Source organism: Fistularia commersonii, chromosome 24, assembly GCF_037954325.1.
Source record: "Fistularia commersonii isolate RoL2024-O1a breed Wild chromosome 24, RoL_Fcom_v1.0, whole genome shotgun sequence".
Classification (NCBI taxonomy): Eukaryota; Metazoa; Chordata; class Actinopteri; order Syngnathiformes; family Fistulariidae; genus Fistularia; species Fistularia commersonii.
The window spans coordinates 10,173,099-10,297,856 of NC_141307.1; the positions used below are offsets into that span (position 1 = coordinate 10,173,099).

The following is a 124,758-nucleotide window of genomic DNA, read 5'->3' on the forward strand; positions in this document are numbered from 1 at the left end:
CTAATATTATTAGATATCCTTCTATATTAGGGTGAACAAAAATCCTCAGTGGATTGCTTTGTTTTTCATAGAACCATTCAGTGTTGACTCAATTTTACTGCTGCTTTGTATACACTACCAGGGCACTTGCGTAGCAGTTCTGCTTGTGCATTTCAAACATGTCAGAGAAAAACACTTCCTACAAAGACTTCCTGCAAATGTAGTTGTTGAGCAGGCAATAACTGCCGCGTCTTATCCGCTCTACAGTGAAATGTGGATTGGCGGACAAAGAGAACGAAGAAAAAAACTGTATATAAAATTGTATATCAAGATAAGACTGTTAAAATATGGAACATGGATATTTTACTTAAAAAAGGATTTTGTAATACCAAGGAGGGGTTTTTTACAACATTATTTTTTTCCAGAAGATTTGCTACTCGCTATTATTTTTTCAAGAGGCCAGAAAATCATTATTTCATTCCAGATAATTTTGTTTTTGTTTATTATACTTTGAAACTTTGAATAACAATGCATATCAGAATCTTGCATTGTGTCTTTGGTTAGAATGACATAATTTTGTTCATAAGTCTCCATATAGATTCTTTATATGACTTCAGAGTTATAAGGCATCTTTGAGGAGACTTCTATCGAGGCGGAGCAGGGGGTTCTACTATTTGGAAATGATGATATGGTCCCCATATTCTATATTTTATGACCAACAAATTTTTGCAAAAAAACAGGAAGTCAATCATGAAGTCTGAGCACTTTGGCCTCATATTCTTAAAACTACATTTCCCATGATGCTTCGGACTCGTCCCTGCGTCAGCTGTAACGTCAGGTGACCACCAAAACATGGCTTCCTTTTTCTTAGTGAGAGAGGCACATCGCTGACTCTCCCCCCGAAAAGAAACAAAACAAACAAGCACACAAAAAATTCAATAACAGTGACAGCAAGAAAGAAGCTTTATTCTTTTAACTGGACAAAATTTGGGATTTCAATGCAGAAGATAAAATCCCTAATGGCCCGGCAGGTAAGAGAGGCGAATAAACAAGCTCGGAAACACCCGATGTTTGTCCCAGACGGCTCCATGACAGCTAGCTATAGCAAGGTGGCTAAGTTGACAGCTGATTTTGTGTTGGGGGTTTTCGGTAGATGTAATACCACATTTTCAACGAATGTATCGCAGTTAAAATCTTTTTATCCCGTCCATTGGAAACATATACGTGAGAGGAAAGGTTTTCTTCTTTTTCGGTATGTCGTTTGCATGACAACCAAAACACTGAAGCAAAGAGTAAACTGCTAATAAGTGGAACATTTTGCACAGCAGTGTTATAAAATACCACGAACGAAACAGAGATGTGCTGCAACACAAACCAACAAACAAATACCTGAGATGTTAAATGATCTTTCTGGTCTTTTGAATCTTTAATGTGACATGAGTTTCTTTTTGAAAGGGTTTGAAAACCCCCCAGGAGAACTTGGGAGATCTAGGACCTCTGGAAAACCTGAGGATTCCAAGCAAGGTAAACTTCAGACCTTGATATTTCACCTGTTTCTTTCTCTGTAATGATAAATGAAATTGGCGCCTTAGATATCTTCGTCCCGAGACGCTTTCTCACTTACAAGGAGGCCTGACAAGCTTCTTGTTGGGACTTTTCTTTTTCTTTTTCTGTATTTGCTCCTCTGGAGAACAAACTAATGTTAGACCAGCAGTGGTCGAGTGTAGGTTACGACACAGGGCTTTCATCAATTCCATTGTACTGCATACAAACACAACTTATAGACAAAATAAGATATTAACTCCATCACTTATGCAACATAAAATAAACTGCAGCCTTAATACTATCTCAAGACAATCATCAATTAATTTAGTATTAAAGTATGAGTGAGAGAAAGCATCCTCAGATATGATAGGTTACGTGGTAAACAAATGCAGTATAGAAATGTAGTACCAACAGAGAAATCAAATATCATCAAATACAAACATGCTAAACGAACCACAATTATTATAGGTTTTGTTGGTAGTAATACTGGAGAACCTCTGGGGCATCTCTTATTCTTCTTTTATTTTGGGTAGAGCAATCGTCCTTGGAACTGAAGAGTTCTGGTTTGATTCTTGGCTCCTCTTAGTTTGTTGAAGTGATGTTGAGAAAGACACTGAACCCCTAACTGCTCCCCTGGTGCTGCTAGATGGCTGACAACTGCTCATGTTCATCCATAATGGGTTAAATGCTGCAAGGGATCAATAATGTGTAATAAAAAAAAATAAAAAAAAAATCAGGGGTCGCCACTGCAAATCAACTTCCTGTGAATCAGCCTCCTCCACATTACCCTATTCTCTGTATCATCTTCTCTCACACAAACAAAATTCGTGTCCTCGTTCACTACATCCATAAATCTTCTCTTTGGTCTTCCACTTGGCCTCCTGCCCGGCAGTTCCTGTTAATATAATATAATATGTATATATATTTATATATATATATGTATATATAAACAGTTCCATCCTTCTACCAAATATATTCACCAAACCATCTCAGTCTGGCAGCTCTGACCTTTTCTCCAAAAGATCTAACATATGGTGTCCCTCTGATGGACTTATTCCTTATCCTCCCCATCCTCCTGATTCCCAAATACAACTTTCAATATCCTCACCTCTGCTAACTGCGGCTCTGTTTCCTGTCTTTTTCTCAGTGCTACTGTCTCTAAACCATACATCATCACTGATCTGTCACACAACTGTCTTGTACACCTTTCCTGGGGCTCTCTTATTTTGCATCAAAATGACTATTTGATGCTATATGGGCTATATGCAATATCTAAGCTGTTTACAAGATGTTATAACTGTAACCCCTTTATGGTCACAGCTCTCACTTTCCAATCACAGCAACAACAAACCTTCACATAATTATCCTTTTGAGCTTCTCATGTTCCTTCTTTTTGGTAGTGCTGTCCCTTGAGATTCTATTGTGTGTGGGTTGTGAATGAACACAGTGTCCAGTAGTTTGGCCATCAGCAATTTGCCATTATCAATTTTTGAAGGTTGCCAGTCATCCTGGTCTAATCTATGTCAAATGTTTTCACACCAACTGGATTTGGTTTCTTGTCATTGGTTTGAGGTCAAATGTCTCCAAGGAAAGATACAAAGTCCAGTTGCTGCTAGAAGATTTGACAACAGCGTCCCCTTTTTTGTGACCGTAAACTAAAATGGACATTTTCCATTTTTCCATGGTTATGCTCAGAAGCAGGTACTCTATAATTTGCCTGACTTTCTTTCTGACTTTCCATGTACACCTTGCTATGATGTGCTGAGCCGTCTCAGGGGCATCTGTGCAACTCAATTCCTGTCCCGTTTGGTATACCCCTGCTCTTACTTCATTCATTTGCAAAGTATTTGTTCTTGTGCTGCCTTGATCCGTGCTTCACTTAGAATTTCCCCTTATCAGCGATTTCTATCTGTCAAGGTTTTGTTCCTCTCCGGTGGCTCATAACCGCACTTCACTTACTTGGGTTTCTCCTGCACGGGATATTCACTTAGCCCTTCTTTGTAACTGACTGACTAGACTTCAGGTACTTCATTGGCTGACACCTTGCTTTCTCACTTCTCATTATGCTGTGCATCATGCACTGTATAACAAATGGGTATAGATGTCTCCAGGTTGAAGTAGCCTGTGCTGTCAGGAAATCTTGTTGAGGCTTGGAACAGATTGTTATGTTTGCTCTTATCTTGAGGTAGACAGGCAGCATTAAAGAGCCTGTGTAGGGGATCCACTCTGGATTAATATACAACAGGGTCATCATCATCATCATTGTTTTCCTAGCTCTTGTCCAGCGTGGCTGCAGGGTCTGCCCATATATACAATGGTACGCTTGTATGCTTGTATGTTTGTATGTATGTATATGTGTGTGTGTAAATATACAAAATAAATAGATATATATATACACCCATATATATATATACACACACACACATATATATAGTGTGCTTACCATATTAAGCATGAAGCAATGTTATCATATCTGAAGATGCTTTTTCTCACTCATTCTTTCATTCTCCTCATATATATGTATACAACCACACTTTACAAGAATACAGTGAGAGAAAGCACCTTCAGATATATATGGAGCATCTTAAAGCATCTTTATATATATATATATATATATGTATATATATGAAATGACATTTTAGAATGTTACATTTTATGCAGTAACAATAGGGAAATCAAATATCATCAAATGTACACAAACCACAATTATTATAGCTTTGGCTGATAGTAACACTGAAGTTCATATAATATACATAAACAGTATACATATATACTGTTAATATGGTAAAAAACAAACTTAAGGTTATAAAACTGAGAGTCCCTGAGAGAATGGTTGACATTAAGTTCACCCTTGTCTTGCAGTCTTTTTCTAATAATGCTGAGCTTAGGGTGAGAAATTGCTGGCACATTTAGAGACAATAGAAGAAAACGCCAAGTCAGGTTGGTTGCTAGGACATTTCTGAATCAGAAAGACTTTATTTGTTCGCAAGGGGCAATTGGGGGGCACATTGGGTAGCAGCATCAAAGTTGTAAACATGTGAACAAGAGTAAAATAAAAAAAAAAGAAAAAGAAAAAAAGGGGGAAAAAAAATTGTATGTGTGTGTGTATATATATATATACGCATATATATCTATAAAACTTTACAAAATTGTGCAAATTGTCGGTACAAAATCTCCATTGGCAATGAGGGGTTTGCAGGGTTGCTGGGAATTGAGAAGTTGGACAGCTCTGGGGACCAAGGTTGCCCTTCTCTGGGTTTTGCAGGCGGGGCAGTGGAGTGTGGGACCAGAGGGGAGCCACCCGAAAGCTGGGTGTAGGATGTGGGACTGATCTGCGAGGATCTTTTTGGCTGTTTTTAATAGAATTTAATATAATTTAGAAATCAGATTCTGGTGAGAGGATCATGATGGTTTGAATCTTAAAATAAAACTCAGGGCTCAAATTTCAAAAAATTTCCTGTATTCATGAGTTCACATTTAATTTTAAAGATTGTAATGATTGAGTTGTGTACTATTCACACATTGCAATTAAGATATATAGAGAACAATGTGTTTTTGGAACATTTGCAACATAATCTTTAAATAGATCAAAAGTTTGGGGATATTTCATTTGCCGTGTCTCGGAATGGCTTCATTCCTTTTTTCCTTGATGATTTTTTTATTGCTTCTTAGTGTCAAAGACGGAGAGGAGGAAGGTGTGATCGGAAGCAGAGAGAGAAGAGGAAAGGCAAGAGTCTGGGACTGAGAGTAGGGACTTTGACTATTGGGACTATGACAGAAAAAGGTAGAGAGTTCGTCGACATGATGCAGAGAAGGAAAGTGGATATACTGTGTGTCCAGGAGACCAGGTGGAAAGCTAGTAAGTCTAGAGGCTTAGGAGCAGGCTTTAAGTTGTACATCATGGTTCTGATAAGAAGAGAAATGGAGTAGGAGTTATCTTGAAGGAGGAGTTTGTTAGGAACGTCCTAGAGGTGAAAAGAATGTCAGATAGACTTATGAGTCTGAAACTGGAAATTGAAGGTGTGATACTCAGTGTGGTTAGTGGCTATGCTGCACAGGTGGGATGTGATTTTGAGGAGGAGGAGTTCTCGAATGAGCAAGATGAAGTGCTGCAGAATATTCCCAGAGATGAGAGAGTGGTAACTGGTGCAGACTTCAATGGGCATGTTGGTGAAGGCAAACGAGGGGACGAACAACTGACAGGCAGATTTGGTATCCAGGATAGGAATGCAGAAGGACTGATAGTGGTAGATCTTGCAAAAAGGATGGAAATGACTGTAGTGAACACTTTTTTCCAGAAAAGACAGGAACATAGGGTAACTTATAAGAGTGGAGGTAGGAGCACGCAGGTAGACTTCATCTTGTATAGATGAGGTAACCTGAAAGAGATCAGTGACTGAGATGAGAACAACTTTATTTATCCTGAAGGACATTGTTGTGCCAGAGTTTCAAGTAAAAAACATAACAGTAATAGATAATAGTAGAAAGGAGGAAGAATAAGAAATACAGTGAAATATGAATTGTCTTAACTGTTAACTGTAACTACAAATATTGAAGATTCCCTGCGGCTGAGGGAAGAAAGTAGTTGAAGTTGAGAGTGTAGCGACACAGCATAGGATGAGGGGTTTGTTGGATGACTGGTGACAAGGAAGATCAAGAGAGCAAAGGAAGAGAAGAGGACACAGTATTGGAAGCTGAAAAGGGAGGAGTGTTCTGTGGTTTTCAGGGAGGAGTTGAGAAAGGGACTGGGTGGTCTCTGGGGAAAGCTTCCAAATGATTGGACAACACAGCTAGTGCTATCAGGGAGACAGGTAGGAAAGTTCTTGGTGTGTCATCTGGAAGGAAAATAGATAAGGAGACAGAGAAAGCGGTTAGCAAAGAAGAAGTGGGATACTGAGAGGACTGAAGAGAACAGACAGGAGTACAGAGGAGGCATAGTGAATATATTGGTAGACAGATGCTGGAATTGGAGCTGCCAGGCAGGAGGTCTTGAGGAAGACCAAAGAGAAGATTTATAAACGTAGTGAGAGATGATATGAAGGTAGTTGGTGCGAGAGAGGAGGATACAGAGAATAGGGCTAGATGGAAAAGGTTAATTCGCTGTGGGAACTCCTGAAGGGAAAAGCTGTCAGGATGCTATGTGATGATCCTTCGTGTTTTTACAATTTAAAAACACAGCAAATAGACAGAAATTACTGATAGATTTCAAGTCTATCATAAATTCATAGTTTCCGAGTCAAAAGCTTATAAACTCATGACTCTGCCAAAATCTTAATGTGTCTAGTCTTATGACTAATTGTAATATAAAAGTGTTTTTACATCTAAAAATGTAACATGTTTTTTAATACACGAATATTGTGACTTACATTTGTATGTTTATTTTGTGCTTTATTCAATGAATGACCTGCTTTTCAAAAATTTTCATATGTAAGGCGCACCGCATTATAAGGTGCATATAATAGAAGCTACAGTTGTGGTTGGCGTTGCGTTATGCATCCACTAAATAGAGCTGCGCTAAAGGGAATGTCAACAAAAAAGTCAGATAAGTCAGTCAAATTTTACTAATAGAATACAAACCAACGTTCTAACAACTCCGTTCACTCCCAAAAAAAGTTAGTGCATTCACAATACGGTACCGTACGTACCGGTAGTTCTTACCCGTATTTGCGCCGCCTTCGTTGAAAACAAAGTATTTCCAACTCCGTTTGTCACAATTCAAAGCGCACACACACAAACACACAAATGGAAATAATAATGCACGCATCGCGCAGTCATATATCCCAACATGCACCGCGTGCTACTTCATCTACGGGAGAAAATGGAGTCGGCGGCTGCTTCTCGTAGTTGCGAGACCTCTTGTGGCTCAATATTGATCCATATATAAGGCGCACTGGGTTATAAGGCGCACTGTCACTGTCGGTTTCTAGGTGCGCCTTATAGTGCGGAAAATACGGTATACTGTTTATCCTGAACTCAGGATTGCGTTTGAAATTAAGCCAATCCTAGCTATCAATGGTGGACAGGCAGGGTACACTATTTGTCACATTTAGAGACATATAACTCTCTTATTTATACCCTCATATTAAAAATCAGCCTCAGAATAACACAAAATTAATTTTCATATTGCCCAGTTCTAAACAGCAGTTACAGCTGGTAACTTTTGGGATTAGTGGGAAAACAATGCCATTTAGCAAATCTTATTTAAAACTGGTGAAGTTAAATTTTAGTTTATCTGAGAAGAAAATAACTAAACAAGCAACAGTGATAAATCTGCAATGAAACCTTCGGATCACTGGAAAAAAACAAACAAAAAAAACTAAGTCTGTTCTGAGAAATCCTTGGAATTTGGACTACCAGTTTCCCCTTGTGTTGCTGTTAGCTTTTATTACCAGCAGAGTTCACCCAAGTTCCACACACCACTCTGGATTTTGCCAACCTTTTTCTAATCCTGAGTATATATGCCTCTTAACATATCACTATTCAAATTGGATTTTTAGTTAACTGTGGTCATTTATAGTTTAAGTTAAAACATAGACTCTTAGATAGGTTCCCATGTGCTGAGGTTTGTTTACTACCATGCATAAATTAAATTATAGGCAGTATCATCTCCACATGTGCCGGAAAAATCCCGTTTTAAACTTTTAGTCGAGCACAGGACGGCTTGCGTAATAATCCTACACTAATTACAGAGATCCGTTTTTCTAATGAATGATTCCAGAGTGGAAATAACTTGCTCCTACTGTCTCCCTGCGCAATCTCATTTCCCTCCCGCTGTCTCAACGGAATTTCCATGAACCATCGTATTGTTTATTCACTCTTCTGTTTTTATCTAAGCCCCATGTTGTTGTTGTTGCCGTGGAGGACCGTTTTGTCCCGTGCGTGATTTTCCACTCTACGTAAATATGCACTTTCACTCTTTGGCGTGGCTCTGTCAATGCTCTGCAGTTCGGATGGAAATACACCGCTTGTTTCCCCGCAGATATAAAAATTTAAGTAAGCACAGGACAAAGAGGGCAGTTTGTTCAATGCATTTCCACACCAATGCTTCAGTGCGTAATTGAAGCTTCTACAATTACAATTTGCAAATACAAATGATAATTACAACGATGTGATGTGATGCGGTCTGATACTGCATTACATCCTGAAGAGTGAAGGTGTTTTTTTTTTTTGTTTTGTGCAGCTGCACTGGCAGGATAGGAACAGAATGACCTAATTGAACATTAACCTTTCAATAAGTCATCACCTTAAAGATGTTTCATTGCAGCGAGGCCGTGATAAAAAAAAAAAAAAAAAACGTCTACACTCCAAGACACATTTTTTTTCGGTTTTGCTCAACCCCGTTTTCTCCCTGCTCTCACTTTCGCTGGCAATGAGTCATCCACCTCGCTCCCCTCCCCCAGTTGCACCTCCCCTCATGTTTGAGCCGATTTCCACCCTTTTGATGGCGGAGTGTGATCGCCTGCTTCTGCTCACCACGCTGATTCTCACGCACTTACCCGCATGCTTTCCCAGGGTCTCACTTGTTCCCTCTGACTCAAGCATGGCGTATTAGTTTAAAGGTCTGACTGTGCACTGCAGCCTCACAACACGTGCATTCCCCCCAAATTTAAATGTAGTCTGCCAGTGTAATTGCATATGATCGGGCCAGATTTCACTGCTATTAGCAGAAAGCAAATTCACTAACATGGTTGGGCAAATCTGGTTGCCGTTCTGCAGCCTGATGGTAATTTCTCGAACCGTCGGCTGTGAAGTATGACAGTTTTGATACTGAAATTATGATCCTGATGAATATTTTTCTGCCCTTCATATTAAATGTATCCACTCACATCTTTGCCGAGTCCATATTAGTACCTCAGTGCATTGATCCCCCGTGCAAGATAGAAGTTAGACTCAGTCTTAGAGTTAAGTTGTGATGGGATTTGAATATGGAATTTTGGCTGCTGACACAAATCTGTCAGTTTCTCCACTGAAGCAATTTCAGCAGCAACGGGGTAGATAGTCTTTCAATTGTGTATACGCTTTAATTGTGATAAGACAACTTTACCTTGAACAAAACCAGTCGGTCTATGTGAATGTTTATCGTTAAAAAAGTTAACTTCTTGACTCCTAAAAGCCTTTGACGGTTCGCGGAATGTATTAGGGTTCATTATTGTGTTTTTGTCGATTTCATGAGTCCTCAGGTGCCACAGTCAGGTTAAGACTACACTGCATATTCTTAATAGGTACTTTAAAAAGGACACACTAATATTATTGTTGTAAAAATTAAATACTGTAAATGTCACAAGAGGATCTCTCACAGTCTGGTAAATGTGCTTCCATTTTTTGGCAATATTGTACGAATATGCTGCTGCCAAATATTAATTTATTATCTTATTTGATGTGTTATTCATGTATCAAATGAATATGCCGAAGCATGAATTTATTTGCACTCTTGTACATCTATCTCTATACTGGCATCCAAGAGTTCCACTGGCACCAGGCCACTGACCCGCTGTTCTCTAAGGAGTTGCAGATTTTGAGGTAAAGCCAATGCTTTCTTGGATGGCTGAATTAGAAAGTTTTTTTTTTGCCTTGATTGATGAACAAAACTGACTTTGGACATCATTTTGTAGCAGAGTTCCATCTTTTATATGTCAGTAAAGTCTGGTAGCTCCACAACACTCTTTTTCATTGTGACTAAGTTTAGGTGTAATTATGTGTGTCCACTAGTTGGGCTCCTCCCTCTGTTAACACTCCCCGGAAGTCTGACATCAACCAAGGAAGTTCAGAGAGAATCAAAAATGGTCAGACTATCAATGTTTTGTTATTTTAGCCTAATTACGACATACTTGTATGATATTCTTGTATGAATGTAGACATTCTCCATTCCTGTCTATAAAAACAAACTTCATTGATTAGATGGCACGATTGTTTCCTTCAAGGACACAATTTTCACCTGCGAGGGTACTTCTCAATAAATTTATACCATGAATAAATTCCGCTTTGCAGAGTTGGTCAATGCTAACATAGACCTTTAATAGTTTGTAATTGTCTCGTGATTATTCTCATTGATACCACCAGAGAATGTAGGTTCCAACTCTTAAAAAAAACCCTCACAGCATTGAGCCTAGACATTTGCACAAGATAGAATTCAGTTTAACTCTGTTTCTCAGTTGATCTCACTCCTTCGCATGGGCTCTCTAGACTCATTTATGCTCGGTACGTCTGTTTAAAATACTGTTAAATGTTCCTGGACACATACTTTCCATGCTTTATGTTGACATGGTTGTAAAGCAACCAATCTACGAGAGGACAGAGTTCGAGTTCAGAGTTCCCTTCCAGGTTCTGAGTTCCGTGCTCCGTTTTAAACAATAACAAACTATAGGACCTCATGATAATGTACATTTTAAAGGGATCCCTAGTAACCAAGATGTCCTATTTGATCCATATTTGTAGCAGCTACATAAAAGACGACAATAAAATCTGTCATCATATCTTAGTTTGTGTGAGATTGGAACAAAAAACCCATTTGACTCCTAAGCTGTTGTTGTAACGTGGCAGTGCTGTCTGGGTAGTGACATGGTAGTGTCATGAGGTGGAACTGGGCTCAGTCTTGTTCATTTTCCCTACGGGTAAAATGAAAAGAGTATCTGCTGTAAGGAGCTCCACCCTTTGTTATCTGCTGTTCACCATAGCCTACGGATCACTGTGCTAACTGACCATTAGCTTCCTTTGTGATCGTGCTTGAAGTTGGTCCTTTGTCATCAGATGCTACTTCTACAGTTGCGGGTTGTTGACATCCTCGCAGGAAAACATCCAGCGTCTCCTGCCTGTGGTGTTTCTTCAAGTGTGTTTTAATGGTTTCTTGCGGACCCTTTGTATGCTTGTGAAAGAAAACTGTAGCCACTGCTATTGGCTCTTTTGTGCGTTTAAAACTAGCCGCACCTGTGAGCTCTTTCAGCAACCTAGCTTGGCTAAATGCAACCAGAGAGAACTGGTGATAACACGGCTATGGATCCTTTGGAAGTTGTGTACTTCCACAAGCAAGTTCCTTCTCATTTCTTCTCTTCTTGTGCCTTGCAATGCTGTGTAGCCTAGCGTCAGTCCCTTTGGTTCCCCTTGGACTGGAAGTTGCCCCTAAAACCAGCACAGTGTGGCGTTATTACTGTATATCAGTGGCGGGCCGTGCATTTTACACTTAGGCCTTCAGTAGTGCTCCGAATCAATCCACCCCCCAATAAATGACCAATAAAATGACCGCGCCTCTTCGGCACGGGGCCAGAACCTCCTCACCTGCACATCTGCTGGACGCGTCTCAGCGGGTGTCCAGAGAGGGTGAAAGATCCTCTCAGGGTGACATTCATTCTAGCCAGGGATATCTCTGAACTGGGATATCTCGTAAGTGCATTTCCTGACTTAGAATAAACTATTCTTGCTTGATCAGTTCCTGACCATTATGATGTTTTTGAACACGCCGGGTCAACAAAAGTTTGGTCCCGTGGCGGGAGCCACAAAAATGGACAGCAATAAATGCCTTTATAGCAAACAGCTACGACACATTAAAAAAAAAACAATAATGACCTTATAAACTTGCAGTATTATTTAGGAAAATGGCAGCATTTTACTAACCAAAATTCTGATCATTTGTAGACAAAATCCATCCTCCTTTCTTTCCTCAAATAGAGTTCAATTATTCTGTCCTGCAGATTATCCGTACGCTTCGGCTCCAAGCACTCCCAGCAATACAATTTGCAGTGTACCTCGGAGCCTGTGAGCCAGGGGTACCAGTCGTAGTAACTGGCTTGAAAATGTCGGACAAATCCTTTTCCTGGTTGAACTATGTACAGCTTTTCTTCAAAAAGAAACAATATATTAGTAACTAAATACGTTTCTTCTCCTACTGCAGCCATTGTGGGTTGAAAAAATCGATATTAAACAAACACAACTGTATTTCTGTTCGCAGCTCGCTAGTGAGCTTCTCCTCACTAATACACTTGTCCACTCTCTGACTATGCAATCAGAGGGTGTGAATATGCTGACGTTGCTGAAGCCTGCTAGAAGGCTTTGATGTCGGCAACTCAAAATCTGATTGGTTGAGGCAACAGCGTCATCAACACTTATTTTTTGCTTAAAGGGCTTGCAGAACCGATCATGCCCCCCCCCCCAGGCAGATTCCTTTGACTTTTACCCTGCCTGGAAACATTGGTTCAATGTTTTAATATAAAAATGCATGTCTCGAAGCGGCACAACCAGGAGAAAAGCTATGAAAGGAAGTGAACAGACCATTTGGAATTATTTAATAAGTATTCATGGACAAAATTTAATTAACGTTTGTGATTCAGATATTTTTTTAGGCCAGCAGAGAAGGCCTTGCAGGCCCTGACGGCCCACCACTCCTGTTAATATACTGAACCATACCGAGTGAAAGTTAACACTTGTGGAAGGCCAAAGTTAACATGAGCAACCTGTATACATCTTAAAGCCAGCATGCATTGCAGTAGTAAAGCAATGGCTGCTCCAGTAGGTTGAATATGTGTTATAAATTCGTTGTCCAAATCTTGTCGTAACAACTGGACTTGGATTTTATTCTTCTTTCATGACATAGACTTAACCATGACCTGTATGACTGCGAACCTACACAGATGTGTTATAAATTACATTTTTTAAAGAAATAACAATTCTTTGTGCTATTTAACAACACTTTCTGGTATGAGACAAACTTTAAAGAATATGTATGCCAATTAGTCCTCCCAGGAGGGGCTCCCTTTAAGAGAAAGAGACACAGAAAGAGGTAACGCAGTAGATGGTGGCGGTTTGTGCGTCCATTAAATACATTGCGGCACATGGATGGATATTCTTCTTGGTCATCTCCATATGATGTTGTCAAATTTCCTCTGTTCCTTTCACTGGTGGCACTTGACCATACAACACAACACAACACTACCCCTTCGACTTCTGGTAGTGCTGCTCCGTTTAATAGAGTTTTGAAATTCCGTTTGCCATGTCAGACTATAAATCCACAAGTTCCACAAAAACGTACAAAATTTTGGTATGCATGTATATTTAGTAATGAGCATAAATAAGCCCCCAGACCCTTTACACACACAATAACAAAAAACCCTGTTTCACCTTAAAACCAAGACAGCTTCGCCATATCAAGGAGAAGGCATATGGATATGGAGACAGAGTACTCTTCAGCCTGCCCAGAAACACGCTGACAAAAAAAAAAGTGACAAATAGGTGCTTCACAGAAAAGCTGAAAAAAAATTTCAGACAACAACTCTTTGTCTCTGGTGAGAGGCCTGCAAAACATCATCAGCTATAGGAAACCCCCTCCCCCCTGCAACTATCAAAAGTAATCAACGGCCGACAAGCTAAATGAGTTCTATCATAGATTTGAGAGCACGTTCACGTTCGTCAACCGCTTCAGCTTTGACGCCCCTTGCTCCTTCCCCATCCCTCCCCACTGACACCTCACCATTATTCAGCATCTGTTAGGGGACTGTGTGCCAGGTCAGGAAGGCTTCAGGCCCAGACAATGTGTCATCCTTCTGTCTGAATGTCTGCACTGATCGGCTGGCTCAGAATTTCACAGGAATTTCACAGATCACTGGAGCTGGGTGATGATGTCCCCTCCTGCTTTAAACCACCCACATCAATGATCCCGGTCCCCCCCCAAAAAATCCTCCAGTGCAGGACAACTGTCTGCCTGTTACCCTGACCTCTGTGATGGTAAAAACATTTGAGATGTTGGTGTTGTCCCGTCTGAAGGATGTTTTGAAGTTTGCCCATTGAGCAAACAAGTCAACATGGAACTGCACAATGTCCACAAACACCTTACGGAAGGGTCAGTGTTCACAACAGCATCATCCCAGAAGTTTTCTGCACCCAACTATCCCAGGTTGCATTCCTGGCCTATTCCTCACTGTCAGGAGACAACAAGTCACGCTGGGGACCCACACATCGAACATCCAGATAATAAACAACCCACCTCTCAAACTCTGAAAGTTCTTGTATGACACAACAACGTAGCCCTTATTTGATTCTGAGTATGCATATGAAGATGCGAACAGATGGTCCTTTGGTGTGGTTGGAACAGTCCGGAGCTTGACTACAGATGTGACTATATTTGCACTTTGTGCATTTAATGTTGCCAGCTGTTGCGGTCCTTCACATTTATACAAGGTACAACTGAAAACCTGAGCCAAATATTTTTATTGTACTTTATTAGTCTCTTGCGAGAAGTTCCTCTCTGCATTTAACCCATCATAGATGAACAATTAGTTGCCATCTAGCGGTGCCAGGGGAGCAGTTCGGGGTTTAGTGTCTTCAACAACTCTTCAACAGGCTAGGAGGAACCGAGAATCGAACCAGGAATGTTCTGTTCCATGTATTATTGCTCTATCCTCTGCTACCTTCATATTCCTTGTATTTGTGAACATACTTGACCAATAAAGCTGATTCTGTATCTAAAGATTCTTCTGTTTTTCCCCATTTGTGCTCCCCTCTGTCCATTGCTTCCCGAATTGAATTGTTTTTGCTACAATTTGTTTTCTTGACCTGCGCACTTGTGCTTAAACTCCCCCTTCTCTTGTTATTCTGATTTGGTCCCTTCTCCCAACTGAGAATCCTAACTCCTGACATCTTTGCTTCTTCTCTGCTTTGGTCCACTTGTGTGTTTCCAAATGCTTTGACTTCTTGTTTTTTTTGTTGCTTTATCTTTTTTATACTAAAATGATGCATTCTTAGAGACAATACCCCATGCTGGGAACTCTCCAAATTCCTTTTTTTTCCAAGCTCAAAAGTCACTCCTTGTCATTTCTTGTCCTTGGTTTGCTCTGTTTCAGGAGGATCTGCGGGAGCTAAGGGAGCAGCCCATAGACCCTCAGGCAGAGCAAGAGATCATTGACAGTATTGAAGAGATCTACTTCACAAACGACACATTTGACGTGGTGCAGCATGAACTGGAGGTCAAAACACTCACTGTTTGGAGAAGGAAGAGTTTGTCTTACTGAATGAATGAGCACCAGTCACCTGTTAAATTGATGACAAGACGCTAGCTAATAAGATCCTATATCCGTTTGATAATGGAATAATTCCATCCAACCCACTGCATTTGAGTTGTTCAGATAACAGCCATATTGCCATCCTTATTGGTATTATTGGTATACCTTCCTGTACTTTAAAACCCCCATCTGACTGATTTCTCACCTGAGCTACCTGAACTGCACTCCTGCTAAGCTGCATGGATATGAGATTGACGTCCTGATTGGCGGATTTTATCTGCTCAAATGAAGAAGGGTGTAAAATCTCATTAGGTTTATCATGGTATTACGACGCCATGTGAAATAAGACTCTCAGTCAAGGGGAAAGTAATTACCTATCATCCTTTAGGGGCACGGAAGAGTAATATTGTCTTTGTCTCGCAGTTTGTTTGCTGTTTACTGAGCAATGTTTGTTACCTTCTCTCCAAGTCTTACTAAGGATCTGGTAAATTACATAGATTAAGCATTCTGTTTTTTAGTTCTGAATGAATGAAGTCCCATTATTGAGATCAACTGTGGTACTTTCCTCAGCTCTAAAAATTTAGCCCTACATAAATTAAGTCTCCCTATAGCATAGAGTGCCTTCACTGGACAGTAGGGGATCTCAGGTATCACTCATTTAAATCCCAGAATTTTGACGCAATATGAATGTCTAGAGGCCTTAAAGACAGTATTTGTATATACATAGAGATGTATGAATGTTTAAAGGCCTTAAAGACAGTATTTGTACATGCATATAGATGTATGTTTCTATGAAATGTTAAGAATTCTTATTATTTGTGGCTATAGAAACTCCCTTCTGAGCTCAACCTGCTGGAGCTGGAGGAGTACAGAGACAAGCTGAAGAGACAACAGGGAGCTGTAAGTATGGGATTAGAGATGAAAACAATTTTGTTGATATTTCATATTTTAACTTCTGGCACATTTTTTTTTCAATTTGAATATGGATTCTTCAGGACTTTTTTTTCTCACTTAGTACCTGTCTTCTATCTAATATCTATATTAGAATATCTGATCCTCCATACACAATACAGTTTTAATTATATGATGTATGATAGCTATAAAGTGCTTTTGAAACCTTCATACAAACTGTGTTTCAAGAAGTGTTGGGACATTGAAAATAGGCATTACTGACATCAAAAACATTATATTTAAATTTTTTGATTGTGTTTTCAGTTGATTGTGTCGCAAATGAATAGATGGTAGAATGTGTTATAATTTCTTAACATTAAGGTAGAGGCAGTATCAATAAATGTATGAATGCATATTATCACTGAATTAAAAATGCCGAAATAGCCTTTTTCTGTCCACTACTCAGAGTACCATATTTTCTGCACTATAAGGCGCACCTTCAATGAAAGTCTTATTTAAAAAAAAAAGAATCTCATATAAGGCGCTCTGCATTATAAGGCGCATAGAATAAAAGCTACAGTAGTGGCTTGGGTTGTGTTATGCATCCACTAAATGGAGCTGCGCTAAAGGGAATGTCAACAAAACAGTCTGATAAGTCAGTTAAACTTTATTAATAGAATACAAACCAACGTTCTGACAACTCCATTCACAATGCACAACAAGTTAGTGCATTGACAATACGGTACCGTACGTACTGGTAGCTCTTACCGGTATTTGCGCCGCCTTCGTTGAAAACAATGTCTTTCCAACTCAGTTTGTCACAGTTCAAATCGTTTCATAAAACGAAAGCACCAAGAAGGACCGGCTCCAAATTCATTGATGTTAAGTTCACTTTCTAGCGCTGTTGCCTTCATTGGAATAGTGACTCTGGTGACACTTCTACTTGCTCTGTTCAACAACCCACTTTTGAAGTTTGTCCCCTTAACTGTAGCCATCTTACTTTGTTCCCTCTGACTTTAGTCTTCTTTACTTGGAGCAGGTCATCTTGTTGCTTCCTCCACTTACGCACCATTGATTTGTTAATGTTGAATTCTGTTGCCGCTGCTCGAGTCCCATGTTCTACTGCGTGACTGATAGCCTAGCTTTGAGTTTCAACTCTGCATAGTAGGCGTGTCTCTTGAAAGGAGCCATTTCGGGGTCTTCATGCACACACACACACACACTGTGTGCACCGGATTATAAGGCGCACTGTCGGTTTTTGAGAAACTTAAAGGCTTTTAGGTGCGCCCTATAGTGCGGAAAATACGGTATGTCTTTATTCATGTATTTTTTTTTTACCTTTCCACACATAAAATCCCATGTCATTTTTATATTGAGCAGGATTCTCTTCAAGACTTTTGCACAATGCCCATTAAGACCTTAGGCATATTATCAACAGACTTTTTTGTTTTGCGAGCTCTTTCGTATTTAATGACAAACATCTGTAAAAAAGATTGACCTAGTCATAGGGATCGTTTATCATTGAGAAACAAGATTGAGAAGAAGACAGTTTTTGAAGTAACAAGTGCATCTCTATCAATTGTTACTACTTTATGAATATTCCATTATGGGTTGAAAACAATCATAATATTAACTTTTCTGTTGAAATAAATGTTGTCTTTTCCTGGCCCAACCAAAGAGCTGATTATCCAGTCAGTCCAAGCAGTAGAGGCTCTTCCATTGAATCATCAGTGGCGTGATATTATCCTCGTTTATAAAAGGGATTATTAGATTTATTGAAGGAATTAACAAAATGAAAACTCACGAACCATTCCTATTTGAATTACAACAGGACTTATGACAATATTTTTATAGTCATATTGGTACATTTAAAAGAATGCGCTGACTTGGCCAGAATTGGTGATGTACACTTTCAAATTGGTCAAAAAAACCCTACTGTTAAGCACAGGAAAACAATCGCTCTAGCACTATCTACTTATTAATTTTGACATAAAGGCAATATTGAAATCTGTTATTATACACATAATACAAGTTATTTTTAGTGATTACCGTAATTTCAGGACTATTGAGCGCCCCTTAATATAAGCTGCACTGGCTGAAAAGTTATAAATAAATATATGTGTACATATATAGGATGCACTTTTTTTATAAGCTGCAGGTATCCACGTTGTAAATGAGACATTTACACAGAAAGATGTTACACAGAAACATTTTTTCTACTTTTAATTAAATTCATCCCGTTAACATCCACAACTATGTACTGAAAATGCTTTTTTTCTGAACGTGCCTGTAAAACGACTGATGAAAAAGATTGAACGAAAAGAATGATTAATAATAAATGGCACAAGGAAAAGTTCATCCATTTTCTATTCCTGCTTTGTCCTACTCTAGCTCATCGCTATCTTTGTCTTCCTCTTGTGCACTAAAATCATTAAAGCCGTCTTTCTCAGTGTCGCAAATGAAAAGAATTTCACAGTAATGTCATTGGTCCGATGTGGTGAGGCTAAAAGTTTTGATGGCATGAAGCTTGTTTGCCCCAAAAAATCCATAATTTAGCTGCATCATTGTTTAAGCCGCAGTAATCAAAGCGTATGAAAAAAGTAGCGGCTTGTAGTCCAGAAAATTATAGTAACTCGTTGAAGCCAAATATTCACCCTAAAAAAACAAGTTTGAGAACACAATTTTTCAAGTTATAAAAGCTCCAATTGGTGGCAGGTTTATTTTCCCTGCTGGGAAAAATTATCTTTCCCTTTTTCTTTTTTAATTCTTTTTTGGCTATAGAACTCCAACCATTATTGGTGTCCCTTACAGACTGGGCTTGTTCCCTGGCTAGTTGCCCTTGCGGCAATAAAAGAATAGTCTGGCTTCTCTGACCTTCTCTCCAAAGCATCTAACATGTGCTGTTCCTCTGATAGACTCATTCCTGATCCTATCCATCCTGGTCACTCCCAAAGAGAACCTCAACATCTTCATCTCTGCGACCTCTAGCTCTGCCTCCTGTCTTTTGGTCATTGTAACTGTTTCTAGTCCATACAGCATCGCTCATCTCACCACTGTCTTGTACACCTTACCTTTCATTCTTGCAGATAGTCTTCTATCCCATAGTACCGCTGACACTTTTCTCCAGCCATTCGAACCTGCTTGGACCCGTCTCTTCACCTCTTTTCCACACTCTCCGTTGCTCTGGACTTTTGACCCCAAGTACCTGAAATCCTTCAGCTTCTTGATCTCCACTCCCTGTAGCCTTACCGTTCCCTCCGAGTTCCTCTCATTCACACACATATATTCTGTCTTGCTGTGACTAACTTTCATTCCTCTCCTTTTCAGAGCATACCTTCACCTCTCTAGATTTTCCTCTACCTGTTTTCTGCTCTCACTACAGATTACAATGTTATCTGCAAACATCATGGTCCATGGAGATTCCTGTCTAACCTCATCTGTCAGCCTGTCGATCACCATGACGAGCTGATCAGATGGAGACCCACCTCCACCTTGAACTTCTCTGTTACCCCTACAGCACACCTCACCACTGTCTCACAGCTAGCATACATGTCCGGCAGCAGTCTAACATACTGTACTTCTGTGCCACTCCTGACTTCCTTATCTAGTAGCATATTTCATCTTATGGCACCCTTCTATATGCTTTTTCTATGTCTACAAAGGTGCAGTGCAGCTCCCTCTGACCTTCTCTGTCCTGCACCAGTTTAACATACTTCTCTGCCACTCCAGACTTCCACATACAATACCAGAGCTCCTCTCTTGGCACCCTGTCATATGCTTTTTCTAGGTCTACAAAAACACAATGCAGCTCCCTCTGGCCTTCTCCGTATTTCTCTATTAGCATTCTCAAAGCAAATACTGCATCTGTAGTACTCTTTCTAGGCATGAAGCCATACTGCTGTTCACAAATGCTGACTTCTGCTCTCAGTCTAGTTTCCACTACTCTTTCCCATAACTTCATTGTATGACTCATGAACGTTATCCCTCTATAGTTGCCGCGATTCTGCACATCCCCCTTATTCTTAAAAATGGGCACCATCACACTTCATCTCCATTCTTCAGGCATCTTCTCACTCTCTAAGATCCTGTTGAATAATCCAGTCAGAAAGTCTATCGCTGCCCCTCCTAGACACTTCAACATTTCCACAGGTATATCATCAGGACCAACTGCTTTTCCACTCTTCATCCGCTTCAATGCCTTCCTCTCTTCACTTTTACTAATTTGTGCTACTTTGTTGTCTACAAAAGTCCCCTCTTCTACCCTTGCCTCTCTTTCATTTTCTACATTCATCAGCTCTTCAAAGTACTCTTTCCATCTTCCCATCACTCTTTTAGCATCTGTCAATACATTTCTCTCTCTATCCTTAATCACCCGGACCTGTTGTACATCCTGTCCATCATTATCTCTCTGTTTCTCCAACCTTCACCTTGCGCTCTATCTCCCCGTACTCCTGTCTGTTCTCTTCAGTCCTGTCAGTGTCCCATTTTTCTTGACTAACTGCTTTCTCTGTATATACTCCTGCACTTCCTCAGTCAACCACAATAACATTAGCTGTGGTTGTCCAATCATTTGGAAGTTCTCCCTGACCACCTAGAGCCTTTCTCAACTCCTCCCTGAAAACCATGCAACACTCCTCCTCCCTTTTCAGCTTCCACTACTTCGTCCTCTGCTCTTCCTTTGTTCTATTGACCTTCCTTGTCACCAGAGTCATTCTACAAACCACCATCCTATGTTGTCTGGCCACACTTTCACCAACAACTACTTTGCAGTCACTGATATCTTTCAGGTTACCTTGTCTATAGAAGATGTAGTCTACCTGCGTGCCCCTACCTTGTCTCTTATAAGTTATCCTATGTTCTTGTCTTTTCTGGAAAAAAACGTGTTCACCACAGCCATTTCCATCCTTTTTGCAAAATGTACCACCATCTGTCCCTCTGCGTACACAAATCTGCCTGTTAGTTCTTCGTCCCCTCTATTGTCTCTACATGCCCATTGAAGTCGGCACCATTTTCCTCTATCTCATCTCTGGGGATATTCTGCATCACTTCATCTAGCTTATTCCAGAACTTCTCCTTCCCCTCAAACTCACCCCACCTGCGGGGCATAGCCACTGACAACACTGAGCATCACACCTTCAATTTCCAGTTTCAGACTCATAAGTCTATCTGACATTCTTTTCACCTCCAGAACATTCCTAACAAACTCCTTTTTCAAGATAACTCCTACTCCATTTCTCTTCTTATCAGTACTATGAAAGTACAACTTAAAGCGTGCTCCTAAGCTTCTAGCCTTCGACCTTTCCACTTGGTCTCCTGGACACACAGTATATACACTTTCCTTCTCTGCATCATGTCGACGAACTCTCTACCTTTTCCTGTCATAGTCCCGATATTCAAAGTCCCTACTCTCAGTCGTAGACTCTTGCATTTCCTCTTCTCTCTGCTACTGAGCAGGCCTTCCTCCTCGCCGTCTTTGACTTACAGTAGCCCAGTTTCCATAGGCTAGTATTAGTCTGTGATTACAGTCTAAATCAGGGGTCTGAAACTCACGGCCCGCGGGCCAACTGTGGCCCGTGGGACAGTAAGCTTGAGGCCCCTGCCTTTATATGAAAGTTTAATGTTAGTGCGGCCCGCACGAGTTTGATGCTATATGTGTTAGCACTACCTCCGTGCTAAATACTTAGGTCTGTCTCATTCTGGGGGCCGCATGCTTCGGAGCACCCGGACTCTACCGGGAACGTTACTGTGCCCACGGTGCTCAGCACCAGCCTGAATACACGTGTAATCCACGGACATAAACAACCCGCCGCTGTAGCAGCACCAGGGAGAGCAGCAGCGCTGAATACACGTGTAAACCACGGTTGTATTCGGTGCTGCCGGATACACATTTAAACAGATAAATAACACGCCGGTGCGGATGTCACCGGGGCCGGGTGCTCCGAAGCACCAGACCTGATGATACACACACACAAGAATGGGGAAAATTAGGGCTAGGACGCTAACACAGAGCTAACACTATTACATACGTACACACACGTGAGTTGTATGTGTGTGTGTGTGCGGGTTAGCGTTAGCTCCATGCTAGCCACGAGCCGAACTTTTCAAACTTTATTAAACTTTTTATTTATTTGATTTGAATGTTAAAGAGGTACCACAAACACTTCGGTTTCCATGGTTTCTGACCTTCAACCAATCACTAACTGTGCCGTGCTCGACGTCATATGGGGGCACAGCCGCAGAACCCTGAGCCGATCCGGTACCAGCGGAAATGACGTTCTCCGTGCGTCAGCTAAACACGGAAACGCCACCACGACAGTGAAAGCGGAATTATAAATATTACTCAGCCCCAAACATGTCTTTCTCAAATCCTGCAGTGAAGAGAAAGGTCGGTGATGAGCTCAGACAATTTCAGGAAAAGTGGGAAATTCAATATTTCTTTGTAGAGCACAGGGGCATCCCGACGTGTCTTATTTGCACCGAGAAAGTTGTGGTGCACAAGGAATACAATTTGAAACGTCATTGCACAACTAGACATGCTGAGGACTATGCAAAATGAGAGAGCCAACCGAATTGCCGATCTTAAAACACGTCTTCTGAAGCAACAGGATTTCTTTAAGAAAGCAACCAGAGAATAACGCAGCAGTCGAAGCTAGCTATGTGGTTAGTGAGACAAGTGCTTAATTCTCGATTGTTCATTTATTTTTTCATCTTATTTTGTGTAGAAAAATAAAAAATATGATATTTGAGAACAGTGGAATGTTTTATCAGAGCTTTTCTTGTGGAAAACCTGATGCGGCCCAGCCTCACCCAGACCCTAGCTCCATTGGCCCCCAGGTTAATTGAGTTTGAGACCCCTGGTCTAAATGTTTTAGCAATTAATTCAAGATATTTATTTGGTGTCTATTTACACTGAAAATATGCACAGTCTTTTGAATATGATTGATAGTCATCATGGAAGAAGTGGTGGATTTTCCAGTTTACATAACCAGCTACTAGACTATTGACCAATTATTTGCCGTTATCGTCATCTAAGTTGCATAGTGGACAATAGATATGATATAGATCATTTTTCTCATTATTTGTTATTTTTTGAAATTTCCCATTAGCATTTGTTTGGATGTAAATTACAATTTGACTTGAAACTCAAGAGAACCCAGTTACCAAAAGCTTTTCACATTAAAGGTTGTTCAGAATTCTTTTTCTCTTTGTATTTCTCCCTGTAGGTTTCTAAAAAGGTGGCGGATCTGATTCTTGAGAAGCAACCCGCTTATGTGAAGGTAGGCTACCGTTCTCAAGTAAACAAAAAACAAAAACCCCTAAGAATTTAGTTTGGTTCATAGAGACATTCAAATTCAAGATCACACAAATTAATTCTAATTCATATTTGTCATTTTTGTTATCAGAAACAAGAGCATATTTTCTTGAATGAAGTTGAAGTTTTATACAATGGCACACTATGTGTTGAAAACTGCGACCGTAGCAACTTCAATATTTCATATCCTATATATATTCCATCTTAAGTTTGTAAAGACGTATTTCTTTAAGTTTTTCCAGTCTGTAAACTGGATTCACTCTCCAGTCCTCTCTCCTCCTGATTGTTCAAGACATACGAGTGTAGGTCCGATGACATGACTATGAAGTTAATCACCCGATTGCCACTTAGGCTTCTCACATGGACCCCCAAATACCTGGTGCAAAGGCACAACAAGAGTCAGAACCTCTCCCCCCACCAAAGGGCAGAGGGTGACTACCTTCTCATCCACTGGGGGTGAACTCCAATATGTATGCCCAAAAAAGGCTTGCCTTCTCTTACCAGGGGCGACTGCGGAGTGGGAAAGAGTTGTACCTCCGTCAAGGAGACTGGTTCCAGAGCCCAAACTGCGCACTGTACAAAAAGCAATCATTTTCCCTTTTACCTTTCTCTGTGAGGTAATCTTAGAAAGGCCAGCATAATAACCTCCTGGGCTGCTTGCACAATTATGCCAGTGTGGATGCTTTTACTTTTACAATTTACATTTTCAAACCTATCACCTCTTTGTGTTGTTGTATCAAATATGTACACAGATACATACATTGTTGCAGCATTGACCAGCTCACAATGCTACCTGTCTTTGGTATTTGCTTGCACCATATAAGGCACCATTGTAAAGAATTTGTGTAGACATGCACAAATGCAAATGCATACAAAAGCATTCTAGTGCGGTCACTGGCCTTCCCTATTGAGTCCTTGTCTGGGTATTGCTGCTACTCCATAACTACACCAGCCCCCTGCAGCACTTACAGAAGGCCTGGTCATGGTCTAATGGAAGCTTGAATGGAAGTTAAGAGTATTTGCTCCAGATCTATCCAGCCATCACCTGTCAGTGAATAGTTTTCATTCCCATACCCAAGTTTGTGCTCTTAGCTATTTTAATGTTTTTAGATGTACAATTATTTTCCACAAGCCTTGCATCCGAAGAGAACTGGTGAAATGAATATACTCATAGATGTTTTGGGAGATAAAGTCTGAGAGGCCGGGCCGAGACTGTTCAAGTATCATTGGAGAAGGGATAGTGAAATAGAAATATACTGAAGCTGGGACTACCAGAAAGGAAGTCTAGAGGAAGACCAAAGAAGAGATTTATGGCTGTAGTGAAAAAGGACAAGTTATTTGTTACGGGAGAAGAGGATGCAAAGGATAAGGATAGATTCAGGCAGATGGTTCTGCGACGCCTGAGGGGGTATCAGTGGAGATTCCCTTTCCACATAATCCCTGTATTTCCCAAGAAAAGACAAATAAGCCCGTAGTTGCTCAAGGTTTAATGGATTTGCAACATACACCTTTGACAAGTTCGCAAAGCTCCTACAGAAAGGAAAGGACTTGGACCTGGGAGCATTGTTTAGTAGGTCCAAAGAGATATTTAATTAGAGGGCGCGACAAAAACAGCTCCACAAGGTTTCAGAATATAGTTGCAGCCAAAGAAATGTTAAGTCAAATTTTGTTAAAGTTGCCGAAATTAGACAATAGTAACTTTAATATTCATAAAAAAACATTGCAATGGTGGAGGCCTGAAGAGACTCCACAGTAGATCAAACCCCGTCCCATGGGAACCTGCGAAATGAGATAGCCCAAGGACTCGGGAGGAAATATAAGGCCACCATCGTGCACTGATGATGGGACCCAGGTGCAGATAGGAAGTGTTGGAGGAATCAGAGGGAAGCACCATGTGATAAACCTTGATGTTCAAGGTGTGTCGGATTAACACAATGGAATAACACCACCGGTGTGAAAACATGTTTAAAATGCATAAAAAAAAACCAACCCCAAATTATTAATATTAATTTTTTTTATTTTATTTGTGACTGAGAAAAAGCACCCAGACACGTGTTAAGAAGATCAGACGAACGTAATTGCGAAAAAGTAGAAAAAAAACAATAAAAATCCCATACATACTATTTCTTCTTTCTGTGCGGCCTGGTACTACCTCCTTCGATATTTAATATCTATTATCTGATGATTCTTATTAACAGGAGCTGGAGAGAGTGACCGCATTACAGGCCAACTTGCAGCTGGCAGCCGTCATTTGCACTAACGCAAGAAGGTATTGCTCTTTTGTACACTGTGGGATACGAAGTCTTTCAAAATTAACAACTAACTCAGTTGTTGTGTAAAAAATTTGGGGATATCTTGACTTACTATATTTACCTTGTCTGCCAATTGCCTGTGTGTGGATATATTTGTCTGGGTATTTCCGAGATGTTGCATCACATTTTGTTTCCTGAAAGTAAAAAAATCTGGCTGTTTGATAGTGCTTAGGTTATCCAGCTAATTTGTAGCTAATACACATATTTTACAAAATTACGTTGACAAATAGGTAATTACCTGTTTTTAAAATTGACACAGCATTGCAAATCATGACCTAAAGTATCCATGATAAATTAGTTTAAAAATCCAGGAGTTTACCTGACAGCTACGAAGACCTTTTATAAAAAAATCAGAAGGAAATAACCCAAAAATAGAATAAAGACTTTTCAGGAACACATCCGAAACCCCTCCCAACCCATAGCTATGAAGAGCTTGTGATATCTATTGATGGTGAATAAAGATCTTTAATCTTGTGCTTATTTTTTTTCCTCCCATATCACCTCGTCCACTATTTCTATTAAATTTTTAGATAAACTTAAATACATCACCAATTGTGATTGTAAATTATACTCAAGACTCAAGAGTTTTATTGTTATTTTAAGAGAAAAAAACAAATTTTTTAGAGACTCACCCGAGGGTCTGCATGAAAAGAGAACATTTTAAATCAATGTATCATAAGCGTCTTTGAGTACCATGAAAAACGCCATACAAATCTTATGTATTATTATTATTATTGTATACACAGTGGAATAAAAAATAGTTAAAAAGGATGATGATACAAAAAAAAGTACTTTGAATGCATTTAGTGTGTGTGTCGTTTACATGACCCTGAAAGGTTGGGCTTCTTCCTACTTTAATGCACTGCAAGTAATAAGTTGTGTTTTTACTTCTTCACTTTTTAATGTCAGAACTCCTTAAAAAGATTAATCTGCCTAAAGTCTAACTTGTTGACGTACCAAACCCATGACTTATTGGTTACAGAATGTAAGCCTCTTTTGACACATATGGTTTTCTTTTAAAGTGAATTTAGTTGTGTTGTCTCACCCAATATTTACTATAATGTATTTTTTTAACAGGATCCTCAAGATGTTATTGTCCTATTCAATCAATATTTCTAGTAGCTACATAAAAGTGATAATAAAATCTCTCAATATACCTCAGTTAGTATAAACTTGTAAATAAAACTTTTCACTCATAGGCCGCCATTATTGTTTACATTGCAGCTATTGACATAACAAAGTTGGCCTTTGGCTCGATCCAGCTCATTTTTACCGTACAGTGCAAAAACATCTGTGCAACCCTTCCTATTTGAACCCGAGATGTGAGCGAGGATAACGCTGAAGACAGGAATCCAAATGAGGTCTTCAAAATGAACACGAACAAAGACACGAAGAGGCGAGAGTCGCTGGTGTGCGTGCGGCAACTGCGTTGCTATGCTAACAAAGAGAGAGCGTCTGTTGTAAGGAGCTCTACTTTTTTGTCATCGGCTGTTCACTGCAGACTTACAGCTGTGCTGACTGACCGTCACCTTCCCCCGTGATCATGCTTGTATTTAGTCTTTTGTTATCAGATGTCATCAGAACATCCAGCGTCCCCTGGCTGTGGCATTTCTTCCAGTGGGCTTCACTCTTTATTTGAGGACCAATTGTATGCTAGTGAAAGAAAACTATATGCCGTATGGCTTTAGTTTCTTTAAAACTAGCAGCGCCGGTGAGCTCTTAGAGAGCTTACTGAAAGATGTTACTTTTTTTTTTTTTTCACTTTCAATTAGATGCATTACGGCTGATGAAAATTATTAATAATAAATAACACAAAGAAAAGTCCATCCATCCACCCATTTTCTATCCTCACTTTGTCCTTCTCTAGCTAATTGCTATCTTCGTCTTCCTCTTGCACACTAAAATCATGAAGGAAATCTTCTTCAGTGTTGGAATTGAACAGCCTCAGTATTTGTTTTTACAAAATGATGCTCGTTAGCCCCCCAAAAATCCCTAAATTAGCTGCATCATTGTTTGAGCCGCCGTATTCAAAGCTTGTGAAAAAAGTTGTGGCTTATAATCCAGAAATAACAGTGATATTAACAGCAATATTATTGATATGGAGTTACCACTATGTCCACTCTCTTTTGAATTTTTCGTAAAAGGCAACTGAGCGTTGCGAAGGAAGGATTCACAGAGGCCAGTTTGGGCCTGTTGGCAAACCAGAGACGACGGCAGCTGCTGACAGGCCTTCTAAAGTCTTTGAGGACTATCAAGACACTGGTAAGGTTTTCAGTAAAAGATATCTGACCTCCAACGCCAATGCCATTGATGAATATTCGAAAATGAGACGAAATTTTAAAACCCTGATTTATGAAAAAACAAATTTGTGTGCTATTTGCTTTTTTGTAGTACCACCTCCATGCTACTCGTGGATAGCTAAGAATATCAGACAGGAAATTCGAAAAGTAATGAAAGACAGAGCCCTTATAAGACCCATATGCCGATCCAATTGCAAGATACATCTGTACTGTACTTTTGAGATCAATTTTTAATATTTGATCTTTTTTTGATGAAAAAAAAAGCCAAGTTCAAATCGCAAAATTATATTTTCATATGATTTCATTGTTTTTATCGAGGTAAGAAGGAAAAATCCAATTTAAAAGTTTGCATGCAAAAAAGTTATCTTGGAAAATTTGTACAGCCATAAAATCAAAAAACCTGTAAAATTATTATTGTTTTTATTGTCATTGCCATTTATAATTCATCCATGTCTCATTCTTGTCATTCCTCCCCTTGCAGCAAAGAACGGATGTAAGACTCAGTGAGATGCTCGAGGTATTTACTCCTGCAAAACACACATTTTACACATCATTGGAGATCGCAAAATTACAGATATATATAATCTATTTTAGGAGGAAGATTATCCAGGTGCAATCCAGCTGTGTTTGGAATGTCAGAAGGCTGCCAGCACCTTCAAGCACTATAGTTGCATAAGGTATGGTATCATTTTATTTTTTTATCTTTTTGCTCTATTTACTTGTACTTCCGCTTTAAAAAAAAAAAGAAAAGAAAAAAAATCTCATTGTGTCCTGCAATGGCAATGAAGGGTATAGAAAAATAAACATTTTTGGTGATTAGTATAGACCAGGGATGTCAAAGTCAATTACACAGAGGGCCAAAAAAAAATATTTGTTACAAGCCGAGTCGGACCAATTCAGTGTTTACTAAAACATATTGAACTGACTGAACATAGACGATTGAACCAAGACCTAAATGCATACATGAAATTGCATGCATTACAAACTGAAAATGCAATATTGTGCCGCTCTGTGATCCTATCAATTACTGCTTTCATATAGTAAAATGAGAAAATATAAATAAATAAATCAAATCAGTTGTATTCTTTCTGATTGTTCCTATCTGCAATTAGTCCATTAACTGAAAAATAAATCTATATAGATAAAATACAATAAATTAAAATACAAAAATCTATGGCACACAGACAAAACCATACTTTTTTTCAAAGAAAAATCACATGTCTTGTAGAAACAAATGAAAAAATGTAACTGAAGTAAAAACTAAAAATACATTCATGCTCTGTGATGATCACTTGTCTGAGGCTGAGCCTGATACTTGGTGGCGTCTCATCTTTTGTACAAGTTCATCAATGTTCGGGGTCAGGCTCTGAGATGAGGAAATCCTCAGGATTGAGTGAAGGTGTTTATCACTAAGACGGCTCCTGTGTGATGTTTTGTTTAGCTTCATCAAAGAGACCAGTTGTTCACACAGGTACTGTATGTGCTGCCAAACAGAGAGTGTGTGAGCAGCTTGGATGTGCAGCCTGGCATTGTGTCGGGGATGAAATGTGCAAACTTAGCAGCACCCGATCTCTTACATTATTCCTTCAGTGTGTCATTGCACTGGAGCTCAATCAACTCCATTTGTAGGTTTGATGGTGCGCTTGCCACATCAACTGCAAAAGGATCGCCGAGCAGTGCAAACCTGCTTTTTTGGGCTTCATAGTCAGCAAATCGGCGTCGGAAGTCGGCAGCAAGTATGTTGAGTTTATCGGCAAACTGTGCACTCGGGAACACAGTTGTAAAGAGCTTCTCTTTCATGGTCTGGCAGCTGGGAAAGTGGCTCAAGTTTTCTATCCGCATCTGCAGCCAAACTTTCTCCACAGGTTTGCCTTTTACCTCCGTGAACATGTACTCTGCCTCCCACCTGCTTTGAAATCCGCTGTTCCCAGCGTCCACCTTTCGTTTAGCCATTTTTGGGGAGGAGGTAGCTGAAATTTGACCTCTGCTTTGACTGCTGATGTAGAATGAAACCAAACCCCGCTAGCTGCGCTGCAGTGAGTTGGCGGGGTACCGTTGCATTCTTGGGAATGTAGTATTGGTGCGTTCAAAACACAGGCAGGCGGCTGCGGCCTGCGGGTCGGTTTTAATAATAATAATCAATTTCATCCAGGGGCCAGAGATAATTTGCTCACGGGCCTGATCCGGCTTGTGGGCCGTGACTTTGACATATGTGGTATTGACAGTCCATTTCTTTATTTATCGTTTTGATCTGATTTGTCTCAATTTGATTTTCCTTTCGAATAAAAAAATGCAGAAACAAAATCTGATACAACGAAAACTATGAATCAAAACAAAGGCATTGGTTGGAAGATGTTTAACTGCACCTGCATCATTTGGCATCCATCTATCTACCATGCATATTAAAAAAAAAAAATCAAGTACAAAAAGTAACAGGTCTATGATTATGAACCATTCCCTTTGTTCCTTTAAAAGTTTAATTTGATTTTTTAATTTTTTTTCATTGCTTTGTGAAGCTCATCAAGAACTCTAACATAGACAATTGATTTGTGTTAAATCGGGAGAAAGAAATGATTAGCCGGTTCCAAAATTTAGTTTCAAAGTTGGTTTTATTTGAAAGTTGGTTTGCGATGTGATTGATTGGTTTTTATATTGAATATTGATATGGTGGGGAGATATGATTCGTGCCTTTTTTTTTAACAGATTTACTCATCTGTTTGCATATAAAGTGTTTGTTTGCTCTGTTTACCTCTTGTTCAGTCATGAAAATACTCTAAGGGTTGTAACAGGTGATATTTCTTCACATCCCCTCTGGAAATAGTTACCTTTCTAATGCATGGAGGCGGTTTGTTTTAGAATAACAACAGATTCTGGGGCCAAGGGCAGTTTACCCGTGTTTTACAAGACAACGCAAGCATAGCATAAAGGCCACCGGACCGATATATTGAGTTTTCGCATCACAGATGTTGACAGTTTAAGTCACAAACATTTTATTGCATGCCGGCCCACATGACTTCAGTCCTGCTAGTTTTTTATGGGGTTTTGTTTGGGGTTGTTGTTGTCAAGACACGTCTATGGTTGTTTTGGGGGGATTTTTTTTTCGTTTTGGTCATTCACATGCATGCGCACATTTGTTACGGCATTAAAAGCTTGCTTGTCGCACAGTGACACATTCCTGGTACAGAAAATGAACTGATCAAATTTGTTTTTTGTTGACTTTCTAACAAACAGCAGTTCTTACGGAACCATCTTTTGAAAATTCAATTATTTTACATTATTTTTTTAAATATGTTTTTATCTTTCCATTTGCGCATGTACAACCCTCAGTGTAGCTGTACATAGTACTAAATACTAAATGTAAACCAGCATCGTCATTCAGACGAAGTCAAGTTAAGGCAGATTTTTGGAGGGACAAGGATTAATACTGTTACTATTAATAGTAACAGCAACATAGTAATTGCTGAAATGATACAATAATGGCTTTTAATAGTCATAATGATACAACATAATAGTAAAGCTCTTTTTCTGCTTTATGCAAACTGTTGTCTGTGTATTTTGCTTCTTTACTTTCACCTCATTATTGTAAAAAATCAGGGGCAGAAAGATACTTTCTGAAAATTCTACATTGTTGCTGAATTTGTATCCCTATTTTGGTAGTTTCATATACATTTTTAGGTAATTAGCAGAACTGAAAAAAAGTAAAAAAAAAAATAAAAATCCCATTGTGTCCCCTACAGGGAAAGCATCATTAATATTTTTTCCCCTAAATCTGATATTTTCATCTATGGCTGGGGTGCCCAATATGTAGAGGGTAATGTAATTACATGCCAATCAAACTCTGTCATCCACCCTCCCTTATGGCACTTGCCACTTGATTGAAATATAGAAGTCCCTCAGTATATCGCAGATTTTTTTAGCTATACTATGGGTTTTTGTGGTAAAAATGTATCGTAATGGGTGACCAGACCTGTTTAGAACAGTTACGCCAAAAAACCCACAACAACAGCAGCTCAAACCTCCGTCCCTCTGGCACTCGCACTCATTTGGCCCGTAGCTCTCATCCAAATGCTTTCACAGACCGGAGGACATCACATAACTCTAAACATTACTCACAACATTACTGCAGGGTCGTTGAGGTATTTTTATGTATTTATCATTTCAATTATTTACTGTACAACAAGCATTTTCTAGGGTGGCGGACGACCAGAGCACGGTGTTCTTTACCCTGAGCTCTGATTGGCTTATTGACCATAGCATCATTCTCTGGATATCCTGTGCACAGCATGGGTTTAGCATCTCTCAAGCATCTCGTCACATTGTTCAAAAACATGCTATCGCTACTTGTTTAAGAGTAAAGGAAGCATTTATAACTAATTTGAAAGGTTGATAAAGTGTTGGAACGCTTGATAAGAGTGTGTGGTGGGTCTTAAGGCTTTAGAATATTTATGAATCATAAAATGGTCCCTACTCCAGAGATTTTGGTTCTGGAACATAACCCTTCCCCCGCAAGTCACCATGTAGGCGCAGTCAACCATGCGGTAGCAACTGCTAATCCCAGTGAACTAGCTAGAAAGTTAGCCATTCAAATCATTTCTTCTAAAGAAAGGTTAAAACACGAGTGCGGGAGCCGAATCAAGTCAGAAACTGAAACTACGATACGACTTTCCCTCTGAAAAGCAGGATGAGCTGGAAAAAGGCAAAGAACTAAATTCACAGTTGTCTGGACGACAGCTATTTTTCTCAGGGATGATTTCAAAAGCGCAAGACTGGCTACCAGCAGCTACTGTCCCTACTGTCTGGACTGTGCTGCTGCCTGCATGCAGTCTGGCTACAGACATTTTCGCTAAATATAAAGGCAGTTGTAAAGAAAACAATTGAACGTTGTCATGATCTAGCTTTTGGCCCTCAGTTCATTTATTAGTCTGGATGTCAGAAATGAAAACATTAGCTTAGCACTATTCTGGGTCTTTCACTTTGCTATTCACAAGTATTTCCAAAGCTGTCACAACATGATCAGCGATTGCCTGAGATTGATTTCTCTCTGATTCCCAATTTAGCTTCTATCTCTGATACCTAACATGCCTTGGGGTGGATTTCTTTTTTTTTATTATTTTTTGCCAAATGCAGACTCAAATTAGATATTTCTGGTGGTGTTTTAATATTTCTAAACTTTTTCATTCAATTCATGTTAGACGGTCATTGGTATTTAAGTTTAACTTACAGATTTCCAAGTTAGAGTATTGTAAGTTTATATCGTCAGGACATTTTCTCACAAAGCATTCGTTTTTTTTTTTTTTTGACTGGTGGTATATTGTTATGCTTGTATTTAATCAATTTCAGACATCTTGATATATAAGTCTTAGATGACCAAGGTTCGCAGAAATGCCATCCTCATTTGCGTATCTTCATCGCAAGCAACCTGTGGGACACCGTTTTGATTCTCCTCTCGATTCTCCTGCCCAGCCCTCGTCTTTCATACCCCCCAACTGCGGCAAAACCGCTTAATTAGCAGTTTGTTAAGAACACTCTCTCCCTCGGGCTACCTCCACCACGAGGCACGATGTGAAAATAGGATGACCTGGTGAAGACCCCCTGTGAAGCAGAAACACAGGCACGGAGATGGTTTAATAGCGGATGATTGCAAGAGGATGTGGTGCAAGAGGGAGTTGCATGGGAATCCAATTGGTTTCCATTGGTTGGCAAAATAATCATGAAGGAACTGCTGTAGACCATAATTTAAATTGTTCCAATGAAGTGTAGCCATTTTGATGTGACATATATATGTCACATACAAACACTCAAAAATATTCATTTAGATTTTTTCCACATGCAAAATTTGACCCTTTTCCCCTTTTTGGGAGAAAATGCCTGAACTGTAACTTACCAAAATAAACATCCTGATCGGTTTTTCAAATTGTGCCTTCTCAGGAAAAGGTTTCTGTATTGTTTATGGTACAGTAGGTAGGCTGGTGCTTCAATGACCGGCTCATCTTGTCCGCAGCGTCCTCGGTGTCAAATCTTACCATGACAACTTGACTTAGGTGGCTCTCCTTGAGGAGGTTTCACCCTTCATCCGAGACGTTTCTCAAGTTCAAACAGACTGCGGGGGTTTTCCAGTGTATTTCTGTTGGTCTTAGTTGCCACAACAACAATCGATTGCGACCTGGATGATTGAATTCCTTCACGGAAACCCACGTCCACCTTGAACTTCTCTACAGCACACCTTGCCGCTGTCTCACACCCTGCATACATGTCCGGCACCAGTCTAACATACTGTACTTCTGTGCCACTCCTGACTTCCTCATACAATACCAGAGCTCCTCTCTTGGCACCCTGTCATATGCTTTTTCTAGGTCTACAAAGGTGGAGTGCAGCTCCCTCTGACCTTCTCTGTACTCTACCAGCATTTTTGAAGCAAATATTGCATCTGTAGTGCTCTTTCTTGGCATGAAACCATACTGCTGCTTACAAATGCTGGCATCTGCTCTCCGTATATTTTCTCAGTACACAACATGTACTGAAACCAATGAGAGGAATATTTCAAGTTCACACATACACACAATATGCACAAATTATTATTCATGGTGGGCGGCATGGCAGTGCAGTGTTTCCAGCTTCGGCCTGGCAGCACGAAGGACCCAGGTTGGATTCTGACAAGGGGACCTTTCTGTGTGGAGGTTGCATGGTCTCCCCGTGTCTGCATGGGTTTCCTCCGGGCTCGCTAGTTTCTTCCCACAGACCAAAAACATGCAGCAGGTTAATTGGAAAAAAATTGGGAAAAATTGCCCCATGAGTGAATGGTTGTCTGTCTACTTATATGTAGGCCTTGAGATTGACCGGCGACCAGTCCAGGGTTTACCTTGCCTCTCATCCTATGACAGCCGGGATAGGCTTCAGAATCCCCTGAGTACAGGATAAGCGGCAGGTGACGGCTGGATGGATATTATTCATGGTCAGAAATATAGCTCCGAAACGTCCACATAGACAAACTTTTATATTGATATTTGTTATTTTTGCATGAGGGGCACTGACAAATTTCCTGTCTTTTGACAAGGTCTAAAAAGTGATTCAAAAAGTGGCTTGCCCACTCTGCTTCATGATCCTCCAGATCACGTATTTAGACTACAGAGAAAATGTTTTTAATACACAGTATATATCTCAAATAATACATCAAGATATATAATAAAATTGTCAACACTACAGGCAATAAATCACACACTCGTCTGTCTCACCATGTAAATAAGGAGAAGATGTGAATCATAGTTTGATTAGATGGGATTTTAACTCCGGCTGTTCCCCAACTGTGCTCTCTTACTGCTCTCACACAAAGCAGTCTGAGAACATGATGGCACCTTTTAACTTCTAGTATTTCTGTTTTGTGCAAAAACCAGAGGTCCATGTGTTTGTGAAAGCTCTCCAGCCAGCCTGTGTTCTAACTACACCCACTGCTCAAAAGAAAAAAACAACATTTTAATATGGGCTCTCTCTACAGTGTGTCTCTATCCAGGGGACGACCTTGTGTTTTATATCTTCTTGCATCAGAATGGACGGCGATAGATTTAAAAAAAAAAACGCTCTTTTTTGGAAAGTGGACAGTTTAATATTCAGAACCCTCGTTTGTAGTGAGAATGTGCTCGTCCGGGTGGAATTGGCGAGATCAAGATTCAAAATTGCAGTTCTGAGCAATTAAATTTGTATCTTCACATGCACCTGCAGTGACCACTTGTGATTAGATCTTTTATATGCAAATCAAAAGCTAGGCCTCCATTTCAAAGAACATTCACTTTTCCATTGATTCTATGTAACATTTCATTCTCAGATTTCCACTTGAGTTCCACAATCTTTCAAGCTATTTTGTCTTTATACATTTTTAGATGATAACATTTGAATGAAATCTGATTCTTTTTTTTTTATTTTCTTGGCTACCATATTTTGGTTCAGCATTCAATATCTTACAATCAATCTGCCTCTTTTTTACTCAGTGAACTGAATTCAAAACTGCAGGACACCCTGGAGCAAATAGAGGTAAGTGCCTTTCTGCTATTTTTCTAAATTGATTATGTAATTGTTTTCCAATCTGCAAAGACAGCTTTAGCGTTGCAAAAAATGTTCTCTTGCACACTGTAGGAGCCCCCCTTCACTTTGACATTTTCATTTTACTTCGGTTATTCCAGGCCTGCAAAATATTGAAACGTTCTGAATGTCACTGTTATGAATTTTCCTGCACCAAATCCATATCTACTTCATCTCCAAACTCCGTTTTGATACTTGTGCTTGATAAATGGCGACGCAAAGTCATTTTCTCTGCACCGATGCCGCTCAGCTTTATCAGATTAATTACTTACACTTTTGTCTGTAAACAACAGCCTTCGACACATAGGCGTACATTGGCATTCACCGTGGCGCTCGTTTGTTTGCCTGTCATATTTGAGTTTGTGAATAAACAAAGGTAAATCAGTCATTTAGATAAATGCTTGCAAAAAGGACAGTCCAAATTGAGGATATTTTTACTTTGTGTGTTTATGAGCTGTATGTGTTACAATAGTAAATCTATAATTTTAACCGTTGTAAGCTGCAGCTACAGCTACACGGTATATCTGCTCATCTGCAGTGTAAATAAATTATTTGTCTTTGACGCCCCCAACCATCTAATTCTGACCTCAGGAGCAGCTGGACGTTGCCCTGTCAAAGACATGTAAACACTTCGACGATGTGCACTACACCAAGGTCCAGATGGCCTACACACTCCTCGGCAAGACGCAGGTCAGTCATGTGACCTTTAAGCCGAATAACGGATCTTGGAGCTTCGGCGATATGTTTTCCAAATCTCATTGGATGTGTAAACAAATGTTCCACGCAGATATCGAACATTTGTTGGCAATTCGTGGCAATTTGTACTGCTACCTAACAGGAAGTGGATTCTGTATTTTTGCTTCAATAGGATTCCTACCAGGGGCTCTGCAATGTTCTTCCATAGAAATCATAGTTAAAAAAAAAATGGTCAAACTATTCCTTTTTTAACTGCAGCTCTCTTTAATTAATTCGATTTTTTTTTTTTTTTTTTGTCCTGTAAATTGATACTTTGATATAAATGATTCGAAGCCTCTCAATTTCCTCCCAAGCTGCTACTCTACTTATAGAGAATGAGGATATGGATGAATTCCTATCAAAAAAACATTTGTTTCTGAGCAGAATTCAGTTGCCGTTCCGTCCAAAAGCAATTAAGTTGCTGCAAAACGTAAATTTCTTGATTATGCTTAAGTAAAGTTCAGGGGAGTCACAACAAAAAGGGGATATTCGGGAACAAATACTTAACTAAGTCACATATGGCTGGATGTGCTTGTGCGTTTCCACTCACGGTCTGCACAATAACTCAACAGCCACCAACCAAATTATGCCAAATAATGCCAACTTTTACTCATTTACTCGTTATTTATCGCAGTTGCTTCACTGTCACAATCTTGATCTGGCAGCCACATTGGACCAAATACCTTGGATGCGAACAGGGTTTGACAGTGGCAGATGTTCACCTCTGAAATTTAAACATAACCTTGTGGTTACTTCCTGTTTTTTATATCAATACCAATTTTTTCATCCCAGTGGTACGATCTTTTTTTTTTTAATCCAAAATTACAGCAGATTGTAAATGAGGTAAATGAGTTGATACTCCCAAGTACTTGGAGTAATTACCATCACAATATGGATACATAGGTGATATACCCTTTATGTCATTGTAAACACTTGTCTTTTTGGTGTTGTTTTTCTCATTAAGGTCTGCTGGATTTCAGTTCCCAATGCAAAATTAAAATGTCTTGGATATGTGATACTGTTGAAGCAAAGTTAAATTTTCACTTTGATGAAAATGTTTGACTTGTCTGGATCGACCGCTTTAAGAATTCAATATAGAACTTTAATCGTTGCATTACGTATCAAGTGCAATTCAAAACTTGATATTTTTGACAAACTTCTTTTTGGCTTTGTCCCCGCTAGACTGCCATGGACCAGTTGCACATGCACTTCACCCAGGCTATTCATAACACGGTGTTCCAAGTGGTGCTGGGATATGTGGAGTTATGTGCCGGCAATGCAGATACGAAGTTCCAAAAAATGCAGTACAAAGACCTATGCACGGTAAGGACACGTTTGCGTGCACACTCTTTTTTCAAAAAGAAAAGCATTTCACCGTTAAAATAGTGAAACATTTATCGTCAATGGTTGTAGATTACCAGTGATTTAAAAATACCCTTTTGTTCCACATCAGTCCCCCATTACTTCATATATTATACACTCAAGAATATAATACACTCAAAAGTAAACAATCTGGGGAATTTTAACAGATGTACCCATTTTGCATTGTGTGATATATTGTGACTATACTGATGTGATTTTACAAATTGAATATTACTTTTCTGAATCTCTATGTTATTTAAGGTCACTTTGTTGAACCTAATTGGTTATAAAAAATGGCGACAAGGGCACATGGCCTATGTGAACACATTTTGTTCACCGTGTACCTATTCATTGTATGGGCTTATAGTTTTCTATTTTATCACTCTATTCCAGCTCAGAATAAATCACATTTGCATGGCCAGCAAGCCATACCATAGTCCATTCATCATGGTTTAATGGAGTCAGTTTGCTTTTGAGGGGTAATGTAACAATTTGACTGCAAGCCCTTTAGAAGGGCATGGTGAGGTTTGATAAATATTTGCCAAAGGCTTGTTTCCCTGTAGTCTGATCCTGAAATTCGGACATTGTTTTTATTTTCCAGCATATGTGAAAAAGTTCCAAGAGATCATAGATATTAGCTTGAGGGGTATGCATCAGTTGCTATTTCTAAGCGAGCAAGTGCAACTTGGGCACAGTGGACTAATGTTGCTGAATTTAACACAGGTTCTCAGCAGGGATGAAGCATACTGCATCTCGCAGGTACCCATAAGTGGTGGGGGTGACTTTTTGTCGACGTAGTCGTGTACATTTCCTGTCTATAAAATCCCTTGGCAGAACCAAAATAAATGCACTTTTGTTCCCTCCAGTTAATCATATGATAATAATAACAACAATAACAGTAATAATAATGGACTATGAGGATTTTGTGATGGGGGAGTTGGGAGCTTTTGTCGTCTCCTTTGGGTAGATGAAACAACATCTCCACAAACAAATGGCTCAACACAGGAGAGCCACCTCTTCAGGACAGGACTCCGTAGGCCATCTATTCCTGAAGAACAAGGGCCTCTCCTTTCAAGACACCAATGTCTGCATTTTGATGTTTAATACTTGTCAAAATATTCTCGTCATGGCAACTGGACTTGAATTTCTTCACTCGAAAATGTTTCACCCCTCACCCAAGATGCTTCTGCAGTTCTAATGACCTGTGGGGAGTTCCCGAATTATCTGCCAGGATGTGGGTGGGTCTAGGTTATGGTGGCTTGTTATGTAAATGTAAAGAGTTGATCGTCAGAAACTAAGTCTAAGGTGGTTGTTATGCTAGTGGGCATGTCGTTCGTTAGGGACAAAGGGTGAGGGGGGAAAGTAAGAAATTCGTGTCCAGTTGCCACGACAACGCGATTTAGTATTTAAATTTAGTATTTGATATATACAAGAAGTATTCAACATGATGTAAATGACTGAGAACCTCCACAGACACATTCTGATGGTTCAAGTTAGGAGTCAAAGAGGCAATCTTTGTCAAAACAGAAAAAAATTTCTCTAACCAGAGGATGGGGCCTCAGGCATAACCTTTCGCCGACATACAATGCCTTACTGGGATCCATCCCAAGACAAATTTGCTTACATAGACGAGACCTATCTGCACCTTCCAAACCAAAACCAGAAAGATACACCATTAGACCAACAGGCCCCGACAACTACCACCTGAGCCTCAGTCCATGTCATCAGAAGGGTTTCTCTCCATTGTTTCACATTCTGAGAATTTTTGGCTACACCTTTTCAAATTTTGATCCAGATATGTCCCCGGTAGGAGGTGTACCTTTGTTCCCACCTAACGGCACCACCATTAGCACAACTCCCTTTGACTTAGTTTCTACACAACAACTCACCCATTTGCCTAACCTATCGAAACTTAGACCGGCCCCTAACCCTCGATGAGAGATGACACATCTTCAAGCGAAGAAAATCAAGTCCAGTTGCTATGAGAAGAAGATTTTAACAAGAATTGACCATGACCTGGATGACTGAGAACCTCCACAGACAATAATAATAATGCTAATAATGGGTGGCAGGGTGGCGAAGTGCTTAACACTTCTGCAAAAAGGTCCCTGGTTCAATTCCAAGAGTATCTGTTAGGTTTTGTTTAAAGAAGTCAGTTTTGTGGTATGTTTTGAAACATCCAGAGACGGGGCATTGAAGAGGTCAGAAAGGAGAACATTCCAGAAGGTGGTTGCCAACACTCTGAAGCCTTTGCTACAAAAAGTGCGGAGGTTCAAGTGAAGGACGGACAGGTGACCTTTCCCTCAGGGTCTCAATGTCTAGGACTATTTGTACATGTGAAGTAGGTATGCCACTTGCTTAGGAACAGGGTCACCGAGGGCCTTGAGGGTGAGGATGAGCCTGTAGGTTATTCGCAACATGACCGGGAGCCAGTGGAGGTGGATATGAGTTGGGATGATGAGTTGCTAGGACTTTGTATGGGCTCGTAACTGAGGTCTTGACATACTGGAGTCTGTCCAGGGCTTTCTGAAAGACTTAGTCAGAGGGTGACTGGCGGTGTCTGGAGATTTTTTTAGATGAAAGAAGGCAGATTTGTTGATGGACTCGATGTCCCGCTTGAGTGTCTGGGGATGGGTGAGAAGGCTGGTCATCGATGTCACGGAGGATATCATTCATTTTCCGGAGGTTTGATTTAAGAGCCATGAACAAGAATTCAATTTTATTGCTGTTCAGTTTGAGTAGGTTGGATGGCATCCAGGTTCTCCCCTCAGGGGAACTGTTTGGAGGGTTAAGTGCTCAGATAAAGCTGTGTGTCATCAGCGCAAGAATAGACACTGAGACCATGGCGGCGAATGATCCGACCTAGAAGTCAGATAAAACAGTGAATAGGAGGGGTCCAAGCACAGAGCCTTGGGGCCAGAACAGTTAGGGGTCCTTAGGAAGCTGTGTGTGTCCGAAATAAATTTCCTACTCCTTTCTTCTCTTCTTGTACAAGGGTGTTGCAAGGGTGTGTATGCTCGCTTCAGTCCCTTTGGTTCCCTTGGACTGGAAATTGCACCCAAAAGCCGTACCGTACCGAGCCACAGTTAAACGCTAACGGAAAGCCAAGCTTAACATGAGCTTAACATTATGTGTCATCAAGCTAGCACACATTGCGCTAGTAAATCAATGGCTGGTTAAAATATGTGTTATAAATTGCAATGTTAAAGAAATAACATATTCTAGTATGAGACAAATAGTTAAGCATATTTATGCCTTTTCGTCCTTTTCGTTCCCTTTAAGCAGGCAATATTCTGTTGATGCTCATTTCAAAACACATTTTTTAACATACAGTTATCCAAGGAACATGATGGCAGCATCGAGTATTTTCTTTTGGATTTTTCCTGTTGTTTTTTTGCCTTGAAGGACATATATCCACTTTAGAAGGCAGCAGGCTACAGATGTAGCTATTCTGCGATTGCAATTTGATGTATTTAAATAAAAAAGGAAAAAAATCTGGTTTGTTCTATTAAGGTAAAAAAATGTACAGTATTTATAAATGCCTTGTAATTGTTTACCTGTGTTTGATCACTATTCTGTTAGTATGCTGTATTGCCCATTTATTCCATAAATACACATTGTGGGAGAGAGTTTTTTTTTTGCTTGAGCATGCTTTGGAATTTAAGATTTATGCAATGTGACATAACACTGTTGGCTTGTCACGACTGATGGAGCAGCACATGTATGCTCAAGGGCAAATGAAGAGTAATGTGAATACCTGCTTAGTTCCTCAGGGAGGACCTCAGTGTTGCTTATAGTATTGTTTGTCATGGCTCTCACCAGGGTTATTTAATGTTGTCCCATACTTAAGCTTGCAAGCAGTTTGGAACAGATGGAGAAAAGAGTTGAGTGTGATGAAAGAGTATCATCATCAAGGTGTACACTACAGAGATGGTGAATATATTGGTAGAAGGAGATTGGAAGTACCACGCAGGAGGCTTAGAGCAGTGGTCCCCAATCTTTTTTGCGCCACAGACCGGTTTAATGTCAGACAGTATTTTCATGGGCTGGCCTTTAAGGTGTGGCGGAAATAAATACATATTAATATTAAGATTAGATAAGATAAAATATACTTTATTGATCCCCATAGGGGAAATTCTTTTGTCACAGCAGTGCAATAAATATGAGTATGAATAAAATAAGAGAGACAATTAAAAGATAACAAAAGACATTTACAAATAGATTGACAGCAGAGGGAACTACAACAAGAATAAGAATAGACAACAGAATTAAAAAAAAAAAAAAAAGTGTGTGAGAATAGAGAATAGACCACCAAAATGACAAGAAGGATAAGAACAGAAACAGATTGACAATAACAATGACAAAAATAAACATCATGCACGAGGAGTGACATCAACAAGGATAAATAAATAAATAACTATATTAAAAAAAATAGGAAATCACCTGTCGGGATAAATCCGTCATTTCATTAGGTCTCTTGGTATTTTCTGTTAAATGCAGCTTTCTTTTTCTTAGTGGTCACAGGCTCTTCTTCTGTGTCCTCACTGGGTCCTTTCCCCCTTTGCAAAGAAACTTTCCAAAGATGTCTGTTTTTTACCTATTTAGCTAGCTTTTTGGTTTAATACTAGCGTTAAAGTATCACGTGATCGAGACAAGCAGTGATATGTTTCAAGAATGTATCAAGAGTGAGTCATAGACTGAGACGAATGGAAGGAATTTGGTCATTTTTCAAAATGCAACAGTGTCCATACTCAGATAATGAATAAAACATAAATAATGTAAGTTTTTATTCTTTCTGTGTACCAAGCAACCCGGTACCGGCCCGTGGCCGGGGGGTTGGGGACTGCGAAGACCACAGAGGAGATTATGAATATCATGAAAGAAAACGTAAAGTTAGTTGGTGTGAGAGAAGGTGAGATGGAGCGGAGTGATATTCTGTGGCGACCCCTGATGGGAATGGCCAAAAAGAGAAGACGATTTGCTGACTTTTAAATGACCATAAAGACAATTTGGTTGTTTTTTTTCTCAAAGCTCAAAAAATTTACCAAGGATAAATTGTCATTAGTGACCTGGATAGGCCTGAATTTTTTTTCATGAATGATAACTTGTTTTTGGAATTAGATCAGATGTATGACATTGCAAAAGTGATCCAAAAATAGATGTTGAAAATATGTTGATATACAGTATACCCTTGTTTTTCGCGGGGGTTACGTTCCAAAAAGAACCCGTGATAGGCAAAATCCGTGAAGTAGATACCTTTATTTTTTTTTTTACAATTATTAGACAATTAAATACTCTATTATACATTGCTGCTGTCGTCCTCATGTTTTTTTCTTCCTTCTCAATGGAACGAACGGAAGATTCATTAATTCCGTCATGCCGACCTATAGCCGCACAGCTTTTACCTTCCCTTAGCATGTCCAGAAGTTTAACTTAATCTGTTTTGTCAATATTATGGGTTTTAGAGAAACTCGAAATTGCGAGAGAATTTGCACGTACGTCATGTAAATTTGGCAAGCTGTTTTACGTACGTGTACATATTAAACTGCAACGTTATTGACGCGCAGGTAGAGAGGAAGCGGAGTGACTTTTTAGCCAATCAGAATGCAGAAACACAATGCACGATGCAAATCCGCGAAGTAGCGAAACCGTGAAAAGTAAACCGCGATATAGCGAGGGATCACTGTACCCTGTATGTCAAAAAATGGACTTCCTCACCGTTTTTTTAACACAACAAAACTGTCTTTGTTGTTCGCCTCTAAATGATCATCTCATTGACACACAGATTCTTTTGACCTCAGTAGGTTGAACATCAACATTTGTTTGACTATAAAATTCATAGTGTTCATCTCAAGGGCCAAGAATTATTCAGTCGCTGTTCCCCAGGTAAGTTAAGGTTAAAAATGTTGGCGCCCACATTGGACCCTGTGAACTTGCCTTTTAATTATGTAACTCAAAATTCAAGAGAAAAGGGGAATTTCGGTAAAGGTTAGCCTCAGCAGCTGAAAGGTCTTATTAATTTTACATCCACATCTCATTATTACTTGCAAACCTCTCCTTATCTGTCTGTCTGGCTCTCAAATGACAATTCGCTCCTGGAATCATTGGACTGATGTGATGTTGAAGCTTTTCCCAAAGACATAAAGATAATATATCCTGAATAAAGTCTTTGTTTAGTTTATTGAATAAAGAAGTTAAAGTCATTGGTTGGCTCGCTGAAGTAGTAATATAAAGCCAAAAAGTTTCCCCTTTTCTGTTTGTTTTCTCCCAACTGTGTCAAATAATGCTATTTGTTTTTGGCTTCTCAAATGGTTTTACCTGCTTTCTTTGCTCGCTTTTCACAACTGTGATGATAGTATCAAGTACCTTATCGGCCAAATGGATTCATTTCCCACGTCTTTTATGTGGTGTCATTAATTTGATAAACTCACATTTAGTGCGACTGCACCTGTGAAAGGTAAATCTGTTTCTTCAGCTCCTGGGCTAAATTCAAACTGGGACGGTTGTTCGAATGTACCGGTTTCGCCATCCATTACCCATTTTTTGTGTTTATTCGAGTATGACCGCAGAAAGCTACAATACCAAATGAAATTAATCTGCTTTACGATTCTTATCACTGCAGCGATATGGAAATTAGTCTAGCGTTTTTATACTACATTACCGATAAACAGCCTGAGGCCTTTTAATGCCAAACACATATGCAGGAATCCTAAGATTTGTCACTTTCCATTTTCTCGGTTCAGTCCTGGGCAGTTTCACAGAAAGTCAACTTCTTTAAAGACATTTGGATGCGTTATTTGTCTGGTGGTATGCTTTTGTCAAGATCGGAAACAAAAGACAGGACCCAAAGCATGTACCGATGGAAATCGCCATCCATCCATCCATCCATCCAACTATTGTCTAATGCTTATCCCGGGTTGGGTTGTAGGGGCAGCAGCTGAATAAGAATAATAAGAATAAGAATAAGAACAATTTTATTTATCCCGAAGGAAATTGTTGTGCCAGAGTTTCAAGTAAAACATAACAATAATAAATAATAGTAGGAAATTGTATAAACAGTAAAAAAAAAAAAGGGGGGGGGGAGAATAAGAAATACAAATAAAACTATAAAGTGTCAAAGTCAAGGCTATAGAGATGGAGAGGCATTTACAGGCCAGCCTGGAGACGTAGTCCCTCCGGGTCCTGGGTCGTCCCAGGGGCCTCCTTCTGGTTGGACATGCCCAGAACACCTCACTAGGGAGGGGTCCAGGAGGCATCCTTACCAGATGCCTGAGCCACCTTTGGGCAGCGTCTCTACTATGAGCCCCTCCCGGTTGGCCAAGCTCCTCACCCTATCTCTAAAGGGAGAGCCTGGACACCACGTGGAGAAAGCTCACTTCAGTTTTTGACCTTGTTCTTTCAGTCAAGACCCATAGCGCTTGACCATAGGTGAGAGTAGGAATGAAGATTGACTGGTAAATTGAGATCTTTGCCTTTTGGCTCAACTCATCCGCCGGTCGATCTCCTGTTCCATTCCTCCCTCACTGGTGAAGCAGACAAGATACCTGAACTTTTCCACTTGAGGTGGGACCTTGTCCCCAACCCAGAGTGAGCACTCCACCCGTTTCTGGCTGAGAACCATGGTCTCAGATTTGGAGGTGACGTTCCGCTTCACATTCGGCTGTGAACCGCTTCAGCGAGATCACGGGCCAATGAAGCCAACCGAGCCACATCATCCGGAAGAAGTGGAGCCCCAATCCTTATGCCGCCAAACTGGATCCTCTCAACGCCTTCGCTTTGCCTAGAAATTCTGTCCACAAAAGTTATGAACAGAATCAGTGACAAAGGACAGTCCCGGTGGAGTCCACCCCTCACTGGAAACGAGTCAACCGGCAATGCAGACCAACCTCTGGCATACAAGGATCATACAAGGACTGAACAGTCCGTATTACAGGATTGGTACCTCGTACTCCTGGAGCACCCCAACAGGATGCCCCTGGGACACAGTTAAATCCTTTTTCCAGGTCCACCAAACACATGTAGACTCCCATGTGCCATCAAGGACCCTGCCGAGGGTGTAGAGGAGGTCCACTGTTCCATGGCCAGGACAGAAACCACACTGCCTCTCCTGGATCCGGGGTCCAACGACTTGGGGGAACCTCTTGTCCAGCACCCCTAAGTACACTTTTCCATGGAGGCTGAAGAATGTGACCCCCCTGTATTTGGAGCACGTCCTCCATTTCCCCTTTTTAATAAAACATGTCTGCGAAAATTCTCTTGTCAGATAAGAGGTGAAAACATCTTGGAGACACTGTCCGCCAGTTGCGCAGAGAAAATCACAACCCAATTGGCTTTCGGCAATGTGGTGTTACAGTTGGTTAAATGATTAAAAAGTTTAAAGCAGTGTACTTTGACACTTTCTTTTTGAATAAAACTGTGTTCTCACTGCTCATGTAAATGGCTAAGTGTCCACTGCCAAGTGATGTTGCACACTGCTGCTTAGGTACAGAAATTGGATTTGTTGTGCGTCTTGCTTTAACTATTAGGTGGTTATGACAAAATCTTTCTCTCAGCAGCTGAAAAAAATGGACTGATTAACTGCAATGTCGCTCTCTGTTTCCTGGGTTTTGTGTTCGAAACTTGTTATTTTGGGAAGATTTTTTTTGCATTCAAAAGCCGCCATCTGATGAATTTACCATTTTGATGTAATTTTTCAGAGCCATGTGACAAGTGGGAATTTCAGCCTCTTGATAATTTTTACACGGTTGACGCATCAAGATAATGTTTTCTGTTGCGATAAACGGATCAGAAAGTGGTTAATTTACTGTGTACTTCGTAATAGACTGGTGTAATTCCGCCATCACTTTATCCTGGCCGTTTGGCCAGGATAATAAATTGTTTGTATGTATGTTTACACAGTTCAATGTTTTTTTTTTTGTTTTTTTTTATTTATTATAAATGTCTCAATATTACAACTTGACTTCATTTCAAATTGTCACATGTCATCACTAGAACGTAGGTAATCTACTAGATCATATTTCTAGGAAAAAAAAAGCTATCTGGAGATATTTAATCCTTTTTGGTTAAAAACTGCACAACAAAGTTTCATTTTCCACTTTCAGGTGGTGGTGAGGGGGGGGACAAATGAAATCCAATTTTTTTGATCGAAATCGTCCTTTTTTGTGTTAAAAAAATTACAATTATGAAATTAAATTCAATAACATACAATAAAATATGATAAGAATAAAATAAGATAACAATAATACATTTTGTGTGTATGAATGCATCTGTTTGTGTGTGTGTGTGTGTGTGTGTGTGTGTGTCTGTCTGTCTTTTTGTGTGTGTGTGTGTGTGTGTGTGCGCGCGCTGTGTCTGTCTTTGTGTGTGTAAAAATGTTTCCAGTAATTGAAGGATTTACCTCGCTTGCTTTGCCTCTTACACATTCACTCACACAAGTGCGCACCATAACACATACTCTCTCTCTCTCACACACACACACACACACACACACACACACACAAACCATGTGTAGACATACTTACATCATCTTCCTTTGCCCCAGTTGCTAGGCAACATGGTGCTGTCTTAATCGCCTTGTGTGAGACAACAGGCAATGCCAAAAATACGTCTTTAAAGTGTCAACATGGGTTCAGCAGTTTACATACTACCTGGCCTGGTGTTTGGAGAGTGTTATTCACTGTTATGATAGATCATCTTTCTTCTTCTCCTTTTGGTTTTTCCCCCTAAGGGGTCGCCACCGCGAATCAACTTTCTCCATCTAACCCTATTCTCTGCACCCTCCTCTCTCACACCAACAGGTAGTTAGTGTGTGAGAGAGGTGGATTGCCACTCTTTCATTTTTCACATTCATCAGCTCTTCAAAGTACTCTTTCCATCATCCCATCACTCTTCAAGCATCTGTCAATACATTTCTCTCCCTATTCTCAATCACACAGACCTGTTGTACATCCTGTCCATCTTTATCTCTCTGTTTCGCCTACTTGTATAGATCATTCTCTCCCTCCTTACTGTCCAACTGAGCATACAAGTCATCGTATGCACTTTGTTTTGCCTTTGCTACCTCTATCTTTACCTTACAGACAGGAGTTCTCCCTGAACTCCTGTCTGTTCTCTTCAGTCCTCTCAGTATCCCACTTCTTCTTTGCTAAACACTTTCTCTGTATATATTCCTGCACTTCCTCATTCCACCACCAAGTCTCCTTATCTACTTTCCTTCCAGATGACACACCAAGTACTTTCCTACCTGTCTCCCTGATAACACAAGCTGTTGTTGTCCAATCATCTGGAAGCTCACCCTGACCACCCAGAGCCTTTCTCAACTCCTCCCTGAAAACCATTCAACTCTCCTCCCTTTTCAGCTTCTACCACTTTGTCCTCTGCTCTGCCTTTGTTCTCTTGACCTTCCTTGTCACCAGAGTCATCCTACAAATCACCATCTTATGCTGTCTGGCTTCACTCTCACGTCTTCATCCCCTCTATTGCCTTCACCAAGATGCCCATTGAAGTCTGCACCAATTACCACTCTCTCATTTCTGGGAACATTCTGCATCACTTCATCTAACTCATTCCAGAACTCATTCCACCTGTGGGGCATAGCCACTAACAACATTGAGCATCACACCTTCAAATTCCAGTTTCAGACTCATAACTCTAGCTGACATTCTTTTCACCTCAAGAACATTCCTAACAAACTCCTCCCTCAAGATAACTCTTACCCCATTTCTCCTCTTGTCAGTACCATGATATTACAACTTAAAGCCTGCTATAAGCTTCTAGTCTTACTACCTTTCCACCTGGTCTCCTGGACACACAGTATATCCACTCTCTGCATCATGTCGACCAACTCTCTACCTTTTCCTGTCATAGTCCCAATATTCAAAGTCCCTACTCTCTGTCCCAGACTCTTGCCTTTCCTCTTCTCTCTCTGCTTCCAAACACACCTTCCTCCTCTCCATCTTTGACCTACAGTAGCCCAGTTTCCATCGGTTCCCTGTAGGTTTTTCGGTACCAATGGTGGTCGTTGTTAACCTGGGCCTCGACCGATCTGGTATGATCTGGTTATTATGATTGATTCGCATGTTTGGTTTTGGCAAAAGTTTTACGCCGGGTGCTCTTCCTGACGCAACCCTTTGCATTTGTCCGGGCTTTTTACCGGCTCAGGGAGACACTTGCCGATGGCCCTCCAAGGTTGGCTCACGGAGACACCGGCCCGTGCCGCCCTGAGGCCGCATTGTGATAAATTATCTTTAATATAGACTTTTTTTGTCATTTCTTTTTTCTTCCTTTTCTTTTTAAATACTTTAGAAATAGTTATATATTCAAAAAAAAAAAAAATGACAAAAACACTTTTTGAAAGTAGAGCTCGGTGTATAAGGTGTCCCCTTTATGGTGTCCTCGTTTTAATTAGTCGACAGATTAATTAGCTCCTATTAAAACATGAAAGAGTTGGTTATGATACGGAATATAGATATACTCCCAACAGTGTCCTTGAATGGTAGAGTTAAGCACAAATTAATTAGATGTGATATAGAAGATAACTATGGAGTTTGTTGGTCTTTTTTTATTTTTCCACTTTAGTTGAAAGTAAGTTCCCTTGCCATAATTATCCTCAGCTAAGGTACTTTCCAGGCTCAATAACTGTGTGAAACAAACACACAAGGAAAATAATTCACAGACGTGAACACACTGACTTTGTTTTTCATTACCTCTCTGTCTGCAGCATATCACACAGGACAGCTACATTCCCTGCTTGACAGACCTTTGTAAGGCATTATGGGAGGTGATGGTGAGCTACTATCGCACCATGCAGTGGCACGAAGAACACGACAAACAAGACACCACATCCACTCCAGGTAAAAGACCGGATTCAACCCAATGCAGTATTTCTTACGGTGCGCCTATTTTTTTTCCTTCATGGTGTGTATTTTATGGTATCAGTGAAATCGCTTGTTATAGTAGACAAACTAAAGAAAAATGCACATCTGGCTGAAATATATAGCTAAAAGCCTGATGTTACAACCCATTTCCATCTGTAAATCCACTCATAACGATTTATGTCAAAGTGTTAAAGTATGCCAAATGTAATCTTTTTAAAAACATATTTGGTTGGTAACAGACACTCATCTGACGATTGATATGTATATTGCAATTTTAAAAGACAATCTTGAAAATAAACTGCCAATTTAGACCTAAGCGTATTAGTGAATAAGCGTATTTGAGTGGCGATGATAGCCTTAGCCATCGGGTTACCTCAGCAAACAATATCTTTGTTGCAACAGAAAGGACACACTCCTCATTTTCCTCTGAAGGCCCCTCATCTATTATCTCACCATTTGATTAACTGTCGCCTCTGTCCTCGCTTTGCGTCCCTGTCTTGCGTCCTCCCAGAGAGCTTTAACCTTATTCTCTCTCTCTCTCTCTATTAATGTTCGTATGTTTCAATAGCATTGTGACTCGGAGGGTATTTTGAGGAGACACTGACCTACCGCCTGCTAGAACACCTTCTGTTTTAGAAAAAATGTAAAAGATATTTTACTAAGAAAGTTTAATTTAGCGTCTCATCTCATGAAAGGAAAGGCTGATTCACATATTAGCACTTGACAGGGTCATGTACCGACTTAGCATAATTGATTTGGTGCAAGTAGCACTCAGTGCGCATGTTTGATAAGCCCCGATGGCCGTCCAGATCACAGTGTATGCCACGTGTATAACGGTGAATAACCTTGGCCATTGAACCAATGAATGACAACAGCACAAAGCCATTTAATCTCTCATTCACACCTACACGCAAATAAAACTCTACAATAGACCCATTGCATGTTTGACTTTTGGACTGTTGGGGAAAACCCATTGGAAGCCCACACATTGGAAGCTATCTTTTTGACATGAAGCAGGAGTGCTAACCACTGCACCACTACCTGCGCCTGTACCACTACATGTATATCTGTTTTTTTTTTTTTTTGTTTTTTTTGTTTTTTTTTTTTTGCTGCAATGCATTCAACTTTTCAGTCCCGTGATTTTGTTGCCAGTTATTCCTAAGATGATTTTTTTCCATTAAAAAAAAAACAATATCACATTGTCATTGTGCACAATGTTTCACGGTCCCCTTTGTCCTGAGTGAATAAGGTAGACGTTGCCAAGTCCTCCTGTTTACAGAAATAGCTGCCTCCTGCTTTCAAACACCCGCAATTTAGGCATTGAGAAAATTCTGTGTGAGAAATGAGTTTTCGAAGCCATGGGTAGATTTTTTTGCCTGTTATCATTTTAACTTATTACCAATTTTGGCATCCCTTTCTCCTCTACGCTGTACATGACCTTATGAGATAAAAATTCACTGAATTATATTTATTCCTTTTGCACAGCCTGGTTTTTAAATGGCTGTCGTCTTTTGGCTGCTTGTATCGGAATTTCTCTTAACTCGGTGTTATTAAACTTGCCCTCATACTGATATTCGACCAGTTTCTTTAGAAAATCTGCACAAACAACTTTTTATGTCAAGTTGCAAAAGCTTATTTCCCTGCTGTGTGTCCTGTGAGTCACCAAAGGCTGTGTTACCTAGAAACAAAGGTCAAATTATGGTGACCATAAACACAACACAATGACTCTGTAAGTTTATCGTCACCTTTATATCAATTTACAAGGGCTATTAGTTCATCAGATCTGTTTACAAATGAGTAATAGTTGATGCTTTCAACAGCAACAAATCAATATGGTGAGTCAGCACCAACAAAAAGGATACACGCTGGGTTTACATCTAAAGCTTAAGACTGAAGAGTTTGAGAACACTCGTGTATCAACTCACACCAGCTCACGTCTTAGTTTTTCGAGTCTTATGTCTGAGTGTAGTCTTGCTATGCCAAGACTGGGCTGAGACCAAACAATGCGGATCTCACATCTTAAAGACTTTGCAAAGATTTTGAAAAGACTTCTGGAAAACTACAACTAGATTTTTTCAGCAATTTATTGCCCACATCCATCCATCCATCCATCCATCCATCCATCCATCCATCCATCCATCCATCCTTCTTCTACTGCAAATCCGGGGTTGGGTCGTGGGGGCAGCAGCTGAAGCAGGGCGGCCCGAACTTCCCTCTCCCCAGTCACTTTGGCCAGCTCTTCTGAGGGGATCCCGAGGCGTTCCCAGGCCAGCTTAGAGACATAGTCCCTCCAGCATGTCCTGGGTCTTCCCTGGGGCCTCCTCCTGGTTGGACATACCTGGAACGCCTCACCAGTGGGGTCCGGCGTCCAGGAGACATCAGAATCAAAATAAACTTTATTTATTCCCAAGGGACAATTTGGGGGCACCGGGGGTAGCAGCATCAAATTATGAACATCAAAATCAAGTTTTATTTTGGAGCAGACCAAGTTGGTACGCTCCAGGTGATTCCTGACGTATTCGTTTTATGATCTCCTAATTGTTAGAGGAGAAGTTCGGGAGGTTTTCGAGGACAGTGCCCTGGTATCTGTACTCCTTCACCATTTCTTCTGACTCCCCCTGTATGGTGATTGGCTCGGCCTGCTGGAGAATGTGATGACCATGTCCTTAGTCTTGCTCACATTCAGCTTCAGGCAGGAGGCTTTGCACAAGATTGGGAAGTCCATGAGGGACTGGACAATAGGGACAAGAGATCAGTGCTGTTGGGTGGACCCGCAGTTGTTTGTGTAGAACCGGAAGCCCGAGCCATTTCATCTAACTCTTCTCCACGTGGAGGAGCAGTGACTCTACTACAGGGCTCTGTGACTCTGCTACAACTCTTAAGATTTCCTCACAAAAGTCCAGTTTGAAGTCAGTGAAAATCATGAGGTGTTATCCAATCATTACTTGGTGTAGAGCAGGGGTCCCCAAACTTTTTTCCTGCAAGGGCCAAATAACTTTTCGCAGAGGTGTCTAAACGTAAACATTTATTGTTTTCCAGACACACATAACCAAAGATTAACCCTTACCTGGATCTTGACAGGAAAAAAAAAAAATGTTTAAAATAAATAATAACATTATTAATGAAATAAATAACACTATTTATGAAATAAATAATAACCAAATAACCATTTTCAAGTTTTTCACAGAAAAAAAAAACAAGGAACATTAACTTTATTTTAGATGCAACTGTTTGCATCTCATATCAAATTCAGTGAGAAAACCAGAAAGCAAGCTGGCGATGAAACTGAACTAATGCCAAAACCTACCAACACAACGCATTTCACTATCAGTAAAGCTGTTGAACGGATTTTATCCCAGTAGATTTCATTATGATTATATTTGTTTGTACTCAGAATGGCTCGTTCACATCAGAAAAGTAAGTTTACCGATATACCTTCATCCTGATTAGACCAGCCCGATTAGACCGCGAGACGTGCCCAACATACTACGAGCTCCGTCACTTGCGATGCTAACAAGCTTTGACCAGTCCAGGTTCAACTCTTCCATGGTTTGGCATATTTTGCCAAAAATATTCTCCCCCTGTCGTAGTCCCTTTGAGACTTTGGAGGGCTGCCAGATCCTCGCACATTTCAAAGATTGTGCTAACTCCATGAATAAAGATTAGTAGCTGCGCTGCACATCTGTGCTACCATCCAGTGCTAATGAAAAGAAGGGAAATTCTTTCGTCTTCTGCTGCAGCTTGGCGTATACATTACCCCAAATTTCTTCAATCCATCACGACATCACGACATTTAAGACGTCTTTCTCCTCACACCTCCTCCGTCACAGCATTCAAACATTTCTTGACAAAGTCTCCATCAGTGAAAGGTTTACCGCTGCTTGCTATCAGTTGAGCAGCCCGAAAGCTTGCTGGAACAGAGGACTGGTTCAGCTTAGCTTGGTGTACAAATGTACTCTGCTGAGCTAACAGTCCACTTTTTTAGTTTTGAGTTTGTCTGCTCACATTTGGCCTTGCAAGCTATCATACTTGTCTTTGTGACGGGATTCATAGTGTCGGCGCAGATTGTATTCTTTGAATACAGCCACCGTATCCTGACAGATGAGACAAATAGCACAGACTGCAGAAGGGCGGAACAGAATGTTACTTTCTACGCATGTACAAATCACGATTATGTTGCCAGAATGAAAAAAAAAAACATAATACATCTCTGATATTGTTCAGGGGCCGGGGAAAATGTGGAGGCGGGCCTTATCTGGCCCCTGGGCCGCAGTTTAGGGACCACTGGTGTAGAGGATTGACTACTTCGTGTGTCGGGGTTAAATGATGTTTTGGGGGAGGAGTTGCGCAGGAGGAATCATCTCTGGGACTGAACATTCCCGGTTCAATACTTGGTTCCTCCTAGTGTGTCAAAGTGTTATTGAGCAAGACATTGAACCCCTGGTGCTAGTGGACAGCATGCCTTCTGCATGATGGGTTAATTGCAGAGAACGAATTTCCCCATGGGGAATAAATTAATTAACAATGGATAAATTATTATTGTATAAATTATTATTATTATTATGTTTGAAGGAATTCTTTGTTACAAAGTGTTTTTTTTTTGTTTTTTTTTTGCAATTTTATTACTTATTTAATTGAAATTCAATGAATTTCTTTCATTTTCTTTCATTACACAGGGATCCCAAGCATGCGATGGCAGACTTCATGTTTTGAACCTGGTTATCAAGTATAAAAAACGATAACAAAACTCACATATAATGCTATTTTGTAGCAGTTTGCTGCAGATTAATCTATTTATTAAATGTGATAAGACTTTGGGGTACAGGTCAGCTTCAAATTGCTACTTGCAATAGTGAAAACAACATTGTACCAGTGTGTGCTGCTGTATAATGCTTCCAGAAAAGTCAGAAATAAGAATGGGAAACTGACTCTTAAACTAACAAGAATATTTGCTAAACATCTGTTATTCCTTGTCAATTTCTACATTTCCTTGAGCGCATAAGTCCATGTTTATCCTCTTGCCCACCTTTTCCAGATTGTCAGACACCCAGAGCCAAGAGATGATGCATTTGACACTTCCAATTTCCCAACTGTAGCCGTAAATGAATGGAGCGCAAACAAAACATTGTCTTTGTGGTTCCAAAAGGATAGTGAGCTGTCAGGGCATTGACTGCTCCTCACCTCTTACCTGGATAAATATAAATGTCTTCCACTCATTGGAGAAAACTATTTCCTCTCTGGTGGTATTCATAATTTTGTTCTCCAGTGACTTGTTTCTGTTTCATTCATCTCTTTCACATGCCCGGCATTCTTTCTCAAAATTGATTCATTGTTTTTGTCCCTCACATATTTTCTTTGTTACTGCTGTTCTTGTGCTTATTAAAATAAATGTCCCATGATAAAAATGTATCTTAAGACATTGGTTCTGCTGTCTTGGAGAGTGACGCAATTATTTGCAACGGATATGCCATTGTAATTCCCTTTAAGACCATGTCGTGTTAGCCCAACGGAAAACCTTGAAACCCTTCAATCTGGCCATCGGTTCAATATTCTGTTCATTTTGCATCCGTGTCATTGTTTAAGATGAAGAAAGTTTGGACTACGTGTTTGATTAGGTAAGATGAAGGCATTGTGATAACTGCAGCTCAAAAAGTCTCAGTGAAGATTTGTGTTTTAAGACAGGAACAGTTATTCATGGAAAAGAAATGGCCAAAAGCATCTCTGAATATCAAATCTACTCCTGAAATCATTCGATCCATTTATTTTTGCAGGAAAAAGTAATTTAACTACCATTATGAATGTAATTTCACTTCACAGGTCAAATTTTCTTGCCACTTGGTTTACAGATTTTTTTTAAGTTAGATTTTTATTGGTAAAAGTAAACCAGCAGTAATTTTCTTTTAAGGGTTATTATGTATGTATTTATGTCTTGGAGATGATTTGTTTTTTCCAAATGTTTTCAACTAAATACTTGGATGGTTTTGTAATTGACAATGTCATTTACAAGCTTCACTTGTCTGTTCATAAAATGCATGGAAAGTCATTGCTCTTCGCATTATTTGGCAACAGCTAAAACACCATATGAATTTATTTCCCCTCCTTAAAAGTGTCAAAAGCGCACTTCATTTGCTCCAGTTGTTCCTCCTCCCAGGGGGGAGTGCTTGTAACTCAGGTTACCGTGTTCCCAGTGTGCTCCTTCAGGAGCACATTCGACCAACCCACCCCCCACTTGAGGTCAGTAGTTCACCTACCCTGCAGGGAGCTCAAAGTTTGCCAAAACATCTCAAAGCTTCTCCAAACACCAGAGTTTATCATATCTGCAATCATAAATACTAATGTCCTTTGAGTATTTTGGGACTCCTTTGCACCCTCAGTCTGAAAGGGCCTCCTCTTCTGCCTAATGGTATCCGTCTTCTGCATGACAGATCGACAAATTGCTTTAAAGAATTGCACTAAAAGCTCTCTGACATAATCCCAGGGAATCAGCGTCCACAAGGAAAAGTTTTTTTGAAAACGGACAAGATGGAGTCCATTTACCCCATAGTCTGCATGACAGATGGAACAAGGTCCTACAAAGGTCCAAACTTGAAGTTTCTTGGCAGGGTTAGCTGCCAGAAATGTATCTGCACTGTCTGTCTTTGTCTGATCTGACCAGCTGACATCCCAATTACCCAGTTCCGTTCCCTTTTCCTCTTTTTATCAGAGTGTAGGCTAAATAGGTGACAAAGAATTTCGGCCAAATCTGTTCTTTTACGCATACGTATACACACATAGTTGTTCATATGTTCATATATGCTTACATAAATTTAGGGTAGTGGAAACTAGACTGAGAGCAGAAGTCAGCATTTGTGAACAGTAGTATGGCTTCATGCCTAGAAAGAGTACTACAGGTGCAGCATTTGCTTTCAGAATGCTAATAGAGAACTACAAGGAAGGCCAGAGGGAGCTGCATTGTGTTTTTGTAGACCTAGAAAAAGCATATGAGAGGGTGTCAAGAGAGGAGCTCTGGTATTGTATGAGGAAGTCTGGAGTGGCAGGGAAGTATGTTAAACTGGTGCAGGACATGTATGCTAGCTGTGAGACAGTGGTACGGTGTGTTGTAGGGGTAACAGAGAAGTTCAAGGTGAAGGTGGGACTCTTATCAGGGATCAGCTCTGAGCCCCTTCTTGCTCGAAATGGTGATGGACAGGCTGACAGATGAGGTTAGACAGGTATCTCCATGGACCATGATGTTTGCAGATGACACTGTGATTTGTAGTGAGAGCGGAAAACAAGTAGAGGAAAATCTAGAGAGGATGAGGTATATATGTGCGAATGGGAGGAACTATGGTGGAATGGTGAGGCTACAGGGAGGAGAAATCAAGAAGTTGGAAGATTTCAGGTACTTGGGGTCAACAGTCTAGAGCAACAGAGTGTGAAAAAGTAGGTGAAGACACAGGTTCAAGCAGGTTGGAATGGGTGAAGAAAAGTGTCTGGGGTGCAATGTGATAGAAGACTATCGGCCAGAATGAAAAGAAAGGTGTACAAGACAGTGGTGAGACTGGCGATGCTGTGCGGACTAGTTACAGTGACCAAAAGACAAGAGGCAGAGCTAGAGGTTGCAGAGATGAAGATGTTGCGGTTCTCTTTGGGAGTGACCAGGATGGATAGGATCAGGAATGAGTCTATCAGAGGAACAGCACATGTTAGATGTTTTGGAGAGAAGGTCAGAGAAGCCAGACAGAGATGGTTCGGTCATGTACAGAGGAGGGATAGAGAATATATTGGTAGATGGATGCTGGAAATGGAGTTGCCAGGCAGGAGGTCTCAAGGAAGACCAAGGAGAAGATTTATGGACGTAGTGAGAGAAGATATGGAGGTGATTGGTGTGAGAGAGGAGGATACAGAGAATAGGATTAGATGGAGAAAGTTGATTCGCTGTGGTGACACCTGAAGGGAAAAGCCGAAAGAAGAAGAAGAAAAAGAAGAGTCTGAGTTGAAAGGGAGTTGTTGGCAAATTGCAGGAGTTCTATGATCTCAATGTCTTGCCTGTGTGTGCTGAGTATGATGGAGCCCAAGTTTGACAGGTAGGTTTGTGTGGCTCTTCAACTAATGCAAGGGCCTATTGTGACAACAAAAGACTCGAGCTTTTCCACAGATTTTAGGAATATACAAGTTGCTGAAATGTGTTCTCTCTCCAAAATATCATGGCCTATTTATCTATTTCAAAGATATAGGATAAGAAGCTTAGGCATTATGGACTTGATTGTGACTTAAGTTTGTTGACAACTGTCCACACCACTTCTCTCAATCTGATGGTGTGTGCACGTGCGCGCACGTGCGTGTGTGGGTGTGTCAGATGGGTCTGCCATAAATGACAAACAAATCCTCAGTGTATTGAATTATTAATAATGTCTCTCCCATGTCATTTCTAGTGTTGGAGGTTTTCTTGGCTGATTTTTTTTTGATAATTCTCCTTCTTGAGTCCTTGTTTCCTCTATTAGTTTTGTAACATATGAGTATTCTGTGCATTTTTATCTAAAAATGTTGTCATTGAATAATTAAGTACATTAAAGCAAGGAAACAAAGGAAGAAAGAAAATACTTGACAAAAAAATAAGAAAGAGTCAGTCAAGTTTTTAATTATTGTATTTTCACTTTGTGTACAACAAATATGAAGCTTTCCAGTGTCCAGGAAAATGTCTTTTTTTCCTTTCTGTTGTTCCCTTCCACAACAAATGCAACAACTGCTTCCATCTGACCCTCTCCTCTACATCCTCTCACACCGACCAACATCATGTCCTTATTCTTGTCGAAATCTTCTCGTCGTGGCAACTGGACTTGAAGTTCTTCACTTGAAGATGTTCCACTGAATCTGCAGTCCGCTTACAACTTAATAACAAGGGCCACTCCTTTTGAAGATATCTTTTTCTGCACTGGCCAGGGATTTCAGGAGGAGGGCAACCTTCGTCCCAACTCCCAACACCTCTGAAACCCCCCTTCACCACTCTAGCCTACCACTTAAGTGTATGTTCATGTTATATTTATAGACATAGTGGTGAATGTATAGATGTACAGATGTACAGTTGTATGCTCATTGTGTCAATGTACAGATATTTATTGATATTAATAGATGTGCGGCCATTTGTGTACATGTACAGATACCAATACCAAGATGGATTTGCACACATGGACCAGGCCCATCTGCACCCTCCAAACAACCAGGAAAGATTCACCACAAGAACCAGCCCCTGGTAACTTCCACATGTGCCTCAGTTCATGTGATCCAACAGGTTTCACTCCTTTGTCTGGCTTTACCTTCTTTTCACTTTCCAGTCCAGGTAGTCCCGCAAAAGTTGCTCCTTTGTCCCCAACAAATAGCACCCCCATTAGCATAACAACCTCCTCAGACGTAGTTTCTGCTGATCGACTCTGTCATTTATATAGCAAGCCACCATAACCTAGACCTGCCCAAGACCCTGGCCATTATATTTGGAAACTCCCCACAGGTCACAAAAACTGAAGAAGCCTCTTGGATCGTAAGCGAAACCCTCGGATAAGAGATGAAACATCTTCAAGTGAATTGCTTCAAGTCCAATTGCCATGACGAGAAGATTTCGACAAGAATTATCCATGACCTGTATGACCGAGACCCTCCACCGACATCATGTCCTCATTCACTCCATCTGTAACACCTCTTTGGTCTTCCTCTCGGACTCCTTCCTAGCAGTTCCAACCTCAGCATCCTTCTACCCAGATCTAACCAGCCCTTCATTGTACATGTCCAAACCATCTCAGTCTGACTTTATCTCCAAAACATCTAAAACATCTAACATGTGCTATCCCTCTAATGGACTCCTCCCTGATCCACTCCCAAAGAGAACCTCAACATTTTCATCTACGTTACCTCCAGTTCTTCCGTCTCTTCCTCAGTACTGCTGTCTAAACCATACAACATGGCCGGTCTCATTTCTGTCTTGAACTCTTTTTCTTTCATGCTTGATGATACTGTTGTTGACACTTTTTTTGTATCCATTCCAACCTGCTGACATACTGTACATTTCTAGCTACGGCTAACCTTCATTCATCTCCTTTCGGAGGCATGCGTCCATCTCTCTAGATCAGGGGCCCCCAAACTTTTTCCTGCGAGGGCCAAATATCTTTTCCCTTCTCTGACGAGGGGTCGGGCTAGTTTGTAACAAAAAGTGTGATGATCGCAGAGGTGTCTAAACGTAAACATTTATTGTTTTCCAGAAAGCGGCACTCATAACCAAAAATTAACCCTTTCCTGGATCTTGACAGGAAAAAAAAAATGTTTAAAATAAATAATAACATTATTAATGAAATAAATAACACTATTTATGAAATAAATAATAACCAAATAACCATTTTCAAGTTTTTCACAGAAAAAAAAAAACAAGGAACATTAACTTTATTTTAGATGCAAATGTTTGCATCTCATATCAAATTCAGTGAGAAAACCAGAAAGCAAGCTGGCGATGAAACTGAACTAATGCCAAAACCTACCAACACAACACATTTCACTATCAGTAAAGCTGTTGAACGGATTTTATCCCAGTAGATTTCATTATGATTATATTTGTTTGTACTCAGAATGGCTCGTTCACATCAGAAAAGTAAGCTTAACGATATATCTTCATCCTGATTAGACCTGATTAAAGCTCGCTCCAACAGAAGACTGGTTCAGCTGAGCTTGGTGTACGAATGTACTCTGCTGAGCTAACAGTCCACTTTTTAGCCTTGAGAGTTTGCTCACATTTGGTCTTGCAAGCTATCATACTTGTCTTTGTGACGGGATTCATAGTGTCGGTGCAGATTGTATTCGTTGAATACAGCCACCGTCTCTTTGACAGATGAGACAAACAAACAGCCTTTTCTTTGAATTGAACAAAGAAATAATCGTTTGTCCACTGCAGGTTAAATACCCTGCATTCTGAATCTATTTTTCTCTCACTTCATTTTTTCGCCGTTATTCTGTGTTATTTGACAGGGGTGTGTCCTCGATTTTTCTGCTTTTTTTGAGGGAGGGGTTTCAGATAAGGCACAGACTGCAGAAGGGAGGAATAGAACGTTACCTTCTATGCATGTACAAGTCACGATTACGTGGCCAGAATGGAAAAAAAAAATCCTAATGCATCTCTGGTATTGTTCAGGGGCCGGGCAAAATGTGGAGGCAGGCCGTAGTTTGGGGATCACTGCTTTAGATTATCCTCCACCTTCTCCCTGCACTCACTACAGAAGACGCGGTGATCTGTAAACATCAACATCTTTGAAGATTGAAGTCCATCATCATGTGTCAGCCTGTCCGTTACCTTAGCAATCACGAAGGAGGTCAGAGCTGATCCTTGACGCAGTCCTACTTCCACCTTGAACTCCTCCGTCACCCCAACGGGACACCTCACCACTGTCTTACGGCACTCATACTTGTCCTGCTCCACTCTAACATGGTTCGACTCCATTTCTCTTCGGCTTTTGTGACCTCTACCTTCACCTTACACTGCATCTCCTTGCATGACACCCTGCCTACTCTCTTCAGTCCCCTCTGTCTTACTGCTTCTTAGCTAACCTCTTTCTTTATACTCTTGCGCGCTTCTTCTGTCCATCACTAAGTGTCCTTATCTGTCTATACAGGATGTAATCTACCTGTGTGCTTCTGCCTCCGCTCTCATAAATTACCCTATGCTCTTACCTTTTACCGAAGAAAGTATTCACTACAGCCATTTCCACCCTTTTTGCATAGTCTGTAATCATCTTTCCCTCTGCTTTTCTATCTTCGATACCAAACCTGTCTATCACATGTTCACCATCTCCGTTGCCTGAGCCAACATGTCCAATGAAGTCCTATCTGGAAGAATCCTACCTTGGGGGCATAGCCGCTAACAACATTGTTCACAACAAACTCCTTCAAATAAGTCCTACTGTATTTTTCCATCTATTTTTCTATCAAACAAAGAACACATTACATCCTGCACCTAAGCTTCCAGTCTCTCTGCCCAGCTTTTCCTGGCCAATTTCCACTGGTACCCTGTAGTTTTACCAACATCACTGGTGGCTGTTCTTAGCTCTGGCCTCGACCGATCCAGTATGAAAGACACGCATTTGATTGGCAAAATCCGTTTGCGCCCAATTTTTACTGTGTATGCCCTTACTTACGCAACAGTCCTTGGACCGGCACAACGAGAACGCTAGCTTGTTATCATTTCTATCCAGGACATTTAAAAACACCAAAGTGAAGAAAGTGAACTGTAGTAAGCAGTTCAATAAGAACGGTGGTTTTATTGTTGACTGTGACCGCGCGCATTAGCTTCAGGTCGAGCTAATTCGAAAGATGACTGACAGCTCTCATAAATAGCATGTGGGTCAATGACAGAATGACCACGTTCCCAATAAAATATTTCATCACTTCATCATTATCAAAGGAATGTTTTTCACCAGCACAGTACATATTCTTCATTTAAAAGCAGAAGGATCGGCTAAGAATTGATTCTGCTCCCATTGAAATAGGTTAATTAAATCACTTTACTGAATAGACTTGGCCAAACCATAGGCAGATGCTTTTTTTACCTAAAAGAGAATATCTGCAGTCTCTATGCTAGATTCTTTATCTGCCTTTGTGCCTGTTTTCTGAATACGCAGGTGACATGGTGGTAGCAGAATCTGATGAATTCTCGGTGGACCGCAGCTATGTAAAGAAGAAGCTGGAGCATGGACTGACGCGTATCTGGCAGGTATTCTCCAAGACATTATATGACTTTTGTCTTTGCTTGACTCTGAAATATTCCATGAATCCAGTGATCTTTGCTCACACGCAACTTCTTTGGTTAATAGCTTTTTCTCCCCCCCCCCTTCTCACTCTTGTCAGGATGTTCAAATGAAAGTGAAGGCCTATATTCTGGGGACTGACATGTCTAACTTCAAATATGATGATTTTATAGTGGTGTTGGACGTCATCAGCAGGTACTGTAGCTCATCCTGCTTTCAAATAATTCCTTTTTGTTATATTGCTGTCTTTGTTTTATAACTTATGGTTATATTTTTAATTTTTTCAACAACACATAGAGAACATCTGCATGTCTCCTAAACTGTTGTCAAGGTGTATCATGGAATACACAGAGTAGGTCTTCGGTTTTTCAAAGAAGTCAGTCACAGAAATGATATATGTTCAATTGAAAAATTACCGACAAAATGTTTGTTATTGAATTGTTTCAAATTCTCGAAAAACAATCATGCTAAAATGGAGACTCAGGTCCCATCAGTGAAAGCTGGTCTCACCCTGGACTGGTCACCAGTCAATCCCAGGGCAGCATATAGAAACAAACAACCCTTCCCAATCTCGTCGGCCCATTCCGGCAATTTTCCCAATTTTGCCTCGAATATGATTCATCATCATCATCATTTCATTTCAGATACCCAAACAGTGAACACTTTATGCGCATTTTTTTTTTTTTGGTCATGTAAATTACATCTGACGTATACCCATGTTGACTATGCTAAGTATCTACTGTGTATACTGTACTTGCACACCTTTATTTCAAGCTACTGCAGGATGACTTAAACTTAACCTTCAAATATCTCGTCCAGGTTGATGCAAGTCGGTGAGGAGTTCTGTTGCAGTAAGTCTGAGGTGCTGCAGGAGTCTATCAAACGCCAGAGTGTCAACTACTTCAAAAACTATCACAGGTAAAAGATGGTACCATCCGGAGGATGGCTTGACACTTGTGTTGAAACAGGGCAAGTGTTAGATTAAAGTGGAGGAGATTTTTGGAACTGCAAGTTGGGAAAATGCCTTGAAGGCACGGGTGTGTATAGTTTGTGAATCCTCTCCTGTAAAATCTGTCTTCCAAATTGTTGAACTGCGTGCGGGCAGACAATCTGTGAGGTGCTACACAAACTGGCCTAGCTTGTCAAGCCCAGTCAACACACGCACATGCACACGCGTGTTCGTGTACACCATAACTGACCTTTGCAGGCTTTGTATATGTCAAAACCTTGATTCGTTGAAGGAATATGTAAAAAAAAAAAAAAGCAGCATGACATTCATGGATATTGACTTTTAGATCGTGTCACTAGTAATGTTGGCCTCTGACATCCCGGCCCCCAAAAAGTTTTTTTTTTTTCGTTCCACTGTCACATCCTTGCGTTTGTGTGTTTGCGTTGACCTTTTAAGATGCCGCACACATTACATTACATTATATTACATTATATTACATTACATTACATTGCATTTGGCAGACGCTTTTATCCAAAGCGACTTACAATAGAGGACATAGGGACAGCAAATACACTTGCAAATACACGATGCACAGGATATATACAGAACAGTAAGCTTGGGTTAGTGAGTTGTTTTTTTTTTTCACAAAGACATACACAAACGTACACACACACACACTGCATAGCCTAACTTGCTGCCTAACCTGATCTGGGGCATCAGCGCAGTAAAAAGTCCTGAAAGAGAACAGTTTTTACCTGTTTCTTGAAGGTTGGAGATGATGCTAGTCTTGTTGCTTCTGGAAGTTTGTTCCACCGCTGAGGTAGTAGAACTGACAGTTTTGCCTGAGATCGCTTAGAGCGAGCAAAAGGTACTGCTAGTAGGTTTGAATTAGAGGAACGCAGCTCTCTGCCAGGAGCATATGGTCTTACCATTTCGTTCAGATATGCTGGACCTGTTCCTGAGGTGGTTTTGAAGGCCAGGGTCAGGGCCTTATGCTTGATCCTGGCAGCTACTGGTAGCCAGTGCAACTGGATGAACAGAGGTGTAACATGAGCCCTTTTGGGTTGAGTGACGACAGAATAAGAGTACGATATAAAAATTAGAATATTACTGTCATTTTTAACTTTCTCCGCTGTTTGTCGTAGAGCACGGCTGGAAGAGCTGCGGATGTTTCTGGAGAACGAGACATGGGAACTCTGTCCAGTCAAGTCCAACTTCAATATCTCTCAACTTCATGTGAGTAGGAATCGTATCGCCGTGGTTGCGAAGCAAAGGTTAAATTTATTTATTACGCTGTCAATCACAGCGTAGCCTATCCTTTGTAACTTCTGCATACAGGTATGACACACAAAAACATGAGAGGTTTCTTTGCGTATGTATCTGTAGGTTAACATACCTTACATCCCCGTATGTGCACTAGCTCAGGATGGAGAGCCTTTTAGGTTTTGTTGCGGATGTATGTGAGGTATTTTATTTGCAAGTTAAGGGCTTTGCTATAAATGAGCGAGGGAACCATCAGCTGAAATGTGACTCAACGAACATTATTTAAAATACTAGATCATATTGTAAATCAGGGATGTTAAGTCAAATACACAGAGGGCCAAAAAAAAAAATTGTTACAAGCTGAGGGCCGGACTAATTCAGTGTTTACTAAAACATATTGAACTGACTGAACAGAGCCTGTTGAACCAAGACGTAAATGCATAAATGAAATTGCATGCATTAGAAACTGAAAATCCAATATTGTGCTGCTCTGTGATCATATCAATTACTGCTTTCAAATAGTAAAATGAGAAAATAAAAATAAATAAATCAAATCAGTTGTATTCTTTCTGATGGTTTCTATCGGCAATTAGTCCATTAACTGAAAAATAAATCTATATAGATAAAACACAGTAAATTTAAATACAAAAATCCATGGCACACAGACAAAACCATACTTTTTTTCAAAGAAAAATCACATGTCTTGTAGAAACAAATGAAAAAATGTAACTGAATTCAAAACTAAAAATATGTTCATCACGCTCTGTGATGATCACTTGTCTGAGGCTGAGCCTGATACTTGGTGGCGTCTCATCTTTTGTACAAGTTCATCAATGTTCGGGGTCAGGCTCTGAGATGAGGAAATCCTCAGGATTGAGTGAAGGTGTTTATCACTAAGACGGCTCCCGTGTGATGTTTTGTTTAGCTTCATTAAAGAGAACAGTTGTTCACACAGGTACTGTATGTGCTGCCAAACAGAGAGTGTGTGAGCAGCTTGGATGCGCAGCTGGGCATTGTGTCGGGGATGAAACGTGCAAACTCAGCAGCACCCAATCTGTCATATTATTCCTTCAGTGTGTCATTGCACTGGAGCTCAATCAACTCCATTTGTAGGTTTGATAGTGCGCTTTCCACATCAACTGCAAAAGGATCGCCGAGCAGTGCAAACTTGCTTTTTGGCTCAAGTTTTCTATCTGCTTTCTAACTTTCTCCACAAAAAAGACACACAGGTTTGCCTTTTACCTCCGTGAACATGTACTCTGCCTCCCACCTGCCTTGAAATCACCTGTTCTCAGCGTCCACCTTTCGTTTAGCCATTTTTGGGGAGGAGGTGGCTGAAATTTGACATCTGCTCTGACTGCTGATGTAGAATGAAACCAAACCCCGCTAGCTGCGCTGCAGTGAGTTTGCGGGGTACCGTTGCATTCTTGGGAATGTAGTATTGGTGCGTTCAAAACACCAGCAGGCGGCTGCGGCCTGCGGGACGGTTTTAAAAATAATAATCAATTTCATCCAGGGGCCAGAGATAATTTGCTCACGGGCCAGATCTGGCCCGTGGGCCGTGACTTTGAGATATATGTTGCAAATGGTCACACTTACTCAGAGTTAAATGCTGTTTTGCTGGGTTAAAGTTTGAGGGCGAAAAACTGTTTTTAAAGCTTAACAAAATCATCCAGAATATGTAGGTGTTTTTTGTTTTTTTTTTGGAGGAGCTTCATAGCTTTTTTCAGGCAATGCGCGGAATGACAATACAAAACTTTAAACCGGCTGCTCTCTTGATCCTTTCTGATGGTTGGAGGGATTTATTGAATTTCAGTCGGTGCTTTTTCACATCGTTTAATTTAACCGCTATCGGCAGCCACACTCCTGCTTCATTCAAAGATATTTCCTGGCATCTTTACATCATTTGATTTTTTTTTTTTGTGCCTCACTCCCTACCTGTCCACCTTACTGGCGTGCTCAAAGGCATAGCGAGTTGTTTTGCCAAGGTGGTGGTAAATTGAGTTGGAAGGTCTTATGGGTGGAAAATAGAGACAAAGAGGGGTTTAAACCAATAGAGAGAAAAGGGGCACAGCGGCAATTCAGGAAAGAGGCAAGAAGAAGGTGGTAAAAAATATATTGGGCACTTGGTATATGAATTATTTGCGGAAGAGGTCGTTGTGTATTATTCCAGTGGATCAGTGAGATTGCTGCCTTACAAAATGCCTCTTAAGACCTGACATCTATATTTCCTTTCCTTAATTGTGCCTGATTTAGGAGTTCAAGTTCATGGGCCAGTGTTGCTCCCCTTCCGTTTCTCCGAGCAACCAGGCCACGTCCTCCTCCTATGAGATCCAGCAGGAGTTGTCCTTTTTCCAGCAGTACCTCCAAGACGGGAACCCCTTTGAAATGCACATTGAGCACAAAGAAGAGGAGTCGGAGGATGTGCTGGCATCGAATGGAGTAAGTATGGCTTATTTTGGGTAAACTTCCCATCATTTAGGTCCTTCGTAGCAACTTATTGTTATTATAACTTGTTATAAGACGAGTCCTCGACTTTCAAATGGCCTGTTATTGTTAAATTGTTACTGTAATGTTAATGTAATTGTTAATGGTAAACATTTATGTTAAATATGTGTCAGACTCACCCTTTCTTGAGGAGCTGGTTTTGTGTTTTTTTTTTTTTTTTTTTGTGGCATTTAACCATGAAACCAAAAAGGAGGCTGTCTCGAGTAAACCTGTCATAACTATGATGATAATAATAATAAAACAACAATAATAATGACATTGATTACAGATCCCTTGAAACATTATATATATCTTAATTTATTTTCTGTTTTTTTTTCAGCTATTCGTGAGGTATTGAAAAGCTAATATAGTATGTTGATGTCTTTGCTGCATGTTTTTCGATTTTATGTACCTTGGACTGTTTCATTAAACAATATTTGACATTAAGTCAACCAGATCCACAGCTTAAATAACCACCGACTCATAATTCTGATACAGGCCAACAAATCAGAATTATTTGTGTAATTTGAAGATTCCAGCCAATAGAATTAGCTAATGGGGTGCCATTTGTCGGGGACAAAGGAGCAACTTTTGTGGGATTACCTGGATTGGAAAGTGAAAAGAAGGTAAAGTGAGACAAAGGAGTGAAACCTGTTGGATCACATGAACTGAGGGGTTGGCGTGACCATATATGGCTCTTCCGGTGACGGCATATGGCTCCCAGACAATTTTGAGTAGAAAAAAATCAGTTTGGAACTAATTTTAAAATGCTTGTGATATTTCTTCATAATAATCTGTCATTTTTAAGTAATCAGGAATTCATTTTGAAGCTAAATTTCACGGGCCACCCGTTTGTTCGGATCGGGAACTAATGGCTTCCGAACATGTCCGTGTCATCGTAAAGTTGCAGAAACCAATTTCATCAGATAGCCAACTAGTTTATCCGCTTCAACCCTTGTAACGGGAAAAAATGGCGTGGCTGTGTGGACAGAGTAATTTGCATTTGTGGAGAGAGCAGGATCTGCAGTATGTCTAATATGCAACGATAAAATTGCATCGATGAAACGGTCAAATATAAAGCGGCAAGAGGATAACATCCACCCCCCTTTGGTGGAGGGATTGGTTTTGACTGTTGTTTTTGGCAAGGCACCAAACAGCAGTTCAGCCTACCGACTCTTTTTGGGATCCCTAGAGGTGCTGCCAGAGAGTGCTCCTACTGGACACTCCCTTTTTCTACCGGGAAACTTCAACACCCACATGGGCTACAACAGTGAGCCGTGGACGAGCGCGATTGGCGGGAACGGCCCCCCCAGATCTGGACCCGAGGGGTGTTCTGTCATTGGACTTCTGACCTTGTTACAGACTGTCTATAACAAACATCATGTTTAGAAATAAAGGTGTACATATTTGCTCTTCGGCCGCAGTTCAATGATTGACCTTGTGGTTGTGTTATTGGACTTGCGCCTGCTTGTTCTGGACACTCGGGTGAAGAGAGCGTCAACTGATCACCGCTTGGTGGTTCGCTGGCTTCGCTGTTAGGGGAGGATGCCGGTCAGACCTGGAAGTCCCCAAAAAATTGTGAGAGTCTTTTGGAATTGTCCGGCATAGTCCATTGTCAGAAAGAGTTTCAACTGCCACATCAGGCAGAGCTTCAACGTAGTCCTGAGGGAGGCGGAGGGCATTAGGTGGGCCATGTTCCGTGCTTCCATTGCTGGAAGATGGGACAACCTTATGGCCATAAGGTGGTCTGTGCATGTCAGGGTGGTAAACCCCAAACTCGCTGGTGGACGCCAGCGGATTGGGTCTCTTTCTTACCCTCACCTGTGGTCATGAGCTGTGGGAGGTGACCGAAATAACAAGATTACAGATCCAAGTGGCCAAAATGAATTTTCTCTGCACAGTGTCCAGACCTCTTCTATCTTTAAGGAGTTCCTGGAGGTGCTTAGAATAGTCACACTTCTTGGTAGAAGATGGATGGATGGATACATATATAATTTTATATCTTAGTATACTATTTTTTTCTAGCAAGCAGTCTCAGTCAGCCATTTTTTCCCTGAAATCTCTATATACTCATCATTGGTTATTTGCTTGAATAATGATAATGATAATAATAACAATCATAAGAAGAATAATAATGGTGGTGATGATAATAATAATGATATCTGATCATAACTGGAATAACAGACTTCAATAAATCATAAGCATAACAACAATGATATTATTATTATTGTTGATGTTGTTGTTATGATAAATAATGATGATGATGATGATAATAGTAATAATGATATCTAACCATAACTGGAATAACGCACTTTAATGAATCATAAGAATAACAACAATTGTATTATTATTATTATTATTATTACTATTATTATAAATAATAATGATGATGATGATGATGATAATAATAGCTGACCATAACTGGAATACCCACCTATAATTAAACTCTTCATTGTCAGCTGTGTCAAATAAGAAGTCACCTTATTTCCCTATTTATTGCAGCACTGTGATAAGTAATATTAGGTATATTTCATCCTCTGTTTCTGTACATTTATGTATCAGAACAAAAGTATGTGTGTTTTCTGAATCCTTCTTATCTTGAAGGCTTTGTTTGTTCAAAATGTGACCTCCTTTTGAAAAGGTAAATGTCCTGTTCAATTCTAATAGTTGCTGACTGCAACCATATTTCAAATATATGATCTGATCAACAGCTGTGACACAGTTTGGTAACGGTCACATTTGATCATACCTCCATATAGCATTATACATTAAAACAGCATTGTGACTCTTCATAGCTCTCCCCCTCTCATCTTCCGCATCTATCCACCATTTTTCTTCCGCATGTTTTTCCAAGGCATTTGATTATTGCTCCTTTCGCTGCACAATATCTTTGCAGTACGAGTCGGACGAACTGGAGAAGAGTGTCTATCAGGATTACGACAGTGACAGTGACGTCCCGGAAGAACTTAAGCAGGACTTCGTGGACGAGCAGACCGGCGATATTCCCTTCAAGAGGTCAGTGGCGTTTAATTTCGGGAAACGACAATCCTCTTATTACCGCCGAGTCGCATAATCGTATTCCACGATTCCATTTAGAGTGGGTCTGGGCCAGGTGCTTCAAAATTATTCACAGAAACCAAACGTTCCCCAAAGAGCAAAGAAACACTATGTTTTACGGGGCGGAAACCTCAGACCTCAATGTAGTTGACGACCTTCTGCCTCGACTTGTTGGGGTAAAAAAAGAGAGAGACTGCAAAAATTAGCAAGCAGTAGACAACAGAAGAAGTAAATAAATGCTCCACCTCCCCCATTCTGTCGAAATGTGAGTGATGTGAAATTCAGTCAAAAGTCATATGGATGTGGGTCTAATAAAAACTCCACTTACCTTGAAGTCAAAAAAGTAATTTGAAAACATAATTACACATCCCATCATAATTTGGGAAAGCAGCAGGACAAAAACAATAAAGAAAACAAATCTACCAATGTGAGACCATCAAAAAGATTCATCATGGTGAACGAATCTAATCAAAAGATACACAGTTTAAATAAATATGTTGTATTTAAACTAACATGGTTACCGGTACAACTCTATCTATAAACAAAAAGTAAAGATGTAAAGATGTCAACTTATTGTTGACACAGATTGTTTATATTGCGACTATGATATAATAAATGTGAATCCACTGTGCGGATCCACCTTTTCCCCTTCGAAAAGGAAATGTTTTTTACTCATTTTGCCAGCTTGTGAGTTACATTTTTCGCGCTCAAGTGATGTAACCGAGAGATTCCGTTCATTTTTCAAAATTAAAGATTTTTCAAAATAAACATTGTTCAGACTCAGATAATAAATCCAACAGAAATAATTGATTATTTTCCTATGCGGCCCTGCACCAATTGATCCACGCGTTGGTACCGGTCCGGGGATTTGGGGACCACTGACGTACAAGACATACAAGTCAACGTACAAGTTGACATACCGGTGGCAGCAGTATAATACACAAAGGTTAATACAAGAAAAAAAACAAGCAGTATATTAATACACCTCATATCAACACGCAAGTTATAGCACAGTGGTTTTGGAAAGCAATGCTATAACTAATTCAGTAGCCTTTCATTACACAAGCATCGTTAAAATGAACATTTCCTGTCATGTAATGCACGATGACTTATTAATGGCACTTTGATTTTTTTGTGTTCAGCGTTTGGTCTCCTTCTTTCACGGGTCACACATGCGTGATATGAAACTTAAACTGCCGACTGTATTCCGCCCCCTTCTTGCATATTAACCCGGCGTTAGCCTAAAGTCGCTGAAATTGTAATCTTATATTCTTCTACTCAGGAGTCACAAATGATTAATCCTGGAATGGGTCGCAATCTGGAAATTAAATGGCTAATGTAATGATTGCAAGCTAATACACCTCAGGGATCGCTGTCAGAGGTCCGGCTCGCCAGTTCAGAGACCGCACCCCAGGGGTCCACCCACAGGACGCATTTTGTGTAATGGGTCCTGATCGATCAATTACATAGCCTTATGTCGTGTGTGTGTGTGTGTTTTTGATGTTTTACAAAATTTGAGATTATATGGGTTCGAATTTTCCGAAGTGAAAAAAGTAAACAAAGTTGCGAGCATTTGAATAATAAAGGGACGGGGAAAAAAAATTAATAAAGATAAAAATAAAAAATGCAGACTATTAGTAAATATGCCATATCTAAATTATAAGCGGGCATGAAATACATTTTAAGGTAGAAATGAATTATGTGGTTTAAAGTTAAATTCAGGCACTTTATTCTCCACATCATTCTTTTACCCACTTATTACAAATAACGAATATTACCTGGCTATTGATTTCTCGCAGTTGTAACTATTAATTTAGACACTGGATCCCATATTTCTTGTGACATTTCCTCACTATTTTTTTTCTTTCTTTTTCTCTCTTTATTACAACATACCCTTCACATATCAGCGTATCCCGGGAGACTGTGAGGAGCAGAAAAAAGTCAGATTACAACCTGAATAAGACCAACGCACCAATCCTCACCAACACCACTCTCAACGTCATCCGGCTCGTAGGTGAGTGTTTTGGCTATCGCCACAGAGAGTGTTCTGGCCGGCTTGCTAAGTTTTACATTTGCTCAGCAATTAAGCCTACCGCTCATTTGGCGGCAGCGTGATCGCGTCGCAGCTATTACTTGGTTGTGACTTGGGCGCTGTGATAACAGTTAGCCTTCGCCCCGAGCTGTGACCCTCCACTTTCAATGTGTTCCAATTTGATGAGGCCTTGAAGACATTTTGGCCTCTTCGGCCGCAGAATTGCCCTTTAGAGATGTGACTCCCAAGTAAGAAAAGGAATTAGAGCGGCCGATTATTTTCCTCGGGGTGATATATCTGAATAATTTGAAATCTCCATCTGATACAGGCCAACTGCTATTTGTAAGTTGAAGAATTTGTGACTATTACCCATTCATAATTTAAAGGGATCACCAGCTACCTAGTGTTATTTTCATATTTGATCCATATCTGTCGCAGCTAATCTTCTCAAAAACTGACAGTGCGCCTTATAATGCAGTGCGCCTTATATATGGATCAATGTATAGCAGGGGTTGGCAAACTACGGCCCGCGGGCCACATTTGGCCCGTTGGTCTTTTTAATCCGGCCCGCCAAAGATCGGTGCAGAATTCATACTTGATGGATGGGAATGATTGGACCAATGAATGCGGCAACTCAAACAGGAGATTATTTCATTTTTGGAGCTACTTGAGAACACTTTCCTGAGCTGAATGACACAGATTAGCTTTGTAATATAGCCTTTACTTTGGACATACTGACACACATGAATGAGCAGGACGTGAAGCTACAAGGGAAAAACCGGTTTGTGCATGAAATGCAAACAAACGTCAGAGCCTTCAAAACCGAACTGGTTTTAATTTCAAAGCAGATGTCAGACAATGTTCAGACAAATGTCAGATGAGTTTGATAAGTACTGTTAAAAAATGTGTTTTTTTTTTTTATTTTGTTCCTTTTTACTGTACGATGCAAAATTACATGATCCACGCAACCCTGTCCATCCAAAACAGAGAGAGATGTGAACGAAGAGGATAACGCTCCAGAAAAATATCAGATTAAAATGAAGACAAAGAAAGACGCAAAGAAGCATGAGTCGGCAAATGTCACTGTTGTTCGTGCGATACTCAAAATTTGATTTCTTTACAACCCAGATTTTTTTTTGATTAATTTCATGCGATTTTTTTAAGTTAAATGATTGAATAACAGAAGCTACTGTCTGTAGCAGTTAAATGTTGTGATTTATGCTACTGGTATTTTATATCACAGATGTTTTTCTCATAAAAGCTTCATTTTCGTCAGGAGCTTTTGCCATGCCACCTTGTGGCAGTGTCACTTGTGCATATTTAACTTAAAAATCGAAAATCTTCCCTTATTCTTTAATCGTGTCTAGGTAGCTACTACTCAGTGAACAATGTGAAATTTATTTGCAAAATAATAGCCAATTAAAATATTTATTTTTCCTGGTTTAAGTGTTTTTTTTTTTGCTCTTGAACCTCGCACGTGGGTGGATGTCACACACTTTGAGCGTCAAAATTGAAACGTTTTTTTTTATTTGTGACATAGATGTGTCACATTTTGAATTTTGTTTAAAAGAAAAACTAACAAACTAAAAGAATAAATTTTAATTTTAATTCAATTCGCATTATTTATTCTGCAAACTCACAGAGAGCGGATGCAGAAAGAATGAAAGAAGAATGAAGGTTTCCTGGGTCTGAACAAAAAAAACCTGTCTTCAATGGATTCAATTACAGAAGCAAAACATTTGTCGTTTAACTTGAATGTTTCAGAAACTGTTTTTCCACCCAGGGAAATACATGCAGATGATGAACATTTTGAAGCCAATCGCCTTCGACGTCATCCACTGTGTGTCTCAGCTGTTTGACTACTACCTCTATGCTGTCTATGCCTTCTTTGGACGCAACGACATGGTACAGTATTTTTTTTTTCTTTAATTTTATGTACTGATGCAATGACATGGTAGTCAGCAGTTCAGATAATGCTCCTATGACAAGATTAAAATTATCTTGATTTTGACCATATTAATTTTTCGCATTTCTTTGATCACTACTGAACCGGAAAGTAAATAAATTAAAAACTTAGAAGCTGTAGCTTAATAGTACATTACAGATAGAGGAACATTGTAAATGAATAATGCTTCAAGTTTGAAGACTCCAGTGTTCCCCTCTCATTTGGAAGAATCAGAAGAAGACCAGCTGGCTAATGAAATAGATGAGAAAAGGGTTTCAAATGCAAATTTAAACTGAGAATGAAACATTAGCAGGACAGTTACAACTGAATAAATAGCCTGATAAGTAATCAACAATGCCTGAAAGATCAGTTTCTTGATTCTCAACCGCATACTGTCACATGAGCGCTACAGCAGTGCCCCAGTTGGAGAGAACGAAACAGCCAAACATCCTCGAAATTAATGAGAGAACTTACTACTTCTCCCCAACCCATTGCTCCATGCATAATATGTTGGATTTCTGTGTAAAAAAAAAATGGCAAAAAAATTGTCAAAAATGGAAAGAAAATTGTCTAATCGATCAAATATTTTACAAACCCAGTCAGTATCTCCAATGACCTCTCACTGAAGGCTTCTGAAGCAGGTGTTAAGGCTAGTAAAATAAAAGGAAAATTAAAAAACTGGCGAGTTTGTGTCTACTTCATTCTCAGGTCCTCCGCCAGAGGCCTGGAAGCTCGGGGGTTGCGTGCAGGATCCTTGGTACCAGGATTGGGCTGGTCTAGAAAGAGACCTCAGATGATCTTCCTAGAATCTAGATTCCTTACACTGCTCCAAATGGTCCCATCACTTCTAGGACCACTTTGACCTTTATCCCCTGTATCTTCTCACACTCCTCTTTGAGGCCCTGTTGTTGTATTTCTCCAGTCGCCCGTGCGCTTTCTTTCAACTGTTCTTTCCAAATGTGTTGCTATAATGACCACTAAGGCTATCTTCTGCTGCTTGCCCACCACCTCTATATCTTATTGGTACACCATCACCTGATTGTCCATCTGGAACTGGAAGTCCCGCAGGGTCTTGGCTTAGTCTTTCTGGACCACCTCTGTCTTCCAACTTGATCCTGAGACCTCTAGCCCATACTCAGCAAAGATGGTGCTGCAATGTCTCTGGGACGTCTTTGCAGGGGTCTTGTCTGGTGTAGTAGATCCTAGCCTTGATCGATGTTCAAAGTTTAATCGTGCGATCAGTATCTCCGTGCCCCCCTTCTTGCCATTTCCAGCCAACTGTTATGTTGTCAAGAAAAAGCACCTTTCTCAAGCTATCAAAGTTATTTGCAATGCAGGGGTTTGGCTGTCCATGACAGGTTTTCTTGCACTTCATCATCTGGCTTCTGCTGCTTTAGACGTTTATTCAGCAGGTCATTGTTAGCAAGCCATCTGATGCACTCACTGAAGGTTGCTTTTTCATCCTGGATAGTTGCTGTGACGCTCACTCTGCCTCAAACTTTCTGCTTAGTGTTTAGCCTCAAGAAGCTGGACTTCAAGAATTACGAGGAGCTTCCATGTCTTGAAAATTACTGTTTGTGGTTTACATAATCCAGCAGAATATCTGATCATTGGAGTGCGCAAGTGTTTCTTGCCTGGATCTTGTTCTTGCCATTCAGCTGACTTTTAAGGACCTGTCTGAAGGTATTTCACTGTAGCTGACTGATATACTGCCTATTCATGGTTCCCATTTGCCTGTGGGGTTCCCCGGGTCTTGTAGCTTTCCTGAACATGCCTTCAGATAGATAGAGTCAATTGTAGATACTTTGGTTGAGAGGGTTTATACCCATGCTAAACAGCATGCGGGGCACTGCATCTGCTTGGTTCTCCAGAATCCATTCCATCCTTGGCTTCCAGAAGAATCTTCCAGAGCCTCTTAGAGTTCTTGATGACGACGCTCAAGTGTCGCATCGATCTTACACAGCTCTAGACACTCCAGTATCCATTTGTGCCGCATTATATCATAGCCCTTCTTGTAATCCATCTCGGCAGTGCAAGGTTGGTACTTCTGGTCCCGGCAGTCCTGGCAGATTTCCCTGTGAACCGATAGCTGGTGTTTGGAACCTCTGGTATTCCTTTTGTTGCTCAACTCATGTCTTGATGCATATGCCCGCTTATCTTCTCCAATGTATCTAGATTATAGACCAGTAGTTGGATGGTACCAGGCCCTTCTGTGGGTGTTGACCAAATATTTGTCTGAGACACTCTGGATATCTGGATACCATTGTCTTCTGGATGTCATTTCGGGAGGCTACTGTAGTCTGTTTCCAATTGAATCCAATTGAATCAGCCATTGAATTGGGTGTTGGAGTCATGTGATGCCACTTTCGTCCAGATATTCTTCCAGCAGAACCCAGTTTCGGCCATAGGTGGGTTTATCTGTGTGGACCTTCGCTGGTTTGTTGGAGAACAATTTTATTTATTCTCCCAGTCTCAGCTTCCCCAGGTAGCCAGGGCTGTCTTTGCAGTCCCCAGAGCTGCAAACTGCAACTTTAAAAACTCCTATAATTCCATTCTGTTTTTTTCCCAACCTCTTTTAATTCCCTTTTCTGGTTGCATAATGCAACTAAATGACTGTAATGAGCCTGAAAAGTTAGTCTTTCTATTCCAGATCGCAAAGTCCATTCAAAGTTTAATACCTCTCTCTTTGCTCTGTCTATATAATTTAAGTAAACCTGCAAAAAAGAGGAAAAACGTTTTCATTTAATGGTTAAAATCCACTGCTCTTTGAAAAACTCATCCTGGTATCATTGGTAAACAATGGTGCCTCTGTAAATATCTCTTAAAAATTTATGCTTTTACAAAACCCGTGCAGCGTCTGTAAATGTCTCGCTGCTGTCAGAGCAATTCAAGCGAATGTAACCGCGTCAAACCGTAAGTAATGCTGAAGAGGAAAAAATATCTGCTGCTTTTTAGGGAAATTAAAATATGATGCAAGAAGACTTGCAGGCTTGTAGACTTGCACAAAAACAATTATTTTATAGGTTAATATAAATGTTACCTGAAAATAGATTTTTTTTTTTTTTTAAAGTTCTTTAGTCTGTTTTTTATTTTTAGATCCCCTGTCCCGCCTTTCGGTAGTCCATTTATTATCTGCAGCATTTTTCCAGGCACATATTTGCTCTCTGTGTCACACATCTCTGCTCTCTCTATCCCAGGGAAGAGGGCCTTTACTAGCTTGGTAGTAGAACTCCACTAGTGTGACTTAAGTATAGGTTTATTGTAGTTTTATGAGGAAACACACCAGACAACACCTGTGGTGTGGACTTTTTATTTCTTATTTTATTTTTTCTAAAGTGCATCTTTTTTTCCTCTTACCTCTCTCCTGCCATCTACTGCAGATCATGTGAATCTACTGCAGGTCATGTGGGGAAAAAGAACATTTATCCCAAACAATACGAGATGTATGAATGTGCAGATTGGGGTTTTCTAAACTGTATCCTCACGCCTTACATATACACTAAGTCTGTCCGTGTGTGTGTGTGTGTGTGTGTGTGTTACAGTATGAGTCATCAGGTCTGGGCCTTATCAGCAGCAGGCTGAGAACCACTCTGAACCGAATCCAGGAGAGCCTCATTGACATGGTAGGACTGTAACCTCATCACACACACTTTCTCTTCCGTCGCCCCTCCCCTTTCTTACTCACTATCTCATTACTTTCCTATTTTTCCGACTCAAAAATGCCCCCCCCCCCCCGTCCAGCCTGTTATCGTTATCTCTTTCTTCTAATTTATTCACTCCAGCCGCCCCCGACCATAGGTGTGGCCGCACCACCGAAAGACCAACCAGCCTTTGTTGTCACGAAATATATCTAAGGGTCATCAATACGAGGTCACCCATGCCGACACCCCTCGCTTTTCATGCGCCATAACAGAGTGGATGTGTCCGGGTTGTTCCATTAGCGCTTTCAATCACAAACCCTGCACTGAGAATTAGTCTGAGCCCCCCCCCCCCCGCCTCCCGTCTGCTCTCCAGTCTTTTGAAAACAGATAGCTAATCTCTTCCCCCGGTGGGAGAGGAGGTGAATACCATCCGCTGCTTTTAACTTGATTCATTCTTCATCAGTGTCAGGTCTTGAGAAGGTTTAAATGTCGCTTCGATTTGTAATTCCTTAAAAAAAAAAAAGGGAGTTGTTTGATTTTTCTGTTTTTTTTTTTTTTTTTTTGGTAAGGGAAAAACAATCAGTCCCTTCCCTTGAGTCTTTTGATATCAGTATATTCACATTTTTTTGATGTTTTGAATATAAAAGTGATTTTCATTTTTCCAGAATCAGAAGCCCGTTTAAGTTGATATTTGTGTGTGCAGTTAATTCTTCGACTTCAGCATCTCAAAAATCCAGACATCGACTCAGCTTCACATCAGAGAAACGCATGGGTTAAAGTAGCTGTTTAGAAATACAGAAAAATAGTACAAAAATAGGGCAGCAATAATATAAAAGCAATGTGACTCATACGCCATTTTATATATACTGCTCAAAAAAATAAAGGGAACACTTGAACAACACAATGTAACTCCAAGTCAATCCCACTTGTGTGAAATCATAGTGTCCACTCAGGAAGCAACACAGATTCATTTTGACTTGTTTTAAGGACATTACATCAAAGTTGGATCAGCCTGGAGTTTGTTTTTACACTTTAATTTGGAGTGTGATTCCTAATCCAGACCTCCATGGGTTGATACAATTGATTTCCATTGATCATTTTGGTGTGATTTTGTTGTCAGCACATTCAACTGTGTAAAGAGCAAAGTATTTCATAAGAATATTTCATTCATTTAGATCTAGGATGTGTTTTTTAAGTGTTCCCTTTATTTTTTTGAGCAGTGTATATGTCTATATGTATATATATATGTATTGATATGTACATATGTATGTATATGTACATATATGTTTATATGGCCTGATGGCCGGGTCGCCATTTTATATATATATGTGTGTGTGCGTGTTTGTGTGTGTTCATACGTAAATATATATATATATATATATATATATATATATATATATATATATATGTGTGTGTGTGTGTGTATGTGTGTGTGCGTGTATGTATATGTATATGTACATATATAAGTGGCCTGGTGGCCGGGTCTTCACCCATGGGGCACAGCCTGAAGGACTGACATGTGGCTCACCACCCACAGGAAGGGCCAAGGGGGATCGGGTACATTGCGGGCCAGCAGGGGACCTTGGCGGTCTGATCCTCGGCTGCAGAAGCTGGCTCTTGTGACATGGAATGTCACCGCTGTGACATGGAAGTAGCCTGAGCTGGTGTGCAAGGCTGAGAGATTCCGACAAGATATAGTCAGACTCACCTGGACGCACAGTGTTGGGTCTTGAACCAGGCCTCTCGAGAGGAGCTGGATTTGTTTTTTACTCTGGCGTTGCCCCAGGTGAGAGGCGCCGAGCAGGTGTGGGCATATTGATTGTAACCAGACTGCGGCCGTAAGGCGGTTGGCACCTGTTGTTGTGGGAACCCACTGTTGGACCCCAGGGAGAGGGGTGATGCTGTCAAACTGATAGGAGTCCTTCTATCGGGCCTTTCTGGCTCGTGGGGCTCTGGAGGCAACTGTCAGGTACCAGCAGGTCAAGGGGGATGCCGTTTCAGTGGTTGTCAAGACAAAAACTCGGCGGTAATAGGAATTCAGCGAGATTATGGACAAATTCAGTGAGATTATGGAGATTCTGGTCCACCATCCGGTGACTCGGGCGGGAGAAGCAGTGCTCCGTCAGCACAGTGTACAGTTGGAGCAGGGAACTGCTGACCTCAACTGTTGTAGATCGGTTGCAGGAATACTTCTGAGACCTTCTCAACCCCGTTGAAACACCTTCCAATGAGGAAGCAGAGCCTTGGGACTCTGGAGCGGACACACCTGTTTCCGGGGCTGAAGTTGCTAAAGCAGTCAAAAAGTTCCTCAGTAGCAAGGCACCGAGGGTGGATGAAGTCCGCCCTGGGTTTCTCAAGGCTCTTGATGCTGTAGGGCTGTCCTGGCTGACACGTCTCAACCAGTCTACATGTGTTTTGTGGATCTGGAGAAGGCATTTGACCGTGTCCTGCGGGCAATCCTGTGAGGAGTGCTCCAGGAGTATAGGGTACCGAGCCTCTTTAATGGGCTGTTCACTTCTTGTATGATCAGTGTTGGAGTTTGGTCTGCATGGCTGATTGTAAGTCGGACCCGTTTCCCGTGAGCGTTGGACTCTGCCAGGGCTTCTCTTTGTCACCGATTCTGTTCATAACTTTTATGGCAGTGGTTCTTAACCTGGGTTCGATCGAACCCCAGGGGTTCGGTGAGTCAGTCTCAGGGGTTCGGCGGAGGTCAAGACACACATTGGTGATGACATCACTGGCTGCAGGTGATCACGCTACATAGCTCGGCCTATCCGTGCTGCAGGGATTTTGGCGCGCTCAGTTGTAGTAACTTGTGACTGTCGTGATGGTACGTCATGTGATTTCTTTCTTCATATTTTAATCCCTTCATACTAATTATGTCGGGCAAAAAAAGAAAGCGGTCGGAAGAATACGTACAATACGGATTCACATGTATGACGGAACGTGATTGGAATCGATGTCCTAACTCCATGATTTGCAAAGACAAGATGAGCAATTCTAGTCCAGCCCCGGCAAAACTAAGGGAAGGCTTCCTTCAGCTGCATGGAGATGGGAACTACAAGAACATAGCGCTTGCTGAATTCAAGGTGAAGGGAGCCAGATTCCATGAAAAGGCTACTCTGCCTGTTCTTTGTACCCATCAACGAAACGCTCCTCGATCCAATAAAGAAGGGTTCGGTGAATGCGCATGTAAAACGGGTGGGGTTCAGTACCTCCAACAAGGTTAAGAACCACTGTTTTATGGACAGAATTTCTAGGTGCAGCCAGCGCATCAAGGGGTTCCGGTTTGGTGACCGCAGGATCCAGTCTATGCTTTTTGCAGATGATGTGGTTCTGTCGGCTTCATCAGGCCATGATCTCCAGCTCTCACCGGAGCGGTTTGCAGCTGAGTGTGAAATCGTCAGGATGAGGATCAGCACCTTCAAATCCGAGATCATGATGCTCAACCGGAAACAGCTGGAATGGCCACTCAGTATTCGAGTGTATATATATATATATATGAATGATATGTTTATATGTATGTATATACAGTGTGTGTACAATTATCAGGCATGTTGTACTTTTGAGGATTATTTAATTTTGTTATTGTACAACTGCAGTGCTCTTGGCCAATCCAAAATGTTAATACACCCTCAAACCCAAACATTTAAGTGAAGTTTTGGATTTCTTTTGAGAATATCTATATGTACACCATTAATAGGCATCTATTAGTGTGTTGAATTACTATACAACTTAATGAAAATCAAAGATTTTCCCATGTCACTTGTTTATTTTCACCTGTTTAAGTGAGAATAATAAACAAACTCAAAATTTACAAATGAACATTTCAAAAGTTTCAAAAAAAAAAAAACAAAAAAACCCCAGTGACCAATATAGTCATCCTTCTGTTCGGTAACAGTCATAAGTTTCTTGATCTTGTCAGAATCAACTTTTTGTGCAGCCGCAACCACAGCCTCCCAGACACCGTTCAGAGAGGTGCACTGTTTACCTTCACTGTAAAGGTCCTGCTTAACAAGGGCCCGAAGGTTCTCAATAGGGTTTAAATCAGGTGAAGGAAGCCATGGCATTAGTTTTTCTGTGTGGATTACTGTGATGCATGTGATGCATGTGATGGAGTGTCGTCCTGCATAAAAATCAAAAGTCTCCTTGAAAGATGCAGACCTTTTTCTTGTACCACTGCTTAAAGAAAGTGTCTTCTAGGTCTGAGAGTTGATTTTGAGTCACTTTTTAACCCAAAAAGGTCCAACTAGCTCATCTTTAATACTTGCCCATACCGGTACCCCACCTCCACCTTGCTGGCATCTGAGTTGAAGTGGAGCTTTGTGTCCATTACTGATCCAACCACTGACTCATCCATCTGATCTGTTAAGAGTCACTGCCATCTCATCAGTCCACAAAACCTTTGAAAAATCTGTCTTCAGATATTTCTCAGCCCATTCTTGACGTTTCAACTTGAGTGTCTTGTTCAGAGGTGATCAGGTTTCATATTTTCTTACCTTGGCCGTGTCTCTGAGAACCGAGCACCTCTTACTTCTTGACACTCCTGGTGGGTTGCAGTTGTGGAATATGGCTGAACTGGAGGATAATGGGTTCCTGGTAGCTTCATTTTCGATTCTTCTCAAATCTTTTGTGGTTAATTTGCGTCTTTTCTTCTCAACCCGTTTCTTACGACCCTGTTGACTATTTGCAACAAAATGTTTGATGGTTCTGTGATCACATCCCAATTTCTTAGATATTTCAAGATCGCTGCATCATTCTAAAATACTTTTTAAAAATGTTTGACTTTTCAGAGTCAGTTAATTCTCTTTTTTGGTCCATTTTTCCTGAGGAGAAGAATCTGCTTAATAATTATGCACACCTGGATATAGGGTGTTGATCTCCTTAGACCACACCGTCCCTCGTTACACAAATACACATCACCGCATATCCACTGAATCGAGAAAGCATTCAAGTTTCTACAGCTTGGAGATGGAAATTATGGATAAAATTTTGATATGTTCAAAATAATCACTTGCCTAATACTTGTGCACACAGTGTATAGACAGAAATATGATTCATGCGCCATTTCATATATGTATATAGATGATATATCTATATACATATATATGTGGTGTATTCTGAGGGTGGAAGAATTTATGGCATTTTGATGAATCATATTATAAAGATTATAAATATATATACTGTGTATATATATATATATTTTTTATATATATATATGGACAGCAGAATGAAAAAGAATTATACACATACATACACACACACACACACACACACACACACACATATATATATATATATATACAAGGACATTTTTTTATTCAAAATGGCACAAATTATTGCACCCTCACAATAGACTATCGCATTTAAAAATGAAATGGGTATTATTTTCGCTTGGTGATATTCAGAATAATATCACTTCATCTTTCATTATTAGTGTTTCCATGGGGCCGAGACTTTCAGAGGGCGTGTAATTTCCTCCATACCAAACTGTATATGGCCCAGCTTCTGGGAAAACTTGCAAAACATAAGAAGAAGAACAATGAATTGTCAAAAACTATTTACAACAGTTTAATGCGTCATTTAAAAAAAAAATCTTGGCATTTTTTCCATCAGGGAGCACTGTAGCAACTACTTTCACCTCAGAATTTCTCCAGCTTACTTAGAGTCAATTTGAAATGTCAAGAAAGCAGCAACTGATTGGCACAAGGCTTAGCTGTCTTTGGTAGAGGAAATATTCATCAGTTGAATTGTTTATACACACACACACACACATTGTGTGTACATATCATTATGTATTTCATTTCAAAAATGCAAAAACTCCAATTAATCCATCAGGGAGAAATTATTACTTTGTTACATGTGAATGATAATTATGACAGTAAAAGAAATGTTAATAGATAGGTTGATATTGAGAAGGTTGATCAGGGAATAAGGAGTGAAACCACATAATAATAGTTGTTAGAATATATATATATACACACACACATACACACATCTGGAATGCTGACCATCTTGTGGTGGTTTTTGAAAAAACAAATACCCAAATGTACCTGAAGCACAACCAAATTGCAAGGTTTTTGAGGGCAAGCAGTAGAATCAAAGGACTTAGTTACGCAGCTTTGTCCTCACCCATTTATGGTTTTGTGTATACGGAGGAAGACCTCGCAACCAAGTCTATTTGTCACAGACGCGCACAAAAAATGCACTGGAAAGCAGCAGTGTTTACTTTTGAGTTAAATTAGATATGATGTATATTATTGTACGAACTGGAATTTGTGCCTGTTATGGCTTGATGTAACAACCAGGGTTGACAGACAGTAACAATTCCACAATACACCAACATATATAACAACAGATATGTCAAATTTGCTGGTTGCAGCACAGTTCTGCTTTCCCGAGCTAATACCAATTAGTTGTTAGTTCTTGAGTGGTCATTCGGATCATAGATCCTCTTATAGGTGGCGCAATATAGGTGGCTGCATTCGCAAAAGCACACAAATCCATTTCCAACACATGCATACTAATACGTACAGCCACACACTCCAGAGATTGGGCCTGGTAGACCTCATTTGTAAACAGATTATAAAGTTAATTACATACTGCATTTCATTTTAGCTACCAAATCCTTGTGGTTTTTCTCCCTAGCTTCACCCTTGCAACTGTTTGATTCAAAAACCAATGTGCCGGTAATGACTCAGCGTCCCATATGAGTGTTGGTGATTCCTTAGTTAGTCTCAGATACAAAGTGGCTTCAGGTAAAATATCAACATCCATGGGGAAAATATCATCCCCTAAATTATGGTCTAGCACTTTGCCTCCCGTATCCTTGATTACTGTTCTGAAGCCTGATTTCAGGTATCACAGTTTTTCATTCATGTAATGTTGTCTCGTGTATGAGGGGTTGGGAATGAATGAGAAATCTAAATCTCTGGAAGTAGCATTAACCATTAGCTTAAGTGTAATGTAACCTCTCCTCAACAACTTCAAGAGTGATCAAATGTTCGGAAATGCAAATGTGGGGTATTATTTAGCTCTATATTTTTTTTTATTATTCCCTTTTTTCCAAATACAAAGGTGTCAATGGGAAGGTATTCACAGTTCATTATATTTATTAAAATTATGTTAAAAACATTTTTTTAGGTGATTCTTGCAATAGGTTAGGACCTAACCTATTGCAACATCATGATATCAAGCCAAGTGAGATTTTATTTATATGAATTGTCTCATGACACTTAACATGTTGAGGTCTAGACCACCCTCTATGAAATAAGCAAGACAAACCCAAACTTTCTCCTTTAGCAAGTAAGCCTATCTCATCCTTAAGATGTTCTTCTTTAAGCTGGAGTGGCCCCTCTTTTTCTTTCCTTTCGGCTACTCCCTACAGGGTTTGGAACAGCGAATCAACCTCCATCAAACCTATTCTCTGTATCCTCTTCTCTCGCAGCATCTAAATTGATGTCACTGCATCCATAAATCTTCTCTTTGGTCTTCCTCCAGCCCTCCTGCCAGCCTCAGCATCTTTCTACCAATAACCTCCAAAACATCTCAGTCCACTCCTTGTTGCCTCACCGTTCCACTCGGGTCTCTCTCATTGCCACACATGTATTCCATCTTGCTGTGGCTAACCTTCATTCCTCTCCTTTCAAGGGCATACCCAACACCTCTCTGGATTTTCCTCCACTTTTGACTTCTCTGTCATATCTACAGCACATCTCACAGCTGGCATACATGTCCTGCACCAGTCTAACATACTTTGCCACTCCAGTCTTTCTCATACAATACCATAGTTCACCTCATGGCACCCTGTTGTATTCTTTTTCTACGTCTACAGTGCTGGTAGAGGTGGATAAAATACTATATTATGCTGTTGTAACTCTTGAATTTGATCATTCTCAAGACATTGTTTGTGCAGAATGTAAATGCAAGCACAGTCTTTTGAACCAAAACCTCATTCCTTATAATATCCCAGATATGGACATGTTGAGGAAGTATTTATATACTTTTTTGCCACTCCATACTTCCTCACACAGTGCCATAGTTCCTCCCATGTTGTAGGCTTGATGTTGAAATCATGAATTACGAGCATTGGAATTTCTGTGCCGATATCAATAATTTGGCAGTTACAGTTTTCAGCTTCTGGGTGTTTTCTAAAATTAACTACATGTAATTGGAATTGGTGGAATCAGAAGATGATGCCTTATAAATATTGCAGAGCCGCGACAGTCTATAGCTGCGACTGGACTGGAATTTTTCCTCTTGAATATGCTTCATGTCTTATATGAGAGGTGAAACATATTCAAGCCCAGTTGCCATGGCAAAATTTGACGATTTACCTCAACCTTGATGACCAAAAACCATCACAGACATAGAGCTACAGCGATTCATCGATTGTCCTGTTTTTGGTGAAACAACAAAAGCCTTCATTCCAGCTTATCGCCATTCATATGACAGTAAATACTGTCATTAAAAACAATCAATCAACAAACTGAAGAATTTTATCTGCAGATCAATTGCTAATGCTTGTACTTTTAGCTGTAAAATGTCATGGTCTGATTGTTGGCAATTGTTTGTGTCTAGAGAGGGCAGAGGTTTCTTTACAAAACCATCGCTATCTGAAGGTAAATACGTTTGTCACGATGGCTCATAAATATTAGTCAGCTGAAAAACATGTCAGTTATGAAAATTACACTTCTTTTGCTTCTGTCACACTAAATCTAAAGGCTTATTGAAGAAGGCAAATAGTTTTATGGTTTTTATAATTGTCTACAATTTATAAGTTAAATGTCACCAAATTTACAGGCAAATAACAATTAAATGCAAAAAAAAACAGAACTACATTATATATCCTAACATCAAAAGCCTGTAAATGAGTGAATGATTGATAATGATAATAGTAATAAATTATAAATACACAAAGGGTTCACGACAATAAATTTCCCCCCTCCACCCACAGAGAGCAAGCAGGTACCATCAGCCAGAGGAGAGGGACTTATTTGGCATTAGCATTTTTGGTAATATATACTTGGTTTATACTAATTGCTTTGCATTTCAATCAGTTTCAAAGAGTTAACAGTAATAACTAGTTTTAATATGATTATATTGGCGGTGAATATTGGTATCCAAGGTGATTTATTTTTATTTTTCCCAGATTTTGTGGTGCGCCCCCTGGAGGCCATGGCGCCTCTAGCATTTGCCTATATTGCCTAATGGGCCAGCAGGCACTGCAAATTATATACACAGAGCAAATCAGCACAAAGTGTAAAAAATTTCATTAATTTATAAAACTTAAGGTTGCAAATGAACTACGACTCCCCTCCTATCGGCGAGTGATAATCATCGGGAATATGTGGTTGTGATTTTCTACTCTTGTTTCGGAGGGTGTAATTTCCCGGGTCACTAGCTCTCATGAGAAGCGCTGTGTAACGTCAGTAACACATATATTGTATACACGCTCAGAAAACACTTTTTATTAAACACACGCTGCATGCTAAACACAGTCATGGCCACAGTTATCATTGTCGGGACTGATCTCTCTCTTTAGTCTCACTCGGTGAACGCCGCAATAAGTCAGATGGGGATGCTTTCAAGAAGAATTATAAATAATGATTAATCCCCCTCTGATGTACTGTAGTCGTAGTTTTGACATTTTGGAGGGGATTCAGAGGAACACACACATGCCGTGAAAAGGTTCAGCTGCGGGTCAAGCGCCTCAGCTTCATTTTGGAGACACTGATCCTCTGTAGAGACACTTTTTCTATAGTGGATTTTCTCAAAAGGACCCCTGGCTAACAAGACGTTATTCTCTTTATCAATGTTCCTAGCGGCTACTTAAAAAAAAAAACAATAAAATCTCTTAACGTATCTTAGTTTATATAGAACTGTGAAAAAAATACTTCACTCTTAGGCCGCCATTGTTATTTAAGTCGTTCAGGGTAGTGACATCACAAGGTTAATTCATTTTACCGTATGGTGTAAACACATGTCAAGACAGAATTCCGAATGAGCTTCAAAATGGAGATGAACCAAGAGGCAAGAGTCGCTGAAGTTCCTGGTGAGCCTGCGGCAGCTGCATTGCTATGCTAACAGAGAAATACTGCCAGTTGTAAGGAGCTACACTTTTTGTCATTGGCTGTTCACTGTCGACTAACAGTTACTGACTGTCAGCTTCCTCCGTGATCATGCTTGTGCCTGGTCTTTAGTCATCGGATGCTACTTCTGCAGTAGCAGGTTGTTGACGTTCTCGCAGGAGAACATCAAGCATCTTTTGCTTGTGGCGTTTTTTTTCCATCAGGCTTCACTAGTCTTCCGAGGACCTTTTGTATGCACGTGAAAGAAAACTGTAGGCACGGTGTTTGGCTTTAGCGTCCGTTTAAAACTAGCAGCATGCGTGAGCTCTGAGCTTAGCTCAGCTAAATGCATCCAGAGGGAAACAATGAGAGCACAGCTGCGGATCTTTAGGACATTGTGTACATTCACAAGCTATTTCCTACTCCGTTCTTCTGTTCTTGTACCTTGGAAAGCTGTGTAGACTAGCATCAGTCCCTTTGTTTCTTTTGGACTGGAAATTGTACGCTAAAGCAGCACAATTTGGTATTATTACCTTTTATACCGTACAGAGTGAAAGTTAACACTGGTGGAAAGCTAAAGGTAACACAAACTGAATGTGCCCTCAACCTACCATGTATCGTCCTAGTTTTTGGACTATGCGAGGAAACCAGAGAACCCGGAGGAAGTCCACGCAGACACAGGGAGAACATGCAAACCACACAGAAAGGCCCCCCTTGTCGGAATGGAACCAAGATCCTTCCACTGCGGCACGGTGGCGCAGGTCCTGACTCCATTTGACATAATTCAAGGAGAATAAATTCCTTGTATTAGGGTGCAGCCTCAGGGCGGCACTGGCCGATGTCTCCCTGAGCTTGTCCCAAGCCTGGATAAATGCAGGAGGTTGCGTCAGGAAGGTCATCCAGCGTAAAACTTTTGCCAAAACCAAAGACACGAATCAAACTAATTACCAGATCATACCGGATTGGTCGAGGCCCGGATTAACAACGACCACCATTGGTACCAATGACCTACAGGGAACCAATGGAAACTGGGCTACTGTAGGTCAAAAAAGGAGAGGAGGAAGGCGTGTTTGGAAGCAGAGAGAGAAGAGGAAAGGCAAGAGTCTGGGACTGACAGTAGGGACTTTGAATATCGGGACTATGACAGGAAAAGGTAGAGTTGGTCGACATGATGCAGAGAAGAAAAGTGGATATACTGTGTGTCCAGGAGATCAGGTGGAAAGGTAGTAGGGCAAGAAGCTTAGGAGCAGGCTTTAAGTTGTACTATTATGGTGCTGACAAGAAGAGAAATGGAGTAGGAGTTATCTTGAAGGAGGAGTTTGTTGCAAATGTTCTGAAGGTGAAAAGAATGTCAGATAGACTTATGAGTCTGAAACTGGAAATTGAAGGTGTGATGCTCAATGTTGTTAGTGGCTACGTCCCGCAGGTGAGTTTGAGAATGAGTTCTGGAATGAGCTAGATGAGGTGATGCAGAATATCCACAGAGATGAGAGAGTGGTAATTGGTGCAGATTTCATTGGGTATGATGGCGCAGGCAATAGAGGGGACGAAGAAGTGATGGGGCAGATTTGGTATACAGGATAGGAACGCAGAGGGACAGATGGTGGTAGATTTTGCATAAAGGATGGAAATGGCTGTAGTGAACACTTTTTTCCAGAAAAGACAGGAACATAGGGTAACCTAAAAGAGCGGAGGTAGGAGCACGCAGGTAGACTACATCTTGTATAGACGAGGTAACCTGAAAGAGATCAGTGACTGTAAAGTAGATGTAGGTGAGAGTGTAGCCAGAAGCCAGAGTGTAGCCAGAAAGCATAGGATGCTGTTTTTTAGGATGACTCTGGTGACAAGGAAGCAAAGGCAAAACAAAGTGCGTACGATGACTTCTGTGCACGGTTCGACAGAAGGGAGGGAGAGAACGATCTATACAGGGTGGCGAAACAGAGAAATAACGATGGACAGGATGTACAACAGGTCTGGGTGATTAAGAATAGAGAGGGTATTGTATTGACAGATGCTAGAAGAGTAATGGGAAGATGGAAAGAGTACTTTGAAGAGCTGATGAATGTGGAAAATGAAAGAGGTAGAAGAGGTGACTATTGTAGACCCAAAAGTAGCATATATTAGTAAAAGTGAAGTGAGGAAGGCATTGAAGAGGATGAAGGGTGGAAAGGCAGTTGGTCCTGATGAAATACCTGCGGGGGTGTGGAAGTGTCTAGGAGAGGAAGCAGTAGAGTTTCTGACTGGATTATTCGACGGGATCTTAGAGACTGAGAAGATGCCTAAAGAATGGAGACGAAGTGTGATGGTGCCTATTTTTAAGAATAAAGGGGATGTGCAGAATTGTGGCAACTATAGAGGGATAAACTTGATGAGCCATACAATGAAGTTATGGGAAAAAGTTGTGGAAACTAGACCGAGAGCAGTTGTGAACAGCAGTATGGCTTCATGCCTAGAAAGACTACTACAGTTGCCGTATTTGCTTTGAGAATACTAATAGAGAAGCACATAGAAGGTCAGAGGGAGCTGCATTGTGTTTTTGTAGACCTAGAAAAAGCACATGACAGGGTGCCAAGAGTGGAGCTCTGGTATTGTATGAGGAAATCTGGAGTGGCAGAGAAGTATGTTAGAGTGGCGTAGGACATGTATGCTAGCTGTGAGACAGTGGTGCGGTGTGCTGTAGGGGTAACAGAGAACCATGATGTTTGCAGATGACATTGTGATCTGCAATGAGAGCAGAGAGCGGGTTGAGGAAAATCTAGAGAGGTGGAGGTATGCTCTGGAAAGGAGAGGAATGAAAGTTAGTCGCAGCAAGACAGAGTATATATGTGTGAATGAGAGGAACTCAGGTGGAAGGGTGAGGCTACAGGGAGTAGCGATCAGGAAGTTGGAGGATTTCAGTTACTTGGGTCAACAGTCCAGAGCAATAAAGAGTGTGAAAAAGAGGTAAAGAGACGGGTTCGAGCAGGTTGGAATGGGTGGAGAAAAGTGTCAGGGGTACAAAGAGATAGAAGACTATCAGTCAGAATGAAAGGAAAGGTATACAAGACAGTGGTGAGACCAGCGATGCTGTATGCCCCAGAAACAGTTCCAATGACGAGGTCGCAGAGTTGAAGATGCTAAGGTTCTCTTTGGGAGTCCCCAGGATGGATAGGATCAGGAATGAGTCTATCAGAGGGACTGCTCATGTCAGATGTTTTGGAGTGAAGGTCAGAGAAGCCAGACTGAGATGGTTGGGTCATGTACAGAGGAGGGATAGAGAATATATTGGTAGACGGATGCTGGAATTGGAGCTGCCAGACAAGAGGTCTCGAGGAAGACCAAAGAAAAGATTTATGGACGTAGTGAGAGAATATATGAAGGCAGTTGGTGTGAGAGAGGAGGATACAGAGAATAGGGTTAGATGGAGAAGGTTAATTGGCTGTGGCGACCCCTGAAGGGAAAACCTGAAAGGAGAAGAAGAAGAAGGGTGACACACAGGTGCATAAGGATCTATTTAAATTAATGGCCATTAATCCCTGTCAAATGGACCAAAAATACTTACTCAAAATACGCTCTCAGCTGAGGCTGTTTTTATTTATTTTTTTTTGTTTTTACATCATTGTGTTTTAACATCAATGTGTTTTTAAAGTCATACCGGATGTGGGTAAATCTGATGTCTGAATTTAAATTCATAGTGACTTCAAATTGAGCAGCTGGTGTTACAGATGTGTCATAATGTGTTGGGTAATGACCTCTGATACGATGCATTAGCGCCAGAAATCCATAATTAGTTGGTTTCTTCTAGTGAGAGACAAAAAAATCTTTAAATCCTTTAAGCAAAATGCTTTAGTCACACACAGTTTTGCATGTAATTTATATCATAATCTTTTTTTTCTCCTGTCCGTTCAGTTTAAATTCAATTGATTGGTAGTTTTTGGCCTTCATTTCTCATTGTTTGAATGTCAGGAGATGATTTCCCTGGCTTTGTTTGACGTGTCAATACTTGAAGTACCGTGTTAGTCCACACTTTTTTTTTTTTTTTGATTACCTCTTAGACAGATCCCAAGCATTCGCAATGTCGTCAAAGACTTTAAGCTTGCTGTTCAAGCAAGCGGTTCTTTTTTTTAACACAAAAAGCAAATTCATCCCTTAGGATTTAGGATATTGCTGCTGTCAGAAGACAATAATTCAATTTTGGTTTGCATTGCTTTTTCATCATTTCTTGTTAAGTATTGATTACTGATCTACTTAGGGGTGGTTAGCACTTTTGCCTCAGGGTAAGAAAAGTCCCTGGTTCCATTCCATTCATTCACTCCCTGTCCGGGATTTGCTTCGGGTCCACCGATTTCCTCCCACAGCCCAAAAAATCAAAGTGAATAACACAGTGAATGGTTGTATGTCTCCAAATGGGGCCCTGATCCAGGGTGCTTTTTTCTTTTGGGACAAAAATCATCCGATGGCTGTGTTTTTATTCATTCACTGACTTCTTGATTATGAATCAGGTATCACAGAAAACCTTGATGCCTTCAGAGTTGGCGTAGATATCCTCTTGAACTGAAGTTAACTGGCCGCAGGTCAAGAACAGCATTATCTCACAACATTTTTTTTTTTTTTTTTTTTTTTTTGCATTCCGACAATAACTATGATCAACCTTCACGCAAAATAAATGAGAACATTGGATATTCAAGGGGTCACAGGTGAATTTGTTTGTGGCATTGTAATGCGGAGCAAAAAGTATTTTCCACCTTCTTTCAAGGCCAAAGAGTATTGGCAGAGGCAATGGGGGTGTTGCTTGTTTCCATACTTTCATGGCAAACTGATTATTCTCCTTTTTGAATTCATTTAACTACAATTGCTTTGACTTTATAATCTTTGATATGTGCTTCGCCCAGTGTTTCTCAATTATTTTAGGCTATGCCCCCCCTCTAAGAAGAAGAAAACATTTTGTGTGTCCCCCACTCTCTGCTGCAACCATAGTATAATTTGTCTATAAAATTGATATATAAACACCTCTACACAATATTGTATCCTTATTAACATTGAAGAAAAGAAAAAAGAAAGAAAAACAGTTCAATTTGCAAAAAAGCTAAATTAACTTTTATTAACATAACAGTGCTCGCTGGTTTACACAGTAGTTTACGTAGCTTTTACAAAGCAGAATGATTGTTTGCAATATTCGGCACATTTTCGCTGAAAAAACTCCAGCGGCTTATCACCGTAATAGGGGTGTGATGTCTTTAGGTGACACGTTAATTTTTTGGGCTTCATGCTGTCAGCTGCCAACATTTTTTGGACACAGTTAACACAGCAAACCGGTCTTTCCTTGTCTCCCACCATAGTCACAGCGAAGCCAAGCGCTACGTACGCTTCATCATTTCGGGTGACTTTCGTTTGTCTCATTATCTTCATCCCTCACCGCCTTTCTCGCTCTGCTGTTTTCCTGCTCTGTGCTGTGTGTGTGCATGGTCAGTGCAAAAAAACATTCACTGTTGAGCTAATGCTACATAATGCTAATGCTAATGCTACATAACCATGTTCCCGGGAGTCACATGCGCCGCCCTGGCATCACACCCCATTATTTTGAGAAGCAATGGCGTAGTCCAAAATCATACTTCACAGTTTTCCCAAGGAACTTTAGTTCATTGTGCGCTTAAACTGCTGGAGGGTTGGTGACGGCTATAGTCACTTGTCAAAATCGGTTTGTGAGAAGTAAGAGCGTTCACTAAACGGCCTCTTTCATTTGTCGATTTATAGTTACGATGTACTCAAATGGTCAGTGTCCTTTTACGGAACTGATTTTCCATATGCATCCTGGAAATAATCAAGAAATCCAAAGGCCAAAAGTGGGTGATAACATTGGGAAGTTATTCAAATGCATTCCTGTCCAGCTGCGCTGGATTGTAGCTAGTAATTTATTTAACTCATTTTGTGTGCATCGCAGAACAGGAAAAAAAAAAAAAAAGTTGATCCTTTCAAACTCCCTGCCGTCAAAAGTAAGTCTTATTGTATCCAAGTTTTTTTTTTTTCATTATGCATGGTGATTATTATGAAAGATGCATCCTATTTTCATCCTAAGATACAATCAAAGTTTAACTGATTAGATTAATTCAAAAGAGACGAGTGGGCCACCGGTCGGACTCATTATAACTTGGTGCAGTGATGAAGCAGAATCAAAGAGAATCGCGAGGAATAACAAAGGCAGCTCAGTGTAAGCCTGACTTTTGAACCGAAAATGTCATAAAACGCTCTCCCAAAAAATCCCATGTGTTTTTTTTTTGTTTGTTTTATTTTACTCTGGAATCTCCTGCAAAGACCTGTCAAAAATATGAAACAAGTCAAATATAGTTATATGTCATCAAATGTTTGCTCAGCTTCTTGTATATGTCACTTGAGAAGAGGCATATACACGTATACACAGAAATCAACAAGCTAGGTTTGTCTTTTTTCAGAGACATATTTCTTATTTTTTTCATCCTCTGCAGCACATACACACACACACATACATATTAATATATATATGTATATACCGTATTTTCCGCACCATAAGGCGCACACTGGATTATAAGGCGCACCTTCAATGAATGGCCAATTTTTAAAAAATTTCATATATAAGGCGCACCACATTATAAGGCGCATATAATAGAAGCCACAGTAGTGGCTGGGGTTGGTTTATGCATCCACTAAATGGAGCTGCGCTAAAGGGAATGTTAAGAAAAAAGTCAGATAAGTCAGTCAAACTTTATTAATAGAATACAAAACAATGTTCTGACAACACCCTTCACTCCCAAAATAAGTTAGTGCATTCACAATACGGTACCGTACGTGCCGGTACCTCTTACCGGGATTTGCGCCGCCTTTGCTAAAAACAATGTCTTACCAACTCCATTTTTCACAATTCAAAGTGTTTTATAAAACAAAAGCACCAAGAACGACCGCCTCTAAATTCATTGGTGTTCATGTTGCTAGCTAGCGCTGCTGCCTTCATTTGAATAGTGACTGTAGAGATGCTTCTGCTTGCTGCTCTCTGTTCAGCAACCCACTGTTCAAGTTTGTCCTCTAACTGTTGCCATCTTGCTTTGTTTCCTCGGAGGCTCTGTTTAGACTTCTTTACTTTGCGCAGGTCATCTTGTCGCTTCCTCCACTTCCGTAACATTGATTCGTTAATGTTGAATTCTCTGGCTGCTGCTCTGTTCCTGTGTTCTACTGCGTGACTGATCGCCTTGAGTTTATAATCTGCGTCGTAAGAGTGTCTCTTGGAAGGTGCCATTTTGGGGTCTTTACACACACACACACACACGAGGGACTGGAATTCCCCTTTACGGTTTTTACCGCTGCTACTTCGGCGACATGCGCACACACACACTCACACACAAATGGAAATGAAAATGCATGCTTCCCAAAGTCATATATCCCAACATGCACCACACGCTACTTCTTCTACAGGAGAAAATGGAGTTGGCGGCTGGTTCCCGTAGTTGCAAGACCTCTTGCGGCTCAATATTGATCCATATATAAGGCGCACCCAGTTATAAGGCGCACTGTCGGTTTTTGAGAAGATTGAAGGCTTTTAGGTACGCCTTACAGTGCGGAAAATACGGTATACACCTATATTTTTTTGTTCTGTTTGAACCTTTCGAGACCACGTAAACAACTTGTAGCCAAACTGAATGAGATGTTAGCCTTGGCTGTTTTTCTTGTGGCCCCTGTACCCGACCTTAATTCATTTCGAAACCATCACTTTCATATTCTAATACATCGCGGTCAATGAGACAAAAAAGATGGCAGAAGGATTCATTAGTATTACAATTTTCAACTTACAAGTATTACTTAGTAATTGTGCAGTTGTTACGGATTTGCAGTGCGACACGTTTTAGCAGATAATAGATGTTAATGACAAGTCCATCTCTCAACCTTCACTTACCTTGCAGCTCTGAGCTCTGAATAAATACAATTTAAACAACCCTAGTGAAATAAAGGCCAGGCTGAAGGGGCTTTGCTCTGGAAATTATTTTATTTTATTTTATTTTATTTTATTTTATTTTATTTTATTTTATATTATTTAATTTAATTTAATTTTATTTTATTTTATTTTATTTTATTAATGCTGTGTAAAATGGTGGTTAAAACATAAGACATTTTTTAAATATCTATATCAAATTGTAAATAATGTAGTAAATAAATATAGAACATAAATAATGTACTGCAGAGCAGTTGTGCAATTTTTTTCCCTTTTTTTTCCTTATATTTACCTCATCTTTATCAAGTAATTATAACAGATATACAATATACACATCAGATATATTTTCTTTCTTTCACATTCCAGACTATTTTATAATTACCATAAGTTTTAAAAATGTAATCAGTATTTCACTAGTTCAGATACATTTCTGTTGTTTATTCCTGTAAAATATATGAATATACTGAGTCATACTTTTTTCCTCTACAAAATCGTGACTTTGTTTTGGCTCCTTTTTCCAGTTTATTTTATTCCCAATAGATAAAATAAGTTATTCATTGATGTATTTCTATTAGGAAATTGCATGACCTGCTTCTTTTTATGGAACCCATCCATTTAGATTATTGTGAGCAATGAGAGTATTCATTTTCTGTTTATTGACATGGGATTTTCAGATGCAAGAATAAAGGGGGGAGGTCCAGCAGTTGGAGAGGAATATATGTAAAAAGCATATGAATGTTGGTTGTTAATAAGTGTTTGGCCCTTGTTGTTGGTATGTGAGTTACTCAAGATCGATTAAATTTCACATTATGCTCACGCAAGAGAATAGATCCACGTTCTGTGTAAATTTACAGCAGAACATTTGCACATCAGCGTAAATTAAATGTACAATGCGATGCTGCGTCGGCCACACAATAATGTCTAATGACTTATAACAATTCCAGTCATAATTTCATTCTGATAATTTAACTCAACCTCTCATCCTTCAGGAGGCGGACAGGGAGAACGCGGGAGTTCACTGCCCTGCAGAGGAAAGGAAGGAGAAGGTCCCCAGTCCTCATCTCATCCAGCTCGTGGTCCTCACAAACAGTGGGACTCTTTATGGTTTGGCGCAGAGAGTGGTGGCTACTGAGTCTCTGTAAGTACGTCTTAAATTAAATAAAAGCATGTAAAAAATGTATACATGTTCGTGTGTTCAGTTGCACACAATTACTGTATGATGCGTTTTGGCTTTTCTTTGTGGCTTGTGTTGAATTAAAAAAATACATTTGATTTGTTTTTTTCATTTTTGAAATTTCAGTTTGTTTGGTTTTTTTTAATTGCATTCTGTTTTTTAATTCTTATCTTTTTTTTACGTAGTCCTGTCTCATTTGTTAGTTAAAAACAGTATTTAATCCACATTGTTTTCCGAACTAATAACTGATCATTTTTGTGCATGTATAATGTCATGTGCGCCATTTTGGTAAGTTGCAGGCATTTCAAAGCAGGAATCTGCATCTACATTTCCGTATGTCAAATGCAGTCGTTCCAAAGGGCTTCTGATTATTTACTGAAATATTTATCTGGTCTCCTTCAAATCCAAACTGATTTTTTTTTTCTGCTTTGCCACTTCACTGCTCATTACATCGTTTCACAGCTTAGAGACAAACAATAAGAATATATTCTCTACAAAAAGCATGGAAGCCTTCCTGCCCTGTGTTCATGTTGTCAAAGTATATTTTGATGGCAATACCGTAACAGATTGAGAGAAAATTTGGACTCTTGCTTTCATGAGTCTAATATCTTCATTTAGCTTGTGAAAGATGCTCAGCATGGTTTTTCTCTGCAGAATGTTGAGCAGAATGTTAATCTTGTTAATCTTGTAGCTTTCCACAGAACAGCAGCCCTCTGTCTAAGTTCTACAGTTAATACTTGATTGTTAATTGTCATGTTATTGCACATTTCAAATGTCATAGCAATTTGTAGCTTCATCGGCAATCAGCGTCATCAGTACATTATTATGCTACATATATGAGCTATATAGCTTATATCAGGGGTGCCCACCTTTCAAATGACCATCTGAAAATTATCTACCTACATTAAATGCTGAATTTACATTTATTTATATCTACTGTCTTATATCTACCTTTATGAATAAATTCAACAGAATACATTTTTGGGAGTTACCTTACGCTGATGACTCAGTCAGCAGCAACCTCCGGACAGTAGCTGCTGGAGTCAAGCTTTTGAGAAAATTGACTGCTGTCCACGCTACTGTGATTTTAGTTCCCGTTCCTTCTCAGCTCGCTTTTCAGAGGTAGATTCATGTCGTCAGTCCAAAAGTAGATTGGCCGATCAAGCAAATGTACTTTGAACGTGACATTTGGCATGGAAGTGGTAAGTTTTCGGTTTCTTACTTTATTTTTATGTTTTGCCTTTTCTTCAGAGCAACTAATTTCAAATGCTAACTTGCTGGTTAGCTCGTTGGAGCTCGCAGTTGCACATGCGTGGTGACTCCCAAAAATACAAAATCTCAGAGTGGCTTCCCTGTACAGTAGTCCCTCGTTCATCGTCGGGGTTCCATTCCAGAACCAGCCACGATCCCAGAAGTAGCGACTATATTTTTATTTTATCATTTATAAATATGCTAAGGCTTTATTACCCTCTTCAAGCTCTTATCAACCTTTCCCATACTCTTATAAACTTTTCCTATACTGTTAAACGAATAGAGATGGCACATCGCGAACGATGTGAAATGGACGAGGTGAGATGAGGTCTATGAGCTGTGGGTTATGAGCAAGAGATGCAGGGAATACGGTCGCTGAGCCAATCAGAACCCAGGATACAGAACACCACGCTAAAAAATTCTTCTTTTACCATCAAAAAAACTGGATCGGCATTTTGGACGCCCGTTTGGATTGTCAATTGTCCATTATGTTAGGGTTCTTCTAAAATCTTCAGTATTTATAAAATGACACATGTTGAACATGTCAAAGGCAGAGGCTTGAACAAACCATATTGTGAACAACAGACTACCTAAATGAGACTCCATATATATTATGGGATTTCTCCCATAATATATATGGCCGGATGTATTTTTCAGTCGTAGATTGATACCACCAAGGAGCTCCACTGAACGCCACAGGAGGTCTTTCCTACCTGAGGCTATCAGACTTTTTAATTCCTCTTCCTTCAGCCGAAGGGAATATTCAAATGTCTGTACTTGTTAAGACCTTAAAACACTTGATAGCCTTAACCTTGACACTTTATATTTTATTGTATTTCTTATTCTCCCTCCTTCCTACTTTTATCTATTATTGTTATGTTTTGCTTGAAAAACTCTGGCACAACAATTTCCTTCGGGATAAATAAAGTTGTTCTTATCTTATCTTATCTATTTTGGGCCAACTACGTCACTATTCTTGTTGGTTCTCTAGTAGTACCTACTGGGCAATGCTTTTTACCTACAGGCATGAAAGTGTTAGGTTCTTCTAAAATCTTCAGTAGTCATTAAATGAAACATGTTGAATATGTCAGATAAAAAGACAGGTTTGAAAAAAACAAATTATGAACAATTGACTACTTAATGAGATTCCATATACAGCGATTTATTATCCCAATGGTGGTAGACTTTTTTTTGCAAGCCATCACCTGGCCTCAGTCCAATGCTTATTATTGAGTATCTTTCCTTTTGTATTTTCTTATATATCTTAATAAATTTAGAAACCCATGTTTTGTTTTTTGTTGTCTGATTTACATGAGATTAACCCTCATATTATGTTAAGGGTCAATTTGACCCATTGGGTCAATGAGTGAAATGGGTCAAATTGACCCTTAACATAATATGAGGGTTAAAAAAAATGAAATGGAAAGTTAAGAAGTTTTTGGGTATTTAAAGATTTGTAGAAGCTTATGCCAAATTCACATGAAATCAAGGGGACCAGCATAATACCATGATATAGGATGAAATCTGTTCACCTTTCTTTTCCTTTTGGTTGATTGCTTCAGTGAACCTCGCCATCTTCGTCTCTACTGCCTCCAGCTCTGCCTCCTGTCTTGTAATCAGTGACACTGTCACTAAACCACACAACATGACTGGTCTCACCACTATCTAGTATTCTAGTAGCAGGGGTTTAAAAAATGTTTTGTTTTGTTTTTTTTTTTTGCCCACAGTGTGTTCTTGGCTGAACAGTTTGAATCCCTGCAGTCTCACTTGGACACAATGATGCCCGGGGCCAAGAAGCCTTTTCTGCAGCAGTTTTATTCCCAGGTATTTATCACGCAACCCCTCCTTTAACTCACAATTCTGAAAGATTGGAACCTGAAGACGCATGATTGCTATCAAATACAGACAGAACCTTGGGCAGATACCTCACTGCAGGGCTGCAGGGGTACCAAACTCTTGTTATGAATGGATTTTTTACGATCAATATCTTTTGACACTATGGCTGTGTAAAAGAACAATCATTACAGGGGTCAAAACGACACTAATGAACAGAAAAATAATGTCCCGGCACACAGATTCTGCAACTTCTTATATGTGTTTTAATAAACGTTTTTGATAGCTAGTGTTTTTATTATGGCCTACAATTTTAAGTTTTTGGAATACTTTTCATCAATAATATATCTGCGTTTGTATGCTAGCATTGTTGTGCAATCGTTTTTGCGCTTCCGTGTGATAGCAAAAAAAGGACAACAAATATAAAATAGTGGATAAAGGATATAAATCAGGCATGAATGAATGAATGAATGAATGAATGAATTAATGCTTTTGTTTCTTTATGGATGAATGTGGAACAAATCAACCTCAAAACATCAACCAACCATTACCTTGATAGAAAATGGGCAAAATCAATTTTTAAGCAGTTACAATTTCTACTACCAGCAAATTTAAAACAAAACATCTTTTTAATTATTTTTCTTTATTTTTGAGCCCCTTTAAGAATAATAGCTGAATCAAACAAAGTTTTTTCTGTTTTTTCATCCACATAATCCTTTGTTTGTAGCCCTGTATTCTGCAGTAATTTTTAGATATTTAGGGGGTGTTTATTACCTGTCACCCACCACCACAAAAATCCTCTCCTCCAAAGTATTTTCTTTGTCCACTTGACATTTGTAGTCGTCGATTACCCTCGGCATGTTTTCCCCCTGATACATTTAACAAATCCTCCTGTTTTATTCTTCCCTTCCAGACGGTGTCCACTGCCAGTGAACTGCGAAAGCCAATATACTGGATTGTGGCAGCCAAAGCCATTGACTATGAGCAAATGCTGCTGATGATGGCCGGTGTAAAATGGGATATTAGAGAGATAATGTCGCAGCACAACATATACGTGGATGTCCTGTTGATGGTAATTTCCAGTTAGAAGGCCAGGTGCTCGAAAAGTACAGTGAATTACCCCATTAACACATGGTGGACATCTAATAAGCACACTCTAAAAATCATCAAAATAAAAAAAAAAAAAAAAAAAACGATTTTGATTGGAAGTGAAAATCAGGTAAAAGGAGAAAAGAAATTCCAGACATTCCCAGATATATCTTCTGTGTCCTATATTTACTTTTTTTTTTCGTTTGAAAGGAGGTAGTTGAAATATTAGTTGCCGAAGATTAGATAATTAGTTATGTATGAAAAAGACATAGATGGAAAGATGCTGCGGTGTGACTGTCAAAAGTGTTTAAATATGTTCAACTGGAGACCGCATTCAAGTCCCAGGTTGAAACGCAGCCCACGACAGATGTTTGTTTAATGCATGATTTGCTACTCGGTGGGTTTGTGTTCCTTGCCCCCTCATCAGGACTGGTATTCCATTAAGTTGAGGTATGATAATTTAAAAGAGCACACGATGGATTGCTTCTTGAGGACCTCCCTTTAATCCCTATGAAGCTTTTTGACTTGTATGCTCACCATTTTTAGCCACAGAGTACAAATTTCTTGGCATCTTCCAAGATAAAATTTGGAGCTGCATTTATTTGCCAAAAAAAAAAAAAACATTTGCTAATAAACACTGTAAATTTACAAGGATTTCAAATAATGAATCCTTCCTGAGGACTGGACTAGACCATTGTCCAACTCTTGATTGCGATTACCTCTGCTCTCTCCTTCCCCTTCCCAGGAGTTTGAACAGTTTAACAAGCGACTCGGCGATGTTTCCAGACACGTCCGCATCCCGCTGCCGGTGTCCAATGTCCTGTGGGAGCACTGCATCCGCTTGGCCAACAGAACACTCGTGGAGGGGTAAAAACAGAGCAGCTGTAGATATCGAGCTACAACTGCTGGATAGATAGATTTTTGGGGGGGTATCTTATGGTATCTTATCAGGATTTAACCTGAGCATGATTTTTATTTTAGTGCACCTCTGTTATGTACAGTGCATTTCTTCCTGAGTTTGTATCTGATTGGAAAAAAATAATGACCACAGACTGCAGGGACCCTTTGAGCCAGGGGTACCCAATATGTCAATCGCAAAGGCAACACATATCCATCATGAAGCCCTGCCTTTCAAAATAAACTCAACGTAAAATCTAGTAAACCCTGCACCACAGAATACACTGTAGGTAGTGTGGGTAGATCACATGTCCTATCATGCAGCATTTGGCACTTGATTGACAAACAGTATTGCCAGTGTGAGATCTCAGATGTCTTTTGTAAGACAAGGCCAAGAGTTACCTCGCATGCTTGCTCAACTGTTGAGCTACTGCAAAACTCCGGCGAACTCCTCACCTTCTGTAGTTCTACGAAACAAAAAGGTCTAAAATGACAAAGTAAGAAACCGAAAATGTGCCACTTCCATTTGGAACGGGTGAGAAACCATTTTCCCAGGCCCATGCAACATATTTGATTCCATTCAGAACAAAACATCATCGGAGTATGACAAAAGTACAGAATTGTAGTGTGGCATACATGTTCATGCTGTTGTGTCTTTATTTTGCCAAGGGGCAGGGTTCTCCCTGGACCGGTTGCCAGTCAATCACGGGGCCACATATAGGGACATACAACTATTCACTCACTCATAGACACATTTGGGCAATTTTGGAGTCCCCAATGAACCCACTGGAGAGGAAACCAGAGAACCCAAAGGAGCCCCTCACAGACAAATGCACCTGATACTTTCAAATGACATGTTGCTTTCAAAAAAACGAGCTAGCTAGCTATAACACTTCCAAGTGTCCTGCATTGCAGCTGTAGTTCTGAAACCTTTTGTCCCTCTCTACCCCATAGTTTTGCCTTCTTCATCCGCTCTGAAGTCATCCTCAATGGATGTTCATGTCCATAATCGGAGTGGCTGAGCACTTTTCTGGGATGTCTCCGTGCAAACCTCAACAATCACTTGTGCTGTATGCCCAGACAGCTATCATCTAAGTACTACCTCTGCAGCTAATTCCCGCCAAGCTGTTAAGATACCTCCGCCCAGCTTGCTAGCATGCCGCTAGCAAGACTTTTGACTCCTCTTTTCAAAGGCAGCCTAAGCCCCCAATACCGGCCTACCATTGAACAACTGCTGTCAACCATGATGCCGTTTGGTTGGGGAAGATTGGAGACTAACAGTGGCTTTGGTTTTGTTGATTAAATTTTGACTGCCAGTTTGAAATCAACTACACCCTGAGGAGACATGTTGCAAGCTTGGGTTCTGGGCACTCTTGTCTGATTTGTACGCAGGGACAGAATTTTGGGGGTAGGGGTACTGTTGGACACAGCCTTCATGGGGAAGTTAAGCTCTCTTTTCACATTCTGTTTTTTGGAATACTCCCCCATTTTTGGACTTTTCCATGTTGTCATCAGCTTCGCATTTTTCCCAGTAAGTAATTGTCTGCTGAAGCGAGACAACTGGGCCGGTTCATTTTGTGCCAGATTCATTTCCGGTTATCCTTCAAGAGGATTCCTGTTAAATCTTAGCTTACAGTCTTAGCTCTGCCAGTCCTCCCTTCCCCCCTCCCCGGTTGACACATCCCTTTACACTTCACCACTCCCCACCTCCCCGACCCCCCGCCCACCATGAGCGTCACATATTGGTCCTGATAGGTGACGGAACGCCGGGATGTGTTTGCTCCACACCCACATCATACTCGACTCTCCACTCAGAGCAGTTTTTTTTTTTTTTTTTAAGATCCAAGGTGTGAGAAATCCACGGTATCACACATCTGATTCAGATTTTTTTATTTTTGTAAATCTCTCCGGGCTACAGTGAGGGAGTCTTCAAGGGCTGACAAGATTCCTTATCCTGTGAAAAAAGAAAAAGCATCCTCTTAAAATTATAATTACTGAACAGTTTTTCCTCCTGGGGTCCAGAGGAATTTCAAATTCTGCCAACAAAAGGCAAAAATACGTTGCCGCAAGGAGACTTGACCACGCATGGTCACACACACCCTTTTTCCAAAACGTAATGGTCAAATTTCTTGGGTAATGTAATGTCCCAGTCAGTCTATTATTCAGTTAATCCGCACATATCTCATCTGGCTTCGCCCCTTCACATTACGATCCATACCACAAACTTAACAGCAGGCCTCATCTCAAAAATGAATGCCAAGCGAGAGGAGCGAGCGGGGGTAAGCTTGGACAGAAGAGAAATTTAATTTTGAAGTATGAGAGAGGAAAAACAAAAACCCTTCTTTTATTAAATGCTATAAAACATTTAAACTATATGGCACCGGTGTTTAGTGTGAGTTGTTTCCCCATTCAAATGCAGAGAAATAACCAGTAAACCACAATCTCAGAAAATAAATTGAAATCAAATTTAATTTGATTTATAGATGAAATAAAATCACATGATGAACCCACAATCATTAAAGTCAATGTATGTTTGTTTGGGATTGGACTGAGTCAAGTGAAGGATTGAGGCGCAGGCGGGAGGGTCGATTTTTCAAAATAAAAGACCTGGGAGACTAATCAAAAATTAAATACGCATAAACACATACCTGTTGCAGGTACGCCAATGTCAAGAAATGCAGCAATGAGGGCCGCGCCCTCATGCAGCTGGACTTTCAGCAGTTTCTCATGAAGCTGGAGAAGCTCACCGACCTGCGGCCCATACCGGACAAGGAGTTTGTGGAGACCTACATCAAGGCCTACTATCTGACCGAGAGCGACATGGAGCAGTTTATCAAGAATCATCGGGTGAGGCACCTGCTCTGGATATACACTGCTCAAAAAAATAAAGGGAACACTTAAAAAACACATCCTAGATCTAAATGAATGAAATATTCTTATGAAATACTTTGCTCTTTACACAGTTGAATGTGCTGACAACAAAATCACACAAAAACGATCAATGGAAATCAATTGTATCAACCCATGGAGGTCTGGATTAGGAATCACACTCAAAATTAAAGTATAAAAACAAACTCCAGGCTGATCCAACTTTGATGTAATGTCCTTAAAACAAGTCAAAATGAATCTGTGTTGCTTCCTGAGTGGACACTATGATTTCACAGAAGTGTGATTGACTTGGAGTTACATTGTGTTGTTCAAGTGTTCCCTTTATTTTTTTGAGCAGTATATATATCTATATAGATATATATATAGTAGACCCTCGGCTTACTTATTTAATTCGTTCTTTGACTCCGTTCGCGAACCAAATTATTTTTTCACATTTAAATCTGTGTAAAATACTCTTGATCCATTCTTCAGCCCCCAAAAATATTGTACTCTTTTGAAACTTTTTCTATGGGTTTATGAGTGGCAAAAAAAAAAAAAAAAAAAAAAATTGAAAAGAAGTAAAGATTACCTGAATTTTCCTTGTTTTTTGGTGTTCGTTCTTTTTTTGCCAACGCTTGTACTCAAAAATAAAAAAGCAAAATTGTGACCACTTGCTATCTCCAGCTAGCTGCCTTAATCCAAACTAACAGTCACTTTTCTGCTTCTTCTAATACTTGAGTCCTTTGACTTTGTAGCATAGTTGCATCTTTAGCCACATGAGCCATTGTAACACATCTTTTTTCTTCAGGATTGTACAGATGGTTGCCTTTGGAGCGGGGAGTCATAGTGAGTGCTAGCTTACGGAAAAATGCGTTATAAAAGAAGAGCACAATTATGAAAGTTGTAAAAAACTCAGAATAGCACGCACGACTGCTGCTTCACTACAACACTACAACGCAGAAAGCCTGTGTTTTTATTTGTTTGTGTGTTCGTGCACCGAGGATTTGAACCTGATTAAAAATGTTATAATATGTCTATTTGTTTGTGATTAGTAAGCCGAGATACTACTGGGTTTTTTGTTTTTGTTCTTTATGGACTGTTTTTTTTTTTTTCTGCAGGAGTACTCAATGAAGCAGCTGGCCAACTTGGTGAATGTTTGCCTCGGCTCACACATAAACAAAAAGGCCCGCCAGAAACTACTGGCAGCCATTGATGACATTGACAGGCCCAAGAGATAGAGCGATGGACTTGGAACGCAGGGTAATGGAATACTTTGCGAAACAGAATGAAATTTGGATTAATCGAAGTCCCGGATATTTTTAATAAGCCGCCTTGCTTTTGAATACCATTGACGAAAAACACATCAGCAGCCACTTTGCATCACTATTAACAAGGAAAAAAAATGTTTATGTTTTCCTGGGCTAGCGATTAGCATGAAATCTAAGACTTACCTGTGTTAAGCCCTAAAAAGGTTAATAATGACATTTTAAATTTAATCTAACATGGGTTAGCATCATGTTTGTGCTCCAAAATTGCAAAGAAGTAATAAAGAAGTCAAGTACCAAGCACAGGAAAGAAAAGGTCCTTTAAATATTTTTTTTTTCTTTGTTAATACAACATTTCAAAATATGACATGTGTGTATAGCAAAGGAATGCTACATGTTTATTTGGCGATTTGGGAATCATGATCTCGATTCTACACAAGTTCGAATTATGCCACTGCAAAGCATTGATTGTAATCACGAGCAGACAGCAGGTATTGCTTTTGGCATTACCTTTGCTTTGTACAGAGTAACGGCAGTGGCATTTACCATTATAAATATGAATAATTCAGCTGTAAATCTGCGGTTTGTGTGTCGTCAGCAGCTGCCACTTGTCGAACGTCTTTTAATAAGACAGTCGCAGGTCATTTTCGTAAGCTTCATATGTGTGCAGGTGTGTTTTTTTTTTATATTTATTTATTTTTTTTGTAACCAAATTAGCTCAATAAGATGATAAATATCCGAGCTTGAGGTAGAAAAAATATAATTCTATGGTTTCATGAGTTTGAGTGATTTGTCCAGCCATCGTCTGTTTCTATTTATGGTGTTCAGAATGATCGATTTAGACTTGAAACTACCGCTTGCTAATATGAGAAACAGTCACTGCTTGTTTTTGGCTTTTTCGCCTCTGACTGGATCAGAATGTTTTTTCTTTACTGTCCGGCAAAACATAACTCCATATGATTGATGTTTTTATTTTGCTTGCGGTTCTCTTTGGTCCCCGGGACCCCGATTAACCCCTGCTAATAATATAAAACCTCTGACTTACCAAATCTCCCCACACGAACATCCCCGCCAATCGCTGTCAGCTCAGCATTATCTATCAGCGAATAACTGTCGTGAATAATGGTCACTGTCATCATGTATCCGATGGGAAGTTTTAATGATCGGTCATTATGCTGATGTGCTTTCATGTGGACAGATGCAACGCGGCTAACTTTAGCCTTTAGCTAATCTCTTGGCTAGCGTTCGTCAAAAGCAATCAGCCAATCCAATGGGGGGCTGTTTTTACATTGCTTGCCATTGGCTCGTGGCCGTCGCCCTTCACTCGACGACATCTGCCCTTCGTTGCTTTATTTTTCCAAATTAGAAAATCTGAGACGATTTTAAAAGGTAAAACACTTAATTATCAAATAATCACTCTTTCCTTGTGTGACCCCTGAATATTCACACATTTAGATGTGGTCATCTGGGATGATTCTTTTTTTTTTTTTGCTTGGTTGAGTTTTTTTATTACACTACCTGGAATTAAATCATGGGCCTTTTCGCAGGGGAGTGACGTTTGTTGATTCTGCGTCATATTTAATTTGAAATTTCCAGAGGAATACTTTAAATGCAAACGTTTTGAACAGTGTCTGTATTTATTCTGTGCTTTATCTGTTCTTTGTTTTTTGTTTTTTTTGTTTGTTTTTAGATATGTAACAATTACCCCGGGATGCGCTATCCTTTATCCTTTGTAATATCACCCGTGTAACGAACCCCTTGAAACAAAAAGAACAATTTAAAACATCGTAAAGATGATCTTTTGTGGTCATTTGCACTATAGTAAAAAAGAAAAAAAAAAGGAAAACGGCAAAATATGTTACCAGTGTTGGAAATGTAGGTTTGAAACCAAAATGATTGTAACAATAAACACTAAATGTGAGAATATGGTTAATTTTTTTCAGTCCTCTTTCTTGCCTTTTTGTCAAAATAAATCATATCTAACCTCTAAGATCTATATGCCACAGTGGTTTTCTTGGGAATCGATGATGAGAATACATGAGAGGTTTCCTGTCAGTAGCGCTTAATTTCCATTCACTTGATTTTGTTGCAGAGGTGGCATACTATTTTTGTTTACATTTTCGGGTGAAAATAAAATATTCTATTGAGGACTCATATACAATAACATCCATTTTCTGTCACTTTATATCCTTAGATTTAATGAATCAATTAGTATTTCACTTTTTGTATGAATGAAGTCCCTCTTATAGAATCATTCCTCATCCTTCTATCCTGGTGACTCCCAAAGAACCTTAGCATCTTCAACTCTGCGACCTCTAGCTCTGGCTCCTGTCTTTTCATCATTGTATCTGTTTCTAGGCCATACAGCATCGCTGGTCTCACCTCTATCTTGTACACCTTTCCTTTCATTCCGGCTGAATGCGATAGTTTTCTATCGCATAGTACCGCTGACAGTTTTCTCCACCCACGCCAACCTGTTTGAACCCGTCTCTTCACCTCCTTTCCACACTCTCCACTGCTCTGGACTGTTGACCCCAAGTACCTGAAATCCTCCAACTTCTTGATCTCCACCCCTTGTAGCCCCAGCGTTCCACCTGAGTTCCTCTCATTCACACATATATACTCTGTCTTGCTGTGACTAACCTTCATTCCTCTCTTCCCCAAGGCATACCTTCACCTCTCCAGATTTTCCTCAACCTGTTCTCTGCTCTCACTACAGATAACAATGTCACCTGCAAACATCATGGTCCATGGAGATTCTTGTCTAACCTCATCTGTAAGCGGGTCCATCACCAATACAAACAAGAAGGGGCTCAAAGCTGATCCCACCTCCACCTTGAACTTCTCTGTTACCCCTACTGCACACCGCACCACTGTTTCACAGTGAGCATACATGTCCTGCACCAGTCTAACATACTTCTCTGCCACTCTAGATTTCCTCATACAATGCCAGAGTTGCTTTTTCTAGGTCTACAAATACACAATGCAGCTCCCTCTGGCCCTCTCTGTACTTCTCTATTAGCATTCTCAAAGCAAATTCTGCCTTTGTAGTACTCTTTCTAGAGATGAAGCCATACTGCTGTTCACAAATGCTGACTTCTGCTCTCAGTCTAGCATCCACTACTCTTTCCCATAACTTCATTGTATGGCTCATCAACGTTATCCCTCTATAGTTGCCCCAATTCTGCACATCCCCCTTATAAAAATGGGCACCATCACACTTCGTCTCCATAATGTAATTCTGAGATAACTTCTGTTATTTTATTTTTTTTCTGTTTTGCTGGTATGTTTTCAGCTTGGTGTAATGCGCTTTAATACATTCTGAAATATTACATGGTGGGAGCTGAAATCATACAAAAATAGCATAAATTCGACAAGGAGCTAGTCTAACCGTAACTATTTACATCTCTCAAAAGGGAAACCCCCTTGGATCAGAAGATGTGTCACAAAAGACGAGCTTAGTTACTGAATGCTCTGGCTTCTGTACGACAATTTGTTTATTATACAAGCGTAATAACTGTTATATGCACAGTTAAATTATTTAGAAATAATCTGACCGGTTCCTTTACTTAAATCCCAAAGCAAATTTAAAGATTTCCCCGTCGGCACTAGCAGCAGAGGACTTTCTACATCTTTTCAGTGTCCATCCCTGATCCCCATCAATCACCCTGGCAGGGGATCTTTAGCAGTGTCGCCTGACACGTCCTGCTGTTTCGCCTTATCATTCATGCATTCATAGCCTTCGCCGTTCTCCCGAGGGGATTAACCGAATCAAGCCCCCGCATCTGTGTATTTTTTTTGCTTTATCTTTGAAAAGGCACACTGAGAAATGAGAAATTAGAGAAATGACTTCAAAAATTAAATTCCCTTCTCTGGCTTTGCATGTTTTCTCCAATTGCAAGTTGTGTTCCTTTCCACATGGCCTCCAGTGGAGTTAGATTGTTAGATTTTTTTTTTTTAAATATAAATAGAATAAAACATTTGAAAATTATTTCCAAATTAAAAACAAACTACATTTTATGTTTTCTCCCGCAGGGCCTGCCAATATATTCCTTGTTGAAAAATGACATTTGAATAAAGAATTTAGAATTCCAACTCAAGTTGTTGATGAGCAAAAAATGCAATCTCAGATTATTATTATTTTTTTTTATTCTGTGTTAGCCGGTACGCCCCACTACTGTTTGATTCATGACTTCCTTTGGACTGTAGGAGGAGAACCTGGAGAAATCAATGCTCACAGAAGCGCCAACAGCTGCACCACCCACTATAAAATATATATGAAATAATTTAAAATAACAATCTCTTATAACAGAATAGATGTGTATGTATATAAAAAAAAAAAAATTAAAAATATCCTGGTAGAAAAATTTGCAAATTTGTTCATTCTGAACACAGGTTCACAACTAAGTCGTCTTGAATATTTTATCTTTATCAATAAATGCGCATAATAACAGCTCTCTGGCTGTTGGTCCTTCACCTTGAAAAATGTAGCACAACTAACAAAACAGTAAATGATAAATAATGTGATTATTCGGTTTAGAGCAGAGGGTTAATGTATGGTTATTACAGTAATGCGTTTAATGGAAGGACTAATGGCATAAATATGCTTTTCTGTTTGTCTCAAAGTAGAATGTGTTGTTACAAAAGCAGTAAGAATTGTTGTTTCTTTAAAGATCGCAATTGAAAACATATTTTAACCGAAGGGTTCCATCATTCTCTTACAAGCTAGGTTGATGGGATATACATGTTGCTCATGTTAACCTTGGCTTTCCGCTAGCAATAACTTTGGCTCAGTACGGGATGGTACAAATGTTAATAATGCCACATTTTGCTGATTTTGGGTGCAAGGGAACCAAAGGGACTGATGCGAGGCAACACAGCTTTGCAAGAGACAAGAAGTGAAGAAAGCAGTGGAAAATCGCTTGTGAACGTACACAACTTCCTTAGGATCCGCGGCTGTGTTCCCGCCTCTTCTCTCCGGATGCATTTGTCGAGCGCACACATGCCGCTTGTTTTAAACAGAAACTTACAGTTTGCTTTCACCAGCATTCAAAAGGTCCTTGGGGAAACGAGTAAAGCCCGCCGGAAGAAATGCCACAGGCAGGAGACGCTGGATGTTCCCTTGTGAGGACGTCGAGTCCGTAAGTGCACAATCAACAACCAATGACAAAAACAGATGCTCTCTCTGTTAGCATAGCAATGCAGCTACGGCACACACCAGCGAACTTTTGCCAACTCTTGCCTCTTCACATCTTTGTTTGTATACATCTCGAAGCCCTCATGTCTCTCTTGGGAAGGGTTGCACAAATGACATGTTTTTGCCCCACAGGGTAAAAACGAACGGGACCGAGCCAAAGGCCAACCTTGTGACGTCACTATCAAGACAGCGTCGCGACATAAACAACATCGGTTGCCTACGAGTGAAAAGGTTTCTTTTTCTCAATTTCATACAAACCAAGACATGCCGGGAGATTTTATGATCATTTTTATGTAGCTGCTACAAATACATATCAAATAGGACAATAACGGTGTTGGTAGCTGGGGAGCCCTTTAAAGACATCACTGCCATTAACAGTGGCAGTAAAAAGGAGGGCAAACGTACAAACACTCCTGGTGTCTCAGACTGAGAGCTGAAAAAGAAAATGCCTCACAGTGCACAATTAATATAAACCGTTTATGTCTACTGGCACGATTGTTGGGACTACTCCAAAGGATTTTCAGTAATCTGAATTGAATCTCTTTTATTGCCAAATAAAGCAATGGAATCAGAATAAGTGTTTTTTTTTTTGTTTTTTGTTTTTTTTTTTTTTCCGAGAAAGAAGGCAGAAGTGTCTGTTTAAAAAAAAAAAAAAATCTCCATTGCGAGTTAAGAAATATGTTTCATTTTCATTGCCATTTCAGGATGCAAGCATCTTAATGAGTCAGAAAAAAAGTTTTTGCCACATTTATTTTGTTTAATTGAACTTTTTTTTTTATTTATTTTTTAACCTGCATCATAGATCAAACTGGTGATTGGATGTCAGCTTCTCGGGTCTGTCCAATCATAGCTTGGCAAATGCTAAGGGCGCCGTGGCCCCCACGGGGCGCAACAATATCAGGAAAAAAACTACTTATTACAAGTATTACTTTATGGATGTAGTGAAAGAGAACAAGAGGTTAACTAGTGTGAGAGGAGAGGATTGGATACATTCTCATTTATCATTTGACTGTTAATTTATGTGAAAGAGTTGAGTTCTTCTCCATCACCATCCCTGCGATGCCCAGAGTTTGCCTGGTTAGCCCCTTTTGCACGACGGCTACGCCGCCATTGATGTGCCTGACTTTATTGGCGCTTTGAGATGGCGAGGTGAAGAAAACAATGCATAAGCAGAGACCATTCATATTCAACATAGCCTTTTAGCATGTCAGGAAAACCCAAAGTTTGCCTGGTTAGCGCCTTTTGCATGTTAGCGATGCCGCTATCGGTGCGCGTGACTTTATTGGCGCTTTATGGCAAGGTGGCAGAGGTGCTACATAACCGGAGACCATTTATATTCATCATAGCATTTTTAGGATGTCAAATAATCTACACATTGTGTTGACTCGTATGTACACGTTGAAAAAAAAGAAAACCGAGGAGTCGGATGGAAATAAATGTTCATTTTACTGGTTGGAAACGTAACAAATCCAATGCATCACACATAGTCATATAGATAATCACATTATTTTTCTTTGGTGGGAAATGTGTTTCACAAGGTGCATTACCATATAGACCAATATTTCACACACCGATTTGTCACAGGCTCTTCCACGTTGCTTTTAGTAATGGGATCTGTGCACCGTACCTTCCATTTCAATCACGGGGTTATCAAAAGCCTCAGCAAGCTCCTCCCGGCTTTGCCTGTTTCTCATTACTCTGAGGGAGGCTTCGGCCCCGCAGATCATTTAAAGAAGAGGTAGTGAAGGCAACGGCGAGTGAAGATTTAACAGGGCCTGAAGTAGCGTCACACCGTGACAACTTCTCTGTTAATAACCGCTGAGCGTACACTTTGTTTTATCAAGTGCAGTCTCTCTGAATGGGTTTGGAGGAATTGGTTGCACTATTGACATTTAGAAAATCTAAAATATACGCCATGTACACCGGATATCTTTAATCTGTTGGCTGCACAGCGGCCGTGCAATCAGGAGCAACAAGGGGCTGCCCAAGGATATTTTAACTTGGAATTGAACAGTCGGCTTTTTGATCGGAGGGTCGCTTGCTGTACCAGCTGAGCTCTGGCCGACATGGCGGAAGGCGGTCGAAACTATCCCTGCTTTTCGCAATGAGAAGGTTGGGTTTGAATCCCAAGCCCCTCCCTGTGGATCTGAGTAGTTCTAACATTGCTGCAGTTTCCCTGATTAGTTTATCGGAACATCCAAGAACAGTGGTGTGCGTGGACTCCCAAATTTTCTGAGATATGAGTCATCGTTCAGCTGTTTATTTGCTTTGTGATGCGAGCCGAGATCTGAGTTACAAGCGAGCGGGATGGGTGTTTGACCCGGGTGGCCACCGCTAACTCAGGAGTGCCGTTTAAAAAGCACTCGGACGCTAGGTAGCGAAGAGATAATCATCGACACGTCGATTTGGTGAGATACCGGAGGTACGGCACACTTTACAGGGATTTCGTACCGCAGGCGACGGCTTTGGAAGAGACATTCAAAGCCATTGGGTGACGGTTTGATCATTTCAAAAAGAGGATTGGCATTCGCACCAGCCGAAAATTAAGTTTAACGCGAACTGTAGCATAGTGCACAAGTTGAATTTAGTAATACATTGTAGCATTAAGTGTGTAGCAGGTAAGTTGAGTAAAGCAATTTGATATACAAGTCTGTTGTTGACAGTTAAAGTCTGGAAAATATATACAGAAATGTTTTCTGCATGTACAAACTCCAAATCCAATGAAGTTGGGACATTGTGTAACATGTAAATAAAAGTAGAATACAATGATTTGCAAATCCCTTTCAACCTATATTTAGTTGAAAATTCAAAATGAGTAAATATTTGCAAAAAACATTCAAGTCTATCAGTTTGAACATTAAATATCTTGTCTCTGTAGTGTTTTCAGCTCTATATTGGTTGAAAATTATTTGCAAATCATCGTATTCTGTTTTTATTTACGTTTGACACAATATCTCGCCTTTATTGGAATGGGGGTTTATAGAACAGTAGAGGCTGTTGCTTCAGTATCTGGACATTTGCTTTCAATATCTGTTTTGCTGATTTTGTTTTCATGATCTGATAGATAAAATATTTTACCACAATAAACTGCACCCCGAGCATTGCGAGATTTCCTGTTATACAAACAATATCTGTGTAACAGTCATAATCTGCCATCTCCAGGTCTACAAAGTGGATGTAGACTGGTTGGGCAAACTCCCACGTACCCCCAGGCCCCGGCTGAGGGTGCAGAGCATGTCTGTTCCACTACCGTGACAAAAACCACACTGCTCCTCCTGAATCCCATGTTAGGCAACGTAGTGGACCCTCTTCTCCAGCACCTCTGATTATAGCCTATCAGGGAGGCCGAAGAGTACTTGGCACACGCCCTTCGGCCTATTTAAAGAGGAAGGCAGCATTCTGGTTTGCCAATCCAAAGACACTGCCCCCAAAATCCCCTTGATGTCGCAGGGGGACGGCAGCCAGGGCAGCCTTGCAGCATTCAGATTCTTGATGAACTCAAGGTCTAGCTCATTCACCCCAGAACCCTGCCACCAAGGACTTTATAAACCACTTTGCCGACTTCACCCCCAGAGATGGAAGCGTCTGCCCCTGAGTCCCGGGACTACGATTCCTCATTGTAAGGTACAATGTATGTGGTCTTCAGCACCAAGACACTCACAACAGTAAGGACCTTTTCCACAGCAAGGCTACCCTCTTGTTCCCCCTGGATGAACGCCGAGGCACAGGCCAGGAAGGCGGTAAATATGCCCACGTCTGCTTGGGACCTCTCCAGAGCACCTCCAGAGTGGAAGAGAGTCCAACCCCTTTCCAGGGGACTGTTTCTGGAGTGTTTCTATGCGTCAAGGTTAGCTCACCTATACCTAGCCAGATGTCACACACCAGCTCAGGCTCTTTCCCCAACAGAGAAGTGACATTTCACTTTTCCCGAGCCAGTTTCTGCAGCTGAGGATCGGACAGACAAGGCCCTCGCCTTTAGCCACCACCCAGCTCACGCCGCATCCGACCCCTTCGGCTTCCATGGGGCGGTGAGACCATAGGAAGGGGGAACTTTGTTGATGTTTCGGGCTTTGCCCGGACCCAGGGGAGAAGGCCTTGCCAGCAGGCACTTGCTATCAAGCCCCCATCCCTTGACCTAGCTATGCAGGGCGGTCCCGGTGATCAATATCTGGACAAATAAAAGGAAATTCTCCAGTTTTTGTTCATCACAAGGGGTGGAATGCACTTTGTCTGGCCCCTCATCTAGGATCTGTTCGCTTTAGTGGACTATCAGGCATAAACCCTAAAATGTTTCTCCAAAGATTATTGGGACACACAAACACTGCGATAAGGCAGCAGCTTGAGGATGGGTATGCTTGAATAATGAACCCTACATCAGTCGGGGAGATGTATGCTAATTCGGCAACTAGAGCAGTGTCTGACTCAGAGGCATCGACCAAAAGCTGTGATAGCTTCCAGCTTACAGCCACATGTTTATACCCTTAAGATGGAAATTGCAAAAATAATCAATGAAATTTAAAAATGGACAAGATTTGATGCTGTAGCAATTATTAATTCTAAGTTTGTTGATAATTAATTCCTTGCATTACATCACATGTACTTTCAACATCATGGTGGACCATGGGGTGGCGTTACTAACACCTCAATGCCATTGCTGATTTTTTTTTTTTCAGTGTAGCATGAAATTACCCTTGGGAGGGAAGATCTTCTAAAGCTACCAGTAAATGAGAAGGTTTGTCCCACTGTTTTTTTCAGACATTGCCGTCTTCTTTACTTTCATGATGCCTCAGGGGCAAGAAATAGCAATCACTTTCATTTTCGCTTTGACTTCAGCTCGTTACATAATCATGTCATGAGCTGGCTCAATGAAATGTTTGCATCATATTTGCGTTATATCATGAATTATGCATGTGTCAACTGTCATCTCGGAATGAACTTGACTTTCCCCAAATTATCAAGTAGATTTTCACAGGTTGCCATAACTTTGTTCAACAAGGGGCGGAGAAAAGCGGCATCTCCATCTTTGATACTTTTAAAGTACTCGGATGGACCTCGATATTTATAACAGCTTAGAATAAGCAATTGCAAGGCGTTACGAAGTTCACGATCGCTGGAAGAAAAGTTCGGGCGTTTTCAAGCGATTCCGTTCAAGGGCTATGACTTTGGACAATGGATCGGGGTCAGCTTGATCCCTCTGACCTGTCTGCCCTTTCCTATGCGGTAGGCGACCACAGCAGGTCTTCTGTGGAATCAGGCTGGACAGCCTGTCTTTGCTCCAATGCATATCAATGAGTCTCTGGCATCCAGGAACCCGTCGCTGATTCATCATGTGCTACCCGGTGCAACGTGGTAGAGCAAAGGCGTGGAGCTGAATCCTTATGTAGTACGGAGAAAACCATGCAAAGTGAGATTTTACGAATATTTAGCAAATATTACGAGACACTGTATTTGAAATGGGGTACAAAAAAAAAAAAAACACATTTTCAACTGCATCGGTGCTTCACGTTGTGTGGCAATATTGTGTGGGTGTAGCACGACAGCTGAAATAGCAGTTTCTGTTTATTATTATTATTATTTATTTATTCCTCCCTTCTTTGTTCCTATTTTGGTTGTTGATTTTGATTTGGGATGTTCTGATCGCTCAAATACTGGCTTCTTCACCTGAAGCTTTGTTGAGTCACTGCTGACTCGGCCTGTGAATGACACAGAGGAAGCACCGAGGCTATTTTATAGATATTCCTGCAATATTGCAGAATCAGGAGAACCAGCAGATTCCTGGATTGATTCTTTGTCAATCTTAATAGGACGCCACAGTTTGGCTTGATCGTCCCCTGAATAGGGCTGGTATCAATTGCAATGTTACGCTATAGAACAGAAAATCAAAAAAGAGGATACGTTTTACCATGTTTTAGTATTAATGTTTGTACTCAAGTGACCACATTACTAACAACAAGAACAAAAATGACAGCGATAATAATGATAATAATAAGGATAATGTTATCGATCAACATGACAATTAAAAATAACAACAATTGTAATGATAATAATATTAATGCATTGAATTTGGAGGTGCCTTTCTTGACACTTCAGGACACCGTACAGACGTGCAATCAAAGAGTACATACAATAATAATAATAGTGATAAATAGTATGTGAAATAAATATAATAAATCATGATAATCAAAACTGGTATAACTATATTGATGCTAATGATAACTATGATTATTAGTATTTATAATAATTACTATTATTATTATTATTATTATTATTGTTTTATTATTGTTATTCCTACAATTGCTTTGCATGGTTGTCATATCAAAGAGGAGAGGAGGACGGCGTGTTCGGAAGCAGAGAAGGAAGAGGAAAGGCAAGAGTCTTGGACTGAGAGTAGGGACTTTGAAATGTTGGGACTATGACAGGAAAAGGTAGAGTTTGTCAACATGATGCAGAGAAGGAAAGTGGATATACTGTGTGTCCAGGAGACCAGGTGGAAAGGTAGTAAATCTAGAAGCTTAGGAGCAGCTTTAAGTTGTACTATTATGGTACTGACAAGAAGAGAAATGGAGTAGGAGTTATCTTGAAGAAGGAGTTTGTTAGGAATGTCCTGGAGGTGAAAAGAATGTCAGATAGACTTATGAGTCTGAAATTGGAAATTAAATGTGTGATGCTCAATGTTGTTAGTGGCTCTGCCCCGCAGGTGGGATGTGAGTTAGAGAAGAAAGAGAAGTTCTGGAATGAGTTAGATGAAGTGATGCAGAATATCCCCAGAGATGAGAGAGTGGTAATTGGTGCAGACTTCAATGGGCATGTTGGTGAAGGCAATAGAGGGGATGAAGAAGTGATGGGCAGATTTGGTATCCAGGATTGGTATGCAGAGGGACAGATGGTGGTGGATTTTGCAAAAAGGATGGAAATGGCTGTAGTGAACACTTTTTTTCCAGGAAAAGACAGGAACATAGGGTAACTTATAAGAGTGGAGGTAGGAGCGCGCAGGTAGACTACATCTTGTAGAGACGAGGTAACCTGAAAGAGATCAGTGACTGCAAAGTAGTTGTAGGTGAGAGTGTAGCCAGACAGCATAGGATGGTGGTTTTTAGGATGACTCTGGTGACAAGGAAGATCAAGAGGACAAAGGCAGAGCAGAGGACAAAGTGGTGGAAGTTGAAAAGGGAGGAGAGTTGAATGGTTTTCAGGGAGGAATTTAGAAAGGGTCTGGGTGGTCAGGGAGAGCTTCCTGATGATTGGACAACTATAGCTAGTATTATCAGGGAGACAGGTAGGAGAGTACTTGGTGTGCCATCTGGAAGAAAAGTAGATAAGGAGACTTGGTGGTGGACTGAGGAAGTGCAGGAGTGTATACAGAGAAAGCAGTTAGCAAAGAAGAAGTGGGACACTGAGAGGACGGAAGAGAACAGATAGGAGTTCAGGGAGATGCGGCGAAAGGTAAAGATAGAGGTAGCAAAGGCAAATCAAAGGGCGTACAATGACTTGTATGCTCAGTTGGATAGTAAGGAGCTTAAGAATGATATGTACAGGTTGGTGAAACAGAGAGATAAAGATGGAAAGGATATAACAGATCTGGGTGATTAAGGTTAGATGAACCTGAGGAATGATTCTATCAGAGGAACAGCACATGTTAGATGTTTTGGAGAAGGTCAGAGAAGCCAGACTGAGATGGTTGGGTCATGTACAGAGGAGGGATAGAGAATATATTGGCAGAAGGATGCTGGAATCGGAGCTGCCAGGCAGGAGGTCTCGAGGAAGACCAAAGAGACGATTAATGGACGTAGTGAGAGAGGATATGAAGGTAGTTGGTGTGAGAGAGGAGGATACAGAGAATAGGGTTAGATGGAGAAAGTTGATTGGCTGTGGCGACCACTGAAGGGAAAAGCCGAAAGAAAAAGATCATTCCTACAATAATTACTATTATTATCATTATTTTTACTATCGTTATTGTGTGTACTCTTTGTGTGCACGTGTCGGTCCGACGTCCTTGAGCGTCAAGAGAGGCGCCTTCAAATGAAATATATTATTATCATCATAATTCTGATTATTATAATTATTATCATCAATTGTCATTGTCACCAATAATGAAATATGCAGACATAGACACTCAGTTTTTAATTCTTATGCGGAAAATGTTTGCTGTATTCATATTTAGAAATATGTTTTCTACCCTTGACAGCAAATGAGTTTTTGCAAATTTAACAGTGGAAAATATTTATCAGTAATTTGCACTGATGGATATGCAAAATTACTCACTGAGGGGAAACAATCTGTCTTTGCACATCCCTGATTATTTATTTACAAATATGAAAATAGAAGGAAACAAAGACATCATCTTAGACTTAGAAGGTTGAAGCTCCCTTTTGATTTTCCCTCCGCAGCAAAGCAAACAGACTTCCTTCTCATTCCCCCTGAGATTTTCTTTTTTTCTTATTTTTAATTCTCTCCTGTCTTCTTTCTCACTCTTTTACCTCTTCAAAGAAAAGCCACCGGAACGCCGTGGGTATCCTGTCCGCTGGCTTTGGAATCATGCAGCGGAGATGGCGGTAAATATTATTACATAAATATATCAGGGATCCGCCTGTAGGGATCGCTTCGACACCAATGTTCATATTATCAAAGGGGTTTCCATCAAAGGAGGTAGATAATGATCATGCAGAGTTCATTGTCCTCCGATACAACGCGTAATACAATGAAGAGGCTGATTTAAGATTCTAATTTATGAGTGTAACAATGTATTCGTTAATCTCTTGTCCACATTGATTTTTTTGAAAAAGGCGACAAATCCGGCACGGGGTTTTGTTAATTTCTTCCCTTCAAATGCGAAATTGTTGCAAAAATGACAAGATGCATGTCGGGGCAATTAGACGGATTGGGGAAATAAGACAATTGGAGAGAAAAATGTTAGAAAAACTGGTGCAATTATGGAGTTCGCCTTCGTTGTATTCTGATGATTACGTAAGTCCTCTTTTTTTTGCATTCATGACAGAAACATCTGGCATACAGTTTTAAACTTTGCATAATGTGTTCCTCTTACCACCTCTTTGGTTTTATGCCGGTGGGCAAAGAAGTGATATTTATCAGATGAGTTAGAATAAAGCTCTGTACCATTCCAGCCTCTTCATCATCGCATGATCAGAATCGGCAATTCAGAAGCCATGTGAATATAAAAGAGGACAGCAAGTCTTCCTTTCTTGGCTTTCTCACCCGGATTCAGTCAAGCTTGAAATTATATGTTTCATTTGAGGGCCTATAGTGTTGCTGAAGATTTTCTTTTTTCACAAAGCGGTGAAAGACTTTATTTTATCCAAAGACACTTCTTCATTTTGTGTGGAGGGGTCAACGGCGGAGCAAAGGTCGGGGATTCAATTCTAGTTTGTCAAATTAGATGTAACCTGTATACGCCGAATAAATGCGTTTTTCGTGTTTTTGCTAAACTTGCTGGATCGCAAAACAAGGCACCAAATATGTTATGACCCACTTTGTCTTCACAACACAAAAGGATCTTTCAGCCCCCAAACGCTGTCAAGATTGGTGTTGGGACAGAAATCGTTGTTGGATCATCAGAGTGGTGCGGTGCCAGTCCGATAATTCATTTTAAAAGGATGAAACTGACCAAGTTTCCAAATAATAAGTCCTTTTTTCCTTTGCAAGACAGCAATGCCTCCGGCGTATGCCGTGGAAGCGTGCATCAAGCGTCTCCTTGATACCGTATGACGACGACTCGACGAAGAGTCTTGCGGTCTTGTGTTCCTATACAAGACCATAGAAAGCTCCAGAAATGCCATGGTATGCAAGCCAGGCCACCAGTTGGCAGTGAGATTTTGTGATTTTGTGAGTGAGCAAAACACGCGCACCTGTAGAGACACTGTCTTGGTGCCATTTTGCTCTGTTCAACCCACATTGCCTTTTCAAATCCGTCCACTTCCGTGTACTTACCTTTGTGTACTGTTCTCCTGTCGGTGGACAGCCAACCCAATTGTTGCATTTTCACCCAAATATGTCCCGGGAAGGCAAAAGTCTTGTTGACCTCAATTGTGGAAGCACTCTGAGAAACTCCCGAATCTCCCCGATGCGATGAAAGCAGAAATTCAGATGTTTACTTTGTCTTCATCCATATCCATGATAGAAGTCAATGAGGCGGTCAAGAAGCTTCACGGTGGAAAGGTACCAGGTCTGGATGATATTTGTCTGGAGATGCCGAAGCCACAGTAATTGTGCACTACTTCAATGTTGCATGGAGGTAGTGGGATCATGGATCATCTCTTCATTTTCACTGGGATCTTGGAGGGTTTTGGGGATAACATTAATCTCCTCCACATGTGCTTTGTAGATTTGATGATGGGGCCTCACTGTGTCCCTCGGGGTGTTTTCTGTGGGATGTCCGAGGGGAGTATGAGTTCACGGGGGCAGAACTAGGAACCATCAGGTCTCAAATGTGAGAGGTGCAACCTCAGGATGGATGCTGAGCTCCATTAGGGGTTGGCCGGTGTCACTAATTCTGATTTGGGATCTTCACTTGTGTCAAGAAGTATGTCCATCATGTAACTCCCAGGGTTGCTTCTCTGCTTCTTTGCAGATGATGTAGCTCTGAAGGCAACACCGTCAAATGACGTCCAGCTAGCGGTTTACAACCAGGTGCAAAAAGGGGTCAGGATAAGAGTCAACACCTTCAAGTCAGGCACACAATTCTATCCTGGCAACTGTAGGTTTGTCCTTTTTTGACTGGAATGCAAATTCTGAGTTTCAGTAGCTTTTAGTTTTATTCACAAACAAGCATAAGATGGAATAAGAACAGGGCAGGCAGATAGATGTGGTGTGATGTGAAGAATGAGCTGACGCAGAAGGCACAGCTCTCTTTCTGCCATTCCACCTATGTCCCAAATGTAAAATTTGGTCATGAAGTCGACTGAGAACAGAATTTCAGATGCAATTCCCTGAGATGAGCTTTTCTCACAGGATGGCAGGGATCAGCTGTAGATAGAAATCAGGGGAAATTGAGAGTACAGCCACTGCTCCTCTTTGACAACAAGAGTCAGTTGAGTTGTTTCAGAGTTGCTTCAGACAAGAAAGGCCTCCCATGTACTTCCAAATTAGAGGCGTTCCAGTTGCTTCCACCTGGTAGGAGACTTTTGTATTCAAACAAGAACATAGTTGAGGAATTATATACCCACGATGGCCCCAGGCACACCATGTAATACCACTAGAGAGGTCAGTCCACTGCCAACCTGGATAAGCAGGTAAACAATTAGTAAATACAGTGGGGTAAAAAAGTATTTAGTCAGCCACCAATTGTGCAAGTACCCCCACTTAAAAAGATGGGAGAGGCCTGTAATTTTCATCATAGGTACACTTCAACTTTGACCGACAGAATGCAAGAAAAAATCCAGAAAATCACATTGTCTGATTTATACATAATCTATTTGCAAATTCTGGTGGAAAATAAGTATTTGGTCAAGAGCAAACGTTCATCTCAATACTTTTTTACATACCCTTTGCTCGCAATGACAGAGGTAAAATGTTTTTTGTAAGTCTTCACAAGGTTTTCACACACTGTTGCTGGTATTTTGGCCCATTCCTCCATGCAAATCTCCCCTGATGTTTTGGGGCTGTCGCTGAGCAACACGGATTTCCAACTCCCTCCGAAGATTTTCTATGGGGCTGAGATCTGGAGACTGGCCAGGCCACTCCAGGACCTTGAAATGCTTCTCACGAAGCCACTCCTTCGTTGTCCGGACGGTGTGTTTGGGATCATTGTCATGCTGAAACACCCAGCCACGTTTCATCTTCAATGCCCTTGCTGATGGAAGGAGGTTTTCATTCAAAATCTCGTGATACATGGCCCTGTTCACTCTCTCCTTCACACGGATCAGTCGTCCTGGTCCCTTTGCAGAAAAACAGCCCTAAAGCATGATGTTTCCACCCCCATGCTTCACAGTAGGTCTGGTGTTATTCAGATGCTACAGCATTCTTTGTCCTCCAAACATGACAAGTTGAGTTTTTTACCAAATAGTTCTATTTTGGTTTCATCTGACCATTGGGTATTTTCCCAATCCTCTTCTGGATCATCCAAATCCTCTCCAGCAAACTTCAGACGGGCCTGGACATGTACTAGCTTAAGCAGGGGGACTCGTCTGGCACTGCAGGAGTCCCTGGCAGCGTAATGTGTCACTGGTGGTAGCCTTTGTCACTTTGGTCCCAGCTGTCTGCAGGTCATTCACTAGCTCTCCTATATTCTTGTGATCATTTTGACCCCGCGGGGTGAGATCTTGCATGGAGCCAAAGATCGAGGGAGATTATCAGTGAGTTGGTATGTCTTCCTTTTTCTGATAATTGCTCCCACTGTTTATTTCTTCACACCAAGCTGCTTACCCATTGCAGACTCGGTCTTCCCAGCCTGGTGCAGGTCTACAATTTTGTCTCTGGTGTCCTTTTACAGTTCCTTGGTCTCGGCCATAGTGGAGTTTGGAGGATGACTGTTTGAGGTAGTGGACAGGTGTCTTTTATACTGATAACCAGTTCAAACAGGTGCCATTAATTCAGGTACTGTGTGGAGGACTGAGGTGCTTCTTACAAAAGACGTTACAGGACTGTGAGAGCCAGGAATCTTGTGTAGTTGTAGGGTGACCAAATACTTATTTTCCAGCATAATTTGCAAAGAATTTTT

At 40.4% G+C, this 124,758-nt stretch overlaps 1 protein-coding gene across 2 annotated transcripts; it reads left to right on the forward strand.

Moving 5' to 3' along the window:
* Positions 1-832: 832 nt before the first annotated feature.
* vps50 (VPS50 EARP/GARPII complex subunit) lies at positions 833-108,878 on the forward strand. Of its 2 annotated transcripts, XM_086171418.1 has the most exons (29): positions 833-1,010; positions 1,435-1,503; positions 15,351-15,473; positions 16,338-16,409; positions 23,624-23,677; positions 25,911-25,981; positions 28,169-28,286; positions 28,806-28,841; positions 28,919-29,001; positions 36,307-36,349; positions 36,989-37,087; positions 38,315-38,455; positions 50,214-50,346; positions 59,510-59,602; positions 63,006-63,097; positions 63,232-63,326; positions 63,951-64,049; positions 65,226-65,316; positions 67,600-67,785; positions 70,727-70,845; positions 72,795-72,901; positions 74,703-74,824; positions 78,407-78,487; positions 97,501-97,649; positions 100,664-100,760; positions 101,683-101,841; positions 102,604-102,725; positions 105,413-105,602; positions 106,742-108,878. In XM_086171418.1, exons 1-29 carry the CDS (start codon positions 978-980, stop codon positions 106,859-106,861), a joined length of 2,997 nt encoding a protein of 998 aa, XP_086027544.1. In that variant the 5' UTR covers positions 833-977; the 3' UTR covers positions 106,862-108,878. The 2 variants fall into 2 exon arrangements, with proteins under 2 accessions (XP_086027544.1, XP_086027545.1); XM_086171419.1 differs by lacking the exon at positions 59,510-59,602.
* The last annotated feature ends 15,880 nt before the right edge of the window (positions 108,879-124,758 follow it).

What these genes read in the sequence shown, in the direction of transcription:
- vps50 (XM_086171418.1), top strand. Translation starts at nt 978, where the DNA reads ATGCAGAAGATAAAATCCCTAATGGCCCGGCAG. An exon ending in GACTCAGTGAGATGCTCGAG is followed by an intron (nt 28,842 to 28,918) that starts GTATTTACTCCT and finishes AATCTATTTTAG; the next exon opens with GAGGAAGATTATCCAGGTGC. An exon ending in AGTTTATCAAGAATCATCGG is followed by an intron (nt 105,603 to 106,741) that starts GTGAGGCACCTG and finishes TTTTTTCTGCAG; the next exon opens with GAGTACTCAATGAAGCAGCT.